Genomic DNA, 144179 nt, shown 5'->3' with positions numbered 1-144179 from the left:
TGGACCATCCGAGGATGTTCATATGAAATTATAAGGGGAACAGAATAAAGAGAAGAGTAGAGATAATAAGAGATAAGTCCAACAAATGTCCGAGGAGAAAAACCATCTCGGTGGCAAATGTCTGAGGTCAGTAAGAGTGTCATATCATCATGGACCTTCATCAAAGTTACATCATAACTAAGGGTTGGACATTGGACAAAGGGTAAGAAAAGAAAAGGGCAAACAAATATCTTCAAAAGCTGCTACCTCCACATTAAATGTTTCTCAACCAACTCTCTGGCCGCATTAATGTGGAAGTAATGCCTGAACAGTGATCAAGCAGTCTTATAACTACTAGTTGATGGTTCTAGGAGTTGTTAGATGGGATAGGAAGGGGTTCCCCAAATTTAACCTACACGTGTGTGGTAGGGATGATACCAAGATTGTAGTATATGACATGGAAAGATGTACTAAAAAAGGGGATCGGAAAAAATCAAGTAATTTGAGAACAAGACTGCGAACTATTGTATAATCTTATGGTTCAACTAGACAATATAATAAAAACTCCTCAAGTTACTCCGAGGATAGATTTTCTCATCCTACTTTTGTATAACAGTCTTAAATTACCAAATTTAATCGTTTTTCTTCTGAAATAAATCTAGTTCTTTTATCCATGCTCTACAAATTTATTGTTTGGGCTGTTTGGGTTAGAACCTAATCCTATTTTGGGTCCAATCCAATTTTAGTCCTTACAGTTTGTATTTTTTGAAGTTGTTTAGGATTGTAATTTATAGTGTTTTGGTTGTTTGATGGATGAGTGATTGTTTAAGTTATTAGCAATTATTTTTATTTTCTTTTTATTTTTTTTATTTTATTTTTTGTAAATAGAAGCCTTTCATATACCCTAAAGCTTAAATCTTATTGTATTGAATATATATTTCAATTGTAATTTACGTTTAATGTTCTCCTCCATAAAGTGTATCATTATTGAGATGTCTTTTTTTTTTTTTCTTTATACAAGATAGAATTTCTACTCTAACCTAATCTAGGTGTATATGTGTGTAAAACTTCTTCTTGGAGACTTGAACCCCGGCCCTTTCCCCCTACATCCCACAAGCATTTATACTTATGGAGTAACCACTGCACCAAGGATGCGCAGTGGTATTATTGAGATGTTTTGATTTGAATTGATTTGTGCCGCATAATTTTGATCCACCAACCTATCCATGTCTTAATCAATATTATAGGGTTTTCATTAGCAATCACATATTCCATGTATCTAAATAATCAGCAAATAATGAGGGTAGCAAATAAATTAACATGTGCCCATTACTTTCATCAATGGTAAAATAACAATTGTGGAGCAACTGAATAGTTCTATATCTTTTGCATATCAGAGCAGTAAATTTTATATTGAACATGTAACCTATTCAATAAATAGTCGTCACTTTTATCTTGACAAACCTGTGCCATACAGCCACAACCTTGCTCTTCTGTTCTTTAAAACAGAATAAAGAAGGCGAGAAGTAAATATGACCACAAGTTGATTCATTTTCTTGACTGGTGTTACCTTGATAGGCTCTTGAATAAAGAGAACAGCAATCAATATGACAAAAGTTTACTTGCAAGATGACAGCGCAAGCATTGAATATTGAAAGAAGAAATAGAAAGAGAGTCGTCCAAACACAAACCATGCATAAGTTGTATCAATATATAAATAATTTATTAATCTATATATATATATATATATATAAAACCGAAGCTTTTGAAGTTTCCACAAATTTCCACGTCAGCACAGTATTAAAAAAAATAATAATAAAACAAAAAAATAAAATACCAAAACCAAAAAAAATGAAAAAACAAACAGCTCAGTATTAAAAAAAAAAAAAAAAAATTCCCCATTCCCTTTCACGATGCTTTTCACGATGCTCTTTCCCATTCCCTTTCCCACCATCAACCATCAATCATCTACCTTCTTGAGAACACCGACGACGGCATCGCAACGTCCTTTCCCATTCCCTTTCACGATGCTCTGGCTTTCCCAATCCTCTGTCTTTCCCATCTCATCTGATATCTCCTTCCTCAGACCACCGATCTGCCTAACACCATCGATCTCCTTCATCAGACCACCGACGACGGCATCGTAGCCACCATACCCACCATCGCATCCGATATCTCCTTCCTTAGACCACCGATTTGCCTAAGACCATCGACCTCACCCATATCCACTTCGCTCAGCTTCCACTCTTCCTCAGACCAGAAACGGAGCCCCATTTGCCGTGGGTCTCATCCAGCCCAGCACAGCCCCATTTGCAATGGGCTGGGTCGGTTGTATGTCGGTCGGCAATACAACCGACCCAGCCCGTCGAGACCGGCCCAAAGGTATTATCATATAAACCTATAATATATATATATTTTTTTTTTTTTTTTTCTGAATCCGAACTCTATAACTATATATATAAACCCTTCACGATGGTTTTTTTTTTTTTTTTTTTTTTTCACGGCTGCTCAATTTCTAGGTTTATTGCTATTGCCTTTCTCTTCATTCTTTTCCTCCATTCAAATCAGAGTTAAAGGTATGGTATTTCTTTGCCTCTGTGATAACCCCAGCCTATTTTTAGTGTGGATTTGTTAACTTTTTTTTGAATTTTACTTATATGTTTCTGTGTCTGGAAACTGAGCTATTGGTCAATTTGAATTGTTTTTGTGTGGAAACTGAGCTATGATTTATTTTTTACCCCAGCCTATTTTGTATTCTAGAGTTGATTGAATTGTAGTTTTTGTGCACACACTTAGATAATCAATTTGAATATATGTTTTTGTGTGGAAACTGAGCTATTGGTCAATTTGAATTGTTTTTTTGAAACTGAGTTACGGGTTTGAATTTGTTTAGTGGAAACTGAGCGAGGTGGAGTTATCAGCTTGCTTCCTAATAATCTTAGCGAAATTGGTGTGGAGTACGTTGAGGTTAGTTATTCATTACAATGTTCATACTGAATTATATGTCTTCTTTTTTTTCTTTACATTGTGTTTAAATCTGCTTTTATGCTTGGAGTTTTAATATCATAGTATATTGTAGTGTTATGTTTTTTGTCAAGCATTCTTCTAAATACAAAACTAATTATTGTTTTGAAGTTTAAAAAATGACACTCAAACAATGAAACAAAAGTTCAAAACTACCTCAGCCGCTCAACATTATTTTCTATAAATAATTATAATATGTCCTATATTTTTCTAATGCGTTGCCATGTTAAAACTAAAAAAAAAAAAATCCCTCAACAAATCATTTAGGTAGAGCCAAATAGCAGTAAAACAATACTTAAATCTTATAAAGTCCAAAACGCTTAACTTTGGCAACCTGACTACAAGCAGTCAAATTTTCACACATAGTAGTTTGAATTTGAATAAAAAAAATAAAAATGTTTAAGCCAAACATAGAGTCATTTGAATAAAAATAAAAAAGAAAGAAAGTAAAGAATCCAAGCACAGTCATTTGATTTGTTTTTAAAGGATCAATTAACGGTTAAAGGTTTTGAAGAAATAGACTTGACATGAATCTCGCAACATCGTTCCTTTTCGTTCTTTTGGTTTTTGAATGATTTTGTTTGACTTTGAATGATGGGTTGACACCTAAATTTGTTGTGAAAATGTTATAAAATTTTGTTGTGGACGTAGAAGAACTCCTTGGTGTTTTAGCATAATGCTATATGTTGTAGTGTTCTGTTCACAAATTTAGATTTTTTTTTTTCTATTTGTAAGTAATAATTATGGTCTTTCAATATGGTGCAATGGATTTTTTCTGTTTAGTGGAAACTGAGTGAGGTGGAGTTATCAGCTTGCTTCCTGATAATCTTAGCGAAATTGGTGTGGAGTACGTTGAGGTTAGTTATTCATTACATTGTTCACTGAATTATGTCTTTCTTTTTTTTTTTTTTCCCTTTTTCTTTACAGATATGGGGCAGGTTTTTAATATTTGGTTGCTGTATATATATGTTTCTTTTCATAGATATAATTTAATTTTTTGTAACATTTTCTTCTTTGGTAGATTTTGTTGTTAGAAGTATGGCTTTGATTATGTGTGGTTTATATGTAAAATTTGTATATTGACGTCTTGAATTGAGGTTGATTTTGGGTATATCTAGCCTTTTTTGTTTGATAGCAATGCCACTGAGCCACAAGAATGCAATACAACAAAGCTAATAAATCAATTTTTTAGAGGGGGTTGGAAAAATCAATTGATTTGGCATGATCAATCGAAGGGAGGTTCCACTAAAAAATTAACTCCATGAGCTATTTTTATATTGCAGTGGATAGATTAACTCCAGTTAACTTTAGAACTTTAGATTATATTGCAGTGGACACCTCTAAGCTTTATTTCATTTTCTGTATTTACAGAGCATAATAAAAATATACCAATGTTTATGACTAAAACATAATGGGAAATAGAAAGCACATATAGCACTGATTCTTTTCTTTTCCTTCATTTTTTTTATTTTATATATTCACACAAATACACTAAGGTATACTATGTCCTAAAGCAAGGTTTGTAATTCATCAAAGTATACTGCTAATACAGAACAACAGTTTTATGCAATGCATAAGGGTATAAATGCCAAAAGCAGAGTATAGAAAAGCAGTAACCTCATCATTCTCATGTGAGTATGACCATCTGATACTCCTTTTCTTCAACTGTGGTCGGAATCCTGCAAATAGGGCCAATTGCCAAAATATTTCAGGCCACGTCAATGGATTTAAGTGCTGCTGCCAGTTGCGTATGTCAAAGCCCCATGCATAAGCCTAATACAGAAATGAAATCAAAAATGATTCTGCAACAAACAGAGAAAAGTAGTATGGCAACCAAATAAACTAATTCAAGTGTGCATAAAGCAAAGGTTACCCCTTTAACAGTCTGTGGATGTCCACCTCCAGGATTAGCAGCACTATTTTGATTAACTACTAATCCTGTAGATGGTGTCCTAGCAACATCTTCTATATCTTTTATTATCAACTTAAGAAGAGCAACATGTATCTCGCCCAACAACCTTGAATCCTGGGATAAAAATGGTATGAATACCAACCAAAAAGCAATTGCACAACATTTAATGAGTGGGAAATTTGAAAGCAAAGACCTATGAATGACTCACATAGTCATGAAAAGCTTGAACAAACTCATCAAGAGTAAACGGCCATAACTTGAGAACATCAGCAAAAGTAATCAAAAATCTCCACACCTGAAAAGATACCAATTTTTTCCAAATGATTTGAAAATATATATCTGCGTTTTTTGTGATGCTGGGATTTGACTTTGGTTTGGGATATATTATAGATATGAAAAGAATGGGCAGCAATGCAGTGTATATATATGTTTCTTCTCATAGATATAATTTAATTTTCTGTAACATTTTCTTCTTTGGTATATTTTGTTGTTAGAAGTATGGCTTTGATTATGTGTGGTTTATATGTAAAATTTGTATATTGACATCTTGAATTGAGGTTGATTTTGGGTATATCTAGCCTTTTTTGTTTATGTCCACAGCTATCAAAATTGTGAAAGCATCTTGGCAGTAATATCATAGCACTTTTGGACTCTCTATTACAAAATAAGATAAGTTGTCACAACCTTTCTCATGGTTCTCAAAAAAAAAAGGGTAAATAGTGAAAGGGGAGAGATTAAAAAGAAAATGAGATCCCTTCAGTGAATGACAGCATTATTGACAAACTTCAGTGAGCAGAAAGAGAAACGGATTTTATTCTTTCACTCTCCATGCATTATGTACTACTCTTATTAGATCATGCTCTTATTTTTCCCACTATTCCACTTGGGTTTTGCCCTGTTTATGGGTTGAAAATATATATCTGCGTTTTTTGTGATGCTGGGATTTGACTTTGGTTTGGGATATATTATATATATGAAAAGAATGGGCAGCAATGCAGTGTATTGGTGTGTAAAATTGCTGTGCCCAATATATTGGACAATATGGAGATGCTGTAAATGGCACATTTGAGGTTGATGACCCCCCCCCCCTCCTACTGTTTTCCCAATTAGGTAATAGTTAATAGGATGAACTTGTGGAAACATTGTTAATGTGGTTTTTTTTTTTTTTTTTTTCAACTCACATAGTGAATGATGGGACCCATGTGAAATATTTAGTTATTTGATATTTGGTTCTAAATATTGTAGTGTTCAAAATTGTTTGAATTGTAACTTATCATGTATAAATAATTTATTTTGAATTTTAAGTAACTAATATTTGCATTGGTATGTTGTTGAGATTCAATAGTTGTGTCTTTAAAATCAAGAGGAACTGAAAAACAATATCTAAACTTCAAGTTTTTTAAATATAATGAATGCATTGAATATTTAATGGAAGCCAGGAAATAAATGAAATTAAAAAATAAGAACGTGATACTAGAGAATTGATGTTCAATTCCAATAGCTAATATGTAACGAAAGCAGTTGATAATGAAGAAATTAGCTTGATGAAACAAAACAACTTTACATCAGTGGGATTTGGGTCTGAATTTGATGTGGTAGCTGTTCCTAATTGGTAGATTCTCATTTTCTCATTTTTCTTTATCTTTAATCTCCCAAATGTGCATACTTTGAAAAGTGGTACATCTTTTTTGTTCCAGGTTGATTACTTATCAGAAGGAAAAATGTTCAGGCAAAATCTTCTTAAGAGATGCAACGCAACAACCACTTCTCTCTCTCTCCCTCCCTCTCTCTATAGTGGAAAGTGATGATTTCAATAATTGTGTAAATTGGCATTGTGTTGCCTTTTCAATCCCATTGAGATGTAGCATTTTTATTTACTGGCAATGTTAGAATTTAGATACATCTTAGACATCAAGAATGATTAATGTAATGTATGAACTATATTTGAATGAGTATGGAATGATGGGGTTGAGGGAGGGAGAGAGGGAGAGAGGGAGGGAGATGAAATTGGAGTGATTATATTTGGAATTTAATTTATGTGTAATTAATTGTATTGGAGTATTCTTATATTTTCTAAATTATGATCTCAAGCATTTGGTTACCATAATATCTCATCGTATGTGATAGATTTTATTGCTCTGGTATATAGTTTATACCTTGATATCGGCTCTTTTTTTTTTTTTTTTTTTTTTTTTTAATGTTAGGGAAGCTGTGTCAATTGATTGACATGTCATTATCAACAGCTTTTCCGTGCATCGCACGGGTTAGCGACTAGTAATTTTGAAATAGCTGAAATCGTTCATGCAACAAAAGGAAAGGAAAAACAGAAAGTTTGTAACAGTGAAAACAAAGGGTTCCACATGGGGTTTAAGTTGAAAAGGCTTTGGGTTTGGGCTTTATAATGGAATTAAATTAATAATAAGTGAGTTTTATGGTGGAGATAGAGCTGAGATTTATTTTATATTATTAATATTTTAAATTTAATAATAACTATTTTAAAATTGTTAGAGAAATACAAAAAAGATGATGAAAATAACATAGCTATTGACGTGGCTTAACATGAGCGTAGTACAGTAAATGCTACGCTTCAACTTTTAGTAATATCCAATCTATATATTCCTAAAAGCTGAAGCATAGTGTTTAATATCGCTGCTCTCACGTTGCGCTACATCAGCTGCCACGTCATTCTTTTTTTTTTTTCTTTTTTAAAATATAATTTTTCCTACAATTTTAAAATGGTTTTTACAATTTTCAACCCTATAAATGTAGCCCACTACTTATTTATTTACTTTCACATTACCCTATAATAAATCCAGCTCAGTATTTATTTATTTACTTCCACTATCACCCTATAATATTCCTAAAAGCTAAAGCATAGTGTTTAATACTGCTGCTCTCACGTTGCGCCACATCAGTTGCCACGTCATTCTTTTTTTTTTCCTTTTCTTTTTTAAAATATAATTTTTCCTACAATTTTAAAATGGTTTTTACAATTTCAGCCCTATAAATGCAGCCCACTACTTATTTATTTACTTTCACTATTACCCTATAATAAATCCAGCCCAGTATTTATTTATTTACTTCCACTATTACCCTATAATAAATCTATATAATTAATCCAATCCACCTCTTATTTATTTAGTTCCACTATCAAGCCCAATCCAAAACCTTTTCAGTTCAATTTTAGGGTTTTGTGTGAGCATTTTTAGCTTAATCTATATCTATATATCACTAAAAACTGAAGCATAGCGTTTAATGCTGCTGCTCTCACGTTGCGCCATATCAGCTGCCACGTCATTCTTTTTTTTCTTTTCTTTTTTAAAATATAATTTTTTCTATAATTTTAAAATAGATTTTACAATTTTCAGCCCTATCAATGCAGCCCACTACTTATTTATTCACTTCCACTATTATCCTATAATAAATCCAGCCCAATATTTATTTATTTACTTCCACTATCACCCTATAATAAATATGTATAATTAATCCAATCCACCTCTTATTTATTTAGTTCCACTATCAAGCTCAATCCAAAACCTTTTCAGTTCAATTTTAGGGTTTTGTGTAAGTCTTTTCAGCTTAATCTATATATTACTAAAAGCTGAAGTATAGCATTTAATGTTGCTACTCTCACGTTGAGTCACATCAGCTGCCACGTCATTCTTTTTTTTCTTTTCTTTTTTTAAATATAATTTTTTCTGCAATTTTAAAATAGTTTTTACAATTTTCTGCCCTATAAATGCAGCTCACTACTTATTTATTTACTTCTACTATTACCCTGTAATAAATCCAGCCCAGTATGTATTTATTTACTTCCACTATCACCCTATAATAAATCTGTATAATTAATTCAATCCACCTCTTATTTATTTAGTTCCACTATCAAGCCCAATCCAAAGCCTTTTCAATTCAGTTTTAGGGTTTTGTGTGAGCCTTTTCAGCTTAAAGGGGAAAAAAAAAAAACATTGAAGCCTTTCAAGCTTTAGTTTTTTTTTTTTTCAATTTTCTTATAATTGTTTTTAACATTTATTTTTTTAATATTTACACTTCTCCAACCTTTCTTTCTCCCTTACCATTTCATCTCCCCACTACTTCAATCTTTCTTCCTCTCTTACTTTTTCATCTCCCCATTATCCTCTACATTTATATCATTCTTCCTCTTTCCCTTCATCTTCCTTTATTTTTGTCTCTTCTTATTCATACTCTCTTACTATAAATTTATCACTATCTCTTCTATTCTATGCATAATTTTCCCTCACAAAAAAAAAAAAAAAGGTTCCCTCCCCCCCCTCTCTCTAAATTTTTTGGTGGATTTTTTTATTTTTCTTGCATCTCTACTTTAGGTTAATAATTTTTTATATTCTTTAAAACTCTATTTTGGGTTAATGCAATTTAGTTTTGTTTTTTAAATTGTGATTTAGTTTAGTTTTTTAAATTTGTTGTTGTTGTTTTTTTTTTTTTTTTTTTATTCTCTTTGATTGTTAAATGTTATCCTATTGCGTTCTAAAGAATTAAATATAGCATATAAAAATATAATATTATTATATTACATAGCATGATTTGGATAATTTAATATTTATTCTGTTACATAGCATATTTTTTATAGTGCTCAATTTAGACGTTAAACTATGAGACTTTACTAATTTTTGTTTATTTTCTAATCCTTTGTGGTGAACAAAGTACTCTTAATAGCTGTATGAAAAGTACTCTATAATGTCATTTATTTTAAAAAAAAAGCAAAGGTTAGCCAAAAGAAAATAATCGGATAGGTGACAAATTTTAACTTTTGCAATTTTATTATTATTATTATTATTATTATTATTATTATTATTATTATTTTATAAAAATGCATGTATAGAAATTTAATTCTTAGATTTTGCTAATAATTTTTTATTTGATAATATGTTTTGGGCGGCCGAAATTATAATTTCTACAAAGAAAATAACCTTAATAGATTATCAAAAACAAAATTTTATCCTAATATTGGTTCAATTAATCATTGTTAAGTTTTATTAATTTTTTTTAGTTTACGTTTTTTGGTGTTTTGGATTGTTCCTATATTACATTTATGATTGTTCCTATAATAAATAAAAATATAATTACGAAATGCATTACTCATTATTAGATTAGTTTAAATTGTAAAAAAAAAAAAATTAATAAAACCATCATAAAAATAATTATCACGCGCAATGCGCAAGTTCGCGGCTCGTATTTATTTAGATGTAAGACGTGGCATTTAATAATAATAATAATATAAATGCTACATGTCACACATCTGGCATAAGAGGGAATGGGAGGGAATCCGGGAACATTGGTGGCACTAGATAAAAATTTTTGTTTCCATATAAATATTGCTTGCCATGTTATGATCTATCAAGTCAATTAAACATTGGTTTGGGTCAATTCAACATTAGGTGATATGGTAAGCCAAGATGTCAATTTCATCCACTTGCTGCATTGAATCTTCCTTATTTTTACTCTATAAAAGGTCTTCTTTAAAGTCATCTGCATTGAACCTTCCTAATTTTTACTCTATAAATGTCTTCTTTAATGTGATATGCATGATAGTCTTTTGTTTTTACCCATTGTTATCATTTAGGTGGGGACCTGGGAAGGGTGGCTTGGCTATGATTTCTATTCCGCATTTTACCATGAACTGCTCTCGAGACATGAGCTGCTGCGGCCTGCAGTTGCTCATTCTCATTTTAGTCTTGAGACTTTTACCATTGTAACAAAAGATTGACCCTTATGATTAGCAATGTTGTAAAATGAGATTTCCCATAAGTTGACACCATAAGTAATGATATTACGAGCTAAATATATGAAAGCTGGGTGCTAAAAAGGGTCCTACCCTTTAGGATTTCTATCAGGGTCTTGTTGTCTTTCTTGTGAAATGAGGGTTTGAAATTTTAAGAAATTTACTAAAATTTTGCTCTCTTGTCAAGAATTAGTGGACTTCTAATATGTAGAAAATTTTAAACCTGTATAGACTTATACAGTAGGGAATCACAAGTCACAACAGTAAGTTATTGAGCTCTAATAACTAAAATGACATTTCCTTTTTCTAAAACAATGAGTGGAGGTTGAGTTGTGAATTCAAATCTTATTAGAGTGTGTAATTTACCAATCAATGGAGATCATAACAAAACATCTTATAAAAAAATCCAAATCCTGTAACTTCTTGTTGCAACTGGCATCATCTTCACATAGACAGTTCACACTTTCATTCCATAATTGACACTTGCAATCATACTAATTGGCATTGATCTCGTTGAGCCAAACTGACCAGCAATAATGGTTTCCATTACTCAGGAGTTAGGGACATTTGTAGGGGATGAATCACGATGGCCCAGAAAGGGGTTGCCATTGGCCCACAAAGAGCCCATTAACTCGAGCAGGTAATAAATCCACTAACAAAAGATACGTTTAAACAGTTACGATGGCCAAATAGCAAAGGTTTTATTTATTTATTTATTTTATACAACTTTCTAGGGAAGCATATGAAAGAAATGGATTTACATTGGTGCAATAGGCTAGCTATTCCACCATGCAACTATGATTTCTATGTGGGATATAAAAGCTAGTATGGTAAAAAAAAATTAAGAAAAAAACTACATTTATCAATTTTTACATCTCATGTGAGGTGGTAGCTATTGTATCAAATCTTAATCCGAAAGAAGTTTCCCAATCTATCACATCAACATTAATTGCCCTCACTAGCCCTACTTCCTAGCATTAAGTGCTACGAGACAAACCACACTTCTATGGCAATGGAGTGAGTACCCTAAGAACATGTCCACTCAACCAACTTTTTGAATAGTGACTGTGGTCCCTGTATACTTAGATCTAGTTAACAAGTGTCGAAATGCATTAGTTAATGTTGAATTTTTTTATTGTAATCGATCAGTTTTTTTAGGAATTTACAACATTTAGTTAAGTGTGCGTTTAGATATTGCTTATTTTACTGAAAATAATAAAAATCATTTTTCGGTTACTGTTCACTTTTAAAATTACTGTTCATATGCCTAAATGCACCGTTCATCATGTCCCATGAACAGTGCACCAAGCACTGAAAAAAAAAACGCTTGCGTGAAGACGCAGACGCAATCCAAACAAAACTTATGGGTATTCTTTTATTAACTTTTGCTACTTCTCAATGTAATAGGATCCGCTCAATTCCTCCTTAACGAGTGCAATCCAACACCCATTAACATATTCGATATACTTATATCACTTAAAGAGTAGATACGTTTTTGTCAAATCACTTGTTTGCTATCAACCCCTTCTTACAATTTCTTCTATTTGGTTATTAATTTTACTGCATAGTAGTTATTGAAACTTAATCAGTTAATTGATCGCAGCAACATGAATGGACACAGCAAATCCGCTTGAAGTTCTGCTGAGTGCTGACAGTGAGTGTAGGTGAGTTAAAGCCCTAGTTCTATAATTTAGTGCATGCTGGCATCCGCAAGGCACAGAACACTTCCAAGTACCATTCTAGCTAGTTCAACAAAAGTGGTTCAGTATAGCAAAAATGTTGTTTCAGATCTCATGAGTCAACATTCTTACATGACAACCTGTCTCTTCCTACATATGAATCAAGCCCACTTTTGTATCAAGCTCTGCAGCCTTGCTTTTCAAGAACAAACTCTCAAAAATTCAAGAGTAACTGAATAAGATGTATGCCAAGAGGCATTATCTTATAACACTTTATGGTATTTTCAACGTAAACATCCAAGATTCAAATCTCCTCTCTCCCACTGTAACTAAAACAAACATGAGTAAGATGTACAAACTAGAAAGCATCAAAGCATGAGGGCAAACGACATGTAGATACACCAGCTTCAGCGGTTAAAACCTTTGAAAAGCGGTCATTACAATTGCCAAAGTTATTCGTATGCAAGGTTGAAATCCATACAAAGAATCATGAAAGCAAGCACCAAACTGGTAAGGGACAAATATATTGAATCACAAAACATATATTAGATGATTTTAAGTGAATCAGCAATCAGGTCTAAAGATACAGAGAAACGAGCAAGTGTTCTAAAACCAAAAGATTTTTCAACATTATAGTTTTTCAGCCATGTGACTCAATGCAGTTCAATTTAAAAACACTACGCTTTCCAAAAAACACAGAAATAAATAAATATAAAACTAACTGCAGAAGAAATACTAAACAGAAAACATTAACTAGACAACAACAAAAGATGCACAATTAACCATGCCACAAGAATTACAAACGCGAAGCTCAACAATGTTCCTCAAAATGGATCCCAACTCACACGTCATTGCTAAGATTAAACCCATTTTCTTTCTGCAAAGTTGTAGACGTTGCTGCAATGGTAACTTATCTGCATGAGTCTTAGCTGGTCATTGCCAAAATATAGCAAATGGTCTAGTAGCATAATTTAGAAGAAACAGAGCACCTATCATACAGATACTCGCATTCACAAAAGAACAATCAAGGCAATTCCTTATCGTATTTCTATAAAATTTCATTTTGCTGAAATCCTTTATTAAATTGCCTACCTAAAAAGGGGGTTCACTGTCCTTCCAGTACCCACAGCAGCCCACAATTAACTAGTAAGAGAATGTAAAGTTACAGCCACAAGGCATCAGCCGTAGTATACAGAAGCTGCTCCAACAACATCAACCATTCAACTAATTCCACAACACCAATACCCATCTACCTTAAGAGGAAACAATTGTGAGAAAACTCAAAGGAAAATAAGGCATCAGATATCAAACAGCCTTCCTCCCAACTGAGCATGCCTGGATTACCTCCTAACTTCTCTGAACAATTGACTCAAAAAACAAAACAAAAAAAAAAGGTCAGTTTGCAGCTTCACTGTTTGAGATACCTGAAATTTGATCTCAAATATTGTCAGTGCGCCAAAATTTCATAAAATCCCAAAGGTACAAGGAGTGTAGGACAAAGATTCTGGCCACACCAACTAAATGCTGCTAGCACTCAAACCAACTGTTACCATCTTTGACTGACTCAATTTTTGTGTCCACCACCTTTCTCAGATGCTAATACTTCATTGTTACTCTCTTCCAACCGCACAACTCAATTAAAGCTATCAGACAAGCTATTAGACGTTTGATTCACGGAATCATGGGAAAGTGAAAGTGGAGCATCTGATCTTGAGCTACCACCTTGTTCAGTTGCAGGAACTTCTTTGTTGTTCCTCTCATCCAATTTGAGGGCTTGAGCAAAACTATCAGACATTTGATTAACAGACTCATCAGCAGGTGAATCAGAAACATCTGCTGTTGAAGAAGCTATCTGTCTGGCCTTCCTTTCCCTCAAGACTCTCTCCCGCTCATCATAAAATTCAAAATCATCTAGGATGGATGTTCGTGTATCATAATCCTTGAAAATTTTCAACATCTCAATACCCTCTTTCAGTGCCACCTGCAAATATTTCAGTGTCAATAGAGGAAATATTAGGCAGATGTGACTTTATTATTTAACAACTGAATCAAAGGTTTACTCCAGATGGAAAAATTCAATATTGAATTTGTTGGGAATATAGAGATTAAAGTTTGACACCAGTTGAATTACTATAAAAGAATAGTGAAAGTATTGGAAAGGAAAAGGGCCACTTGAAAAAAATTAATGTCATATAAAATAAGCATCAAAAGTAGTTAAGACCCATAATTAGGCCAAGTGAACACAAATATATATTCACTCTTTAGAGTGACTTGCAAGTGAGGAATTAACAGTTAAACACAAGACCAACTTTAACTTTGTGATTTGTGAGGACACATGTAAGTGGACAGCTAGGGATACTATAGAAATGAATATATATATATATATATATCCAAAATAAGAAAAAAAAAAAAAAAAGTATGCTCTTAGAATCTAGCACGGTAACCGATTCAACTATCCTCCATCCCACAATATACTATAATGCCCTTTTTATTTTTGATAGGTAACAATATGCTATAATGCCCTTCAATCTTAGATTTCTACATTTCCACTAGGTAAATGTGAGAGCACTTAGGATCACGATTGGAAATTGTGATTTGCCCTTTCCTCAGACCAGGGCCTGAGGTAACAAATCCATTAAAAGATGGAAAACTTGATATTTTATTCAAGAAACAGAACTGCACTATAGTAAGAAACATCAACGAAGGCATGGTGTTCCTCAGGAGATGTGGCAATTGGCATTCAGTTAAACAATGTTTAGGCATATCTGAACATATACATACATACATACATATATATATATATATATATATAAAATTAACTGCTACCTCCTGAGAATCTCGGCTGTGAGTAACAGGCTTGTTATCATTGCTTTCAAGTAGAATGTGACGGAAACGAATATTGGGAACATCTTTGATGATGTGCCACCGAACTGAAAACTGTCCACTCCATCTATCTTGCTGCCAGTAATCTGCATCCTTTTCAAAATCTACAGGTCCAACCATTTCAGCTACCCCACAAAATTGTCCGCTAGCATTAACCTGAAAAATTTTAACCAAAAGAATCTATGATGACTGATTAAATAAAGGCAAAAGGACAAGTTCAGACATAGTGGCAGAAAATCTGCAGTGACTGAAATAATGGCTTAAATTAACTTGATAATATTTATCAGTTCCAAAAAAACAAAAGTGAAATAAGTTATTTACTTGATACATTGCCATGAATTACTAATACTGCTTACCCAGGCATTATAGTAGAAGGAAATAGTAAAGCAAAACAAATTTCCAAAAAGAATTGCAAGTTTGAAATTAATTCAACACAGAGAGTATGAAACCATAGATGGTAAATTTGAAGAAACAAAGAAAGATAAACCCTCAACAAACACACCCTCGAAGCTTCATATAAGCCATTGGAATTTTATTAAATTCAATCTCACTATCTATATTATAGACTACATAAAAGCCTTTAAATAGGGTATTGCAATTGCGAAACCCTTTCCTAGAAAGACGAGGACTCCTAAATAACCTTTTTTTAAGAAAGAGTAGGACTCTTGATAGCCAAGAAGAGAGAGAGAGAGAGAGAGAGATAGAGAGTACATAAAATAAGACTTATGAGCCATATCATCAAATTTGTAGATAATGACAAAATCATATCTGGTATTTCTTCTTGCATTACCAAAATTATTTAGAACACAAATTGTGATGAAGTTCTCTTTCACAGCAATTTACTTTTGTTTCACATTTCAATATCCAACTTTCTAACCTATGAAGGTGCCAAGAAGATATTACAGCAAAACTAGGCCACAATTCTTGACTTTGTATTTAATATTGCTTTTCCTCAAACTCTCTCCTGGCTACGTCATAGCAAAGTCATGTTATAGACCAAATGAAGACTCATTCAATAGTTTCATAAATGCAAAATGTCAAACAAACATCGCTCTAAAAAGCAAAATATATGAACTTAAAAATTAAAATAAAAAATAAAAGAAGGTAGAAAAAGAGTTTTAGTTTATTAAAGCAACATTTTTTTTTGGATAGGTAAGGTTGTTAAAGTAACATACTGAAAACAATAGGAATACTGGACAGTAGCCTTTAATCTCCTTTGCTTCATGATAAGCAGCATCTAGTTTCTTGTTTCCATGTGGTGTGCTGGCCCAAACATTGTATTTAATACTTTTATGAACATTGTCCTCACTGAAGGATTTGATGATGAAGAATTTTGCATTCTCATAATCTGTGACAAAATCCAGCCGGTTGTATGAATCAAGACGAATTCCAAGAGTAGATATAACATATTTGCTAAAAGATGAAGAGCCCTGTTCAGTGCCACTCTTGCTCCTCAGCTTTGAAGCCCTTGGACCACGATTACGGTCATTGAAGATATCCTGTGAATCATTAAAAAGGGAAATTGAATCCCGGTCCCTTTCCCTTCTTCTGCCCTTGTCAAGAGTGAGACGATTCCGGTCATTAACAACAGGATAAGAAATTGAAGCACCACCAAAGGTAGAGCTCTGATTAGAACTACTGTGTGGGTAGCGTCCACCAAAGGAACTTGACATCAACCCATATCCATGCATTGGTCTCTGTTGTTGGGAAATCTGGAAATATATAATAAATTAATGTCAGAGACATGAGATTTAACATGTCTACATTGATCCTCATAATCAGAGGAGCAAATACATGGCAAGGACAGTGTTTTGTGTTACCGAGCTAGAAGTCTAAGTAGCAGTACATGCCTACATAATTCCAGTAAGCCCAGGGAATATTACTTAAGAGATGTAAACAGACTAGTAGTACCCAAATGTTTAATTTCAAAAGCTCAATTGCAGTTAAATTTAGCCCCTTAGTATATTTGGTATCCAAAAATGTTCTACATGTATAGATGGGAGTTTGATGCCCATGAAGAAGCATGTGAATAGGTGCAGTCCATTTCTTCATCCCACAAGGGGCACAATATTTTAAAGTGGATTCCCTGCTATTTTGGATTCCAGTGGGTATTCTCATATGACCCTGAAGAGATAATACCCTCAGGAAGATCTCACTTCAAAAGATAGAACAGTCATTTAATTTTTGAATGAAGACACCATTTTGGGATTTTTTTTTTTTTTTTTAGTAAGTCAAATAGTTCTCTTCAAAAAGATGTAGCTTATTGAATAATCAACACGAGAAGCAAACTACTCCTTAATAATTATCATTTTGGGATTATTTTCAATTATCTTAGATTCATCAATGATACGACAATATTAGTAAAAAGAATGACAAACCTAAGTTGCTCACTTAGGCTTCTGAAATAAGAGATACGGTTGCACCATTGCAATATAAATTTTTAATAACCAAAGAAGGGGGATATCAAAGTCACAGGTTCAAAACTCTCATGGAGTGTGTGAGTTGAATTAAATTTTTCAAAAAAAAAAAGAAAAAAAGAACAAGATAATTTAATGCCTTTTTAAAAAAAAAAAAAAAAAATGTTCATCAATATTTCTTAAGTTAATTATAACACCATTCATTGGTGCTATTTTCCCCGTCTTGGAATGAGTCAGACCTCATTTTGGGAGCATAATGGCTGGGATATAAACCAGTGCAGCATGCCCTTTAGTGCCAAATTTTTCATACTATCAAGGAATGACAATCTTCAAAATCAACTTAAAACAAACCTGTCCAGCATTGTGCTCATATGATCCAAGTATGCCCATTGGTTGATAAGTTACTGGAGACGTTAGAGAACTAGAACCAAGATTTCCAGAAAGGTTTCCTCCACCAAATGACCCAAAACCTACATAACCTGATCCTGGCCCATAAAGCATAGTGTCAATGCTACTATTTTCTGGCAACATCAGGTCAGCTGGCGAAATTGGAATAGGTGAAGACATATGAGGCAAATTTGGAGCAGGTGCCTGTGCATAATAAGATGGAGAAAATGGGACTTGCTGTGGAGAGTACAGTTGGCCATCCATCATTAAAGGATGCAGTTGTGTAGCAACAGGAGAATATTGTCCGTATGCCATTTCAGGATTGAAGCCATAACCAGAATGAAATACAACAGATGGGTTATCATTGTAGATGACCTAAAACAGGTTAAAATAAGAAGATAAAAATGGTGAGCTTAGTTTGAAACATTAAAATCTGATAAAATGCAAGAGTGTGGGTTTTATCCTCACCGGTGATACAACATGCATGGCCTCATTATTAACATACTGAGAATAGCCATCCCAAATACCAGTGTTATTAGCATAACCTGAATCAAGAGAGAAAACTTTAGAAACATTAATTAATATTAAAAATGATATATAATATTAATAATAAATTGAGCGTAGCTAAAATACGAATGCAAAGATGGATAAGTGGCAATACAAGAAAACATAGGAGACAAAATGAAGAACTTTTTTTAAAGATAGGGTGGCTCCTATTAAAGAAAAGATGAAGGTGAGTCACTTGAGATGGTTTAATCATGTGCAAAGCAGAGCAATTAATGCACCAGTGAGGAAGAGTGATTTGATTCAAGTCGAGAGAACAAAAAGAGGTGAGGACTAAAATAACACTAGCAGAAGTAACAAAAAAAGACATGTTAATTAAGGAAATAACAGAGAGTATTTTGCTTAGAATAGAAAGGTGAAGAAGACATATAGTCAACCCCAATTGGTCTGTTAGGTATCCATAACTACCCCCAAAGTTTCAAGACTAAGGGTTTCTCATTGTTTGTTCTTGTTGTAAGAAATATTATCAATGATTTATGTTAAGACATAGCACAACCTAGACTAATCACTGTATGACCACCACTATGGATGAAAAGGTTCTCAAATTCAATTTTAAAATGAACCCTCCTATAGGTATTAATACAATAACATGTTTATACTCTCCAAATATTGTTTATGAACTCCTTGAAACTTAGAAATTTTGTGTTAAAATGATCACAATTTCAAAATGGCTCAAAGTGCAAAAAAATGCCACAGTACTCAATTTTACAAGAGCAGGTCACAAAGTCCACCACCACAAGTTAAAGCTTCATTCTAAATTGGTCAGAGCAGCATAAGAACTAGAAACTAACCACCATATGATACATTTTGCTCATGAGAAACATAGGCATTGAGTGGATGGACACTGTTCAAATCTCCAACAGCTTCGGTAGATTCTTGTTGTTCGGTGACATCCCTTGATGGTCCTACGATGACTGCATTCGGAGAAGGATTCGCTGAAACAATCCTTTCATCTTTGGGCGAAAGTGGCTGATAATAAATTACAAAATGAAGTGCTAAAGGAACATATTTACCTAACCTCACCAAAATATATAGAAACAAAGATAAAAAAATATTTTAGGGGGTAAAAACTGCAAGCAAGTACCTGCTCTGTCAGCTTATCTGGCTTAACAGGTCTCTCTCCTGCATCCAAAATTGATGTGCCAAGTATCTCAGTACAATGCAATAAACACAGGCATTATCGAGAGGTAGTCAATGAAGCAACATATAACAAAGAGAAAATTGTATATACACAAAGGCAATTCATGTACACATACAGCATTGACACCTAGTGACGACACATAGACAAGCATGAAAACTATAATAGGAAAAGGAAAGTCGATAACACTCCAACAAAAAAAAAAAAAAAATCTCCAAAATATTGATACAGGGAGAAAAATACATGCCAAGAGCAAAATAGAAACTTCTCTCATAAAACCCAACATATCCATGCAACTAAACCACTTACCTCTCAGAATTAGAGTAGGGCTTTATAAATAAAGAAAGTAAGAAATTTTCAAGAGGGTCCACCAAAGAAAGGAAAATTTTGAAAACCTGGGGCCAACCTCTTAATCAACTTGTGTAGTTGTATTTAATTACTTTATTTTGAACTTCCAACAAACTTTATCATACATAAGAGACAGAAACCTTCAACTTCTTTAGAAACTCAATGATACAAACTCATCCGAAGCAAGGTTGATATGAACACCAAAACACCACCCAGAGACCCATCAAAACACCACCACTTTCACATGAAACTTATACATATTTACGATTCCATTCCATCAAAGAAAATTATATTTATTTTATTGCATATAAACTGTAGCGTCACAAAAGAGGAACTTCCTAGAAAACCTCAATTCTTGATAGTCCTTTACCCATTAGCCTTTTCAATCTAAATTTGTAATCCATACAATCGAGGAGTATGAACCAAGAACTACCATATCTAAGAGTTCTGATCCTCCCCAAATCTTTTCAAGTTTCATGGCAAGCTGTACCTACTGTCAGATAGACTAGTCAATCAACCCAATCTATATATATATATATATATATATATAATATTTAAAAATAAATAAATAAATAAAAAAGGATAGAAAATTCAAATCAAAATGTTCTAGGTTTGCAACAGTCTCTAGCAGCTCCCGTTATTCTCCACTCATTTAAATATATTATCTATTGCTGGCAAAGAGGTTTTGATACCATATATGTACAAGTACAAACTTCAAGAAAGCTGTTTCATTACTTAAAATGGCCACCACCCAGCGATTGCCCCTACCAATGGGCCCTAGGAGAGTAGATCTGGACATTCCCAGAACCATCACCAATCTAGCACAAATTAGCCACCCACAAGAAACTAAACCCGCACCCGCCTCGTAGCACAATGAAATGGTCACCACTTCTATAACTAAAATGAGAATTGAATGACTCCAATTTCCCAAATCCACACTAATTTAACAAAATCCCCAATTCCAAACAAATATTATTATAAATAAACAAATCCTATAAAAACCCATTTTCCATACAAACAATGAAACTAGAACACCTAGCTCATTCAAATGCTTAAACACTAATTTTGGCAAATACTTGTGGCATAAGAAATTAAAGTAAAAACCAATAACAATGACAAATAACCAAAAAAACCCAATTCTAAATACATTTATCAATAATAATAAAAAACCCTAGAAAGACCCATTAACAATACAAACAAACAAATAGGAATGGCATAACCTTGCTTCTTGATTCTTCACATTCACTATCACTGAGATACCAAAACGTACATTCCAAGTCACCAAGACACAAAAAACATATCCCAAAAACGCAAATTTCACATCAGAGATTCGAATTGCTCCACTAATCTCGAATTTTAACGTTACAAACATCATTAAAAAAAAAAAAAAAACCATATATAAAACAAAAACATAAACAAATAAATATAAACGAAAAATTCACATTCAAATTAGCAAAAACCAAACTATAAATACACGCAAATTTTACGTAAGAAAATACATAGATAACGTAGAAAAAAATACCGGTGGAGACGATTCGATCCCGTTCTTGTAGAGAGTTGTCCATGATTCAAAGATCTGAGAAAGAGAGAGAAAAAAGAGAAAGAATGGAAAAGCAAATCACAAGGAATTCAATTTCCGCGAGAAAATAATTGAATTCTCTGAAAGAGAAAGAGAGAGAGAGAGAAAAAAAGGGGTTTTGGATTTGGTTTTTCAAATCTCTGGAAAAATTAAAACAAAAACAAGGGTTTTAGGTTTTGTGTATTTATATATTTATATATATACTTTTATTTATTTTTTTCTACTTTATAATATAGGATCTTTTTTGTGTGTGTGTATTTAATTAAAGAAGGAAGTTTTTACAGTAATTTTTTTTTATGAGAATTTTTACAGTAATAAAAGGCGGTTCCCTTTTTAAATTCACCAAAGCATGGTTTAGAGAGTGCCCTCTATCTTATCCTTAATTAATGTGTTGACATATAAAGCAAGTTTAGGCTCTTAATTATTTTATAATAATAAAAAAAACTTACTTGTTTTGCTAATTAAGTTTTTAAAAAATTTAGGGGACCCACATGTTTGAGGTCAATGCAGGTGGAATTCACTCGTGTAGACCAAGAAATTGAGCATGAAACTTCTATGTACTTTCACAATATTACCAATGTAAAAACCTTCAATGTGAACATTTATATGACATTTATAGGATTTTGATATTATTAATTTATTGATTATTATAATCAACTATGATATTATCAATGGCATTGCGATGATATATTTTTTTAACTTATTATTATTACTTTGACTTTATGTTATAGGAAAGCATAAATACTCTGTTACAAATTTTGTTTTAAAGCAACCGTATCAATAGTCTTTTTTAAGAACATCTCAATTGATACACGTTTGTTTAGTATTGCTTACTTTCTAAGATTTGCATATTTTTGCTAAGATGTCAAAAACGTTTACTCCTTTCTTAGATCTGTGTTATTAAGGTGGTAAATGAGTTAAGTTGAGTTAAGTTGAATCGAGCATTTAAAGTTTAATATTAGTTTATTTAATTTTATTTCAAATATAACTTGATTTGGAAGTCATTAGTTATTACCAAGTTTTGATGGGATAGTTATTACCAAGTTGGTTATATGTTCTTTCTAAAAAAAGTTAGTTAAATGTTTAAACATGGTGCATTTTGTGTTGAAAAAGATCAAGCTTATTTACAATTTACTTGATTGATTTAATCTTTTCTTATATACAGTAAACATCACAACTAAAAATTTTGTTACATTCACAAATATATGCTAAAAATTAATAACTAAATTATAATTGAAATTATATTATTTGAGTTATTTAGATAAATTGATTTCCATTTGTGAACTTACATATATATTAGATTCACCACCTATTGTTAGTTATGTTAAATTAGAAATTAATTTTAAAAAATTTACTTGTGTTCAATTTCATTCCAAAGTTTAGTTTAGTTTTTTTTTTTTTTTTCATTTCAGTCCTTTAATTTAATTTTTTTTTAATCTAATCTTTTAGTCTAGTTCTAGTGTTTCACCATTCAAGAACCCAAAAGTGATGTGGTCTAGCTATTTTTTTGATTTCAAATATAGTGACACTATTAATAAACATTATGAAAGAAATTGAAAATAGGTCAAACTTAGATGGTGTAATATATAATTTAGCCTAATTTTTATTGATTAAATTGACTATTCATATTGTCAATAATTTACAAATAATAATTTTATATCATATAAACTTATTTATAAACGTTCTCAATCTAAATTATCAAATCTAAAGGCTATACTATTTTTTTTTTTTTTTGCATGTATACATACATAAACAAATAATATATTATACATACGCAAATTGATTTTTTTATACTCAAAAGCTTCTCCTCAAGCACTACATTTAAGATTAGCACAACTAATACTTGAGTATAAGTCCGCACTTGAACTTTGTTGGCTTGCTAAATAAATGAACATATTAATTTTTTTTAAGTTCAAATTATTCATAAAAAACTCAATTCACTTACGGTTCTAATAGTGATTAATCGATATTTTTTTAAGTTCAAATTATTCATAATAAACATCAGTTAACCCTTTACAAGAGGAAATAAATGAATTATTTAGTAAACATGCATTTTATTGTCCCAAAATTATACCAACACTCAATGGAGCTTACAATCCCATCACACATATATTTTAATGAATTTTTGATAGGAGGGTGTGAATTTGAACTATGAAAAGCAAAAAGGTTTGGTGTGAGCTTGAGCATGGTCAAAAAAAAAAAATGCCTTTTACTGGTAGTATGTTCATGCGATATACAAATTAATAAATAAAAATTATGTAGTGTGCAAATTTTATTATATTAAATTAAAAAAATATAATAAGTGATTAAAATAATTAGATTTTAGTTAAAAAATTTTTAAAATTTGATAATAAAATTTTAGTTGAAGTAGAATTTTAAATTTGTTGATCTTAAAATTTAGGTAATAGATTTTTAACTAAAACTTAGGTAATTGAGTTTTAGCCACTTGTTGTAGAGAGAACATAGCCACTTAGCGCAACCACCATTTCTAAAACCCAAATTTTATTATATAGTATATAATATTATTGAGTCAAGTAGTATGTTTAATACAAGTTAACATTTATTTATTCATCTAATCGTATAATAATCAGAGTATAGTATAGTTTTACATGATAATAAAAAATAAAATAAAAATAAAAAAGTATCATGAAGGTGTTTAACTAGCAGCTAATTTGGTTAAAACAGCCACGTCAGCTCAAGACATTAAAACAAATATCCTAAATAAAGCTTCTTTATTATTTTTTTTTTTTCTTGACAACAATGATCTAAAACTAGAAATATATTTTACAGAATCCTTACATCATACCTTGCACCACAAGTTGCGGCACAAATAAGATAATAGTTTAAGGGATTTTTTTTCCCTCCCTTTTATTATTTTTTTTCACCTTCCCTCCCATATATTTATATTATTATTTTTTCACCTTCAACTTTGTCCAAACTTGTAGAGTGTGTTTGGACTATTTATTGTGAGTTTCTTTAAAACCTCCTCTCATTTTCCAGTGTGTATTAAAAATAATTAGTATTCTCCATAATAAAAAATTTAAAAAAAAATTCATGTTTAATTTCAACCCTCGCAATTGTATCACCACCAAACTGACCAGCTTGTGTTTAATGCACGCACACTGAAGAGAGGAACAAGAAAAGTATGGGTAACACTTGTTTTACACACACAGACCTTATTTTGAAACTAAAACCGTACCTTTTTTGTGAGCATGAACTAAAATTGTAACTTGATGTCATGATTTGTATTAATTTGTGTGCAATAAACACAACCTTACATTTATTATGCTCCATAAAAAAGAATTCCTATGTCAAGCCCAAGCCAAGACCCATCACAACCTTCACTCACCCATGACCAAGTGCAAGTTGGAATGGGATAGAAAGGAAGGACCAAAAGTCATAAGATGTGTTTAGATACCACTTATTTTACTGAAACTGAAAAATTATTATTGAAAATACTATAGACAAAAGTAAAAGTTAGTTGAAATAATACAGTCGAACCCATGAATAGTGCCAGAAAGTGCAATGAGACATATGAATAGTAAAAAAAAAAAGTTAAATAGTGAAATAATTTAATTTTTAATCCTAACCTAAACGCACACATAATATGGATTTTTTTTTTTCATGTTATCCCTGTCCCTTTGACTTTTTCATTCTTTCTTTCTTTTTTTAAGCACAAATTTTCATAAATCTCATATATGGGTTGAACCTAATAATTCATTTTTTTGTTATTAAGTAATTGAGGAAAATAGAGTGCCTTATAGCTTGTGTGTGTCCTAATAATTCAATGTTATATCATAGATGAATGCTTTACAAGTACAAGTCAAGAGTCCACTCCAATTAAGAGAACTCAATCAAAGAGAAGAAAAGTACAGCTTTGTTACAATATTATTGACCAATAATCTGTGAGTGCTTAATAGTCCTTATATTACTCTCTTCCCTTGTTTTCCCCCCTTATGGCCTCAGTTTCTTTGAGCAAGTGAATCTTGCAAGCTAATAAAAACCAAATAAAATTTAATTTTGCACCAAATGCTCTTCTTTGATTACTTTTTCCTAGATCCAGTATAGAAAATTTTCCTAGGTTATACTAGTATATTACATAACAGTATGAACTATGAAGACTGCTGGTGCGCATGAAACCAATGTGTGGTTACTTTTTTTTTTTTTTTTTTTTTGGAGAAACTAATGTGTGGTTACAACAAAAAACAATTAAGAGAGAGAGAGAATATTGCAACAAATAAGGAACTCAAGTTTACATAGAGGATAGTTGAAATGATTGTGTTGTTGACTTTATGTTACATCATTGGACAGCCACACACACGACCCTTGACAACCATGTGGAATTGAAAAGTTTCCATCTTGTTTTTCTAGATGAAAACTTTGATTGATTACGACCCTTTTGCAAATGATTGCGAATACCTTGAAGAAGAAATTGCTGATCTATACATTATAGAAAGTATTTCTCTTTAAAACAATTTATTTATCATTATAATTAGGATTTTGCTAATGTATGTCTTAAAGACACACAATAATTAATTATTTTTAGAAAAAAAATTTCTCGGCAACTGAAAAAGTATTGACAACTTTTTCAATTCCCGATAAAATGTTTCTAAAAATAGATGACTTAATGTGTGTCCTAAATTAACTGGACTCTTATAATTATATCATATATCATATCATATATATACTATATAATAAAAGTTGGGTTTAGAAGTCATGGTTGCGCCATATAATTTTTTTAGTCTTATCTTCTTCTCCTTTAATTTCTAAGATGATAAAAAAATTAATTTGATTACAATACAAATTCTAATCCTTTTATTATTAATTTATTTTTTACTATTTTTTTTCCTCTTCACACACGGTTACTTTTTTTTTTTTTCTTTGGATTTCCTCTTCACATGCCACTTATTTTTAAGATTTAGATTTCAGCTTCACAATTCCACAAATTTATAGATAAAAACAATTTCCTGTTTGTTCTTATCAACTATTGCTTTATCACTAATTTCTAGATAAAAATAACAAATTTTTTAATATACATACTAATGTAATCTCACCAAATAAAAATTAAAAAGAAAAAAAAAGAGGAAAAAAAAAAACCAACGTGCATAGTTAGGAAGAGTTAGAAATGTGCATAAGTTGGAGAGTTATAACCTATATATATCTATTTGATTATTGAGATAAAACCAATCTTTATTGTATTTTGTACTCTTCACACACGGTTACTTTTTTTTTTTCTTTTCATTTTTACTTGAATAGGAGTTACGTACACATTGGAATATACATACACATCCAAGTCCACTTGGTAACCCCATAAAGTCATTTATTTATTTATAATAATAATAAAAAAAAAACATAAATTTATTACCCGATTTTTTGTTTTTTTGATAACTCAAGTCTTTTCCTATAAAGATAGACCAATTAGAGAGAAACATTCACGGCTAGGCCCCTCTGAAATTATCAAGTTAGGATTATGGGTGTAATTTATGTGAATTGAAAAAAATTTATGATTATTATTATTTGAGATTATCTATTAGATCAAATTATTATGAATTTTTTTTTTTTTTTTTGAGATTATCTATTAGATGAAGACTTTTGAATCCTAATTAAGTTAGGATTTCTAATATATGTATATAGAGAGAATTTTTTTAGTGTATTCTTATACATTCCTACCATGGCTGCTTCTTCTTTCTTTTTTTTTCTTTTTTTTTTTTGGTTTTTTATTTTTGATAGAAAGTAGAAACACTACTTATTATTCTAATCAGTACTCTCCCTCATTATCAATAATTCTCATTCTCTCATGATTTCTATGTTGATTAGAAATTTAACTCTCCTTTTTGTTTTGTTTTGTTTTTTCTTATTACTTAGGCAATTTGATGTTTGTGAAATCCATAGTAGAATGCTTTATCAAACCTACTATCCACACTATTGCAAGTATGTATTTCTCTTCTTTGTTTCTAGTTTTTTTTTTTAAGATTTTGCTTATGAGTCATAAAGGCAATTTTAAATCCATGAAATCCATTATATAAACCATTATAAATACTTACACTTTATCTATTTATTATTTAAGAATGATCAAATTTTGTATTCTCTCCTTCAAGGGTTTGTATTTGTGTTATGTTTAATTTACATATACTTTTCTACTATATTATCATTGAAAAGTTATTAAATAAAATTCATTTTCCCTTTGTAGTGGGTTGGATATGAAGCTTATTTTCAAATATATATTATGCAGAATTATAAAAAACAAAATCTAAATATAAATACTTATGAGGTGTGGGGGCCAAGAGTCGGGGTTCAAGTCTCTAGGAGGAAGCTTCATACACATATACACTTAGATTATGTTAGAGTAGAAATTCTATCTTGTATCCAAAAAATAAAAATAAAAAACAAAATCCATAAATGAATAGATGGTATAAGTATAACCATCCAAAAATAGAATAGGAAACTATTGACATTTATAATATATATATATATATATATAATTTGCAAGTAAATGGAAATAAGAGAATAAAATAGAATTCAAGTTTCTACTAAGAATTCTTTTCATATAACGTATAAACAAAGAGCTTGGTTATAAAGATTTTACTTCATATAAACATTTATCCCATTGTATATTTTGAGTATCCAAAAAGAATGTAAGAAATTGTTGGGGATAGATTACCCAAGTTCACAAAAGAGGAGGTTGAATAGATTTTATGTTATCTTCATCCTCCTCCTTATTCTCTCTCTTTTAGCCTTATGGGTTGAACAAATGGTTTATTCTCTCTTTATTCAAAATAGTAGTGAGAAAATTAAGTGGCATATGAAAAGTTTTGCAATTTTTTTTTAGTTCATTGCAAACTTTTTTTAGTTTACGTATAAAACCGTGCAACATACAGGTCTTTCACTAGTTAAATAACAAAAGTCGTATTATAAAAATTGTAGGTCTTACAATATACTCGTTCGCTAATTATTAAGAAGTCTGGTAAATGAATCTCTATTACCAAAATTTAAAGAAATTTGAATATTACTTCATATAAAATTCTATTACTAATAAACATTGTATTTTATATGTTGTGGTTTCACAAAATGATTAAACATAAATTGTTCACTTTGTACAATATGCTTCTATCAATGGCTTACTATTTAAAAATAGTTTACTTTGTGAGAAAGTTTAATACCAAAGTTTTTAAAAATAAAAATAAAAACTACCCTAATTAAAATTCTATTATTAAAAGTTTCAAAAAATTTAAATGAAGTTTCATGATTAATCATGTACCATAATTTCTAGTTTAATAAAAACCTAGTACCACAAAACATGCATGCTTCCATCATGTAACATAAGATAATTTTTATCATGTAACAAAACCAAAAAAGCCAAAATCCAAGGCCTAAAAACACCAAAACTGGACTTTGATAGTCACTCATACCCTGTATGCGTGTGATAGTCAAGGCCCAAATCAACCAAGCCTAGCCTAGAAAAGCAAAGCTTGCTGGGCATAAGTGTATGTGCGATAAGCTCTACTTGTTGCTCAAGTGTAGCTCCCTAACACAAGCCTAAAAGCCAAGAACACGCGATTAAAGGTGGCAGATTTTGTGTATACAGTGTATGCACCAATAGGCCTGGACATCATGTTTACGGGTTTTTTTTTTTTAAAATAACTATAAAACTCAAACTATATTATAAGTTAGGCAACGTTTCAAACATATTTCATTTCTAACAATTCGAGTCCAATGGACTCGATTTACCAGAAACTGAGGTGGACAAAGTAGGAAACCAAGTTCATTGAACTTGGTTATACATAGAAATCGAGTTCAATGAACTCGGTTTTTGTTCATAGAAACCGACTTCATTGAACTCGAGCCTACTAGACTCGATTTCTATGAATGGTCTCCAGCCCTCCACGTGTTGCCGTGGGTCCCAGCTAGGACCTGTTTTCCTCCTTGTCTGTTTCTTCACTCACTATACTCTCTCTTCACTCACTACTTTCTCAGTAACTCTCTTCACTCACTACACTCATCTCACACAACATCTTAGGTATCTTCATATAATATTGTGATTATTTGCTAGTTTTTTTTTTTAAGAAAAATTTAGAACATATTAGGAAGAGTTATGTTTTTTTTTATTTGCTATACATTTTATTGCTTGACTTATGATTAAAGGCCTCACATCCTCCTAACCTTTGGATGGTAATAATATAAATTAGAAGTTAGATGGCTAACAAATCTATAAAATCTTATAATTGGTAGTGATTCCACATACCCATCCCAGCATATAAAAAACCTCACCAAGATTCGAACCAAATTCGGTATTGACAGTTTGACAGCTCCAACTTGGGATCCAGGGGATTCAAACCCAAATATTACTATTACTTTGAATGTTCTCATGTATAGATTAATGTAGAATAGTATATGAATTATGTTAGGTTTTAAAGTGTTGACAGATTTGAAAATTACTAGTTTCAAAACATATCAAATTTGGGTTATATTAATAGAATTGTGTCAGGATTGAGTCTTAGTCAGAAGCTGCTCAAAGACGACAAAGTTCCAATCTACAAAAAAAAAAAATTGATGGGGAAATGATATTTTGATCATACCTTGTGTACCATAGCTAATTTCTAAATTAACCCAGTTTTATTGGAAAGTAGACATCCAAAATTTCAAAATGGATAAAAATTTAAACCAATTTAGGTTTGAAATGAATGAGTATGACTGTTTGAAGTTAGCACAATTGTGTTGTCTTTGATAGCTTCGCTTGACCAAAAATATTCTCGCTCAAGAGAAATCATCAAGTTATGAATGTTGAATTTTGCTAGAAAACATGCTTGTGCTTACCATAAAGCCATAAAAAGAAGATCTTGAAGCCTTCATCCTTGAGCTTTAATCAGAAAAACTAATCTTTGTGCTTTGTTCCAAAAACCAAAAAACGAATCTATGAGTGTTCATGATAATACCTTGAACCATAAACATTTCCTTGAAATCTTATAGATTCTATCATGTGAATTCACTGCAATAAATCTTTGAGGAGTTCCTTGCAGTGTCAGAGGTTCTGGTTCATGCAAGTGATGTCTTCTTATGGGGAAAATTACTATAGAAAGATTCCAGATGTTCTAGGACTACAACAGTAGGAGGGCAAGTAGGGTCAGTAGAAGTTACATAAAGCAAAGGTTTTGCAAGTATAGATTATCATAATTATTCCTTTATAGTGGATTTTCTAACAGGGTTGGAGCCTCAGAGTTTTTCCATTGAAGAGTTTCTTCATTGGTTTTTAACTTCGTTGCCAGATCTTTGTGATAATTGTTTACCACTTTAAATCTGATACTTGATAATTATGAATGATATATATCCATAGTATCCTTGTGCAATAAATCCATTAATTCCACCACATAAATTATTTAAAGTTCAAAAAATAATTTTTCTGGAGGTGCCAAGCATTTAGAATACATAGGGATCTAAAAATGTAGATAATATGTCATAAGAATAGTATGTAAAATACATAAAAAAATAATTCTTTAAAAAAGTAGCAATACAAGCAAGACTTGAACTAGCAAAGTCAAGATACCCTCATTTTTCCCACAAAGCATTTCTTCGATTGTTTATAATAATCAAGAAAAATCATATTTAAGCCTTAAATAGGGCACACCAAACAAGGAAAATTATTCCAAGGTTTGACCAAGGTTCATAAGAAACTTGGACCATCTGATCAAATCGAATGTTGGACCGATGCATAGATTTTCCAATTTCCTTTCAAAACAGGTGGCAATTCAAGAAGACTAAATGTATATTATTCAAGGTACGTTGAAGATACAAAAATAATTCCATAACTTGCAGTTTACTTTTTGCTTAAAGTGTTGGAAAGTTGGACTTCAGTTTAATTTTTGTTAAATGATGTCAAATTCGTGCGAGTTGTCATTGGAATTATTGGGTGACAAGCTTCATTTTGGGAGGTTGTGGGAGAGAAAAATCCAAGAATTGAGTCAAAATCATGTTCTTGCACACAACATTTTTGGTTAGATCAAACACCAACAAAAAAAAATTGGTGTTGTGAGTTTTTTAACCACATCTCATTTGTGTAAACCTAAACTCAGGAAAGCCTCAAGGTAAAGTGTATGAAAGGGAAAGTTTAAAGTTGTCAAATTGAGTCAATTGGGATGCTCATTTGCGTGTAAAGTTGTCGAGATTCGTACGTAGTTGATTTAAATGGGGGGAAATTTTGTTAAACTAGGAAAAATACTCTTCACCTTTGCTAAGCCACTTTTATAGATCATCTCTCAATCGTCAAGAAAAATAGCATAAAGTGGCACCCGAACCCGGAATGGAAACCCTCTATAAGAAATCTCTTATAGATCAATTAGCGTTGCAATGGTTTGACAAGTCCCTACTTTCATAAAGTATGTCACTTTTTCAAAATGGTACCTTCACCTAAGTGATCTGGATTGAGAGGAATCATGCACACAAGGTCACATCATCATAAGTTTCAAATGTTGAAAGGAAAAAAAAAAAACTTGTTTGAGAAGTATCTAACTTCCCGAAATTACCAGGAAATTGAAAGAAAAAAAAAATGGAATTTTCACTCATATTGATCATGCTGGCATGTAAGCATTATGATACACCGCCTAATTTTCCATAAATAAATACCCCCCATTTTCTTGAAGGAAGGCATGAAAGATCCTTCTAGAGTCTCTCTCCCCTTCGTTTTCTTCATAAAAGTCTCTTCACAATCCTTAATCCACGAGCAAACTTCAACCGAAGTTTTTGAAACTCAAGTGGTACAAACCTATCTTCCAACTTTTTGTGCCCCCACTTCTTGTGATAGAGTAACCATTTTGAATGCCCTTGGTATCTTGGTCTTAAAATTGGTTAATGGGTATTTTTGGGGTCTAAGCAAACCAGCAGCTGCTGTTGTAAGTATTTTATTAGAAGGAGAGACACCAAAGTACATTCAATAGTCGACTCATATCTTCTAAGAAAAATGATTCTAACCACAGCCATAACTACTCAAGAATATTCAACAGGAAAGAGAACACAAGGAACTTTAATAAAGGTTAAAAGTTCTCACTTGGGATAAAACTTACAAAGATCCATTCATCATGCTTAAAATTAGGAACTCATCCAATTTGGGAGAGCAAAATTAGGAATAAGATCTTAAAAAGATGCAGTAAGCTGTCCAAAAGTTATATATAAACTACCAGACAAGCTTTGTAGCACTGGATAATAATAATATTCAAGTGTTTAGCCAAATTAAAGCCTGGTAGGCAGTCCTCTCGGACAAATTAGCAGACCATTAACATTATTTCAACAATAAGGAGATCAGATCAACATTATTTCGGTCAAGTAACCAATGAATGTTGCAGAAAACTTGTTTACTAGCAAACAATCCAATTTCAAAACACGTCGCTTTTGTGCTCTGGTTGGATGTCTTGCCAGCTTGACCAAAACTGCAACAAAATCCTGAAAGTAAATAATAACTTTTAGAAAAATGCAAGTGGATGTTGGTCTTTAAAACAGTGAGTTAATGTTGTCTCTTGTCTTTCCATATTAATATTCCCACAAATGAGCATGAAAACCAGGCCACAACATTCAGTTAGAAATGTAAGGTATGAATCATTATGGATCAGGTCTGCATACAAATATATGCTTCAACCTTACACATTATTTCATTTGTTCAATGGTGAGTTATATTGCATCAACTATTTATATCAGACAACAATATGAAGAAACCACCAATTCTATGGATTTCATGGGTTAATTGGAATAATTCCTGGGTCTCATATAACCATTGAGCAAGATGATTTGGTCACTGTTCCAGAAAAGCTTGGTGAAATTCAGTCACATAAAACTTCAAGTCTTCTAATGGGTACTTGAAGGTGTGCGTGTGTGACTGAAATTTGCCCAAGGCAAGGATGAAGGGTGAATTCAAGCAAGTGACTTTGACTTCATGAGGCTGGTTCCATCCGATTGTGCTACCCGTAAAGATCAAATTCTAGACAAGTGAGTTTGACCCAAAGGGATGGGGAAGAGGAGACTAAAATTCTACAAGAGACATTGTCCCCAACTAATTGTGCTACCCCTTGGAGAATTGAGGAAGAAATTTAACTGCTTTTAGGGATTCGAGGGTGCATGTTTTACCATCACATCGTAGAGAAATAATGATAAAACTTAAATTAAACACTATTTTGACAACCAAAAATAACATGAAATACAGAAGTGATGGATCCACTGACCTTGCAGTGATTTCATAGGAAGTGCTAATTTCCAATAATCAGTTGATTTGATTGGAATAAAAGCAGCCAGATTCATAAGATGATTTGAACAATTGGAATTCCTGGTAATGGCCACCGCCATTATTATGGTAATTTAATGAACGCACACGGGATTCAGGAGGTGGTTGTTCCACCTGCTCGTGTCCTGCTGAGGAAAAATCCCAATTTTGCAGTTCTGCATGCACTGCTGGCTGGGCTACGCTGCTTCGATTAACAGGCATGAGCTGGTCCAGTGCATTGCCTTCAGAGTCATTCAAACCCCATGAACTGGTTGACAGAAGAGAGAGAGCACGCCGAAGATCTGGCGCTACATTAACATGAGATGCAAACGAAGATGCCTCTAAACCTGTATAGAGAATTGTGATGTAAGAAATAGAGATTTTATTTATAGAAAGAAAATCCAAAAATGAACTTGGTACACAACTTTGAATAAACACACCGGAGTCTGTGGAACATTTAAAATTAAAAGGAATAGAGAACTAAGGGGAAGGTGGGAATAACTTCTTGTTTTTAGAGAGTTTTAACTTATGGCATCCGCTCTAATGATAACTCTTTATCATCAGAATAAAACACTAATCAGATTTCTTATTCAACCATCAGAGATTTTACCGATTGAGTTAACTGGGACCCACTAAAGGTGGGAATAACTTAATTGTCTATTGTCTAGATAGTCAAACCATTACTCAGAGTCACAATATTATATAGGGACACATACAACATTAAAATGTAAATATTTATAGACAATATTCTATCCACATTATGAAAATAAAAAGTGGCAGCTTAGCACTACCATATCCAAGCAATTTAAATACCACATTATCTGCAAAAATATAAATATTAACTACTTGCATAAATTTAAATCACAAAATTTCAAATTGTGAAGCGAGATTTATACCTTAGTTGGACAAAATCTAATTGCTGCAGGCATGAGGCCAAAATTGCAATAAAACTACTTGAAGGAGTACTTGAGGAAGATTATTCTTCAAAAAAAAAAAAAAAAAATAGAAGAAGAAGAATGCTTGAGGAAAATGGGGGGTTTTATGGGCTAATGTTAGTGTTCTGCTGTAGGTTTGGGCTAATTTCTATTGTTGGCTTGGTTGGTGCATAATTGGGGCTTGGGTTGGTTAGTGGGTAGTTTGGGTCTCTCATTTGGATCTGGTCTTGGGTTTGATTAAGGACTTTGGGAGCCATTTTGGTTCAGGTAATGGGTTTTATGGACTATTCAGGCTCTAGACTTTGGTTACTGAGCTAGGAGCCATGGGAAAATTAAAAATGGGCTTGAACTATTTGGGTTTGGGTTTGGTTAAGTTTCAACTTGGACAAGTGTTTGGGCTTGAGATGACACTAAGCCCAATCCCTGAGCCCATCTCTTTTTTTGTTTTTTTCCCTTAGACTGATCTGCTATTCTCTTTCCACTACCTCCTCTCTCACTTTGTCTATATCTTTTGTCCTTGAGTGCGGTCATGAATCAGAGACATAAACGGTGGGCATGGGTTCTGTTGGTTTGAGGCAGTCTGGATTGGGACTTTCATGGTTTTAGCAACTAGTGGTGCACAGGGATGAAGATTTCAGCCTTGGAGGTTTGGGTTTAAGTGGCTTCCTGATTAATGGTAGTTTGTGGTATGATTTTTGCCGACAGTGATAGGTTGTGGTTTTCGGCGTGGATGGAGGTTGGCTGATGGTGCTTAGATGTTTTGGATTAGATGTGTCTTTGATAGTGTGCATTGGATCGACGGATGGGTGATTGGCTGGCAACAGATTTCGATAGTAGAGGTGTAACAACAATTAAAATATTTACAAACATATCTAAAATTAATTTATAAGTAATAATAGATATAAAAGTAATACATTAATACCCATAAAATGATGTTAAAATGGTACATTTTCAAGGAGAAAGGTACTCACTCAATAAAATTAAAACATAATTCTCTATGAAATTAGGTAATGTTTTCCAGAGAAAATTAGGATATGCTTCCTAGGGGAGAATTAACATGTTTTCCAATAAAAAATAAGGCACTCTTTTCAAGAAAGATTGAACATTTTACAAATAAAATTAAGGCACACATTGCAAGAAAACATTGTGCACATCTTTCCATAAAAAATACAGTATGCTTTCCAAGGGAAAATAGCATACTTCTTCCAATAAAATTTAGGGCATGATTTCTAATGAGAATTAGAACATGTTTTGCAATAAAAATTGTGAATACCTTTCAAGAAAAACTTACGGGGTCAGAATTGTGTACCAACACTACTTGAGTGTGGTATACCTTATTTTCATCTGTTCATATTGCTTCAAAAAATAAGCTGGGTAAAATTACGACTATACCTAGAAACAGTGAGTGTTTGAAATGTTGTACCTTGGCCAGCCTAAAAAATAAGCTAACCAATAAGCTATGACAAATAGAAGCAAGTGTTCATTTGGTATAACTTATTTTTATTGGCCTATTTTGCCTTAAAAATAAGCTAGGTAAAAGTACAAATGTGGCTAAAAATAAGTGAAACTTTAAAATGTTGTACATAAGCCAAGTAAGCTAAGCATGTTTGATTCGCCATATTTCAATGTATAACTCAGCAAAGAAATTAAAATTTATGTGTAACACTTCTACCAATACAAAACAGTTCTGTATAAAAGCAAGGAGAAATACCTTGACTAAGGACTTGAGGTGTACTGTTTTCAAAAGACAACATCTTGCTTGAATATGTTTGTAGCATGGAAGGAACCTCTGGCGTATCTGTGAGCAATTTCAGCTGCCTATCAATACCCCCAGTTTTTGTAGGCCTAGTTAAAGAATGTCCAGTTTGTGTGGCCTTGTTATCGTTGCATGCACTTTGCCATGTTGGATTTGCAGCTGACAATGGAACCCTATTCAATACAAGATTCATCTGCTGTCTCCCATCTGTAGAGATTAAAACCACAAAACCAAATGATACATAACCTTACTTCAAAGATTCGCTATGAATCTCCGAAAATTTACCATGAGGAAAATGAAACAATCATGCATCATTGGCTTATAGAATCGAATGATGAAAGGCTAAAAAAATGTACCCAAAACAAACAAAAAATTTACAGAATAAGATGTTCACTTTTCTAATTGAGAATGTAACGAAAATGATGACTTAAATGCAGATAGACAGCCATATGAAGGACGGATTTAGTTAAGTTATATAACTACTGGCACAACAGAAAAGTACAGAAATTTTCAGTGTCAAAATTACCACCATATATTGATGAAGACAGCCCAGGAGAATGGAACTGGATTGCCTCTGGCTGTGGCCTACGTCGCCGTGCATTGTGATCAGAGAGACGCCTACGACAGCTTCGCTTCTTATCATCAAACTCTGACAATTCATGGAACCTTAACATTCACAACCAAGTTATTGTCACATCAACAAATTCACTTAATAATAAGACAAACCCCACAAAAATCTTCTTGTACAAACAAAATCTTACAATCAAGAAGTGTTGAAAATGCAAAAAAGACGTTTAGTAATACAAATTACTAAGAAAATAGAGATTCGTACTGATAATATTCCTTAAATTAGATCCAAAGAAAACTTGCCTGCTGCACTGTTGGCAAAACCGACGCTCCATACCAGCAACGATGACCTTTGGGCTTTTCGAGTGGCTTTCACAAATTCTATGCCTACGATGGTAGTCTTTTGATGACTTTAAGTCAATATTGCATCCTTCAACTTGGCAACGTGGGGTTTGTGTACTCTGATAAGATGCCCTAGACCTTTTTCCAGGAACAGTTGAGGATGTCGGAGTCACAGATGTTGGTGATGTCTTAGTGGTGCTTGCCATGCACAAGTCTTCAAAATAAGTTCGTTTACCAAGCTTCAAACCAATTATTGGTTCACCAGAGCTGATAGATGCCCCCAAAGATGGAAATTTCCCAGTATTGTCCGCCCTGGTCCACTCATTCTTCTCAGTAAAATCTTTAGGAAAGCCATCAACAGTTCCACTTTTCTTAATTCCTTCCTTGGAAGAGGAATCAGCTGAAGCAGAGATGGAGCTCCTAGATGAAGAACCATGGCCCAAATCAGACCCTGAGAAACCACCACCACCTCCAGATGAATAAACAGATGTGTTGTCAACCCCTCCTTCAAGCTCATGATTTGATGGTTGTACCGATTCTGGAATATCAATTGTCTTTGAGCTGAACCCTGCCAATTTCTCCCAGTCCCACTCTGAGGTGGCTTTTGAGTTCCAGTCCATCACAAAAAAATTATTAAGAAAACACCTATAAGAAAGAAAATCGGTTTTAGATGCAATGTGCACATATAATTTTCCCAGCCAAGCACTGGTCAGCATGCAATGACTGCAACTAACATAATGCCAAAAGTGCAGCAAACAGTCACACTCTCAATAAGATGTGCTAACTGATGGAAAAGAGCAAGGACTAGAAACTCAAACAAGACAAGAGCCACATGTTACACAAGTAGTTGATAAATGTGTGACATATTTATCATGCTTTGACATATACAGCTCAAGTAAAGTCAAAGTTACCTTCAACTCAAATCTTGGAATCGCAGTGTTTGTCCATTCCCTCTACTTGAGCATCAACATGTGAGGGTGGGTAGCAAATTTCTTTGTTTTTTCCTTTGAGAGAACAGATTAGAACCAGACTGCTCCCCAAGTCTAGAAGAGAACCAAGATTAATGCAAAGACCATATAATGGAGTAACGGAACAATAACGGTTGGCATCCCTTTAAATACATCACTTTCAGCCCATTTGTCCCGTTAGATTCTTAATCTCCCACCCTACCAAACAAACAAGTGAACTTAAAACTGTCAGAGACCTCCATGTGGATTTTTCCTTCCCATTTTGGCCAAGACGAAATTGTCAAGAACATGTCATCAGCGTGGTCCTACCAGCTCATTACCCACAGATTCACCACTCATACACAACTCTCCTGACCCCTCCGAGTGACATAATAGAATCCAACTCACACACCATTGAAAAAATTAGAACCAAGACAGTAAAGGGTAGCATTTTCTAATATCTAAAGTAAAACTGTAACTGCAATTCCTATGAATCAATAATAGCAATGGTTTTAGCAGTCCTACTCAATTAGACCCAAGATTTAAACTCATACACCATAAAAAGTAGCATTTTTTTTTTCCCAAACTTTACTTAGTGCCATTAACATCCATTGTCTCAGAAAACCTCTTTACCACACACATTCTTTAGAAAGCAGGAGTTACAGTTAGCCAGGAAATAACTTTTTTGTTTATACAAGGTTGATAATTTACAGCATCAGAAGATTGAGTGACTTTTTTCATATATTTGGCAATTGACAACCCCCCCCCCCCCCCAACACACAAAATCCCCCCGGGGGAGGGAAAAAATAGAGAGAAGAAAAATGCCTCCAATAATTTCTGGCAAGAGAATAATGCAATACTGTAAAAAAGATCACTTTCTTCACCAACAACTACACTTAAAGCAGCAGTTGAGCAAGCATTCATGTTGAAAATGTTCATCTACTGCCATCAACATTCATTCATCGCGGCACTTCTTTCTCAACAACAATTATTGCACATAATCGATCGCACTTTCATCTCAAATAAGTTTGACAGGTAGTTATCAATAAGATACCCCATTTTTTTTATTGGATTTACACAGTCCGATAAAAATTGCATTTGTTTCAATAATCCCTATCAGTTTTGTCAGTGTATCCCAAGCTAAAGCATCTTTAACTGACCCCATTTATCTAAATCCGAATACATGCATAATTCAAGCACTTCTGCGTGAAATCCACAAATCTCAATCTCCCATCATTACATGAGATAACAAAAATTGTGTACCAGTTACATGTGCTTAAGAAATCCCTAAACTTTTGTATCACCACAAAACAATGAGTAAAAAAAATCCCAAACCATGGGTCTAAACTCTAAATTCTAACTCCCACCAGAAACAAAAACTCTAAAAACTTTTAGACTATAAATTTTCTGCCCCCACCAATAAAAAATGCAGGCTTCCAAACATTCATTATTGTGCACTTAAAAAATTGTCCCAACAACCCACATAATCATATCTAACTCAGAAATGAGAAATCCTAGAAACCCATTTATTATCATTTGGTTATAATTGCCTGAGTCTATACTAATGAAGTTACATATATGTGCGTGCGCGTGCGTAACGTGGGTGTTCACAACTCTTTTAGCACCCCAACTATTACACCTGGTGTGTGTAGTTTCCCATCCCACACGCTAGGTAATTACAGAGAGGAACCTAGGGGTGGCCCCAAGATGCTGGCTAGAAGTTTTGAATTCAAAAACCTCATGGATCTCACGAGCCCTTGGAACCACTAGACTAACAACTTGGGGTTTATATATGTGTACATGCATACCAACATACATTCATACATCACATAAAGATGACATACATTCATACATCACATATAGATGACATATATATATATGGTGAACAATTCTGAAGCTTGGTATCAATATAGTGTACAACTGAGCAACTCTATTATATCCATTTATTGATTCACCTACACAAAAGTCAATCTTTAAGTTTCTTTTTACAGCAGTAGCACTCATCTGAGCTCTCCAAGGTATATACTATATACTTTTTCACTTTTTCACCCATAAACCAAAAAAATCATTCAAAACCCAAAAAATATAAAAGCTTTCCTTTTTTTTTTTTTACCCAGTTCCCAATAAAACCCAGTTTCAAAAAATCAAAAATTTCCAAAATCTCAGTACACCAAAAAAAAAAAAAGGACAGAAGAATCTTATTCTCACAATCAAACCAAAACCCATTTCTAGAGAGAGAAAGTAAAGGTAAAAAAAAGGAAGGAAGGACATAAAATTGATGACTTACAGTACAGGTTCTGCTGGGAGAGAATAGTTCAGGCCATGTGGAGTGGACTGAGTCAAGGAGCGAGTGGAGTCAGAGTCTGAGTGAGAGACGAGTTGAGAAGGGCTTGGAAGAGGGATATGTACCAAAAGTGGAAAGTGTAGAAAGATGGGGCATAAAAGAAAGGAAAGACATAGCCACTGGTTTTTTACTATTTATAGTATTATTATATTCTTTATTTTTTTAGGGTATTTCAGTATTTGTCCAGGCTCACCCACTGGGCAATTAATTTTTGTCTGGTCCAAAAATTATGTCTGGACACGTGTCCCTCTCTTTTGCTCTGAGAGATATGCTGTTGTTTACCATTTATGTCCCTAAGTTAAGCTTTTCTCTCTGTCTCTCTCTCTCTCAGTAGCTACCTTTCTCCATGGACGGTGGGTGACTTTCTGTTTTGGTGTGCTCTCCATTCTATAAAGATGTGCCAGGTTGTAGAAAGTGACTTCACAGGAGAGTTCTGTGTTTGTGTTTGTGTTTTTATTTTTACTTTTACTTCTTTTTATAGATAGATATAATAAATAAAATTTTCTTTTTATAGATAGATATAATAAATAAAATTTTAACTTCAATCATTGTTCTTATGGCGAAAATGGCACATTATTACTGTTTAGCCAAAAAATATTAATAATTTATCACTGTTTTAAAAATATATAAGGATCTATTACCATTTTAAAAACTTGAGTTCTTTAAAAAAATATATTCTGAAAATTTTTGAAATTTTTTCCATAGTATTTAGGTTCTATGAACTCAAGTATCATGAAAAACTTGATTTCGTTAAACTCAAGTACTCAAAAAGTAGTAGATCTCTACATATTTCTGAAATAGTTATAAATTGAAACATAATTTGCAATAAAGTGTTATTTGGCTATTTTCGCCATGTTTTTATACTAAAATATTAATTGATTTTTGGAGCTTGATTCTTGAATCTCTTTCTTAACCGCGTAAAATTTTACTAATTGAGTTAACTGAAACTCACAAGTTATGTGTATATTTGCAATTTGTAATTTAGATATTTTCTAAGGTAAACACAAATTCACTTCTTTTTTTTTCTTTCGAATGATGAGATGAAAGATCAAGGGAATAGCCATGAATTTTTGTTTGGGAGTCAACTTATGATACTAACTTATTAGCTTATACAAACTTTCATAAATATGCACAACACATACATCTATACACACATAAAATTTAGGATCATTTATAGTGAATCCTTAAAGTTTTCATTTTTAATATAAGTTACCAAATTGTCCATCAAAGTGAGTAAAAAAAATTTCAATTGAACTAATGAAGTATACAAAGACATGAATGATCCAAAACTTTAATAGACACAAGAACACATTTTACGGTAAAAAATGAATGGGAGAAAAAAAAAATTATCTATAACTACTAGATCAATTGGACAATTTTTTTAAGAACATCATTGAACTAGCTCAAATATTTGGGGGGTTCCTATTTTTGTAGGCTAATAATTAAAATGTTAAATATTTATTTGTAGTATTAAAATATTTTTAAAATTTTTAGGGAGGCATGGCCCCCCACTCATACATGTAGCTCCGCCTCTATGGAAGATGAGTAGTGCAATATCACATTTTTTGGAATACTTGTCATTATTTTTATCATAACTAATGATATGGTATTTGTTGCTTTTCTTTTTCTTTTTCTTTTTTAAATTCAATAGTTAAGAGAGCACATTAAGGTTTGAATCGTGAATGTCTCGTTTGAAATCAAATACCATAAAGTATTAGCTGAATTACAAGACTCTTGACACTTTACATATATTGTAACATTCATTTTAGTTTCCTTTAAAAAATTTCTTTATATATCTTTTATATGGTTAAAAATCATGATTAAACATGCTAACAATATTATCTTTTTATAATATACATCTTAATTACTAATTCTCATCATACACTTTACTATTACAAAACATTTGAACTAGTCATCACATTGAACATGTTAACTTATATAAGATATTTTCTTCCAAATCATTATGCAACATTTAGATGTTCATTAAGTCCATTTTAATTTATTATTATTATTATTATTATTATTATTATTAGATGTTCATTAAGTCCATTTTAATTCATTATTATTATTATTATCAAAACACCCCAACTATTAAATAAGGTGAATGGTCCCATATGCATAATGTTTTTGAAGAAAGTAATACTTTAAATTTTGACCAACATTTTGTCTTATACGGTGTTATTAATGCTGCCAATGAAGCAGGCTTGCTCTATGGTCTCTATACTATATCTTTTAGCCCTCATGTAATATATAGCTTGCTAGTTGTAGGAATAGACATTAGATATGGGCAACCCCAAAGGACTAAGGTTGTTTAAAAAGCATATGCTTATTAGTGTAATATTTAATATAAGGCAGAAAGACAAGACAACTAAAACATGTTCAGCAGAAACATCCTATTCAGTACAGGTAGTTCATTAGGACAAATCAGGTTTCATTTCATACCTCAACTTCAAGCAGACATTATTAAAATTAAGGTCATCTTCTTGTCTATTAACACACCTATCTTTTTAACTTGGTCCCCCAAAAATTTCCACGTGTCAATGTGTGAACTGCAATAATAGATCATATATATTATCAGGACCATCAATATTATTTATTTAAATTGTCACAATCTACTTATTTTCATTTTCAACTACTATTACAACAATCTTCTTAATAAAAAAAAAAAAAAAAAAAAAAAACTATTACAACAAACAAGATCAGGTTGGGAAACTAAATTTTCATTGATGTTGTCACGGCTAGAATTTTAGTCACCTTATAACCATATTACTACTATGTCATTTCTTGAATCTAAATAAAAGTGTATGCATCTAAGAAAACAAAAAGAAGGTATTATCAAAATTTCAATAAAAATTAATTACAAATATTTAATTTATTCTGATTCCTCTTTAAAAAAAAAAAAAAAAAAAAAAAAAAAAAAAAAACCTCCCAACAGAGAGAATGAAAAAAAGAATTTCAAAAATTCTATTATTTTCATTCAATTCCCCATATTCACCTCTCCCAAACAAGTTGTAGATTATCCCTTTCAATTTTTACTCTACAAAATTATAAAATATACTTTTTTGACTTTATTTATTCTTCTTATTCTATTTTAGTAGGATATTTCAATATTAGTGAAAAAAAAATAGTAGATGAAAACTTATATCTTTTATCTTCCATCTTTGTATTCTAATTATTATTGTATTTCCCTTTCCATGGTTTTAGATAAAAGAGCAAAATTAAGATATAATTCCTTTGATAGAGTACAATTATATTAAACATATGTTTGCACTAATTGATAAAAGACAAACGATTATATCTAAAGTATATTTGTACTGCATTGTACCTAAATTTTATCCTTACATAAATTGTTGGGGAGAGTTGTTGGGTGGGGATGGGGAAGGGGGTGGGGTTGGGGTTGGGGTTGGGGGGTGTTAAGAAAGGTGAATGACATTAGTGTCATTGTCAAAGTTCGGGTAGATATTGGATGAAAGTCATCTTCTCCAACTTAAAGGTCTTTTAGTTTAGCTTACAGTACTTATGATCTTTCAATCAATGATATTCAGGGGTCACATGTCCTCTCTCCCTAATAATAACTATCGAATTTATAAATAAATAAATAATTTATTTAAAAAAAAAAAATCTTAACCAAATTCCAACGTAAGTCCATATAGTCTTTTAAATGGTGTGGTCTGGCAGAGCTAAACTTGCAATAATAGACCCTATTATCCTAAAAGGGAAGCCTAATCCGTTGGGTAATACATTTAATTGAGTGAAGGTCATTAATCTTTCATTTATAAAAGTCACAATCACTTATGGTTAATTTCACTAATAAGTAATAACAGACACGACACCTTGTAGCTCAAGTGGTACCCGGTTCACCACGTAACCGTTAGCGTAGGGGTTCTATCCCCCGCAATAAACAATTACCCAACAAAAAAAAAAAAAAAAAAGTAATAACAGACAAGTTTAAGATTAGAAACTGAAAATCTAGTTGATGATGTTGGTTTAAAGAGAGTTTAAGGCTGTGTTTGGGATAGCTTATTTTGGACAGCTTCTTTTACTATTTAACTTATTTTTGTTACTATTTATGAATTATTGTACTTTTTTGTACTATTCATAAGTCTCATTCTACTATTTTAACTAACTTTTAGTTTTATCTACAATACTTTGAGCAAAAAAATTTCAATTTCAGCTAAATAAGTTGTTCTCAAACGGACCTTAAGAGTGTTTTTGTCAGATTTTAAAGCTCTATATATACCTCATGGTTTTCATTTTTTTTGGTTTTTGTTTTTAGACTTACAAAAAGGAAGAGATAAAAGATTTGAATTCCGATAATCTTTGTAGGAAAAGTTAAATAATACCATTAAAACCACAAAACCTTTAATATATAAAAATTATTTTTAATTATTGAAAAACAACATAAAACACATCATCGTTGAAATAATATCACAAATATTTATTTTATTAGGTGGTATATATAGAGCAAAATGCCATTTTTTTTGACAATTTCTTAATCATTAGTTTTTGTTCTTTTATTGATAATTTCCTTGCTATGCTTTTTTTACCCCCCCCCCCCCTCCAAATAATATTAGGAAAAAAAAAAAAAAAAGGCAGAGAAACCTGATTTACCTAACGGCTAGCATTGAAAAGTAGTTCCCCTTTTGAGGCAGTAATAGCATTTGAATGGCAGCCCTACTTCTCACTTTGGGACCTCGTTTTGCAATTCAAACATATGCACAAATTGATTTTCATTTTTGGTAGAGTGAGTCCAATATTTATTAAGAGGATGACATGCTACAAATTCAATGTAACCTTTTATTAGAGACTTTAATTCTAAAAGAAAAATTTTACATTTAGCTGCTTAGCAAGGCAATCTAGGTAGGAGCTATTGTATAGTGTACACTAACTAATAAAGTGAGCCAATTGATACGCAATATATAAATTACTCTTTTAATCAGTTTGTGTTTTTAATTTAAAATTATTTAACTAAAAGATGGGTGTATTTTAGAGAGTTTAAAAATTTGTGTGAGGGCATTTTTGTACACAAAATGTTGAAATCCAAACAGTGAATCCTATTATTAGTAGTGTAAGGACACGATTCTCTGGCGGCCCAATAAGGATGTTGGGTTCACGCATGAAAGATCCCTCACAATATGATTTGTAGAGAGTGGGCTTGAAAAGCTAGCCGTTGGTCACGGGGCGGTGCCCGATCCTGGTTTTAGAGGAATTCATGTAGAAAAAGGAGTTGGGCTTGAACATTTTAGCCCTAAGGCATCGCACCCTATGGGATGGGACTCCTCGGAGTCGATCCGAGGACCATTGAGGCCTTATCCCGGTTATTCGACGACGGACTTTCTTCAGTGAGGTCCGATGTTCTTAAGAGATTCTCCCCCATGTAGTCTTTCTTTTTCGGATGTGGGATGGGCCTCCCCTTAGATTTACTTATTTTCTTCTTTTATACTCCTCTGCGTTAATTGTTCTTCGTCCACGTGTAAGGTCAATCTTTGCAAGACGGATACTTGTCCCATCCGTCTAATCCCAGAATTGTTGGGGATGGTTGATAAGGCTGCAGAGTACGGCTCTGTCATGTGTTGGGTCTTATCTGGAAGGGTAGCAAGGGTAACTTCTCCAAGATATTTTGGATCTCCTTACGAATTCGTCCCTATACCAGTTTTACCCCTTAATTCCGATGGGGTTCTGGATCTGCCGAGGACTGAACTGTCCTCGGCTGCCTTCCAAAGTTGTTTTGTGCTCGGTAATGTAGAGCTTGGGCCACAGCTCTCCTCGGATTGGGTCTTCGGATTTGTAGAGAGTGGGCTTGAAAAGCTAGCCGTTGGTCACGGGGCGGTGCCCGATCCTGGTTTTAGAGGAATTCATGTAGAAAAAGGAGTTGGGCTTGAACATTTTAGCCCTAAGGCATCGCACCCTATGGGATGGGACTCCTCGGAGTCGATCCGAGGACCATTGAGGCCTTATCCCGGTTATTCGACGACAGACTTTCTTCAGTGAGGTCCGATGTTCTTAAGAGATTCTCCCCCATGTAGTCTTTCTTTTTCGGATGTGGGATGGGCCTCCTCTTAGATTTACTTATTTTCTTCTTTTATACTCCTCTGCGTTAATTGTCCTTCGTCCACGTGTAGGGTCAATCTTTGCAAGACGGATACTTGTCCCATCCGTCTAATCCCAGAATTGTTGGGGATGGTTGATAAGGCTGCAGAGTACGGCTCTGTCATGTGTTGGGTCTTATCTGGAAGGGTAGTAGGGGTAACTTCTCCAAGATATTTTGGATCTCCTTACGAATTCGTCCCTATACCAGTTTTACCCCTTAATTCCGATGGGGTTCTGGATCTGCCGAGGACTGAACTGTCCTCGGCTGCCTTCCAAAGTTGTTTTGTGCTCGGTAATGTAGAGCTTGGGCCACAGCTCTCCTCGGATTGGGTCTTCGGATTTTCCAGGAGCGATTGGGCTTGGTCCTTAAATTATTGGGCCCCACAAGTAGTATTAAACTCATCACACGCGCTTTGCACATGCACTAATGCTCTTTTTTATTTTTTATTTTTATTTTTGTTTAGTGTTATAATGTTTAAAAGTGATATATAAATAACCATTTTTTTTTAAAGAAAGTGGGAAGGTAATGTGGAAAAAACCTAAAACTAAGGAACAATAAATTACTCTTTTAACTAGTTTGTGTTTATTAATTTAAAATTATTTAACTAAAAGAAAATGGTATTTTAGATAGTTTAAAAATTTTTGTAATGGTATTTTAATACGCAAAATATTGAAACTCAAGTAATATTCTATTATTAATAGAGAGTGTGTGTGTGTGTACGTATTGGACTCATCACACGCGTTTTATGCGTGCAATAATGCTCTTTTTCATTTTTATTTTTGGTTTAGTCACTTTAGTGTTATAATGTTTAAAAATGATATATAAATAATTGTGTGTATTTTTTTTTTTTAAAGAAAGAGGTAAGATAAATTTGAGATTTAATTAAGGGTTCATTTAGTTAGAGGGGTGGAAAAGTAGGAGGATAAAAAAGATTTTAATTTTTTTTTTTTTTTTTTTTTGTTGGGAGTGGAAAAGTGGAGAGATAAAAAGTGAGTTTGTATAAATTTACTCATGCACCCTTGTTAAAAAATGATGGCCAATTAAAACCAAAAAAAGTGACAAAAAAAAAAAAGCAATCACCCAATTTATTAAAAAATTAAAATCATGTCCCAAAAAAAAAAATCATGTCTAGTTAACAAAAAAAAAAAAAAAAAAAAAAAAAAAAAAAAACAAAACAAAACAAACAAACAAACAAAACAACTATCACACCCACAGCCCAGGAAAAAAAAATATAAAATGGCAATGTCCAGGGAAGAAAAGAAAAAAAAAAAGGAAAAAAGAAAAGAAAAAAGAAAGAGGCAATGTGCCCACCTATAGCCTAGGAAATCAAAAAATGAAAAATAAATAAAAATAATGAAAGGAAGGAATTGGATATGGGCATTTTTGTCTATCAAGCAGCCTCATTTTCTCCTTTCAGTTTTCTCTTCATTTTGAGGAGAAAACTTTTTGGTGGGCCAGGGAGAAAATATTCAGGCCCCATCATTTTTTTTCCTTACTCCCCACCCAATCAAACACACTCTAAAAAAGTTTTCATTCCCATTTTCTCTTTAAAGTTTTTCATCCACCCTATTTCACCTCCAAACAAACACACCCTAAAAGGAAGATGATATACATTAGCGTGGATGGACGGAGATTTGTGATAACAGTATATAATTTGGATAACAGAAATTTTGAAATGTTTTAAAGATTTTTTTTTAAAAAAAAAAAATTGAAATTTCGGGATAATAATGAGTAATTTTTACATGAGGTAGTGTTTTTTTTTTTTTTTTTTGAAGAAGTAATTTTATATTTTTTTTATAAAGATAATTGAAGTATTTGAATACAAATAAATAAAAAATATAGATAGGAATCAGACATTTGAATACAAATGAGTAGTGAGAATAGCAGTTTTTTTCCCCTTTTGTATGTGAGATTGTATTACTCTTTTAACATTTTTTGGAAGAAGTAATTTTGTATTTTTTTAAAAATAAAGATAATTGAAATATTTGAATTCAAATAGATAATAAATATAGATAGGAATCAAACATTTGAATACAAATAGGTGGTAAGAATAACAGTTTATTTATTTTATTTTATTTTTGTATGTGAGATAGTATTACTGTTTTAACTTTTTTTGTAGGAAATAAATAAATAAATTAAAGGGTATGTTATTTCAGAATTTGCATGAGTGTATTTTGGTATACCAAAGTTTGAAGACGAAATAGAGAAATTATCTTATTAATGATATGTGCGTGTGTATATAAAAAAGAACTTTATATTAATTGTAAGACTCTGTTTGTTTCGATGGAAAACATTGTGTAAAGATAATTTTCCGTGATTTCCATTATTTGATAGTATAAAAAAAATATGAGTTAAAGGAAAGTTATCCTTGGTCAACATAAAAAATATGACTTATTTTTAGGATTGTTTTCCATTAAATTTTTTTGGAAAACAACTTTATCTCACAGTAAACTAAATAAAGGAAGTTAAGAGGTTATTTTTCAACTTTTTTTAAGTTGTTACAAAATATTAAAAAATGAGATAATTTTATAGAAAATGTTTCTTGGAAAATGACTAATTTTCTAAAAAAACATCATTCTTGAAACAAACAGACCGTCAACTTCTAATTCTAGCTTTAGCTTACAAATATTTAACTTTAGTTTTTAGCAGGTTCTCAAAACTCTTTAGAAAAATTACTAAATGCTGAGCATTTTAAGGGCAATTGCATCAGTCAATGCAAAATAGAAAAAGTGGTAAGTTTTACACAAATGGGTTCATTGGATTAAGACCAAGTGCTCTCAGATCATCCGAGGTTACTAGGTTCTTTCTACAATCGAGGAATCAACGGTTCAGATCACGCCATGTCACGTCTTGTAGGACCCATTTGCTGGTGTGGACGGTGGTTTCTGCACCATTTTTGACGGAGAGCTGTGTGGGGAAAATATTTTGGGTCGAGAAGATTGGAGAAGGGAAAGCGTTTTTGTCTCTTTCTTTGCTCTTCTTTATTTTGGGAAATTTTCATGTTATTGATAGAAGAAGCAGAAGGGAAGAAGAAGAAGAAAAATCTGCAAAGAAGAAGCAGCAACAGTGGCGTAGAGAGAAAGAGCCATTTCGGATCTGATGAGAAAGGAGAGAGGATCGTTAAATGAAAATAATAATAAAAAAAGAAAGAAAATGATTATTTAAATAAAATAAAGTGTACAATAAATAATATGATGTAGGTGTTTTATAAGAGTGATTGTGTAAAAAAAAAAAAAATATATATATATATATATATACATATATATATTTGTTGTAAATAGATAAGAATTTTAGCACCTACTAGTGCGATTACTATAAGGTAGTATTATATACCACATATTCCATGGTGTTTTTGCAAAATAGAAACAAGATTAGGTACAAAGATATATTAATTAATTTTTATTTTATAATATGTAGTAGTTATATAAATGATATGATAGTTTTTATAATAAATATGTTATTTAATAAACATAATATATCTTCATGAACTAAGTGGGTAGGTAAGAAATCTAGAAAAATTAAACAAACAAGATATAAATTATAGTATACATAATAAGATAAAAATATAAAGGGTCATACTAACGAGTGCCCTTAAGGCACTTGTTAAAAATCCATTTTAGGAAAATTTTGACATCACTTTTATGGAAAATGAAAAAAGTTATCAAAACATTAATTTTTTTTTTCTTTTCCCATAATTTTTTTTAACTGGATTCTTAACCAGTGCCCTTAGGCCACTCGTTAGCATTTCTCAAATATAAATGGTGTAGATGAAAGTCTTAAAAACGAAGTTGCCGAGGTTAAAATGATGAGGGATAGAATTATGTTGGTAAACTTGTCCTAATGTTAAAATGGTTTGGTGCATTGTTCTAAGTTTTAATGAAAATAATTAATAATGACCTTACATAAATACCCTTACTTATTTTCCAAATATGACACCCATTGCCTACCCACGTCCAAATATGACACCCATTGTGCTTGACATCAATTTTTTTTTTTGCTGATTATTTTTTGCTAAAAGATACTTATACTTTAAAATAAATAAAAAAAGAAACATGCTAACGAGTGCCCTTAGGTACTGGTTAAAAATTTATTTTAGGAAAGTTTTAACATCACTTTTATGGGAAATAAAAAAAACTATCAAAATATTAATTGTTTTTTTTCTTTTCTCATAAAAATTTTCTTTAACTGAATTCTTAACCTAGTTAGCATTTCCCATAAAAAAATAGTGGTTTTAAAAAGCAGTAAGTAAGAAAAAAAAAGTTAAAAGCTAAAAGTAAAAATTGTACACAAATTAACACAGATACACTGAATGTAAGCTTTGGTCTTTTCAGACCGTAGCTATTAATTGAGGTCAAGTAATAAGAAAATACATCACGACTTTTGAGTAAAATATGTAGTGTGTTTTTATATTAGAACTTAAAATCTTATTATCTCCCTCTTGTGTGTATTTTTTTTTTCAAAAAAATAAAAAGTAATAATAATATACAGAACACGTTTATCATGTTTTTCTTTTGTCATTTAGCTTTAAACAGTAGCTATCAATTGAGGTCAAAGTAATAAGAAAATACAAAACATGTTTATCATGCTTTCTTTCGCTGCTTGCGGCTAAGAAGCTGATTGTCTCTGTGCTCGCTGACAATTGACTCAAGAATACGAGATAGCCACATTCTTTAATTAGTTTGATTACAAGAATAATCAGAGAGCTAAGAATAAGAGCAAATCCCCATCCAATTTTTCATTTTCAATTATCAGAGAGAGAAATCGAGGAGAAATGGAGATAATTTTGGAAGACAAAATGACATGGCTACTATTTAATATATGTCGATATATCTAAAAATAATTCATGACTTAAAAAACGTATACTCCCTTTGTTCCACTTTGTTTGTCATGTTTGAAAAGTCAAATTTTTTAAGGGAACATCATTTATTACCTTGTCTACCTTTTAAAAATGTATAAGTTTCCAAAACTATCATTAAATAAATTTATCAAAAAATTGAGTTAGTAAATTAATAGGGATATAATAGGAATATTAGTAAATTAATGACTTTTATTTTTAGAAATAGGACAATATTTTAGGACATTCCAAAATGGAATAGAAGACAAATAAAGTGGGACGGAGGGAGTATTTTTTATGGAGTTCAAGTTATATTTGATTTATAAGATACAACTTAACTACTCATCCGGCCTTTACAAACACTAAGGCCTCGTTTGGGAGGAAGGAATGGAATGGATTGGAAATGAATGAAAATAATAATTTTAGAATATTATTCCCTTCCCTTGTTTGAGAGTTTTAATGGAGGGAATGAAAAATCTATTTCCTTGTTTGGAAGTTTAAATGGGAGGGAATGAAATAGGTAGGAGGGAACACTCATTCCTCTCTATTCCCTTAAAATCTCAAATTTTCATTCCCCTCGAAATTGGGAGGAATGAGAGGAAATGAAATTAGATTTAATGAATTTTTTATTAAAACTTTTAAAATACCCTTATATATTCAACCATTTATTTTAAAATAGGAGTTGAATTGTAATATTGTCATAAAATGATTTCATTCCATTCCCTCCATGTTACTCCCAAATAAGATTACTTAAATTTTATTCATTTTCATTCATTTCCATTCTTTTATTTTAAAACATTCAATCAAGGTTACTTAATTCCATTCCATTCATTTCCCTTACTTAAATACATTCCATTCATTTTCATTCCCTTATGATCATTTCATTCCCTTATAAACTCCCAAATGAAGCCTTAAGTGAATTTGTGCATTTTTTTTTTCTCACTCAACTATTCTTTATAACTCTCTGATTAATTGGGTAATTTTTTTCTTGTTGGTAAATTGAAATACTAAAATGTAATGTTATTTTGTTTAATCTTTTTTACAAGATTGAAATTAAATTTGTGTAAATATGAGCTTTATAAATATATTTTTTTTTTCAAAAAATTAGGTAAGCCTTTTTTTTAATGGTTATTTTATTTTTGCTCTTTGATGAGATTGTAATTAGATATGTGTGAATTTAAGATTTATAACTTCAAAATTTTTTATCCTCAATAATTAGATTTGTATTTTTGGAGTAAATTTTTTATGGAAATATGTTTGAAATAACGACCCACCCAAGACCTGATCATGCACCCGATGGTCGAAAATGAATTGTTTTTTCCAATCTATTGGGTGGTAGCGGGTAGGAGAGTTTTCCATCCAATAGCATCGCATCAAGTGACGAGTTGACCTCAAATCCAATTTGATTTAATTGTGAGCTTCCCTAACATTATCAATATAGTTCACCAACTGCTCTAAAGGTTAAAGCTCTTTTTAGTTAAACTCTTTATCACACTCTACAACTAAAAATTTACAATTTATTATAACTCTACTTCCTACAACAATAGCTAATAGACTTAAAAGTGACTCAATGAAACCAACTTATTTTTAATTAGAAAACATAAATGTGCTAATTTATGAACATTTCTAGATAATAAATAATGTACAAATATTCAAGATGGAGGAGGTGTAATGCTACATTATCAATTTGGAATCCCTTTCCATATATACATAATTCCCTTGGGATTAGATATTTTTCTCCCTTTTTCTTTTTTCCAGAAAAATCACCTTAGATCAAAACCTGGCTCCTATGTGCATATATAATGACACAAGAAGTAAAACTACCCAAAAAAAGAAAGAAAAAAAAGAGTGAAGTAAGGAGAGCACAACTCAACACATTTTAGTTTAATTATTTATTTCAGCAAGAAAATTAAAGACTTTGATTTATGGCAATTGTAAATAGTGTTATAAAGAATTACCAACTTACAGTTGGGTCTTTTATGCTTTCTTACTTAACCCTAGCTAGCCAAGATGATCTGCTGTAAGCATTCCCCACTTAAGATACCTAAAGTATCTCCTTTTTGGGAAACTATTCCTCTTTTGTGTGTAACTATAGGATTAACATGATTTTAGTATAGGAACCAGAAAGAAAAATCTTTTTGAACAGTCTTTTTTTATAGTACAAAACTTTGTATGCATATAAGGATGTATCAGGTATAGAAACAATTAGGGCACGTTTGGTAGGCTGTAATAGGCACTATAATATAATAGTTATTCCTATGGTTTAGTTATTCAATAGTTTGGTTATGTTTTTATTACAGATAATAGTCATTCCTTATAAATAGCTATTCTTTAAAATGAGGAATAACTATTCCTCTCTAAAAGGGTTGTAATAGCTATTTCTTAGTAGATGTAATAATTTCTAACATTAATATATTTCCAAACAAATAAACTTTCCATATCCACCTAACAATTATGGAAATAAAAAATCATCAAAAAATAACTCATTTCTCTAAAATTTAAAATATATTATTTTCTAGGAAATATATTTGTATGAATGAGATATTTCCTAAAATAGATCATAAATTTTATTCTAATGTTACAGCTCACAACCAAACTAATGAATAGATTTAGTTATTCTATTACAACACCTTTTATTCCTGATAATAAAGATTACCATTCTTGTTGTAATCCACATTTAGTGTACCAAACGTACCCTTAAGACATTAGGGATTGTCAGGTACGGAAACAAATCAAACTTGCACTTACCAAAATTATAAGCTTCAAATCCAGCCGCCATGGTAGAAAGTAGAAACTCATTGAAGTCATATTGTTGGTTTCTCTTTATTGCTAACTTAAATGAAAGCCTTAGTGGGTTCATCTATAATTCTTTTTTTTTTCCTTGGGTAAAATACAAGTATCACCATTGTGGTACTGGTATATTTTTAAAACATGGAGTTATCATGTGGTTTATTTTATGATACTTATCCCACTTGTACTTTTTTTTAGAGGCATTTCTGCTAACTTTAATGGAAATTGCTGATGTGCAACAATGCAAGTGCAAACATCACATATTAATAATTAAAGAAAAATATAGCTTCACCCTCACTTAAAAAAAAAAAAAATTATATCTCTAACTTTCTCATTCAATCCTCATTTGGGTTTGTCTCTATTCACAAGGTGTATGCTTTAAAGTAGGACACTATATTTATTTAATTCTTTCCCAATTGCTGTTACTGACACTTACTGCATCATCAAATTTTGTTAAAGGTTTTTATTTATTTATTTATTTATTTATTTTTTTTTTTTTGAAGTCCCTCATAAAGTAAATTACAGGAGAGGTAAGAGTTACAAAAGCATGCATCATCAAATTTTGTTAAAGGTGTTTTTTTTTTAATTTTTTTTTTAAGTCCCTCATAAAGTAAATTACAGGAGAGGTAAGTGTTACGAAAGCATCTAATAATACACCTTTTTTTTTACATGTCATTTTTTCGCCTTTAGAACCTTTTTTTTTTTCTTTTTACCTAACTCGAAAGCTTGAAAATTTTGTGAACAGAGGGGGTTATGCAAGTCTATTTTGTGAGATATGACTCAACGTTAAATTCTTTTGAGTCATGAAACATAGCTTTTTACTCTTGCCGATGGTCCCTAAATCTTCCATGACTATTAATTACTTTGCAGCTGTATATAAGCTATTTGGTGTTGCATTTCCGAGGACAACACAAAGCATTATTTTCCTTGAGGCAAGATACTGCTTTTGACAATTTTTTTGTTTTTTTTTTTGTTTGGGTAAGTGCTTTTGGCACAAATGTTACAGCTTGCATTAGAAAGTGCTTAACACAAGGTATGGACTAAGTGCGTTTTAGTGATGCAAAAATTGGAGCTCATTTTAACAATCAATCAAAATATGGGAATAAATTATCTCCCCCACCCAGCCAAATTATTGTGGCAATGGAAAAAGAAAAGGGAAAAAAAAAGAAAAGAAAGAGAACCAAAAAAAAAAAAAGAAAAAAAAAAAAGGCTCAATATCGTAAAAGATACTGTTTCTAAAGTACTAGGCTTTAAAAATTATATGGCATTTTATATTTGTTGTTTGCGGTATAACTTATTTCATAATCTCTTAAAAGTTATTGTGGTTTTTTAGTGGAGTTTGTGATTTGTTTTTGTGTTAGAATCTTATTCTCTCTCCTTTGGGTGTATGCATGTTTATTTGTTTCTAAAACAAAAAAAGATCTGATGAGGTATCCATATCTACGAAATATATGAAGATAAACATTGTCTTTTCCACACGATTTCAAGCCAAAATAGTGTATTTGTCGAAAGAAATCGTAAGTTGAAGACAGGATTCCAAGGTAGAAATGATGTGTCCTAAGTGGGAAACTTATTCGCATGCATTTCAGCTGGGTGTCCTAAACTCACAGCAAGTCTATCTATTTCCTCAAATACGATTGAAGCTCTTTGTTTTTTTTTGACAGCGTCTACTAAAGCTTGGGGCCCCAGTGGCATACCAATTATTTCATCAAAGACTTTGTAATGAGGTATCCTCAACTATTGTCTGAAGCATCTGTTTCAATTCAAGTATACTTGTACTTTGAAAAAGTGGAAATAACTTGTTTAGTTTTTTGTTGAAATTTTTATTATTATTAAAAATGTACTTAAATATACTTATATTTTAAAAAATTGAGAAAAAATAAAATTTTAAAAAGCTGTACATAAAAGCTAAAAAGTAAAAAAACTGACTTATAATCTATTCTCAAATACACTAAGTTTACCTCATTTTTTAGGAAAAAAAACTTCCCTCCTCCCTTTTTTGAAGGCCTTGAGAGAGAGCCTAAAATCAGATCTTTATTCATTTATATATATATATATATTTATATAAATGTCTCCCACTTGAGACCTATTAACCTAAATAAATGTTTCTAACAAGATCATTTCTAAGATTCTAATTAATAGGTTGTCGATGGAGCCTAATTACCCCTTTTTAGAATACTTTTGTTCAAGGTGGAATGATAACTAATAATGTTATTCTTGCCCATGAGCTATTTAAGTTCTTGACAAAGAAAAAAAAAAAAAAGAGATAAATGGGGATTTGGACTCTCAAATTAGATATGAGAAAAATCCTACGATAGAGTTAACTAGAATTTCTTTGAGGTAATGTTGCTTTACTATGTAAATGACTTAGAGATCAAAAAATCCGTATCTCATCTCATTACCTACACCAGTTATATAAAAAGTTAATGGACAGCCTTTTCATTTGATACCTGATATCAAAATAAATTTTAGAACTTAATTACATGAGTTGTAAAAAGATAGGCTCCATGTATTAAAACGTTAGACCAAAGGATAGAAATGTATGGCCATAAAGTCATAAACCGTCTAAGCATTTTATGCTACATTGAATTGAGTAGTAATGGGACACAAGAAAATCTGTCAAAAGACCATTTTTACATTAATATGGAATTAATAGCTTTGTGAAAATGAAAAAAAATAGTGATAGATGAATAGTGATTATAATAAATTTTTTTTTAGAGATAATTATAACATGCTGCTAATCCTGCAACTCGAATTCTTTCTCCCTTAAACCCTTAAACACTTTATGCATAGGGAGGTGCCAATTCAGTTACAAGGCACTTGGCATAATCATTTTCTCTTTTTAAAAAAATGATATGTGTCATAGTAGAAGTGATTATAGAGTATTTTTTTTTTCTTAAAAAAAAAAAGAAATTTTAGTTAACTTTAGTGCAAAAGTCCACCTTGTATCCCCTGTTATTAGATTAAAACTTACACCTAATGTTGAAAGGAGCTTTAAATATAGACAATAGAGTTTAGGGTAAAGTGTAGTGCATCATGTTGGTCACAAAGAATTAATTTTGTAATAGAAAATTAATAGAGTTGGTAAACCAAAAAAAAAATTGTGATGTGACCAAAAATATGACTCAACAGGAGCATAGCAACAATAATTGTTACGATTTTTCTTTTATATATATATATATATATATATATGAACTTTTGGTCTTAGGTTTCACAGGAAAACTTTTGTCATGGTGGAACCATTACCTAACAGAAGAATCAAAGGAAGAGATCAAAAGTGCAGTCTAGAACGATGAAGACGGATGACCAATCTTTGATGAAATCATAGGTCGAGGTGTCCTAGATGGAGTAAACACCTTAATTTATACCATTACAAGACATTTCATAGGAACCCTTAGCAACATTACAACCAGGATACATGACTAGTTAAGTAACTTTAGGTGTCCTACCCTTAGTGACTATAGGTGGTACGAAGATGTCTTTACCACTAGAGACATGCATAGAAACGATTGTAATATATATATATATATATATATATATATATATATAGATTTGATGTTGTTGTTGTTTTTTGCTGTTGTTATTTAAAAATGTGGTTCAAAAGCATTTAAAAGACCTCGTTGTTGTGGACCTTGATCGGCTGACACCTTCTCTTTCCGTCGGATGTTATTGGCCCATCAATATTTTAGTCATTAATGCTATGGAGCTACTCTGTCCCTGCTTGTGTTGACAGATTGTCATCCTCCAATTATTACTGCTAATTAGATCAAAGCAATGCGATGGAGGTAGAAAATTATCAATCCCATCCCCTACACTCTCTCACACAATAAATGGCCACAAACAAAAAGAAAATACAATCTGGCTTTAGAAACCAAACCCTCCTGGACAGGAAACTTATGTGCATGCTCACTTGTTAACATTTAATTACCAAAAAATTTAAAAAAAGTAAAAGAAGAAAAAAGACCTTCATAATATGGCATATGCTTCGAACAAGAGAAGGAGTGACACATATATAAGAATCTTGGAATTAATAGGTGAAAATAGCTAAATACCATGTTTTGGCAAAATTTGTGACAAACTAACATTGTTTTGGAAATATCTAGGAATCTACCACTTTTTTAGTACTCGAGTTTCACAAAATCAAGTTCTAAATAGTACTCGAGTTCGATGAATTTGAATTCCTAGGTGAGTCGCCAACGTAGCACTGCTGACCTAGAATTTGAGGAATTAAAAAAACAATGTGGTACTCGATATTGTGGAAATCGAATACTTCTTTATAGTACTCTAGCTTAACAAAGTCGAGTACCTTGTTTTTCTTTTTTCTTTTTTCTACTTTTTGTTTCATACAAAACTTTTACTTATTTCATCTTCAACTACTTGTGATCGTTGTGTCCACCATGTTGGGTGCATCATAGCACCGTGGGTCCAACCCACACTTGATAAAACACCTCATTAAAGAGGTGGTTGGACAAGCCACAAAAGTCAGCCTATTTTCTTCTTGGCAAGTGAGTTGCATTTACTGTGATTTGATGTCGAGAGTGTGAAAGGAAGAAAAAAAAGGAAAAGATGAAGAAATAAAAGGGGAGGCCATTCAGCCAATGAGCAAGAAGTGAAGTCCCATAGAAAGTGAGGACTTAGTGTAGTCATGTCATGGCTTCTAACAGTGATGAATTGAAAGGTCCTATCCATATGTGTCTTTGGTGATCTCTGATTATGAACATCAGATAAAATTACCAACTCTTATCATTTTTTTGTGCAGCACTTTTACAACAATATACTCAATGAGAACTCTGCCATCCGGTCCTTTGTTTAGGTGTTATCCAGGGTAAGAGCCATTTTGCATCTTATTGACTTCCTAACATCTCATGGGCACCTTTAGTGAATAGTTACTGCCATACTACTTTGTGCTTAACTAATTGCAACTCTAGTTACTTGCACATGAACTTTTTCAAGTCTAGACACTATACTTAGTTTGGTGGACACAACGATCACAAGCAGTTGAAGATGAAATAAGTAAAAGTTTTGTACAAATCAAAAAGTAGAAAAAAAAAACACAAAGTACTCGACTTTGTTAAGCTCAAGTACTATAAAGAAGTACTCGATTTCCATTATATCAAGTACCATATTACTTTTTTACTTACACAAATTCCAGGTCAACAATGCCACGCTAGCGACTCACCTAGGAACTCGAGTACTATTTATAACTCGATTTTGTGAAACTCGAGTACTAAAAAAGTGGTAGATTACTAAATATTTCCGAAACAGTGCTAATTTGCCACAAATTTTGCCAAAATGTGATATTTGGCTATTTTTGCCTGGAATAATATATGTGTACCTTTGGTTGATAAGAGCTTCTCAACTTCATAGCATGCATTAAAGAGCTCCTCCGATAGATATATTCTTGATTTTTTTTTTTGAGGTACAAAGCTCCTATCAAAGCTGATCCTTTATGTTGAGGTACATAGACAGTATCTTTAGATCTCTTTTCGATTTTTAAGATGATTACTATGGGGAGTTTATACATGAGATAATTTGTCAAAGTGAAGACTGCTTCTCCCTTTACTCATGATATTATTTGTGGCTACAGTAGATGCAGCCTTTCCACTAAAAATATTTGGAATTTTCAAATTAGCAACTCGATGGAATGAGGATCCTAAGTTGGGATGCTCCCTAATTATCTCAACTTATCGCAGATCCACGCGATGCTTGTGAATATATAATTTTATAATTGGGGTATAATATATAATTTGTTCTCTAAATTTTGAGGAAAATAATTTGTTCTCTCTAAAAATTAAACAGTTTCTAAAATGATTTTCTATCTCTCTATCTCTACAAATATATCATTTTATTATTTTGGACATGTTTGATTGATATTATTCCTTTGTGAGGTGATCCATATTTTTCTAAATTATGTTATGATGTGTGTGTATATATATAGATGGGTGTGTACCACATTGGTTAGTTAGTGTGTGAGTCTTCGGTTTATAAGCCTTGCTAGTACTTACAAATGTTAGGCCCTTTTGTAAGTCTTGTCTTCCCACTCCCTCATTTTCCATTTTTAGTCTTCTGTCTATATTATCTCAAAAAAAAAAAAAAAATTACACTTTTTTGCTACCATTGATTTTTATAAGATCCAATGGTAAGAAAAATTCCCTTCTCTTTTTGGCGTCACCTCTACCACAACTCCATCTTCTTCGCCATAAAACCAGCTAGGTTTATGATGAGGCTAAAGAACTAAACGTATTAAACCAGTTGGGTTTTAGATGAAGACCCACCCTCACAAAATACTAGCTATAGGTATTGATTGTCTCTTCATGGTTAAAGATTGAAAAGGAAGTATTGATTTTGTTTGCCCTTGAATCAAATAGTACACAGAGAAAGAAAACTGGATCAATAATTTATTAAGTTATAGTCTCCTTTATTAAACTCTCACCAATATCTTTATGTATATGAACACAAACCAAGCTTGAAATGGTGATATCGTCAAGTTTTATCTCTAACAATTACTTCTTTGTTGTAAACTTTGGACACCAATTTTGCCACATGGTAACAGTCCCTACTCATTTTAAGGTTCTTTACTATTCTAATTGATAGCTGCATATGTATTACAAAGTGATAATGGGTTTAGACCAAGGACCAAGCCTTTCTTGCCACCGTCGGGTTTGACCGAGACCCACCATCATTTGTTACTGTTGTTTAAACAACAGTTTTCAGTGTTTAAATAACGTTACACATATTTTCACACACTTTTTTACCCACACCTATTTCCACAAAACAACAACATTACTAGAAATCTCTTACCAAATGGGCTCTTAAGAACTAAAAACCACCTCCACAAAATTTTGTTTTTGAGAAAAACAACCTCCACAAACTTAGTTGGTTTAGTATGTTTTGTTCCTTTGCTGTTTTTGTGGCCCACGCAATAAGGTGGAGCCGTGGAAGAGATGAATTAGAGAGAGAAGGTGCATAATATTTATAAAAAAAATGAATAATAAAGTGATATACATTCTTTCTTAAAAAAAAAAAAAGGTGATGTACATTAATTGTAGGGGCAGTTATGTAATTAAATTTTAATATATTAATGACGTGAAAAATAGTGTCTTTCTCACCATTAGATCTTATAAGAATCAAAGGCTATAAAAATGTATAACTTGAACCTATTATATATATATATATATATATACACTAGTCGCTAACCCATGTGATGCATGAGATAGTTAAATTTAAAATCACATATATTTAAAAAAAACAAATAGAGAGTCTTATATGAAAAAACTATTAATTAAAAGTTAATAGAAAAATTATTTTATAATTTAAAATAGTTTCCCATAGATATTGTATAGGTATCAACCAAGTAGGATGCATATTCTACTTTTGTTTTATTATTTATCCAAAAAAAGAAAAAGAAATTGATAGGATATGAACAAATAAATTGGAGTAGAATTTGAATAGTTTCCCATAAGTATTGTATAGGTATCAACAAAATAGGATGCATATTTTAAATAAATAAATAAATAAACAAAACTGTCTTCTAACTCTCACATGCACCAATGCTACACCACCACCATATGTATAGAGGTTATTACACACCATTGTTTAGTTTCTTATTAATGTGAATTGCCACTTTTAATATGAATAATGCACCTCGCTCCATATTATTCTACTAATCAATCTGAGATTCCAAAATCAAGTAAGGAACATCTAAACCATTCCCATATGGACTATACTTCTCTTTTTTCTTTTTCTTTTTTTTTCTTTTTTTTAATACCTATGGACTATATCACAACATTAATATAAAATTGATTATTGACGATAGGAAATTTGTGGTTTTGATGGTCAAGGATAACCTCTTCTTCTTCTTCTTGTTATTGATGAATTTTTTAAATTTGTTTATAGAGTGGTTTTTCCAAGATCATATGAGGGTTCTGTATATAACATATATAGTAGTACAAATTTCACCAATGTTAGAAAACATTTGATTGATGAAATTGTTAATTATTAAATCAAAATTATGATTAAATCTAATGTTTTAATCGTAAAAACAAATTTTTACAATTAAAATTTTCATGTGTAGATTTTTCATATTAATAAACTCACTCACAAGTCACAACAATAACAATATTATAAAGTAGTAATCATAGAGAGTTAGAGCATGAAAGATGACAACATGTCCTTACCTCTACATTTACTCTGAGCAACTCCATGGATACAAAGTTATAAAGTGGTCTCATGAAGTCCCGTACCTTTTTTGCAAAATTTTCAATTTGTTGTGTGTGTTTTCTTTGTGAAAATTTGAGTGAGTATGAAGGGTTTCAACCTTAGCAGGGGTTTATATTTGTTGAAATTTTTGTTATAAAATTTTAGTTGAAGTAGAATTTTCAAGTTCTTAAAACATATATTTAATAGAGTTTTACTTAAACTAAACTATTGTAACACTTGATAAGATAATTACACGTTGAAGAGAAATAATAAATATATAAGATACAAAACCTAAAATAAAAAGAATCTAAAATAAAATGGTGGTGATGCGAAAAATTGTGGGAGTTTCAGAGGTTTCGGTTATTTATATATATATATATATTGATTATGGCTAAATTGCAAACTAAACTCCTAAAGTTAGGGGTATTTATATTTTACACCCTGAAGTTTCAGAATATAGATTTTCTCCCTAAAGTTTAGGGATGTTTGGATTTTACACCCTAACGTTTAAGAATTTGGATATTACCCTCTAAAGTTTGAGGGTGTTTGAATTTTATACCCCTAAATTTAGAAACTTTATAGTGTAAAATCCAAATACCCCCAAATTTTAGAAAGTAAAATCCAAACATCTCCAAACTTTAGTTGATAAAATCCAAATTTTAAAACGTTAAAAGTGTAAAATCCAAATACCCCTAAGGCTTCAGTTAGTGTGGAAAGATCAATAGGTCTAGTGACAACATTTTTTTGGAGTTGCTTATATAACCTATTGTGATCATTACATAGAAAAAGTAATGTCAGTGGTGAAACCTATAATAACGTGACTCTTGGAAAGATATGAAAAATCTGGATATTCAATATGCCTCTTTCAAAAAGGTCAAATCCCGGAAATAAAAAGTACACTTTGCAAAGCTAACAAAACAATATTTAAAATAAAAAATAAAAAGATTCCAAGCAACTGAGCAAGGCACCTTGATATAGAATTATGAAGTATAGTTGATAAACAAAATTTTGACCCTTTTTTTTTCCCACAAAATATGTGTAACAACTTATTGTGAATTTCAAGAGAATCATGATCTTTAACTGTATTACAACCATCCACGTTAATCACTGGTGCTTGATTCGAATGAGTACAAGCTCCTATCTTCATATAAAATATTGAACTACATTTGAGCAAGCCTGAGACCTCATTCTAATGTTTTATATACTAACAAAACCAAATACACCTCTCTATAAAAGGAAGATCAAGGAAGAAAATCTCAAGAGGGGAAAAAAATTTTAATGTTGGTGATACACTACCTTTCGCTTGGGAATTTCTCAGATTGTGAGAGAAAATTCCCAAATAAAAAAATTTCACTAGTGACGCTTCATTTCCCGGAATATATTGGCCACCTTAGGGGATAATCTTGGAAGGAATTTAAACAACTGTGTCACAAACAAAAGAAGATAAGAAACAGAACTGATCACAAATAGAAAGAAAGCTACATTATATGAGAGAGCATGGTTATCAATAAACAGACTGCTAAAATGTATGAAGTAGGAACAAACTTCCCTTATAGGTTTTTTCTGATAATTAATTTCCCTTATAGGTTAAATAATAAGGAAAGAATCAATTTCACGAGATGCTTTTCATGAATTTTTTTTTTTAAATGATCCAGAAAATGTAAAATCACATGGCAATGTTTTTATTAATTTATTGCTTTATTTTAGTTTTCTACCAAATAAGACAAGCACATGTAGAAATGCAATAGGAATTAAGCCCACCAGCTATAAATTCATTGAGAAAGGAACCTTAGATTGTTTAATGAAGCTTTATTGGATAAATGGTTGTGGCAGTTTGGAATGGAAAGGGGGGCACTATGGAGGCAGGTAGTAGAACTGAAGTACAACTCCATAGGTGGAGGATGGTGCACCAAGGCTGTTACTGGGCCACATGGGATCAGCCTTTGGATAGATATATAGAAGAAGGGGTGGACAAAGTTTTCTTGCTTCATAAAATTTGAGGTAGGTGATGGAGCTTGAATGAAATTTTGGTTTAATGCCTGGTGTGGTGATGTTATCTTAAAGGAGTCATTCTCTGAGTTGTATCATAGTGCACAAGATAATAAGGAAGCTTCAGTAGCAGATCAGATACAGCTCCACAACGAGTCTGTTCACTGAGAGTTAAACTTTACATGAGCAGTACCAAACTGGGAACTGATGTCACTCTCGTTGTTCTTGGATCTATTTTATTCTACAGAGGTGTGAGGTTGTGGAGAGGATAAATTGTGTTGGAGGCCGTATATTTAGAAGGGTTTCAAGGTTAGATCCTATTACAGAGCATTAGCCCCTACAGCAGTTGATAATTTCCTTGGAAAAGCATTTGGAAGCCTAAGGTCCCAACAAAAGTAGCATTTTTTCTCTGGTTGCTTCTTCAATTAAAATCCAAACAGCGGATAATCTGATAGACCGAAACATTGTGTTCATGAGCTAGGATTGTATGTGCAAGGGGGATGGGGAGATGGTGGTCCACTTGTTGCAACATTGTCCCATTGCCAGGTAGTTGTAGTATATAGTCTTTACCCTTTTGGGGTTCAGTGGGTGATGCTTGGAATGGTTGTCGACTTACTAGCTTGTTAACAAGGCTGTTTTGGGTGACATCGGAACAGTGAGAATTGGAAGGTCACCCCACATTGCTTGATGTGGAGCAACTGAAGTGAAAGAAATGCAAGTAATTTTGAAGGACGTAAGAGGAAAACTCTAGATCTGAAGTTACATCTCCTAAGAACTTTATTCGAATGGTTGCGGCATCAATAATTTTCTCCTTCTCAAACTTATTAAGAGTTTATTGATCATTGTACTTTTAGAGCTTATCTGTGATGTCCATCTAATATACATCCAGTGTACCTGGTGCTATCTAGTTTTTTCTAATAAAACTTATTACTTATAAAAAAGGATTATTTAATGGATAGGCTTATGTAGATGTGTTAAGAGCTTGGGAGAAGGCCAACTACAATTTTTAAGGGGCCAATGTACAACAAAATCAATTAGCACTGACGTGTGTACATTTGTTCCCCTTTAGATCCATCTCTTCAGCTGCCTGACTCTTTTGTATTGAAATTTTTTTGGGCAGGTAAAGACTTAACTGATACAATCAACAAACATGCTTCAAAAAGAAAGCCTTGACAATTAAGAGTGAATGACTAGAGGTAGCCAAAAAATACGCAAATTTCTTGCTAAATGGGAACAATCATAATTTCTCCAACAAGAAATCAAGAATAGACTGTTAGGGTTCACAGATGTGTTGGAGAATCTTAGTGCCAAAACAAATCAAATTAGAGTTGTATAATTAGAATTGTGTTAGGGTTGAGGCTGTTTTAGAAGTTGCTCAAAGATGATGAGGTTATGATTTGTTCAAAGAGGATGGGTAGTTGATCCTATGCTCTTATCTTTTACACCATAGCAAATTTTTGAGAGAAACTTATTTCATTTAAAGGTAGACATCTGAAGCTTCAAAACTGGTTAGATTGACATCAAAGTTCTTTAAATTATCAACTTGAATAGGAATTAATATTGAAAATTTAGCACCTCTGTTGTGTCCCAAGGACGTGGCAGACAAGCAATTCAAATAAGCTATAGCCGAAGATGGCCTCACAATAGTCAGATGTTTCATTTGAATTCAAGTAGTAGTAGTTGTTTGTTTAATTTGAATTCAAGTAGTTGAGTTTAATTTGAATTGTTATCAATAATATCGTCCTACTATCTAGGAGATAAGATTAGAAGATTAGGTTGTTTTTTTATATTAAGAGTTGTTATCTTTTTTTCTCATTTGTATGTGTAATTTGAATTGGTTGCAGCTGGCAACTAAGTTCTGTATTTAAATTGAGTAACACATGAATAATAGGCAAGCAGAAAATCCCTCTTATGTTCAAGAGACTGGTCACCTCGAATCGACTAAACTATCATTTTATTTTTCTAGTTCATAACAACCTCAAAACTTACTTTTTGACCTTTTACCCTCTCAAACAGTCTATAGCCTCAAGACAGGCCAAGAAGTATTATTTCAATAGCAAGACACAAAATATTTTGCTCCAATATTCTACATGATAAAAGAATCAAGTATTCTAACGGTCAAGCACCATGGCCACAGCCAAACGTGTCCATGAAAGGAATGCAAATTTGTTGGGGGAGATAACACCTTGGGAAGACTCCAATTGAATAGTTAATATAACATGTAGGGATGCCACTTAACCCAAAAGGCTTAAGCCCTATGGGTTTGGGCCCAACTATGTTATATTAACCAATCCCTGTTGTCATTTTTATTCAATATGGGACTTTACTCACACGTGTATACCTTATACTAATAACCTCTACACTACGTAAATCAATTACAATACTATTTGAGTTACTCCTCAACACTGATAAATTTGAAACCTAAAGGATAAATGTTAGCCATCCTTGTCAATGACTACCCTTAGCAGAATGAATCACTAAAAATTCTCTCTATGAATTGCAAAACCTTCTATAAAGTATAAACAAAGTCTTAGCCTCTTAGAAACTGTATCAAGAGCTTGACCACGGGCCTTCTCAATCAAAGTTATATCGAACAAATTCGTATGATATTTGAATACTAATTTTAAATTGTCTCCCTGGAAAAAATAAGCCCCCCTTAAAAGCAAGGTTTCTTTAAGACCTATTTAAAAACCCTGCATAGTAGTATAGCATCTTTCTAGAACATTCCAACAATTCTGACTAGTTTTATAATGTCTAGAACTTAAGGCATCTTACATTTATTATATGCAAGCAATGAGAAGGGCACTTTAAAAACTTCACCATGGTGGAAATTGAATTTATTTGGTTCTTCAGAAAGCTTCAGTTAGGCGTGCTTCCTGAAGCTGTTCTTGGGTCTAAGGCTATGCACTCCTACGATTTTAGCTATGAATTCAAGCATAGCCTTTTCCCCCTAGAATCTGGTCATCTCATTAAATATTCTCTATCCATAATGGGCAATGATGTTCTTGTCTCATAATAGAGTTTTCTGGGCAGTATACATTTCCACTGATAAGATTTTATGTAAAGCGAATTTCATAATTTGGTGGTACATTGAGACATTTTTGAGTATGGACATATCCATATTAAAATTATTGGGTTGGATGTGGAACTTAGGCAGAAATTATGGTTGATGATTAGAGGTCATATAATAAACTCACTTCTAGAGTAGCTCAGAGCTTTTAAAACATAAGCTTCCCATAGCATGCACGTGTGCACGCACACACACATGTTTTGTTCAGAACGTTTAAAATATCATGAGTTTGTCATGTTAAACACACATGTGCAGACATACAGACAGATGCACTAAGAGAAAGGAAATGTATTAACTGTTTTGATTGAATGAGAGCTCAGTCCCTTTATAACGCTGTGGAGCATGATGACAAGGAATTAACTATATTATGGGAAGCTAAAGTAACACTTTTGCATGACCAGAATCCTACTCATATATTGATTAATAAAAGGACATGAAAACATAAATTTGTGTTGAAATCATCAAGTCTAGAACGTACCCAAAGTTTCACACACGCATCAATGATAACTGGAACTAGGCAGATAAATATGGTTATAGTAGACTGATCAACCTGAAGGCCATAGTGCTCAACTATTATCTCTAACAAAGTCTGCCATCCAGATTCAGAATGATACCTGGAAGTACATAATGTCATATGTTAGAGTTGAAAAGTTGAGAAGTAGAGTATCAGCGATACAACGTGGGCTAAGTTATAATGAAAAATTGACAAGCAGAATTAAGGAATTCTGCAAAATTACAGGGAAAACCACAATAAAATAAAAAGAAGAAGATTACAGTGAATGCTCACAAGGAAAAGGTTTTAATCTGACTCAGCTAAAACATTTTGATAAAATTAATTCTTTATGCATTGTGCAGCATAAACATATAATTAAAGTCAAAATTTTCAATGGAAATGAATGTCAAGGGAAAGAAGTAATATTATGAACCCCATATACAACATTGTGGATGGCTACCACATTTAATATCATCCCTATAAGTTTTCATTGTACTAATCAAATTTTATTCAATGGAAAAAAAATACTAATGATTACAATTTATGAAGAGCAGATATATTACCCTAAAAAAATATCTGTGATAAGTATAATTAAGAGTGCCTTCCCAGTATCTGAAATATTATTTAATAGTTTGTAACCTGTGAATTTCAGCAAAGCTACCTGCAAAAGTAAGGGACGGAATTAAAGAACTTATGATAGTCACAACTTCATGAACTTTAAATGCAGTTTAAGATATTGTTTCTCAGCTAGACATTTTTAAGCAGAAAAGAGAGAGAAAACATATAGACGTATTGTAATAGCAAAGGGCAATGTCCACTCAACACCCACATTAAGATTGAATCCCACGATGATTGAAGCTAGTTTGAGATAATTACATATTTTTTATGGTTAAAAAATACTTTTATTGGAAAGAGAAGATGGCTGAAAACACAATCAGTGTGCATGGAACTACTTCTAAAGAATTACAATCTAACATTCAAAACATCTGAGAATTCTAAAAAATATGAGGAACGGATGCTACCCAAGGTAGTCATCCAATCATACAAAGACCTTAACAAAGACTGTTTAATAACATACTGAGGGCATTCAAAACTGTCAAAAGTTTTACGGTTCCTCTCTCACCAAATTGTCCACAAAACACACAATGGAATAGCTATTCATATATTTGATCTCCTGTGTTTATGAAGTTTTCCTTGCCAACAATCCAGCAATTGACTTATAGTCTTCAGCATATTAATGCTCAAAGAATAAGCAGAAGAATTCACTCACTTTTCATATATATATAAATATAATATATTCGTGACGGGATTTTATGTTTATAGGAATATGGTGATTTAATGTGACGGTCTTAGAAAAAAAGGGCATTGTGGTTTAAGTACACAAATATCATTAAACATATCTATGAGGGAGTAGTAACTAGTTAAAGAGCTACAGGAAGAATGTCAAGTGAGGGGTCAATTTTAAGTTAGATCTATTTCAGAAAAATTGATCTTTGTGGCCCTTGTTTTTAACTTCTGTACCTTCAAATTGGTGGGCATTTATTATGGTTGTAATCTAGAACCTATAAGAAGAGGCACCCCAAACATTCTGTGGTAGTGTATTTTGAAATAAGAGGATATTTTCTGATTTGTGAAGATTATCGAAATTTCATTGGAAGTAGAAGTCTTTGGAAATCTGGTCAATGGGGGGGGTACGTAGCTTTCACTTTGAGTCTAAATCTTTTCAACTAGTTGTAGAGGAAGGGGGTCGTTTTTTCTTATTAAGGATTTTTGAGAGGGGCAAGTTTGCCATGAGATCAGTTTTCATGAGCAAGAATGCAGCCCATTGGTTAATGTTTTGCATTGAACACCTTGTTGTTGGGAAGAGCTTCAAGCAGTTTTTCACTCTTAGAGAGGGTGACACTGCCTTCACTCTCCAATGGTGTTCCAACTCCTCAGGCCAGTTCTTGCTGTTAACTGAACTCAAAGCTGGTGGGACTAGGAGATCGATTATTATACCGGAAGGCAAAGAAAGATACGGTTGGAGGGTGTTTGGTCTAGAACTAAGGAAATTGTTGTTTCCTTCTCATTATGCAGTGGGTGGAAATGGTCCTCCTAAGTTCATTCCTCAGGTGCGGAAGTATAACATGGAGGACCAAAACTCTAGAACTTTTGCTGAAGTTGTGCAAGGCATTCATGGAAGAACTGAGGTTAGAAAGCAGCTGTCACATTTTGGACCCACAGCCAAAGAGAAGCTAATACAGCTGGGAAAGGAGAAAAAAGGGGAGAATCTGAAACTCTCAGGTGCAAAAATGGGGGAAATTCCAGTGAGCAAGTCTGAAAGGTTGGGGGTGGTGGGAAGGATTTGGAGGGAGCAACGGTTGAGTGAGGTGGCTGAGGTGGGTAAGCAGAAGCTGGCAGATACTAGGTTACATTTCTCAAACTTTTTGAATTCAAAAGCTGATGAAAAGGGGAAGAAGTCTGATTTTAGGAGATCTTGCTGGTCAGGGAGAGGACTTGTCATAGAGGTTGATGGGATAGGGAGGAGACGGGTCTCTTGGGTTAGAAAGAAAGGGGGAGTTTCAAAGATCAGAGGGATGGCACGTGAAGTGGAACGGGAATGCATCACTGATGCTTCTAAGGTCCTTAATTGGGCTCCTCAAGGAACCAAACAGGAAGCTCTTAGGCCAGGTTTGGGCCGTGGAACAAGCCCAGTGATGGGTTCTTTTTGCTCAGGCCCAAGTTTCTTTGATTTGGGTGAGAGCTCTATGGCTGGGGAAGGTAAATCAGCCCAGGTTCTGGCTATTGAGGCTTGCCCCAAGGCTCATCAGCAAGGAGCGTCGGACTGGAGCGCGATGCCTCTGGTGGTGGCCGACGGCCCCTTCGTCGCCGGTTCCAGCTCCGACGACCTCTTGGAGCAACCGGGAAGGGACGCTGGTCTCCCCATTGTCGGGGCTGGGTCCGTTGAGCTTCCGTTGCAGCTGGTGGAGGCCGACGGCCCTTCCTCTGCCGGATTCAGCTTCGACGAGCCTCCGACGACACTGGGAAAGGTCGGCGACCCCTGCACCGCTGGATCCAGCTCCGACGAGCCCTTGGAGCCACCGGGAAGGGACGCTGGCCTCCCCACTGCCGGGACTGGGTTCGTTGAGTCTCCGTTGCAGCTGGTGGAGGCCGACGGCCCTTCCTCTGCCGGATTCAGCTCCGACGAGCTTCCGATGTCACCGGGCAAGTCTGATCCGTCGAGGTCATCGGCAGAAAGGTTTCTATCTGATCTCTTTTTGAGCTTATCAAGGGCTGGGCTGGTGGACTTGAGGGATAACATTGGGGCTGAAGGTGGCTGGGATAGTTGTGTCATCTCCAAGCCGAATGCTGCCCTTGCAATTGTGCAATCCAGCTCAGCGGAGTCTCCCACGAAGGCTTTATGTGCTGTTTCTGAGGTGAGTGACTTGGTGGAGGACGAACTGAACAAATCGGTTATGGGTTTGGGGGGAGAGGATAGTTTACCTATGTTATCTATCACGCCCTTTGGGTTCCCTTTGGTAGCTGAGTTGAATTGGAGTAATGAGGCAGTGGAGAGTGTGAACACGTTGGATATTTCTAGATGGGTGAAGAACAGACTTCCTGGGTTTAGTAAACTGGTGGGGCTGCCTTTGTGCAGGCATGAGAACTTATGTATTGCATTGTTACAAAAGATTGAGAGGGAGACGGAGACTGCCAAAGAGCAGAACAGGAAAGCTACTGCTACAAGAAAAGTTGTCGTTTTTAAGGAGAAAGGGATGAGGGAACTGAGGAATTTGCAATCTTCGGTTAATTATGATGGTAGGCAGCGTGCTGGCTGCTGAGTTTTTGGTCAGTTGGGATTGTATTGTCTTTATGAATTTGAAGATTCTTTCTTGGAATGTTAGGGGTCTGAATGACGGTCGGAAATGTTTGATAGTGAAAAATTTATTGCGTGATTGGAAGTGCGACGTAATCTGCCTTCAAGAAACTAAACTTGCTGGCCTGGACAGACAGTTGGTTGGTAGCTTATGGAGTTGTCCTTTTATGGATTGGGTGGCATTAGATGCTGTCCAGACGGCAGGTGGGGTTTTGTTGATGTGGGATAGGAAGGTCTTAGAGAGGTCGGAGTGTTTGGTGGGTTCTTTCTCTGTGTCTGTTCGGTGGCGTGGGGTGGGGGACGGATTCACTTGGGCGTGTTCGGGGGTTTATGGTCCAATTGACAATAATGAGAGGGGTCTAATGTGGGACGAGTTGGCTGGTGTTCAGCATTATTGGAATGTCCCTTGGTGTTGCATCGGGGATTTTAATATTGTTCGCTTCCCTAGTGAACGGTTGGGTTATTCTCGTCTTACTCCGGTCATGGAAATATTTTCGGAGTTCATTGGGGATCTTAATTTGATTGACTTGCCTCTGGAGGGTGGGAGATATACTTGGTCTAGCGGTTCAAATCAGCCCTCGATGTCTAGGATAGACAGAGTTTTGGTGTCTCATGATTGGGAGGAGCACTTCCCGGATGTGACCCAACGGATTTTACCTCGTCCTGTTTCAGATCATTTCCCAATTCTTGTGGAGGTAGGGGGAATGGCGAGGGGTAAAAGTCCGTTTAGGTTTGAGAATATGTGGCTTAAGTCGGATGGGTTTATTGATAGAGTTCATTCTTGGTGGAATCGTCATTCCTTCTCCGGTACTCCTAGCTTTGTGTTTGCCAAAAAGCTGAAGGCTTTGAAAGAGGATATCATTCAGTGGAACCGGCTGAAGTTTGGTCATGTGGGGCGCAAAAAGTCTCATTTATTAGAGGCTCTGAAATCCTTTGATGCCAAGGAAAGGGAATTTGGCCTCTCTGATGCTGAGGCTTGTGAGAGAGATGTGGTGAGATATGAAGTTAAGAATCTTCTCTCTTTGGAAGAAATCTCATGGAGACAGAAATCAAGGATGTTATGGATTAAGGAAGGAGATAATAATACTAAATTTTTCCATAGGATGGCAAATTCCCGCAGAAGGTATAATAATCTGAGTATTTTGGAGGTGGATGGGGTGATTTATGAGGAGGAATCCGAGGTGGCTGCCCAGGTAGTAAACTTTTATAAAAATTTGTATCAAGAGACGGAGGAGTGGAGGCCTTTTGTGGAAGGTTTGGAGTTTGACCAGATAGATGGGTCAGAGAGGGGTTGGCTTGAAAGGAGGTTTGAGAAGGAGGAAATTATTCTAGCCGTTAACGAGTTGGCCGGAGATAAAGCTCCAGGTCCAGACGGCTTCTCTATGGCCTTTTTCCACCATTGTTGGAGAGTGGTGGAAAGGGATGTCCTAGCAGTTTTTGAGGAGTTCTATCAACATAGTAAGTTTGAGAAATCTTTGAATGCTACCTTCTTAGTTCTTATTCCTAAGAAGAATGATGCTTCCAATATTCGAGATTTCAGGCCTATTAGCTTGGTGGGGAGCTTGTACAAGATCTTGTTTAAGGTTTTGGCGAATCGTTTGAAACTGGTTTTAGATCACCTGATTTCTGAGACTCAGAATAGTTTTGTGGGTGGAAGACAGATTCTTGACTCAGTTCTTATTGCCAATGAGTGTGTTGATAGTCGAGTGAAGAGTAAGATCCCGGGGGTTATTTGTAAGCTAGACATTGAGAAAGCTTACGATCATGTGAATTGGGAGGCTCTTCTAGACCTTCTGAAGAGAATGGGCTTCGGGGAGAAGTGGGTTAGATGGATCCGCACCTGTATTTCGACGGTCCAGTTTTCTATTTTGATTAATGGGGCTCCAGCTGACTTTTTTGGGAGCACGAGGGGTCTGAGACAAGGGGATCCGCTATCTCCAATGTTATTTCTAGTCATGATGGAGGTCTTAAGTAGGATGTTGAAAAGAGTTGAAGGTGCTGGCCTGATTAGGGGTTTCAAGGCTGTTGGTAGACGGGGTGTAGGGGAATATGTCTCGCACCTTCTATTTGCGGATGATACTATTTTGTTTTGTGATGCGGAAGTGGAGCAGATCCTTCATGTGCGGATGCTTCTCCTTTGTTTTCAGGCTGTGACTGGTTTGAAGGTTAATGTCCTAAAGAGTGAGATGGTTCCAGTAGGGGAGGTTAATAATATTTATGCCTTGGCAGAGATTTTGGGTTGCCGGATTGGGTCCTTGCCTATGACCTACCTTGGTATGCCGTTGGGGGCTTCTCATAAGTCCCCTTCTATTTGGAATCCTATTTTGGAGAAGATTAATCGGAGGTTGGCCGGGTGGAAGAGGTTGTATTTGTCAAAAGGTGGAAGATTGACGCTATTCAAGAGTACGCTTTCCAGCCTTCCTACTTACTATTTATCTCTCTTCACCATTCCGTCGCATGTGGCTAATAAAATTGAGAAGATTCAGAGGGACTTCCTGTGGGGGGAGTCGAAGGTTCATTTGGTGGGGTGGTATAAGGTGTGTGCTCCTAAGGTTAATGGTGGCTTGGGTATTAGGAAACTAACTACCTTTAATAAAGCTTTACTTGGGAACTGGTTATGGCGGTTTGGGGTTGAGGAGACTCGTCTTTGGAGGAGGGTTGTAGCTTTGAAGTTTGGGGAAGAGTGGGGGGGTTGGTCTTCCAAGTTGGGTAGGGGTGTTCATGGGTGTGGTTTATGGAGAAGTACCCGAAAAGGTTGGGAGGTTTTTAGCAAGTTTTTCCAGTTTGAGATAGGGGTGGGGGATAGAGTGAAGTTTTGGATAGATCAGTGGTGTGGGGACTCTCCACTCCATCTTTCCTTTCTGGTTGTGTATGGGATTGTTTCTAATAGAGAGGCTTCTGTGGCCTCGTCTCTCGAAAGATTGCGGACCGAGGCTCGTAGAAGTTGGAAGGTTCCTTTTCTTAGGGATCCTAATGATTGGGAGATGGGAGAGGTGGAGGATTTTCTCCATACCTTGGATTCTTGTTTACCTCACTCCGAGCAAGGAGACCGCATGATTTGGAAATTGTCGAAGAAGGGGGATTTCAACATTCGCTCCTTTTATGACAAGCTTCGAAGTCCCTCTCCTTTTACGTTTCCTTGGAAAGGTATTTGGAAGGTTAAGGCCCCTACGCACGTCTCTTTCTTTGTTTGGACTGCTGCTTGGGAGAAGATTCTTACAGGGGACACTTTGCGGCGTAGAGGCTTTGAGCTGGTTGATTGGTGTATTATGTGTCGTTGCAATGGGAAGACGGTGAACCATTTGCTTCTCCATTGTGAAAAAGCTTTTAAGTTGTGGAGCTTGATTTTCAGATCTTTCGGGATTTCTTGGGTCTTGCCTAGATCGGTTGCAGATTTGCTCTTCAGTTGGTGGAACTGGTTTGGAAAGCACTCTTCTAGCATTTGGAATATAGCTCCGTTGTGCCTAATGTGGTGTATTTGGAGGGAGCGGAATTGGCGAACTTTTGAGGACAGGAACAAATCCGATGACCAGTTGCTCGCTTATTTTTGTGGTTCTCTTTTTGATTGGTCTAGGGCTTGGGGACTCACCTCTAGTGATTCTCTCCCTTTGTTCCTTTGTTCTCTCCTTTGTATTTAGTTCTTTGCTGTTTTCTGCTTGTTTTCTTGTTTTCTTTTCTTTTTCTGTTTGTTTCTCTCTCTGTATTGTCTGCTCTGCCTCTGTTTTCATGAGGTAGATTTTTAAATATACTTCTTTATTACTTATCAAAAAAAAATTTCAGAATTTAATGTGTTAGGTTAAGCAGCAAGCCTAAGATTGTGATGCAGCCATGGAAGATTGGTTTGCTGTTACTTTGCAGATTCACCTATTCAAGATTTATTTTATTAGGTCCACATGTGAAATCCAATTGAAGAAGAAGTCACATGGTTTTAATGTTCTAGGTACGAGTCTTTTAGGGTTAAAACAGTTTCTTATTTGGGTTTTTCTTTTATTAGTTATTGTCAATTTTATATTCAGAGGCACATCTGTAATTTCAACAATTCCAGCGAATTAAGAGGATTTTGGTACTTTAGTTGAGTTTAGAATCTTCTAGGAGATCCTATGTATCTTAGGTTTTATTTTCTTTAGGTCAAAGTTAGTTTTTTATTAGTTTTTACGAGTCAAACTAGCTAGGACAACAAAAAGTCTTTAGCCAGTACATTTTAGAAGCCTACCAACCGCTACTCCCAAACCCCACAAAAGCAGGAGCCTTGTTTTTGTTTTATAGCCAGTAGACAGAAGGTTAAATCAATGAATAGTGTTGTCTGCAGTAATTCATAGACAAAGATTTATGCAAGGAAGTGCAATAGGCAAATAGAGTAATGGTAACTTACTTTAGTCTGATTGAAGTATAAAAGAATGAACAATGAGATCCCAAATACCATATCTGACCATATGTTGGCAAATGCTCTACGATTCTCTAACCTCCACTCATCTCTCAACTCTAATCTGTTCAAGCGACAAATAGGAAGCCAATAAGAATAGCATTCACTAAAGAAATTAAAGTTTATAAATCTATTTTCATATGAACAGAACACAAGGAAAGTTTACTGGGGGCAACAGTTGTTTAGAATAACATTTCCAGCTATAAATTGTCTTACAATAACTAAATACACAATTTGTAATTGTTTATGAAGTTTTTATGTAAGAGGGGATAAAGTCATTATTCACAAATTCCTCTAATGATATGTTTCTCAAAGACATGTTTCCATTAGCATTGGCATCATGAGCAAGAAGAATTCTGAATTTGATTTATTCTAAGCTTATTATTTCCAGGTGCTGCTAATTCTGGACATCCTGAAGCCTATGTAGGAAATTAGATATACCATCTAGGTAGGTGATAGAATCTGATGTTTTCTTATGAATCAGTTGTCCCTGTAATCTAACCTTACTCAACTTGATACAATTTCAACAACCAAAATGTTGATGATGTGTGGCTTGAATTGCCACAAATGCTGGTCAAGTCATTGATATAGGCCCACAGCTCTAATGCCAGCTTTTGTATGGTATCTATATGTACCTAGCTTATTGAATACCAGTGCGTGAGAATTCCAAGCTGCTGCAGCCAAGGTTTTCTTGCCATCTACTTTTGTGAGAGAAAACCTAGGTTGTATTTGGGTTTTGTCTTATATTTTTTTTTAGAGATCTTGAGTGCCATTATTGTACACTACCTATTTTCTTACATGAAATTTATCCTCTTCGTCACTTGTTGATGTAGGTAATTTGCCGAACCAAGTAAATTTCTATGTTCTTTGTGTGTGTGTGCTTGTTGATTTATTTTTGTCTTTATTGTATTTTATTTGAATCTTGGGAGTGCTATTGCACAACACAAGACAACAAAAATAAATGAAAAATAAAGATAGTATCACAAATGTGATGTTGCCCAAGGAACACAAAAGTGTGCTAAACTTACGCTCTATGCCGTAACTCCCACCAAACTTCCTCATCAGAAAGAGATGGTGATTTTCCGATCTCCACCTCAAGCCGGTATCTAGCTTTGTCCATCTTTAATTCTTTTACCATTTCAAGCTTTTGATTTCTTCTCACATCAAAAATTTGTGCTGCAAGTGGGACAGTCTTCACATATCTGTTCAAAACATAGGAGTTACTTGATTCATTATTAAGAAATTAAGTTCAAGTACAAATGGCAGAAAAAGAAAATCCACGATTCAATGTGATATACTTACAAATCTTTGACTTAAACTAAAATTTAAACATCCATTACCCTATACAAAATCTAGAATCAGCTGTCATTATAGTAAGTACAGAGGGAAAAAAAGACAACCTTCTACCACAACCAGTAAATCTTTCATGGCTGCATCAATATCCTTTTGTATGTGAGTGTGTTTGTGAGTGTTTGTATTCAAGAAAAGAAGAATTAACCAAAAGAAAATCAATGTTGAAACGCAGAGATTAGGAAAAAGAATATTACTTATCATATTTTGTTTCAAAAAATTTACCTGTCCAAAAAAGGCATGAGAACATAGTCATGTACCAAAAAATCTAGGGCCCAGGGTATAATTATCAACACTGCCAGGAATTTAGCCTGTAACAAGGAAGAATATGGTTTAGGACATCAAGTTATGATTAACAAAAGATTTCAGCAGATTATCCAAATTGTTATGAATGAATTATATATCCTTTTTAATAAGTAGATAACTAAACTAAATTATTTTGCATATTGAATTCTTTTTTAAAATTATTTCTCATATTTTGCATATTGTAATAAATAAAAAATCTAATGCCATATAATTGTCAATAATCAGTTATTCAAATTATTGAACTCTCTCTCTCTCTCTCTCTCTCATATGCACTCTGCAAACCATGCAATACATACACAACAACAAGTTGCTTAATTAAAGCTTTGGGACAGAGATTGTTCCACAATCAGCCTACAACAGCAACAATCTTGAATGATCAGTATTTCATATTTTGGAATGCTTAAATTATTTAATATTCCAACACTTGAAATCAACAAAGAGTACTGGGTTCTTATTAATGTTTGCCCCTTTTGAAGTTGATTGTGTGCACATGCCAAGAATTTTACATCCATTACTGGAACATCCAAAGCATCAGCTACCCAACAGGCATTTGAAATCCATTACTGAAACCTTAATTGAGCAAGTCAAGATTTTATCTCTAAAAAGCAAATTCAAGTTCCCCTTAAATGGCCCGTCCGTGAGAACATAGGTCAACTACGGAAAGAATTTACGGAGTACTATAATCAAGATAGAAACAGAAAAAGAAAGATCATGATAGCTATTCAGTACTTCATACTGCTTTGTTTCTATTCTCCAAGGGGAACTTACAAAGGTTATGAAAATCATTCAATTTTAAGTTTGGAGGGAGGTAAGGTGAGAGAAGTTTATGGTACGATTACTGAAATTATTTGTCCTCTTGGACGTGACATGTCCCAAGAATGAAAAAGGTTGTTATTTCCATTAAATTCATTACTGCTTTCATTTTTTAGATCAAAGGGATCAGTCTCACATTGGGCCTGTGACTTGCCCTACTGCCTTAGAGGCTCAGACAAAAGGAGACTGGTGGAAAATGAAAACGAGTAGCAACCACATATAGTTTGGTAGGAAGCCTTGCGAATTATAAATTTAAGTTGATGCAAACCGCAAAAACCTACAGGAAGACCCTCTTGGATTTTTTTTTTTTTTTTAAGTAAGTATCCTCTTGGAAACCAAGACCAATGTCTTGACATCAAATTTCAAAGTCACAAAGGAGGGTGTTGAGATTGCAGAAGCTTTGATACCATTTTTTTGTGAGTGTACTTGATTATGGTAGGTTTATGTGAAATAGGAATAGAAAAATATAACAAAGTCACACAGAAAATGCAAAGATTACGGGGCATAGTATTAGGCCTACATCCTCAAGTGACACTGAGAAGAAAGTTTCACTAACAAAATAAGGAGATTCAATAGTGACACACAGGGTTCTCATACAACCCAAATCCCAAATTCACCTAAAAGATCCCTATCCCACAAAATCACACAAGAAGAATTGACTTTATGTTGCTGCTTGAACTCTATATTGTGGAACTAATAGGTGATTATATATGAGCACAAAGTCAGCTAACCACTTAAACCAAGCAAGAAAAGGAGTCAGGCTTGTAAACCAACATTCAAGACACGTTTTAACAGGTGGCAAGAAGTTGTGCTACAAATAAAATTCATACAAAAATCTATATTAAGATATAATTCTAGATCTGTATCATGCTCCATTTTGATTGCAACATATATTCTTCTCCAGTAAAAGCAACTTTAATGAGAAAAAGAATTTAGCAAATTAGTGCCAAGATTAAGTGGTAAACTGCATTCCTCCTACCAGCTGACAAATGAAATTTCAATTATTAGTTTTCTGGAGATCCTATCACTTTATATTGGTACAAATTATAGAACTAGGATTGATTTCCTTTTCTTACATCCACTATTTTGCATCATGGTCATTTGATGAATAATAGGCTTTCTTAAAATGTATTATTAGAGTCCAGCCCTTTGACTAAAATCATAATGAGAGAAAAAAAAAAAATTATCATCAAATTGTTAAAAGGCCACTCAAGTGCTTTTATCCTCAGAAATAGTTACCACTACACCAGGACCACATTGCCTTAGTGGGACGTTGTCAATTTGCATCTCAACTACATTTGATATGTGATAATTATCAGCAAGGATGGATTTACTTGAATAGCACTAGAAACCCATAAACAACCCATGCAATGCAAGTTCACAGGGATTAGCACCGTAGACAAACATATTATATAGATTAAACAATCATAAGTATCTACCTAAACAAGTTGCATATATGAACTTACCGAATTCAGTGATGCAAACCGGAAAACTCGGTCTTCATACAACATATCATCATCTTCCTCCCCAATAACCAAATCCCTGACAGACTCAATAAAACCCTTCTCAGGAATCATCTCACTAGGATCAGCCTGCACATCTTCCCTTGAATTCCCAACTCCACTATCCCAATCTTGACTCCATGAGGAATCACTAACATGGTTATTCCCATCCACAAGCCAATCCTCCCACCTCCGACTCTCCTCATTCATCATATCCTCTTGTGCTTCCCTTAACTCTACAATCACCTCGGCCCTCCTCTTCCACTCCTCAAACTTGTCTCCTTGTGACAACTCTTCATCACTAGAGACCTCCAATTGGTCCTCAACCATGTCATCATCCTTCAAACCAAACCAATTGCCGTCTTCATCGAAAAAGAACTTCTGCCACCAAGTCCTTTTCCTCGTATGACGGCTATTATTCTTAGCATTCGGAACAAACCCACTAACCCACCTCCGTTTCCCACCCAATTGAGCAGAAAAACTTGATGAATTGCGACGCAATACTTCTTGGTTAGTAAAGATTAAGTTTTGGCATAACACAATTGAGTTGCTCATTAAGAACATGAATAAAACCCCACATTTTCCAGTTTTCCTCAAAGCAATAAAGCAATCCAAGTTGTGTTCAAAGCAGTCAAGAGACCACCATAACCCTCATTCCTAGAGACACACACAATCAAAAACAACATGTTTCGTTGGTTTCTTGGAGCACTGATACTATGTTGTCATTCATAGTTCAACAAAAGAAACTGAAAAACAACAACAACAACAAAAACAACAAGAAGATTGTCTTTTTATGTAATTCAGGAGAAAAAGAAGAAAACTTTAAATCACATACCAACTCAGCTGAGCAAATGCATGAATACCCAGAAACCCAAAAAAGCAGAAAATGGTGTCTCTTTGAGTTTTTCTTTGGTTGTGAAAGTGAGGATTGAGGAAATGAGAAAATAAAAAAGGGTCAGTATGAAATTGTGTGTTTTGGTGTCTTTGGAGTGTGAAACCCCAAAGAGCTGTTGTAGAATGTGGCTTGTGCTGCAGACTTTGATTAAGAAGAGGGAAGTGGATAACGGTTTTGGGCTAATTGTAATTTAATGGTAGAATTTAAGCTTGCTGATTGCCCACGCTATTTTCTTGTTAAATTACCTGATTGCCCTTCAAGTTTGAGGATTTCTCCTTTTTTTTTTTTTTTTTTCTATTTTTTTTTCAATGAGCTAAGCAGTAAATAACTAATATCTTACTATGTTAAAAAGTCTTAGCCCGATGGATATTTTTCTGATATTTTCAATAGAAAGGCTTATGATTCAAATTCTTTTATTGTAATTATCAAAGGTTTTTGATATTTTCTAGCTTGATGATTTTATTTTATTTTTTTCAAATGAGCCAAAGCAGTAAATATCTTACAAAAACACCCCAAAATAATCTTGCTAAACTTAAAATATTTTACTAACTTATCTTGCTAAACTTAAAATATTTTACTAACTTGTTACAGTGAGTTGCTACTACCAACAGCTTACTGTATCAAGTTACTACAAATAGTAAATTATCTCTCTCTCTCTCTCTCTCTCTCTCTCTCTCTCTCTCTCTCTCTCTCTCTCTCTCTCTCTCTCTCTCTCTCTCTCTCTCAAGTATAGCAAGCTTATTAGATATGACCTCAAGTTAAGAATTTTATTGATTTCAAGATTTATTTTATTAGTAAGTTATACACACATCTAATAAATTGGTGATAAAGCCTTGAATTCAATTTCTAATTTTTTATTCCCCAAAGGAGAAAACCATTAACTTTTAGGTTGAGGATTGTTGGGAAAAAAAAAAGTTTTTAAGTAGCGTTTTTGTAAGTATATATATATATATATATATTTTTTTTTAAGAGTACAAAATATTTTTAACATACACACGCAGAGAGAGGTAATAAGTTCTTAAAGAATATGAAGTATATGAAGTTTTTTGATAAGCATATATAAAGTTGATAACACCATAGCTATTTACAATAAAGTTGTGTTGCAACCTTTACAATAATTAAAAATCGCTTGTATATTACTTCCATTATGTGCTTTATGTGGCCCTTGACTATGTCATAAGACAAAAATAAAAACGTCTGGGAATTGGGAAAGTGGGATGAACTAATGCTATGTGATATGAAGGCGAAGGGGTAGGGAAGACAATCTACCAACATGTCAAAGTTTTGTACTTTCTTCCAAAATTCAAGCTGACTTTGAGAGTTTGAACATGAATAAGAGTGCATGAGATTGTGTGATAGGGAGTTGAGTCATGAGTGTTGCTCTAAGTTGGCTAAGCTCACAAGGGATTAGGGACAAAAAGTGGTAGTGTCACTTGTCGATCATATGAACCATTTCCTATTGTATGTGTAAATTGACTGGATGGTGTAAATGATTGATGCATTTGAGATAGCATGCTATGGACAAGTAAAGAAGACGTTGACATTGCGTTATATGGTATAGCCCAAGCCTAAATATTTCCCCATATTTAAGCATGCTAACTAGACTAACCAGTGTGCTCTCTAGACTCTAGTTAGTCTAGAGTTCCCATCAATTATACACTGTAGGACTTCATTTGTGGAACTCAATATGAGCTCGTTATAAGCTATTCTTGCATTTGACAATCATTGATGGACCTAAAAATATTTAGGCTAAAATGCAAAATTCACATTCTAAATTTCACTAGAATTTATTTCAGTTTTTTAACTTTCATTTCACTCATTTTAGTCATTTAGAGTATGTTTGGTTGGGTGAATTTTAGGGAAGATGGAAAAAAAAAAATGAAAGAAAATGGTTAGAAAATATTTTAGGTGGATGTTTGGTTGGAGAGAGGGGAGGAAAAAAAAATAGTGGGGTCTGGATAATTTTACCCAAACCTACCAAAATTTTTTCTCCCCAAAATGAGAAAAAAAACTAGGTAGAAAGTGCTCATAACTTGAACAAACAAAAATAGCCATGTGCAAAGTGCAGACGGTTTCGTTCTTTGCCGGTTTGCATCTTTCTTTTTTTTCTTTTTCTTTTATTTTTTTCCCTTTGATTTTTGTCTCTCTAACTCTCTTTTATACTATTTGTCCAATTTTTTTCATCTTCTTTGGTTTTTGTCTTTTCCTATACTTCTCATTCGTTTATTTTTTTTCATCATCTTTTTTTGTTTCTCTGGTATACTATTTATGTCAGTTTTTTTTTTCTTTATTCTCTTTTTTGTCTTCTTCTTTTTTTTTCTTTTTTTTTTTTTGGTCTTTTCTTACACTTCTCATTTTTATTTTTCATCTTCCTTTGGCTTGTTCTCTTTATAAAAAAATAAAATAAAAATAAATTTTATATCTATACATAATTTTTTTTTAATAAAAAAAGTATTGCTTTTTGCTTTATTTATAGGGATATAATTGTAAATTTATTCCAACTTCATTTCCCACCAAATAAATGAGATTTCCATCTCTTCACTTTTTATCATCTCAACCAAACACAAATGAGAGAAAATTAAATCTCTTCTATCCTCCAACTTTTTTATCAATTCCTTATTTTTTATCCTCCTACTTTTTCACCCTTCCAACCAAATAGACCCTTAATTCTTAAGTTTATATTCAATTAAGGTCTTTCCATCAATTTCCGTTAATTTTTTCTATAAAAAAAAAATCTAGAAAATATTTTTCAACCATTAATTGGATTTTTTTTAATTAAAAAAATTTAGAAAAAAATTAAAAATTTAGCCAATTAACCACAACATTTAACAAAAGTTGATGAAGAAACCTTAATCGAATAATAAACTTAAAACTTAAAAGACTGAAATAAACAAAAACAAAGTTAGAGAACTTCAATAAATTCTAGTGATACATAAAAGGCGATTTTGCATTTTAACCAAATATTTATTAATTTAGATTGATGTTATCGGTTGATCATTTGTTGACGCAAAAGCATCCACGTTAGTAAACGCATCTCCACAGGTGCAGACATAGGCAGTTAGTCGGTCAGAAGATTCAGGAAAGTCTGTAGGTCATCTAATCAAAATTAGGACACAAATCCTCATGGAAAGGGACACTAATCTTACATTTACAAAGATTTTGACGACTGAAGAAACTAGGGGAAAGACTGAAGGAAATCTTAACACGTAGAAACTATTTTGTCCAGGTATATGGATTGGAAGTTCACATAATCTCCCCAACTTCCCATTCTGAGGAAAGGTAGAGGTGTTGTCTTGTCCAGACGCAAAGAATTGAGACTTTACATATGGTGAAAGGAACCATAACTCCTTCAAATCCAAAAACTTAAATGATGAATGAAACAAGATCTGAGGATGTTAGTATGGATATCCTAATAATAAAAAACAATGCACTAAAAAATAAAAAATCATCCAAAGAGAATCTGGTGAGAGAATTCAGTGCACACTTTAGGCTATAAGGCCCCCTTAATCATGCTTCAGTCTATATGGTTGAAACGCTTGATTACAAACAATAATTTTTTTAAAAGGCAAAAATCTTGATTTTCCACCAGCTTTTGTGCAGATGCTGCTAAGCAATTCTTGAAACCTGCTGTCTAGAATTCACCTGTGAAGAATAAAAAAATAAAAAAATAAAAAAAATTCAGGAATACAACTAAAAAAGGGCTCCAATTCAGTCTCATAGGACTGAAGCTGAAGCAGTAGAGCTATGCCAATTCTATTAGATAGTGACCGAAAAACCGCATCAGAGAACATTAATGCTGTTAAAGCCTACATTTTCTTGCATTGGGTTGCAACTTACAAGAACTGCAAACCGCAAAAGTTTGAAGACTAAAAAAGGAAAAATAAGAATAATAATAATAATGCTATGTGAAGCATTGAGCAGTGGCATAGATGTACTGCATCGTTTGAATCTTCTTATCTTTTGAGAGGAAAGATCCTTTGAATCTAGAATTGAGTTACCCTGGTGTTCAACTCTTAGGAAGTATAATCTCAATTTTGGAATTGTTCATCATTCCATTTTACCAAACAAGTAGTCAAATTAGTTAATATCCATACTTTGATAAGAAAAAGTCAACAGTCATATTTAATAAGAAAATTCCATATTTTAACTAGAGATTTGGGTTTATTTTGTTAAAGCAATGACAAGAATCATTGGAAGAACTCATTCATCTTCTTCAGGAATCATGGCTATGACAAAAATATTTGATTAAATAATTCTTGCTACAAACAAAACTATGAGCTAAGGGCACATAAACACAGAAAAAGCTACAGAAAGATCACAACAAATAGCTAATTACTGCCAAAGCAACAAACGAGCATTACCCATTTTCCAGCTCAAGCATTACTAAGTCCTAACTACAAATATCTAGTTAGTGCCAAGGCTTCTGATATGCTCCAAGCATTTCCAAGCATAAAATTGGTAAAACCAACTTAGAAAACTCAGTAATTTAACATTTCGAAGGCTTGGATTTAAGAATAGTCCCAATACCTCAAAGGAAAATATCATAAAAATACAAATTTTTCCACATTTTGGTCACAAACTAACATGACTTCTGATTCATCATACAAGCTATACCCCTGAATTTGGAGACAAAGTACACAACCACTTGATGCAACACTTGTCATCACTCTAAACAGCCACAACAGTCTGGGACAAAATTTTCGTGAAATTTGTAGTAGATACAGCATTACTCTAACTTGGAACTTCATTTAGACTTTTCCAGAAATTAATCATCTTCAAGAAGTTCAAATTTCATTCATGGAAAGAAGAAGCAATTTTTAACCTCAAGTCACGTCTATGAAGGAAACAGAAAGGTGCCCACCAATGTGGAAATTAACAATTATAGCAAAACATAGTTTCAACTGTAGTAGATAGTAACAAGCAAATCTCTTCTCCTTAATTATCCACATATAACAAGAGTCCAAGAATTTCAAGTTCCAAAACTCCTCTAGTAGAATGAAAGGACACAGGAACATGAGCATCTACTGGTTGAGGAAGGCATCATCCTATGCCCTAGGAAACAAGCTCTTAAGAAACAAATATAAGTTCTTTTCCATTTCCAACTAAAAATAGAAAATCAATCCTTTTTCTTTTACCTTTTCTTCTATTTCTTATTGAGTAAAAGTGCACCTATCATCTATGTTCATACTATGACACTCATCATTTGTAATATTTAATGAATGATTTTCATAATATTAAGTAGAATATTAGTTGCTTCAAAAGTGCAATGGTCATTTCTGGAAGCATGTCACCCTCTGCTTCACTGGAACACAATGTGAATCTACCTAAGCACAGATTATATCCCTTAGGTCAAAAATTCCTCTTGCAATTTGAATATAACACCTGTTCTACTATATTGTTGTTTTATGCTTAACAACTTGTTTGTTGCATATTTCAACTCCCATTTAGTAGAACATAGTTTTCATTGTTTCTTCCATAACGACCTGACGCAAAACTACTTAATGCTTCAGTGAATAAGGTCAAATTCAAAGTAGATCAAAATCCATGCATCTCCAAGCATCTATAGTGGTTCTTGTACAAGTGTAATCATATATTTTCTGGAATACACACCTCTCCTAAGCATAAAAAACGTTTAACAGCCTTCAGCCAAAAAAAAAAAAAAAATGCAAAAGTGTCTATGTGTGTATGTTGGAGAGAGAGAGAGAAAGAGGGGGGGGGGGTGGTTAGTAAAAAAAGGACTTATGCCATCATTTACAAATATGTTGGTCAAGATGACTTTTGAAATCTAGCACATATCTATCAGAAAGTAAATGGTTAAAGATGTAGAACCACATCTGGAAAACCCAAGTGAAGATTATGGGCACTATGCTGATTTAGAGATTAAAGTACAACAAGAATTCTCTTTGGTTGAGGACAACGTGCTCGAGGTAGTGGTTTAGGTTCCTTTGTTTATTATAACTAAAAGGTAGTGGTTTAAGTCTTAGCAGTGTCAATTTGCATCCTCTAATAGTTAAATTTTCAAGCTGGCGTTTTAGTAGGTTTTCACTAGGACCTTTTCATAATTTGAAGAATTTTTAGTCCACATACCATCTTCAAAGTATCAATACAAATTGTGCCTGCTCAGAATACAACTAAGCTAGCATTGACTGAGGCCCAAGAACTAAACCTGATCAACTGACAACTTTAGCATTCTAGGCTCACCAAACAAAACTCAGGCTAAGAGGTGTACAACCTTCTCAGTGATTATAAGAATATTTCAAGATTAACCCTTAGACATTATACAGGCATGCATTGCTTTAGATAAGGGAGAATCATTGCAACATAATCTTCTTGTATTTGTTTCATTGTTCAAAGTGTTCACCATCGTGAATATGATGTTCAATTTTTTTCAATAAAAGTTTATTACCAATCAAAAAAGAAAGAGAATCATTGCAACATAAATCTTAAAATAAAGATCTTCACAGAACAAACTTGTTGAGCAATAAATCATATTAATCATGTTCAAAAGCAGATTGGCAACTCTAAGAAAGCTCAACAATTAAAAGACCAAAGCATTGTTTAGTTGGTATAACCAAGATCAAATGGAAAAGACAACCTTAAACAATTAGGAAAAAAAAGTACCAACAGCTGCTAGACTCAGAGGAATTTATGACAGCAATGACATATTTCCAGGGGTTCAAGGGATAGCCTAGTGGTAATGGCATCCTCTGTGGTACCTCATATCTGTGGTTTGAACCCCACCCTCTCCTTCTCCCACTATCTACCAATATATGTGTGTGTGTGTGTATAAAGTAATGCCATATTTCCAACCTAAAATGTTAGAGAGATCAATAAGCAATTGAATTCACCATTTCATATTAGCTTAATCTTTTGTGACCAAAGTTTTGAATACCATTTTGAATTGGCCACTAGAATGAAATATTTTATTCCTGGTGTACATTTTGAGATTACTATATATAGTCCTCATAAAATAAATATAAGAACTACAAAATTCATGAAATCTAGTCATACCCAATATAAAAGGTTTATAACATCAAAAACTCTTGACCAATAACCAAATCAGTTCATACACCCATCTCAAAATTGTTCTCAAAAGAACAAAAATAAAATTTTGACAGCACTGCCCCTAAACATGTTTTTTGCACAATGAAACTCTGATAGAAAATGGCATTACAGGAAATCCCTGAAACCTCAAAACTTTTGGTCACCTCAAGCTACTCATTAAACAGAAAAACTCCAATGTATAAACAATTCATATACACCCATCTCAAAGTTATGCTCAAAAGAAAAAATAAATATAAGAACTCAACAGACGGTCCCTAATCACATGTTAATCACTCAATGGAAGTCATAATGCTTACTAATTACTTCGCAATAATAATGAAAAAAAATTCAAAAAAATGGGAATAAGCCCACCTACTAATTATCTCTCCCAAACCCCGCTTTTACACGAACTTTGTACACTGGGTATGACCCTTTTTTTTTTTTTTTTTTTTTTTTTTTTTTTTTTTTTTTTTATATATTTTTTTTCATATATATATATATTTTTTAATAATGAAAATAAGCTACTAATTAAACAATGCATAACTAATAAAGACAAAAACAGAAACCATAAAACAGATAAATACATTGATCAAACCTTAGGTGGAAGAGGGTGTTTGAGTGGCGGTTTTGGAAGGCGGCGAAGGCGGTTGATAAATTCGAGCTTTCTTAAGGATTTCAGCAACAACCCAACGCTTATTCTTGCTCAGTGGCCTCGATGGGTCCAATCGAACCTGAAAATTTTGTTCTTAATCTTATCAATCGATAATTACTACTAATCAATCAATCAAAAAGTGTTTTTGAGTTTTGGTTAGGAAAAGCTTACGCGGTCGCCGATGTTGCACTGGTCGTGCTCGTCGTGGGCCATGAACTTCGAGGTGCGCTTGACGTAGCGATTGTAGAGCTTGTGGTGGAACAGTCTGTCCACTGCCACCACTACTGACTTCTGCATCTTGTTCGATACCACCATTCCCACCACTTGCTTCATCTTTCTCTAATTCTCTAGTTTTGTTTGTTTGGTTGCCGAGAAAACGAAAGAAAAGAATATGTAAAATGAAATGAACTAATAATAAGTTCTTTTTGTGAGTTTTGACTGTCTCAAGCACAACTTAAAAATCAGGGTTTTGGGTTTTGGCTGAGAACGAAGACGGATTTTTTTTTTTTTTTTTTTTTTTGGGGCTCAATATCGCTATAGCCTATAGGGTGTCTTTGGTAAATTCAGCTTTTGGTGTGTTTTAGTTAGATCAATTGATAGAGTCTCTCACAGTTGTAACCTCTGCCTATATCAAAAACTGATTGATATTTTGGTCTGATAATAAAGAGCGATATTATCAGGGACGGACGCCATAAATTGAAACTCTTTCCAAAAAAAAAAAAAAATTCATCTTTTGGATTATTGGGCAAAATTTGAAAAATATTATGGATAATTACATTCCATTCCTTATGGTTTGGAGAAATGATACTCTACCCAAAACCAAAATTTAAAGGGAAAAAACATTTTCTGCCTTTGATATTCATTTAACCAAAGTTTGTAAAATTAAAATTAAAAAATTTTTGTACTAATGGTCCGTTTGGATACAGCTGAAAACTGAAAACTGAAACTGAAAACTGAAAAATACTGTAGCAAAATAATTTTTAAATGTGTAAATAGTACCGTGGGACCCATTTTTAATATTTTTTTTTTGAATAAAGTGATTGTGGGTTCCATGAACAGTGCGCAAACAGTGTAAAACAGTAAAATTTGTCTCTCGCACAGTGTATGAACAGTACTTTTACTGTTCATTCGCTAAAAAAAAAAAAAAAAAATTCTTAAACGCAAACGTGCGTTTGGGAAGCGCAAACGCACTCTAAGTACTAACAACATGTTCTTTACTTATTAAGGGTAGGTTTCCAAAATTAGCATTAATTTCAAAATTAAAATCCATTTTTAAAATTTTTAATTCAAGTGTAAGTGTTATGGAGAGATTTGTCAAAGTAAGTGTTTTGGTACTTGATGAATTTTGTATTTTTATTCTAAATTTATTAATTCTGTTTTTACTAACCATGGTTAAACTTTTGTAAAGAGAAACTTAAAGAAATTTAGAATATTTTATTATTAATATAAATAGAAGGGGGGGATTTAAACCTTTTTTCCCTTCAAGTTTGGGGTGCAGTATCATTTTTCCAAACCTCAAGGGAGGGAAGTATTATTACCTCATACTATTATTAAGGCAAAACTATAATTTCCACCCATAACTTTGATCAGTTTTCATTTTAGTCCAAAGTTTAAAAATTATCATTTTAGTTCATTAACTTTGATCAATGGTTAGTTTTTGGTTTCTAAGTTTAAAAAATATCAGATTTTTTGTTTAAATAAATTAATAAAATAATCTAAAAAATTATTTTTTAATGTTAAATAATGTGAAATGACGTCATTTGAAGAGAGTTATCGAAAACTTTTTAGCGATAGTAAATGAAAAAGCTAAAAATGATTGTATTATCAAAGTTAATGGATAAAAAAAAAAATTTTGAACTTTGTAGTTTAATATGATAATCGATCAAACACATAGAGTGTAAAGTGTATTTTTTTGCCTATTATTAGTAATCATTTAAATGGAAAACATTTGGAAATATAGCATTTTTTTCTAAGGTAATCAGGCATTGAAAACATGATTTTAAGTAATGCATTCACAACGAACTTCAAAATAACACCAATTTAAATCATTAATATTAAAAAGAGATTATTTGGCATATTTTACCTAGTTTTTGCACAATCCGACACAAGCAAATCCAATTCAACATGGTCTTATATCATGATAATAAATAATTGATATAACATAAGTCATATATTAGGTTGGGCATTGATCCTAACATACTCCTTATTATACATCATTTGTGCACATCGCCTATTTCACATTTAAATGCGTGAAATTATTGACGTTGTGGATACAAAGTACACATTAACAAATGTATAAGAAATTTTTCCCTATTGGTTTAACAATGAACAATTAACAATCATACTTTGCCATCCAAGCCAAGATAATAATTTGAACATACCTTCTTGGTAACTCAATGACAAAATTATCTTATGTCCCCAAACAAAACCAATCACAATCTATTTATCAAAATACCAACGTTCATTAATTTGGACTTTTCGTACCAATTAGTTAATTAGTACAAACTTCCCCTTATTCCATCTTGATCTAATAGTGTATTTGAACTGAGGGGAAGTAGATGGAGGTAGTTTAATTCACTTTGTTTGGATTTTTTTTAAAAGGAAGGGGAAAAATGTTTGGGGAGATTTGGAGGAGTTAAGATAATCTTCCAAGCCCCTTATTTTGTGTTCTTTCAAAATAGGAGAATCCAGAGATAAGCAAGTTTCACTTAGATGTAGGGGTGTGCAGAAAACCCACCGACCCGCCAAATCCGACCCAACCCGACCCGACCCACCGGGTTGGGTCGGTTTTTAAGGCTTGGTGGGTTGGGTTGGGTTACAAAAAAAAAATTATAGCGGGTCGGGTTGGGTTTGGGTCATAAAATTACAAACCCGCCAAACCCGACCCGACCCACCGACCCACCCATATTTAATATATATTTAAAATATATTATATATTTAATAATTTTTTTTTAAAACCAGCTGTAGGGCACTTATATATATATAAATATATATTATATATTTAATAATTTTAAAAAAAAATTAGCTGTAGAGCAACACTTCCTCAGTTCCTCCTACTAATACTAATTTAATATATAAATATATATTATATAATTAATAAAAATTTTAAAATAACCAGTTCTTCCTATCCTATATAAAAGCCAATTAGTTTACACAAACCCTAATAAATTACTATTGTTGTTTAGTCATTAGTGTTGTTTGCCTTTAAGGAATTACATTTATACTAATCTTTGGGTTTTTTTTAATATATTAATATTTATATTTTTTTCTACTCAATTTAATAATAATAATAAAAAAATTTGTTAAACCTATGGGTTCAACCCGACCCAACCCGACCCATGTGGGTTGGGTTGGGTTGGGTTGGATTTATGTGATGGGTTGGGTTGGGTTGAATATTTTTTGACCCACCATGATGGGTTGGGTCAAAAAATCCTCTCAACCCGACCCAACCCGACCCATGCACACCCCTACTTACATGTATATTTTAAAAAAATATATCATTTTTCCTCTTATGATGTCAATTTATATTTATTTCATTAGATCAAACAAATGAGGGGTATAATTGTCAATTTATGTGATGTCTTATTATTTCCTCTTCACACTTTTAATATGACTAAATTACACTTTTCACCCTTAAAGTGTAGGGTTGTTTTCACTTTGGTCCATTAAGTTTGGGATTTTTCATTTTAGTCCACCAGGTTTGGTGGTTTTTTTTTTTCCTTCAAAATAATCCTTTTGTCCATATTTGTAATTGAATTGGCCGTTAAGTGCCAACCAAACGACAACGTCATTTCTTATTTCTCTCTCTTAGTCTCTCTCTCTCGTCTTAACAGTTATTGAACACTACTTCAATTGCATTTCCATTAATTCCCAAAACTTATAAATATCTATACATAGTTCATAATTATGCGAGCCAAATAATCCATATAAAATTCATAATATGTACAGAATATCATGCATTGCCATCAGTAGTCTGAAATCGTTACAACAACAAACCAAGGCTTAGTCCCAAAACATTTGGGTCGACAAATCTATTCTTTTCATCATTCTATCCTATCCAAAGTCACTCCATCTTCACCTCTTTAATTGACATGTCAATTTTTACTACTATGCTATTGTAAATGAATAAAAAATGCATTTGTTACACTTACAAATTTTCTCAAATAATTTAGACAACCATTACTTGTTTGCAGAAGTTCTGGCTTATTGACACTGCTAGAATTAGAAGAAGGGCAGCTATAGGTTAAACAAGTAGTACGGTGGAAGCTTTATCAGTGAATCGAGCATTTTGAGCCATATATCTTTCTAATGTTGTTGCTCTTGTCATTGAGGCCATGGCTGGTATCACGGAACAAGTACTTCATCCATTTCTTTTTCTGGGGACATTATATAATCTTTTTCTGCCTTAACAAAACTGTATTGCACCTCAGTGCAAAATTTGGTGAAACCAAAATTGTATTTTACACAAATTTCAATGTAAAAATTTGATTGTGGGTGGACATGCTTGGCCTTCATTCTTCAACCCAAATGCTTGATAAATTACAGTTGCTGATTGTTTCTACTACTTGAGAAGCACTTATACTCCAGCTCAATTCGGCTGAATGCATAACATTTCTTCAAGCCTTGTACCCTTGTGAGTCTCCTCACCTCTTCCACCCCAGGCCAATTACCAGCTTCAGCATAAACCATACTCAACATGGTATAATTGGCAGCGTTACCAGGTTCTGATTCGATAAGCCAAAGTGCTAACTTTTCAGCAATTTCCAATCTTCCATGAACCTTACAAGCAGATACCAAGGAGCTCCAAATTTTTGTACTAGGTTTCATGGGCATTGCTCTTACAACCTCACAAGCATCGTCAAGCTTCCCTGACCTTCCAAGGAGGTCGATAAAGCATGCATAATGTTCTACAGTTAAGGGAATTTTATCATCTTTCATTACACAATCAAAGATCTTTCGTCCCTCTTCGACAAGGCCAGTATGGTTGCAAGTGGATAATAGAGCGAGGAAAGTCATTGAATCTGGCATCATCCCTTTGTCTTGCATCTCATGGAAGAGTTGCAAAGCTTCTTCACCACAACCATGAAGACCATAACCACTGATTAATGTGCTCCATGAAGTGCAATCTCTGGTTGGCATTTCTTTAAAAATTTGATGGGAAGCCATGAGACAGCCACACTTTGCATACATATTTATAAGTGCATTCCCAATGAAAATGTCAAAGTTCAAGCCAGATTTCAGGATATAGCCATGGACTCCACATCCAAGCTTTAGTGAAGATAAACTGGTGCAGACAGAAAGTATGGCCAATAGAGTTACAGAGTTAGGCTCAATTCCCTGCATCTGCATTTGGCTAAAAAGATTCATTGCTTTGCCGCTATTCCTACTTTGAGCATAGCTCCCAATAATCAAACTCCACATCACAACATCTTTAATAATTGACTTCTCAAAAATGGTCTCAGCAGAATGCAAAGTTTCCTGGCATTTGCAATACATATGTATGAGAGCTGCTGAAAAATGATGATCTGCATCAAATCCATGACGAAAAGCATAGCCATGAATCTCTTTGCCATGCTCAATATAGCCCAATTCTGCAAAAGCTGGTAACACTGTAAGTAACGTTACTCGATTGGGTTTAACCCCGGAAACCTGCATTGCTTGAAAGCAATTGATTGCCATATCATAATTTTGATTAGCCGTGCAGCCAGAAATCATAGCAGTCCATGAAACTTCATTTTTATTTTCCATTCCTTCAAAGACACGTAACGCTACCAATGAGTCATGACATCTCAAGTACAAATCAACCAAAGCTGTTAACAAAAACACCGACTCCTTGATTCCATCAACAATAACAAGCCCATGGATCTGTCTCCCTAGTCTAAACTCTCCTTTCCTTGCACAAGCTGACACTATGGCGGCAATTAACTCGGGCTTTGGTGCAATACCACACAAATACATCTCCTTAAACATTTCTAAAGCGTTTACGCAATACCCATTTTGTAAATAGCAATTTATAATGGAATTCCATGAGATGGTGTCTCTATGAGGCATTGTATCAAACACTTGACGTGCAGCTTCAGCAATGGAAAATTTAGCATACATAGAAACAAGAGAATTGGATATAATTGCCTCTGAATCAGAGCCTGCCTTGAGGGCCATGCAGTGAAGCTGGAGTCCAAAATGGTAGGACTGAGCATGAGAGCATGCCTTGATGATTGAAGGAATAAAAATGGAGGTGGTTGCATGGAGACCCAATGGATGGAGCACTTCTTTGTAAAGTTCAAGTGTTTCGTTATAAAGTCCTTCGGAAACGTAGTCTCTAATTTTACAGTGAATGGCTGGAATTGATAGTGTGGGGTCTACAGTTGAAGAGAATCGTCTGATCAAAGGATGCATAATAGATGATCCAAATCTTGGCCATGTTGAAATCATGGGTATTGAAAGTGGGCAGGTCCCAAAGAGCACAACTGAAAAACTTTGCAACCTGTCTGTTAATTTTAAAATAAAGGGGAAATTTCATTTAAAAAAAAAAAAAAAAACCAAGAGTACCTATTTCATAGCAAATTTTAAAATTTGTAAATTAAAGTCCTAAACTTATGGTTCAGTGTAAATTTATATTTAGGGTGCTTTTAGATATCGCTTATTTTACTGAAAACTGAAAATAATTAAAAAATGATTTTTGGTTACTGTTCATACTAAAAAACACGGTTTATATGCCTTGTTGCACTGTTCATGTCCCATTAATAATGCACCAGGCGCTGGTCCAAAAAAAAAAAAAAAGATTGAAACGCAAAACACAGGCGCAGGGCTGTTAGACGCAATCCAAACGCTCACTTAGTGTGCATTTGGGATAAGTTGAATTTTTCAACTTATCTCCACTCTCAATTTATTTTTGGTACTATTCATGGGTTCCATTACACTTTTTGATACTATTCATGAGTTTTACTGTATTATTTAGCTAACTTTTACTTTTATTTACAGTACTTTTAGCAAAAAGTTTTCAGTTTCAGTTTAATAAACTATTCCCAGAGCACACTTATTGTGAAAGAGTGTGTGTGTGTGTGTGTTTTTTTTTTTTTTTTTTTTTTTTTTGGTATTTAATTAGTGTGTCACCTAAGTAAAAATTATGTGCAAGTAATGTGCTATTAATTTTTGTCTAACTTAACAATGCAAAATGTAACAAATGTCATAGTTTAGAGTGTAAAGTGTGTATTTGAATAGTTTAAGGTATAAAGTGTATTTTGGTGTATAGTTTAGGGTGGTAAGGGTGATAAAGTGTAATTTTCCTAAACTTAGAAAATGGTTTCAATTTAAAGCTTTTATTCACCTCTGTTATTTATACTTATTTTGGATAGGAATGAAGTAGAGAAGATGGAAAAAGTATTGAAAAAACATTATATTTCACCTAATTAGAAAATTTTAATTTTTTGGTAATCAATTTCTCACTCAAAACAAATCTTTGTCTGTCTGCCCTTTCACTTCATTGGTAGTCAAATTGATTTATGAGAAACTCTAAGTCAAATGTAGAGTTTTAATAAATGAATTCTGATTTGCTATGTTGATGTCCAAAATAATAAAAATGAATGATGAAGATAAAGAAAAGCCTTATATTGAAATTGTTTGATAAGTTTGGGATTTTAATTGACAAAATTTAAAGCATGAGACTTCATTTGAAACATGGTAGAAAAATTTGGATTTTTTTTTAATTATGCAATTTCACCTAAAATAAAAATCTTAACGTGTAATGTAGTTCATGAATATAGCACACACCTTTTTTGTTTTTGGTATTTGGTGCTTTTATTTTATTTTAAAGTGTAAATAAGATGATTGTATACTTCAAAAATCTAACAAGAAGAGTTAAGAGCCTTATAACTCAATTGACATATCTTGGTATTCGAATGGGATTCAAATCTTTCCTCACTCAATTATCGAATTATCAAAATTAAAAGTTACACTAGAAGGGGCCAATATTACTAGATTATGAGATGGTGCATATATATAACACTTAGTTATAGTTTATTGTTTGATATAGAGTTCTCCTTTCAAGCTATTGGTAGGAACACTCCATATAAATAATTAAATATAACAAATTATTATTGGATAAGCTATTTCTCGCATTGAATCCTCTAATTTTTATTTAGCCATAAGACCTGTGACATTTAAAAAATAAGTTTGTCTCATATGTTTCATATTTCTTTTTAGTCTTTTTGGTCTTCTTAAATCTTATGTATTTCTCATCCCTATCTATTAAAAAAGGTCCTTCACATAAAATATTACAAATATTGTATACCACAACACTAGTAGTTTCACAAATTCTAAATAGTTCAACTAATAAAATTTCTTAAGAATCTTGATTTTGAATCAATGACACACCCAAAGGAATTGATATCTTGACTTAATGATACAAAAAAATAATTATGAAGCAAAGTCATAGGCTCAAATCCTATCAAATCCATGGGAAAAAAAAACCTAGTAGTTTACTAGTTTTTCAACTTTTACAAGCATTAGAGAATGAGATATGATATTAATATGGGTAAGAGCCTTGAATTATTTTATGGTGTTTCCAACAGAGACATTTGGAGATCAAATCACATTCCCTTACTTTTGTAATTATTGCATTATTTTTAAAAAAATTGGTCATATTTTAGCAGGAAAATCAGATTTTGCAGCAATTATTCTTGACATTATACTCCACATGGATTCATGTTTTTGGTTTCTTCTAATTCAAGACAATAGAAGCATTACAATAATTTGAAGTTTCAAAAACCCCATCTAGGGATATTAATGCACCCAAAACGTCCAGCCAGTCTAGGCTCCTCTTGGCGACACGATGATGATGACCACAACTCTGCTCTTCTTCCAGTCCTCCGCACGGCTTTTACAACTACTTTGCGATCAATGTAGCCCAACACTGTGATCTTGCTCATTACTACATCAATTTCCACACACGTTACCCCTGTAATAATAGATTAGATAATTAATTAACTTGCATGCATGCAAAAATGTTCTTGTCTTGGCCGAATCCACATTTTTTTATTATCATGATATAGCATTTGATTTTTGTGGCTTTTAAGAATTACGAACATTTCAAACACTAAAAAATGTCTATTTGGCTTTGTGAGTTGTCACCCCTAATTTAAGGCGAATGAGAATTATTTCATACATCGGTTGCATGCTATATACAACCTTATGGATTAGGACCATATATAGCATTGTCCCATTTGTGTCACTGCAAGCAATTAACGTTTGGGAGGTGAAAGTCAGGGTTCTTCTTTCATTTACAATGTCATGGATTGTCTCATGAATGTTTTATTAAAAAAAAAAAAAAAAAACTCAATTACACTTTTAACCCTTAAAGTTTGAGAATTTTCATTTTACTCCATCACGTTTGATACTATTTTTAAATGTTTTATTTCTGTCCAAATTCATGACTAATCTGACCGATAAGAGAGATAAAATGAAAAAAGAAACGATGTTGTCTTGTATGTACTTAGTGGTCAAATCAATCACATAGATGAATGATCATTTTGAAAATGGCATGAAACTTGATGAACAAAAATGAAAAATTTAAAGCTCAAAGGAACCAAAATAAAACAATTTTGAAACTTAAAGAGTCAAAAAGTGTAATTTAGTAATATATATATATCTGCCTTTTTTCTTGTTACATACCTTTGATCCTGCACAAAGCTTTGCGAACTGATTTCTCACATGCCTTGCAGTGTAAGCGTACCTTTAACTCAACAACCTGTAACATGATATTAAAGTTTCATAACATTTTGTTTGAATAACTATGTGAAGCAGAGAAAATGACAATCAATGAAGAGACTTAAAAAGAAAATATAGACACCTCCATGGCTTTGAAAGAAATATAGGGCTGGGAGGAAGACAAGCTGAAATTGTTAATGGAAGCATTGAAAGCAAGGTGGGTTGGATCATTGATGAGTTTTATATAGGTCAGCTGCAATTGTTGATTAACAAATTAAAATTTTTTAGGAAGGTGAGTGAAATGATGATGAATTTCATCATGACTGATTATGCATAGTAACATGCAGCGTGTGGCCGGCCATCCCTTACATTAAAGTACACGTTTTCTGTTTCTCAAAAAGAAAGAAAAAAAGTACACGTTTTCTCACATAATTGTCATTTAGCATTTTATTTTGAACGGATAAATTATAATTTATCTATACGTGGTTTGGCTGAAATTTTAGTTGTTTACCTGTAATTATATAAAGCACACATTTAGCATTTTCTAACTAAATGTTGCATTTGAATGCTTAACTCTGCTCTCCAATTTGAAAAATGCAGGCCTAATTTTTCAGGAAGTGGTTTCTCCCCAGTTCCTACACTTTTTTCCCCTTAAAACAATAAAGATTCTGTTATTCAGGAAAAAAATGTCATTTTTATCTATATGTTATTGTTTAAGAATTTATCAAGCAATAGCATACGAAAATGCACTTATGTGTTCAATATCTTCTTATTCTCTCTGGTTTTTATTTAATTTAATTCTTAGTTTATCAAGCAATTGGAAATCATTGTTTTCTTCCTATTTTTTTTTTTTCTTAAAAATGCTATGACTTGTACAAAGATGTCAGGCCAAATAATTTGAGTTTACACAGCGAGAAAAAAAAAAAAAAAAAAAGGATCAATATGACCTTCCCACCTATACAAAACATAAGAGGATAAAATTTAAACTCATGTAAGAAAAAACATCTTCGAATAAATCAGTGAGAGCTACTAAATCTTCTATTATATGGTTCTTATGGTGGATTATGTTATTTATCCATCATTCTACTAAAAGATTTTTACCTGTTTAAAATAACCGAGTCAGTTTAACTAATTTTTTTATTTTATATTTTTTATTATAAGCTAACTCAGCAATCTTAAACAAATATGAGTCTTTTAGTGGAATGGTGGACAAGTGACATGGTCCACCATGAAGACCGTATAATTTCTCATAATTATTAATCTTATTCAACCTAAGTTCATGGACCTGTTACCGCATCATCCATGAGCAAACACCCCATCTGTGCTTGGACCTTCATACATTTTTTGAGCTCCTATCTCTTTTGAAACATCCTTCCATATATATGTGTGTGTGTATATCAGGATTATTCATGATTCACCTTCAAAAATTTCAAAATACATGTACCAAAAAAGTCTAGAATTCCATAAAGAAACAGGGGAGAGCTTAGTCTTAAGAACCAACATACTTGTACTCAAATGCTGCAGCACAATTCTCTCTTAAAACTCTGCTAAAATTAATCTTAAATTTGTTTTGTAAACAATAATGGACAAAAATAGTTATTCCTTGGAGTGAAACAAGTGGGCAACAACCCACTTTCATAGATGGGCACAATCCATTAGAGAAAATACCATATTCACAAAGTTTGGTGTTGTTCTGTCCCTGAGACTGATCATCCAATTGGGTCGATGAATCGAGGTCTAGAAATTGACCATGGCGACTCCGAAACCCTAACTCAGTTGCTCAAAGTAATTAATTTTACTCTTTATTTGTTAATTTTTTTTTGGAACTTTGTAATAAACTGAATTGATTAACAGAGAGATTTTTTGGGTTTTGACTAGTGAGTGATGAAAGAATGAATGGAAACAAAGAGACCGATTTTGTGAGACTGTTGGGGTTTTAGGAGTTTGAAAAATTATTGGGTTTTACTTTTAAAGCATGCGTTTTCTTTTAGGTAGTGTTTTCTAAAAATAAAATGCTAAAATGCAAATTGCAACTTCTATGTTTGGCTGAAATTTATTTCAATACTCTAATTTTACTTTTGTTCAATTAAGCTTAGTTTTAAATTTATTCAATTTAGGAAATTTTTTCTAATTTTTTTTCTTTTAAAATTACCGTTAAAAAAAAAAAAAAACTATTTTCACATAAAAAAGTGAGTGTGAAGATAATGACCAAAAAAGGAAACGAAAGGCGTGGACGGGTATTAATGTAGTAAAATATAATCTTTGGACTAGAAAGTTCAGCCCAATATCATGTAGAACCTCTCAAAAATGAAAAAGGCCCAAGGAGTTGCTAGACTTGGGCCTACATTTCTGGGTTCTTTCACTTCTTTGAGCCATTATGGTGGTTGCCTAAACCCGAAATCGTTAAAAAAAATATATGCAAAAAATTTCATTTTAAAAATTTACACCTATATTTTTCACATAAAATATTTTTAGATAAAATTAAATTTTAGACCTATAATTTAGGAATATAAAAAATTAAATCCTATAATTTAAAAAGTAATAAATTAAACCTTGAGATTTCAAAAGTAATAAATTAAATCTTATAATTTAAAAAAATAAAAAAATAAAATCTAAGATTTAAATGAGTAATAAATTAAACCTTCAACCCATTTTAAACCCTAAATTTCGTTTCACTTAAATTAGTTAAGTCTAAATTGTTATTTTTGAAATTATACGATTTAATCTTTTCTTTTAACAATAGGGTTTAATTTTTCCAAATATTTGTCAGTGTGTTTTATATTAATGCATTTTTACACACTTAAGAGCATCTCCAACGTGTTAGTAAAAGTTTCACCAAGATCTTTATCCCAAAACCCACTTTTTTATATATAATATTTTATCTAATGACTTTTTCAAATCAATCTCTAACGAATTCATTAAATATTCTTTATTTATCACTTATATATTCTTTAAACAAATTGAGAGAGAGGCGTGGATGTTTTTTATTTGGGCAGAAACATTTGGTTCATCTTTAATAATTTGCTTGGTGAGAAGAACCATTATAGCAAACTAGCATTAGAGGTGTTCACGAACCTGCTTGGACCAGACCTAAACCAACTTAAACTGCCTACAAAATAAAGTAATTGCATCGAACCGCAGATGGAGGTGAGCAATTGCACTGCACTGCACAATGTGATGCGATTTTTGGTTTAATGTTAAGAAAACCGCACCGCATTGCACCCATATATATATGAATCTTGCATTTTAGACTAATTAAATATATATTATGTATTAAAACTGCACTGCACCTATTAATATATATGTTTTTTATATTCAATATATATTATAAATATTTAACATTTATTAAATATATTTAGATATATTTTTAATATATACGAAAATCAACCAAATTGCACTGCATTGCATGGTAATTGATTTATTAAATTATAGTGTGGTGCTAAATATGGCCTAAAAGTGCATCAAAGTGCACCGTGAACACCCCTAACTATCACTAGAAAAAACGATTATTTGATAACTAATTTATTGGAGGTCTTTTTTAAAGTGTGGTTCTCCAAATTTTAGAGAGAAAAATGGGTTTACTCATTTAATCATTACCACTCTATCTAGCAGGTCTATTTTATAAGTGTGACTTGTTAGAATAATGATCAAATAATTAAATTTACCATTTCCTCTTAGGCTTTCATCACTTGTCCTAACTATAATAAATTATTAGTTGTCCCAAAAACTTATGCCTACAATACATGAGTTTAACTTTTTAAGTGAGAGTGAAAACATGGTTTGAACTTAGAACCATTTGCTCTTATAGAATGATAAATTACCAATAGTAATGTTATAGATACAACTTTTTTCACAACATTTTTCACACTTGTTGAAGTAGTCTACTATGAATGGTGGATACAACTTTTTACATGGACCTATCACCTATTGCTTTCCCCACCACTCACAGTTAGGGGTGTTTATCTAATCCACCAATTTGACAAAATTGACCCAACCTAGCTAACTCAACATGATGTTTTTGGCTGGTTTTTCGTGGGTTGGTGGGTTAAGTTAGGTTCTAATTTTTTATTTTTCTAGCTTGGGTTGGGTCAGATCTGGATTGATTGTTTCTTCAACCCATCTGACCCAACCCACCCCACAATATATGTAAGTTCATTTTTATATCCTTATTTTAATTTTTTTTTTTAGTTTTATTAATTATGTTTATATTTTTTTAGTAACTATATATTTTTATTAATTATGTGAATTGTAATAATCTATTAAAAAAAATAGTGCTCAAATAGTTAATTAAAATCTTGCAAGGCATGAAACATGTAAATGCAACCTATCAATTCAACCTAACTAGTTGGGTTGGTTTTTACATACAAGATGAGTTGGGAATTTCTCACCCTGATCTAGTTGAATTTGGTTAAAAAAACCCTCTAACCTGACTAATGCACATTTTTATTCATAGTCGACCACTTTAATAATTGTGAAAAAAATCTAGTCAATAGCATTGCTAAATAACCAATTGTCTCAATTCTTTTTTTTTAAACCATTGCCCCAAAAATATTCTAATATGGAACATGACTTTACCTTAACCAAAATGAAAATTATCGATGACTTAAAATTGAGGGAAGTGAATAGTGAAAAGTAGTCTTTCATAGCGCAATATCTCAAAATTATCATACCATTTTACTAAGTTATTAGGCTGAATGAGAAGGCCCCACACCCCCCCCCCCCCACCCCCCCCCCCCCCAAAAAAAAGAAAAAGAAAACTAAAACTAAAACTAAAACTAAGTGAGTGTTTGGATCCGGATGAACCTGCGTTTGCATTTTGCATTTTGCTTCTTTTTTTGCACGCGTTTCAGCTTTAGGGAACAAGTGCACTGTTGAGTACTGTTCACACACTGTTGAGCTGTGATTTTTGACATTTCTGTGCACACCAGTGGGTCCCGTGCACTATTCCTAGGATCCACAAACCTCACTTTTCAGTAATTTTTTCATCAAAAATGGGTTTTACGGCACTATTCACATATTTAAAAATTATTTTGCTACAGTGTTTTCAATTTTCAATTTTCAGCTGTATCCAAACGGTCTCTAAAACTAAAACTAAAATTAAAACTATCCTCAGAAGTCAGACCCACAATTTCTCTGATGCAACAAACCCGCTGCTCTTGAGGGTTCATGCACAAAGAGCCTACTTTCTGTTACTACTCTTATGTTATATCCTTGACGTAACGTAACTACAAACTTCCATGCACTATATATCATATCACTTTTCTCCATTGATATATATATATATTAAACCAGTCGCACCACCATTCTTCATATCATCTTCCCTTTGAGATTTCTAGCAATTCTTGTGTCATTTTCATATCACAAAATTGAATTTTACTTCATAATCATATTCCCATATGGCAATGGAGCAAGAGCAATTTTCAACTGAAATTGTGAATCGAGGTCTTGATAATTCGGGGCCAAATGCCGGGTCTTTTTATTTCTATGTGAAGGTCCGGCCTAGATTGCCGGATTTTCTTAGCTCAGTTAACCTGAAATATGTGAAGCTTGGTTATGGTTATTTGCTTAGCCACAGCTTTTATTTCTTGGTTGCACCAGTCCTCCTGGTGATCTTGGGTGTTGAGTTAAGAAAGTTCACATGGGAAGATTTTCATCAGAAGTATGATCTTACAGATGCTCTCTTTATTGTGGGATTATTGGGTTTAATTCTATATATTTATCTCGATTTAACACCTCGGTCTACATATTTGGTTGATTTTGCTTGTTATCGCCCACCGAATGAGCTTAAGGTAACCTACCTTAATCATGCTCCTTTACAAAGATGCATTTAAATTTTTTCTTATTTGAAAGCATTTTATTAGACTGGTCTCTTGCTTAACATTAATGTAACATCAAATTTAGCATATCACAAAATTTACAATACATATTCATTTTCTTATGAACGATTTAGCAGAAGGTGAGGAGTAGATGAGGTTATATACATTGTCATTACTTATTACTTTCTTGGGTAAACAATATATTTGGTCCTTGAAATATGTTCAATTTTGGTCTCTTAATTTTCGAACATTTGGTTTTGATCCTTCAAACTTTTGAAGTGTAATTATTTAGTCGATCCAACTGTTTTCAGTCCTTTTTTTGCTTTCCATCCATTTCTTACATTTTTGTTCAATCTAATTTAGTTCTTTAAATATGAGGTTGGTTCATTTTAGTCCCTTAAATATGGAGTTAGTTCGAAATTGGTTCTTTAAATATGAAATGCCTAACATTTTATTAGTAACTTAAACAGAAAAATAGACTAAATGGCTAAATTATTAATATTTTAATTATTTGAAGGACCAAAATTGAATTTTTAAAATTAAGAAACCAAAATAAAACAAACTCATATTCGAGAGGGTCCAAAACAACATTTTACCCTACTTTGTTTGGCTGACCACTATGGATATCCATAATCAGATTAAGTTTGAAATAGGAATTCAGCATCATTGCAGCATCTATGTGAACATAAAGTGTAATGTTTTTTTTCAATTTATTGTACTTGCATAGATCTCAAAGGAGGAGTTCATTGAGTTAGCAAGAAAATCAGGCAGCTTCAATGATGCTGCCATTGAATTTCAGCAGCGTGCACTCAAAAATTCTGGAATAGGCAATGAGACCTATTTGCCCCGTGTAATTTTCAGCCCCAATCAGAAAATAACCCTAAAAGATGGCCGAGAAGAAGTAGGTGAAATCATGTTTGGTGCAATAAAGGACCTTTTTGCAGCCACCAAAATTAAGCCAAAGGACATAAGAATTCTTGTGGTGAATAGTGGCTCACTAAATACTACTCCATCCCTTTCATCAATGGTAGTAAACCATTTTAAGTTTAACCACAATATTCATAGCTTTAACCTTGGTGGCATGGGTTGTGCTGCTGGAATTATAGCTATTGATCTAGCTAAAGACCTTCTACTTGCATATCCGGGTGCATATGCTCTAGTAGTGAGCGCAGAAGCTGTAACTTACTCTTGGTACAAAGGTAATGAACCTGACATGCTCCTTCCAAATTGCTTCTTTCGAATGGGGGCTGCAGCCATGTTACTCTCAAGCTTCCGCCTTGATCGATGGCGCTCCAAGTATGAACTCAAGCAGGTACAACTTTTATGTACCATTTTGTTATGATATAAAATGTTTTGGGACTAAAGTTTTGTTGTTGTTAGAGGCCCCCTAGTTGTTGTCTCTAAATTTGAGTATTCTTTTCGAAGCACTAGAACAATCATGACTGGAGGTATGTTTTAATTAAGCTGTTTTCAATTTCTAACATATAATACTAATTATAGACCTTAAATGTTGCAGCTGGTTCGAACTAGCAAAGCCATGGATAATAGGAGCTTCAAAAGCATACATTTAAGAGAAGATGCAGAAGGAAGGCAAGGTATCTCGGTGAGCAAAGATGTGATTGAGGTGGGAGGCCATGCACTGAAGGCAAACATCACCACTCTTGGTCCACTAGTCCTACCTGTTTCTGAGCAACTTCATTTCTTCACCAATATGCTCTTTAAAAAGGAGAAAGCCAAGCCTTACATCCCTGACTACAAGCTTGCTTTCAACCATGCTTGCATATTGGCAGCAAGTAAGAAAGTGCTGGACGAGATACAAAAGAACTTGGAGCTCACTGAGGAGTACATGGAGGCATCAAGGAAAACTTTGGAGCGATTTGGGAACACTTCAAGTAGTAGTATTTGGTATGAATTGGCATACTTGGAAGCAAACTCAAGGATCAAGAAGGGTGATAGAATTTGGCAAGTCGCTTTTGGGTCAGGGTTCAAGTGTAATAGTGTTGTTTGGAAGGCTCTTAGGAATGTTGGGAAGCCTAAGCTGAGTCCGTGGATTGAGGATTAAGTCTATCTAGAGGATAATTCAAAGAAAAGAAGGATAAGATGATAATTGTAGTTGTTTGAAGTAGTAATGTTTAATATTAATAACAATGCTTGTTAGCCTATGTTTGGTATTCATAAATTACGACTATTTCAATCATTATTTCTTCTGTTAGCTAAAAAATTCTCAAAGAAGCTAGATAGATTTAAGTTACACTTTCTGTGATTTAACAAAAGCTGGAGCTCCATGTCAACTAAGGGGTGAGACTCTAAGATGGTCTTGGATTATAGAATTAATGAGGATGGTTCCACAAGATTGGCTTGTTTCATTGTGATATATTTACAAGGAAGCCGCTAGACACTAGTACCTAGTACCGACATCTATTATTTGAGAAAATAGTGGGTTTATGTGTTTTTGTTTTTGGGTTAAATAAGTTTGAGGTTAGGAAGTGATTTTATGGTTAAAGTTTAATAATATGATCCTCTATTTCTAGTGGATACCATGGAGTTGAGAACTATATATAAAGATGCAATTCAGATCCATCAAGCAAAACACCTGGGGCAAATATTGTGGATTGGCAAGCCATATATATTGATCGATATTATATAACAAATGGTTGTGGTTGGAGTTTTCCTTGAGTTCTTAAATTGTTTTGATTATGCATATTTGTTTTACAAGTTTTGATTAATTTTATGCAAAATTTGAACTCATGTTCCGTGTTAAATTAATTAATTGTGCATGATTTTCAGATCTAGAAAAGAAATAGCATTTCCAATTGAGCTTTGATGGATTAGCCACTATGGCCTTTTCCTATTTGGTCCTAAGGTTTTAGTTTGATATCTGTTCACTCTCTTAATCATATACTGAACATGGATTTAATTGAGGATTATGATTCTTGTAGCCAATCACAGCCAATAGGAATAAGGTTATGTTGATTTAAAAAGCGAGGTTATGTGACATACAATAATAAGAAATTCTTACTTGAAATTGACTGGTTTTTGATGTCCAAAATCAGAGGAATCTGATTTGAAGTTTGTTGGGGTCAATTTGCAGGAATGCCAAATAGAAGGAAAACTGTCCAAAACACCCCTTAGATTCGATAAATGTAAATAAATAAGGAGAGTTAAGTCCAAAATTCATGATACTCTTTAGAGTAAAGGTTAGTGGTGCATCACTAATCTTTATTCTTAGAGAAATATTTATAGTATCCTTATATAGTATACTAAATATTGGCTCCACCAATGCTTGACAGTATGATCTCCACCAATAACTCTATGTTAATTATTGGGAAATAGTATTTTATTGATCGTTGGGTTTAATGAGAATATATGACCTTAAAAAGGTGTAAATTTAGTTGAGTTACCATGGAGCTTGAACCCATATCATGATCTATTATTAGTTAATGTTCAAATCACCTAAGTAGTGAATAGTCATTAATGTTGTCTCATGCATTTAGTACTTTTGCCTTTAACTAACATACATACATTATCTTATCAAAAAAAAAAAAAAAAAAACTTACATACATTAATTCATGATAGATGACAATGTTAATTGGGCACAATTGTTAAGTTATTTAACCATACTTTACCACCGCACACTCTTGATGTGATTGTCACTCTACAAGTACAAAATTTTTGTGAGGTGTGGGGGGAGAGGCGAGGTCGGAGCTCAAGTGTTCATGAGAGAGTTTCACACATATATATACTTAGATTAGGTTAGAGAATAAGTGTAATTTTTTCTTACTTTTTAAAAAAAAAAAAATTTGTTAGGAAATTGTGAAATTGGATTTTTATTCAATAAGTCTTCTCATACAAATTTTTCTCAATTATTGATTTGATATATTGTGAATTTGAGATTAATGCATAATAAAAAGTGCTTCAATCATAAATCTAATTAGAAGTTATATTGTTTTAATCACAACTCACTACTTTAATAAATGTGTTCTTTTAACATTTTTCATTTTCCCCCACGTATTCCACGTTTCCATGTTTAGCCAACTATTTTGACTGGAAAAAAGAAGGAGTTATTAAGTCCTTTCGGGGGCTTTCCCTATGGCCCATTTCCTTTGATGAAGGCAGCCTCTTCCAAAAAGACCTGATCATTTTTTTTTGATAAAAAAAAGACCTGATCATTTCTTAGAACATTATATTATTTTATTCCACTACTAATATTTTAATTGTACAAAACAAAATAGAATATAATATATGATATATAATAAATCATTAAAATATTAATGTAAAATAGATAAAAGTAGCTGTAAGGACGCGATTTGTAATGAACCGTAACAGTGTTGGGTTCGCACGTAAAAATGCCCAAACAATATCATTCATAGAGCGTGGGTTTGAAAGGCTAGGCCTTAGTCACCAGACGGCGGGTTTTTCGTGGTGTTCGTACATGGTTTAAATCGTGTTCGCTCTGGGAGCCTTTCTCCTGGAGGCGGGCTAGGAGGCTTTGGTTTTTGGCCATTTTTCCCAGCCCCTTTTCCCCGGATTGCTTATTTTTCCTTTTATACTAGCCTGTCTTCCTTATCCAACGTCCACATGTGGGGTTCGATTTTCCAAGATTGATACTTGTCCCATCAGCCCATTCCCAGAGTGGTTGGGGGTGGTTGTAAAAGCTGAAGGGTATGACTCTGTCAGGTGCAGAGTATTGAATGGCAGTAAGTGCAGCTTTCCCTTTGTCCTTGGTCGTTAAGTTGTCCAGGGTGTCCTTCCCTATTGACATATATATTTTTAGATTTTTTCCCAGACTGTTTCTGTTCCGTTTTTGTCATTCCTTCCAGGGGAACCTCGGACATGCTGAGGACTAAATCGTCCTCGGCTGTGTCCCAGGACTATTTTGTACTTGTATTACCTATCCTTGGCTATAACCTTCCTCGGCCCGGGCCTTGGGCCCCAATGAATAAATGGGCCAGGGCCATAGATTATCGGGCCCTACAATAGCCCCTCAAAATCCTGCTGTCCGACCTCTTGGTCGGAGAGGAGGGTTTTGGTAATGCCAAGCCTTTATTGCAGCTCGTTTAACTCTGCCCTTCATTAATATTGGTATCTCTTCATCTACCCAGGAATCATACCGGGCTACGAGACATTCCTTCTGAATTCATTCACAATGCGTTCCTGCCGTTTCGTTATCCAAAACGCGCCTTTAATGATTTCCCTTTACGAGACCATTTAAATTCGACGGTATTTGACGTTGTGGGGAAGTGGAACGGGTATATTCTAGTTTACAGGTTTTCTTGAAAATCTGGACAGATTAAATACCTCTTGTTTTGCCCTTCATATAAGAAGAAAGGCATGAGGTTATTTCTTTCATATAGAGACCCTTTTAATCCTTCTGAAACCAGAAACCCTTAGCCACCTCCAGAGTTTACTTTATCTGCTAGTTACACCTTAAATTGTGATACGTTCAAGATAGGAGTGAGTAATCAAGGAACCATACCCTTATCAGAAATACCATGTTCTTATGAAGCTAAAAATGGCTCGGTCAGGGCAGGGATGGCAGAGACTCAAGATACTTCTCACCTTCCTTTCAGCCAAAATTCGAAGCAGGGGCTCGTCGTGTCAAACTTTCGGCGCGGCTGAGCTGGGGTCACCCATTATCAGTACCAGCCGCTCTCTCATGAGCATAGCTAACATGGCACCAGCGTGTTAGGAGTCAGGACTGACGCAGGGACTAAGTGCCCCTGCTTTTTCCTCTCTTCGTTCACTGGTGCCTCCTTTTGCCTCTCTTTCTTCTTCTTTCCACCACCAGATCCATTCTGGTGCTTTTCCTTCTTCCTCTTCTTCTTCTCCTTCTTTCTCTTCTTCTCTTCCTTCTTTCTCTAAAGAAGGTCCTCCTCTCAATATGGGCGCTACTGGGGCAGAGTTTGGAAGGACTTTGGAGACGAGTTTAAAAAGACATCTGACTGTTTATTTGTCTTATTATGGTTTTTTTTTATTTATTTATTGTTTTTGTAATCCACCTTCTGTATAGGCTTGTTTAAGCCCTTCTTTGTACGTTGTAATACCTCTTTATATTAATAAAAGTTGTTATTGCTTTATTTCATATGTTCTATCTATTTATTTCTGAAATGGTTACGCCGTGAATAGACATACTATCTTGTGAATTCTTTTTACTTTTACACTTTGACCGATACCTAGGACCGAAACCCCCACTAATAAAAAGAGCTTACTCCGTGCTTATCGAAGTTAGTCGGCGTAAGAATGCCAATTTGAACAAATGACACTTAAGGAAGAAATCCTTACCAGGAAAAAGAAAAGTATATTATGATGGGTTTATTAGAGTTATCTGGCATAATAATGCCGACCTAAGAAAACGATATTTAGGGCCGAAAATCCTTACTAAAGATAAAAGATACTATTATAAACGTATTGGAGGTATTGTATACAAAAAGACCGACCTGAAAATAGGTTGCATGCCCCAAACTCAAACGAGGTGATGGCGGAATGCTCGATGCCGTGTAGGAAATAATCACCCGAGGATACCCAAAATGAACAGCACCTGCAGGTTGTTGAATAATAAGGCGTTTTGCCATCTTCCTAATAACTTTCGTAGCCTTAAACTTTTTCTGGTGTTTGGTCCGAGGACTGAGTAACTTAAAAGTCTCCTTGAGTAGTTGGTTTCCCCATAGGTTTGAGTCCGAGGACCATGCAATACCTTGGTTCTGTCCAAAACTTGATTTTGGTAAGTAGTTGGTTTCCCCATAGGTTTGAGTCCGAGGACCATGCAATACCTTGATTCTGTCCAAAACTTGATTTTAGGTTTGAGTCCGAGGACCATGCAATACCTTGGTTCTGTCTAAAACTTGATTTTAATAAGTAGTTGGTTTCCCCATAGGTTTGAGTCCGAGGACCATGCAATACTTTGGTTCTGTCCAAAACTTGATTTTTGATAAGTAGTTGGTTTCCCCATAGGTTTGAGTCCGAGGACCATGCAATACCTTGGTTCTGTCCAAAACTTGATTTTTGATAAGTAGTTGGTTTCCCCATAGGTTTGAGTCCGAGGACCATGCAATACCTTGGTTCTGTCCAAAACTTGATTTTTGATAAGTAGTTGGTTTCCCTATAGGTTTGAGTCTGAGGACCATGCAATACCTTGGTTCTGTCCAAAACTTGATTTTAATAAGTAGTTGGTTTCCCCATAGGTTTGAGTCCGAGGACCATGCAATATCTTGGTTCTGTCCAAAACTTGATTTTTCATAAGTAGTTGGTTTCCCCATAGGTTTGAGTCCGAGGACCATGCAATACCTTGATTCTGTCCAAAACTTGATTTTAATAAGTAGTTGGTTTCCCCATAAGTTTGAGTCCGAGGACCATGCAATACCTTGGTTCTGTCCAAAACTTGATTTTAATAAGTAGTTGGTTTCCCCATAGGTTTGAGTTCGAGGACCATGCAATACCTTGGTTCTGTCTAAAACTTGATTTTAATAAGTAGTTGGTTTCCCTATAGGTTTGAGTCCGAGGACCATGCAATACCTTGATTCTGTCCAAAACTTGATTTTTGATAAATAGTTGGTTTCCCCATAGGTTTGAGTCCGGGGACCATGCAATACCTTGGTTCTGTCAAAAACTTGATTTTTGATAAGTAGTTGGTTTCCCTATAGGTTTGAGTCCGAGGACCATACAATACCTTGGTTCTGTCCAAAACTTGATTTTTGATAAGTAATTGGGGGAATTGACCCCTCGGCTATGGCATGAGACCTTGATTTTGGGGGAATTAGCTCCTCGGCCAAGCCCCTAGAACCATCTGTGCGGCTGACGCTATAAAGCGTAGCCCCTAGTAAAGAAACATAGCCCCTAGTGGAACTTTACGCTAGAACACTACAATCGGTCGTTGAAAATGATAAAGGGACTCTTTCGACTTATCGCCTGTGCCAACACACAAGCCTTTCTCACAGACGGCGCTAATTGTAAGGATGCGATTTGTAACGAACCGTAACAGTGTTGGGTTCGCATGTAAAAAGGCCCAAATAATATCATTTATAGAGCGTGGGTTTGAAAGGCTAGACTTTAGTCACCAGACGGCGGGTTTTTCGTGGTGTTCGTACATGGTTTAAATCGTGTTTGCCCTGGGAGCCTTTCTCCTGGAGGCGGGCTAGGAGGCTCTGGTTTTTGGCCATTTTTCCCAGCCTCTTTTTCCCGGATTGCTTATTTTTCCTTTTATACTAGCCTGTCTTCCTTATCCAACGTCCACGTGTGGGGTTCGATTTTCCAAGACTGATACTTGTCCCATCAGCCCATTCCTAGAGTGGTTGGGGGTGATTGTAAAAGCTGAAGGGTATGGCTCTGTCAGGTGCAGAGTATTGAATGGCAATAATTGCAGCTTTCCCTTTGTCCTTGGTCGTTAAGCTGTCCAGGGTGTCCTTCCCTATTGACATAGATATTTTTAGATTTTTTCCCAAACTGTTTCTGTTCCGTTTTTGTCCTTCCTTCCAGGGGAACCTCGGACATGTCGAGGACTAAATCGTCCTCGGCTGTGTCCCAGGACTATTTTGTACTTGTATTACCTATCCTTGACCATAACCTTCCTCGGCTCGGGCCTTGAGCCCCAATGAATAAATGGGTCAGGGCCACAGATTATCGGGCCCTACAGTAGCTTTTTATTTTTTAATTTTTTTTTATGATCCAAATTGCGTGAATAAAATCTAAAAAATTTGGAAATAATTGCACCCAAAGATTCTCCAAAGATTCTGAACTTACCTTATTGGTTGCTGAAAAACGACAATATTGAAAGACTTGAGGTATTGACCATTGTGATACTGTGAATACACACTATTAACTCACTTTTTAAGTGCACGGCAAGAGTTGCTCTTATCTTCAATTATTACTTGCATAGTTGCATCGGCTTCTGCAATTGCACTTGCTCTTAAAATTCTACAACAAAGCCAATTTCTGCCACTCAAATTTGTTTTTTCCAAATCTCTGTCCCTCTTGTTCCGCCTTGCATGTAAAATGCATACTATTTGAGTTTACCAGGTTCAATTACTTTTTATAAATACACATTTTCTTTCTCACTAAGGGATACATATTAAAAAAAGATGCATATGGTTGTATTGCCTAATTTCTTTCCATTTTTCCAGGGATCAAAATTCAGACTTTTCTGGTAAAGTTTGCTGGGTCATCTATACATAGTTCAGAGGTTGGTTCTTTATTTGGACCTTGGATTATCGATAAGTTTTAGGTATGAGTGACCATCAGCAAGGGAACAATGAAAGGTAGTTTCTTTTTCTCAAGAAGATTTTGTATGTCTGAACCTGAATTTTTATTTTTATTTTTTGACTTTATATATGTGCTAAAAATAATCTGTTGTTCCCTCTTCTGTCAGTAGTCTGATATAATATATTGGTTACTATTAAAACATTTTTTGAATAAGATTTCGAATGTCTGAAACTGAAAGACACCTTATTATAGCATCTTACTTGTATTATGTTGCTTTTGGGGCCAACTATGTCTAACCCAACTAAAGTTTTCATGATCTTAATTTCAATTCACGAATTTTCAATCAATGAATGATCTTTTTTTATAAGAAAATGATTTTTTTATGAGAAACATGATCTTTTTTTATAAGAAAATGATTTTTTTATGAGAAACAACGATTTTTTTTTTTTTTCGAGAAACAGAAAATCAATGATTTTAAGTTGCCAAGTTATATACCAAGTTACCAACACAGCACATATAATATTGCTCACAAAAATAATATGACGCCAAAAACTAGCTATTATTAGCGAAAAAATAAAAATATAACGAATTATTCTAACAATGACTTGTGATATTATATATGCTAAAAATTGGGTCTTAAAATATTATGTTTATGTAATGTAATGTGATTCATTATAAATATTACAAATGTTTCAGCTATTTGACACATTAGAAATACATAAAAATCTGTTTCCAAAATTTAAAACTAATATTTTCACTAAATTTATATTGCCAAATTTTATTTTAAAAATTAAAATATTTATTTTAAATCAATTTAATTGTGTACTATGATTTTTTTAAATTAAAATTTGGGTCTTAATTTTCTTAATTATATAAAAGAGTTGTATACTATGATTAGTTGTTTACTGTGATTCAACTGTGGTTAGTATTAAGAAATGAATCATAAGCTTGGTCATATACCTTAAATGTTTCACCAATTGGAATACTCTCATACTCTTAAATGTTGTTCATTCCATTTTTGGTATTTATTTTGGTTTGTTCATTAAAATAAAATATTTTGATATAGATGTATTTTGTCTACCATGCATTTTGGGCTCATTGTTATATATATAGCACTTAAAATATAAAATAAATTAAGATAATAAATGATCCCGGGGGGGGTGGGGGCGAACAAGGAGAGAATTTGTTTAGTCTTTTAAAATTGGATGAATGTTTTGAGCCTGTTGAGAGAGAGAGAGGCCTGGGTAGATAGTGATGTGATGGAGAAAGATAATGAGAATGATTAGAGAGAGGGAGAAAGTGAGAGGAAAAAGTAAAGAAAAAAGACAAAAAAAAGGTGACATTTTGCACTTGGAAAGGAGGGAGGAAAGAGAAAAAAATGATAGAAATCATTTCTCCCACACCCACAGGCCACAAGTTTGCAATCCACCCAATTTGGGCGGATTTGAAGAGAAACAGTGGAATATATATATTAAAAAATAAGGAAAAAGAAAAGTAGAGTCCACATGTTTAACTTCTTATGACCCAAAATTACATTTTTGCCCAAATCTTTTATCCATCTTTTACATTCATGTGGGCATAAAAGTTAAAACCTATATTTTTCTTTTAATTTCCTTTGCCTTTGTAAACGAGAGGAAAGAGAAGTGTATTATCTCTTTTCTTTTTTTCATCTCATCTCCTTATTTCCAAACATAAATGAGAGGATTGCTTCTTTTTTCCTTTACCCATTGCTTTTCTTTTATCTTTCGTCATTTGCAACTATACAAAGACTGTAAGATGAGAGTGACTAAAGAGTAAAAAAAATAGTAGAGTATTTAGAAAAGTAAAAAATTTGAAGCTAAGATTGTGTTTGTTTTGACTTCAAATCACTTTCGAAAATACTTTTCCGTAAATACGAGTGTTTGGTTGCGCATGGAAAATAAATTTTCCGGAAGTTATTTTCAGTTGATCGTGTATTTTAGTTGGTTTGACTTGGAAATTGGTTTCAGTTAAAATTTTCACTTCAAACCATTTCCAGACTCACGCGTAGAGAGAGAGAGAGAGAGAGAGAGAGAGAGAGAGAGAGAGAGAGAGAGAGAGAGAGAGAGAGAGAGAGAGAGAGCCCAACGCCGCGACACACCAGCGCCGACCCACACTAGCGTCGATCCACACCAGCGCCGATCAAGCAAAGATTGACTCCAACGCCGATTGCACCGTGTCGATCGACTCCAAAGTTCAATGACCCACACCAGCGCCGATCAAGCAAAGATCGACTCCAAAGCCGCTCGATCTCGCCTCCGCCGCGCGATCTCGCCTTTGCCTTTGCCTCCGCCGCGTAATCTCGCCTCTAGATCGAACCTAGTCGTCTCTCTCTCTTCCTTCTTCTCTCAATTTGACCGGATTTGATGATTTTTTTTTTTTTTTTTTTTGGTTTTGTTCTTTTGTGTTTCTGTATTGAGGAATGAATGTGAGCAACAAAACCAATCGGATTTGATGATTTTTTTTTTGGGGAAATTTGTTTCTTTTGTGTTTCTGTATTGAGGAATGATATGTGAGCAACAAAACCAACTGGATTTGATGAATTTTTTTTTTTTTTCTGGGTTTTGTTTCTTTTGTGTTTTCTATGGTATTTTCAAGAACACAACCAAACACTAGCAACTATTTTTCAAAACATTTTTTGAAATGCAACCAAACACTTGAAAATATTTTCCTTTCCTGAAAATAGCATTTCTGAAAAATATTTATTTTCCGAAAAATATTTTACATGAACCAAACACAGCCTAAATTGCATTTCGCCCAAAATTCAAATACTTGTTGGTATTGACAAAAATGATCTGGTATGATTTGAATTTTTTCCTGAGATAGAATGAGTGGGTTCCTTGTTTCAGTTTGTTTACCAATATGGTATTTCCTAGTCGGAATGGGATGAAATCAATAACTATGTAAAAGCCAAAAGCTCTAAAAGAATTTTGGTAAGGAAATGTATGTGTTTGATGTGGCACAATAGTATTGTGGAGTTCTCTATGTGAAGGGTATTATGAAAGTTGTGCGGCAAAGGAATTTTCTTCATCCATAATTGTACTTTCCTACTTTAAGTTTTAACCCACCTACATTTTTTAAACCAAAGCCAAACACACACTTCATACGTGCATAGAGTGGTAATTCGTTAGGTTTGGGATGGATTAGCCACTTTCCAATCCCAAACTTTTTAAATATGAGGAATTCCATTCCAAATCTTTTTTATTTTTATTTTTATTTATTTTTTAAATAGAAAGAAAGCAGTGCGCATGTACTTTGTTATAAAAATCTAGTTTTCTTGTAAATAGAATTATAGAGATGTTTTAATTTTTAATAAATAGTGGATTTCAGTTAACTCAATCGGTAAAGTTTATTATTATCGAATAAAAGATTAGAAGTTCAATCTTCACTTACACAAAAATCTAATTAGCATTTTGGCTAAATGATAAAAAATCATCATTATAAACACACATGTTATAGGTTGAAAGTTGAGTAAGGGTAGCTTATAATAGTTTAAGGTGTACAAAGTCGACATAACTCAGTCCTAATACGTAATTTTATTTATTTATTTAATTTAAAGAAGATCCTAATACAGAATCTGATAGTGTTTATGTTTGCCATGTTTTTGTTCAGGAATGAGAATAAGGATATCGAGGGGCAATTTCCCAGCAAGGTTGTTGAATTTGTTTCAAAGCCATTGGTACGTTCGTTCCTTGGATGGTATGAAGGAATACTTGTATTCTGTCGCGCGATTGCAGTATCACTACTGGATCCCTTGTTCTTTTACGTTCCCGTGATCAACGAAGACAAAAAGTGCATTGGGTTAAACAAAGTGTTGTGGACCATAGCTATTGTTTCGCGATCGGTCACCGATTTCATTTACCTTGTGCATTATGTAGTGATATCCGTAGTGAAATCCAAGAAATCCAAGATACGTAAGGAGCGTAATGATGAGTCAAATAGTAAGGAGCGTAATATAAGGGTAAAAAGTCGAAGCTACTTTTGGCCCTTCTTTATGCTCAACATTCTAGTTATTCTGCCCATTCCACAGGTAAAGGAGACTTTAGCTACATTCTCTGTTGGAAACTACTATTTTCACGTATTTTCTAGTAATTTGGAACTAACAAAAAAGATTTTTATAAAGACTTTATTCTGCCCATTCCACTCAACATCAATGAATCTATATTTTTAGGTATTTGATCAAAATAATATAAAAATTAATTAAAATAAAAAATATCCACCTCAAAAACTTTTCAACTAGTCACAACCACCTCTACCACCATTCCATCAGCAACAACCTTAACCCTAGCCCACGGAAGAAGAAAAAGAAGAAGAAGAAAAAAAAAAAAACCCAAACCGCCACCAAACCCATAGGAAAAAAAAAAAAAAAATCAAACGTTCAAATTTCTATTTGAGCAAAGATCAACTAAAAATCAACCAAACACACACAAAAAAAAAAAACCCAATCACCCAAATTTTGTTCTGAGCAAAGAGAGAAAAGAGATGGGTATGGGGAGATGGTTTTGTGGGTCGGCAAGATGGCTGGCAGCTGGGCAGCGAGTAGGCGAGCAGCAGATCAGCAAAGGTGGAGGGAGGAAGAAGAAGAGAGAAGAGGGAGTTTGAGGAGAGAGAGAGAGAGGGCAACCGGAAATGAGAAGAAATGAAGAGAAAAAGAGATTTAAAAAAAAAAAAAAAAAGTGGGTGTGAACACAACAATTTAATAATATATATATTTTTTATTTTACATATGACCTACTGTGCATAGCTAAAAGTAATTGTACACTATAGTTGTGGAGTCAAAAAATATGATTTTGGCTCTATCAATGTAGCTACATTTTAGTATTTAGTGGTACTAAAAATAATAATATAACTTTTTAACACTACCAATACTTGTACTTTTGGAGAAGCATATAATAATATGTTGTTTTAGAAAAATACATCTAATGCAAAAATTAACTAAAATTAACTTTTTCCAATTGACTTTTTGTATTTATGTTATATTATTTTCTTAAATTTAACATAGTTCAACCAAATTTCGTGATTACATATACAAGCATTTACAATCAAAATATATTTTTTGATAATAATAATAATAATTATTATCAATAATATACAAACTCTTAAAGTCACATGAATGTATCTTTTTTTTTTTTTTTTTTTTTTAAATCAACGCATGCGTGTATCTTTTAACCCAAAAACTAGTATAAAATATCTTTCAACTATCAAACCATTGGCAGAGCAACGGTAGGTGCTCTGCCAATGGTTTATACTAATATAAAACTAGTATTTTATACTAGTTTTTTTTAAACTAGTATAAAATATCTTTCAACTAAATAGATATTGATTATATATATATATATATGTGTGTGTGTGTGTGTATAGAGTCCAATTTTTTCTTTTAAATTATTAGGTATTTAACTTATGACCTTCAAATGCCAATTGAAATTGTAATATAAATTTTAGGTAAATGATACTTTCGATCACTGAAATTCGGTGTATTTGGTCCTTGCAATTTAAAAAGTTCGAATCTGGTCCCTAAATTTTTAAAATGAAACAATTTGGTCTCTCCTTTTTTTTATACATTACTAACAGGGGGTTGAGGCACCCCATTTTTGAGGGACCAAGTCGAATCAACCAAATATTTACAGAATTGAAATTGAACCAATCTCATATTTAAGGGATATAAATCGAACTTACCTTAAATTTTAGGGACCGAGCCAAAATATTTTAATTTTAAAGGACCAAAATTAAAATTACACCAAAATTTCAAGGATTAGAAGTATAATTTATCCATAAAATTATTTGTTTGATTATACAAATTTTATATCAAAGTCTATGGTTTCTAATATTAATTTGAATAAAGTCACAATCCTATTGTTGATGAGTTGCATGCATATATTGAAAATTCGGTATTCATAAATTTATGATGAATATTGAAAGCTCGGATTTGTGCTAAAACACGAGTTTGTTCAGACCCCCAATTAAAAATTACGGTTAGATTGCTTTTACTTTAACTTAGACTAAGTGTGGAATAGGAGTAAATGGACGCAATGAACTGATAACACTACCCTAAGCCATATTCATCCATCATTAACAATAAAGTAAAAGTTTAAAGGATAGGGAAGAGAGATGCAAATACAAGATAACACCGAGATGTGTTATTGAAGAGGAAACCAAAGAACTCGATGAAAAACCTCTCTGCGACTCTCCAAGTCGAAATTGATCCACTAGAGAATAAAGTTAGAGTACACGAATAACAAAAGACCCTCCAAGCCTAGTCTACCCTATGTACTTGAGCCCTCCAAACTCCTACTACCAATTAACTTCTTGGAGCCTTGCCTTCTCTAGTTTTCCAAATCCTGCAATTCAGCTCGATTGCATTTGCCAAGAAATGGCATCTTCCAATACTTCCTAGTAGCACCAAAATCTAACTTTACACTCAGTATAGGTGTGTTAAGTGTTTGGGTTAGCAATCTCTCAAAGATATGGAGATGGAGAGGCAGGAGTCGAGGAAAATTAGAAGGAAATGTGTAGATAATTATGGGTATAACAATATCTAACTCTTAAGTGTATTTTCTAAGATTTTCTCTCTGAAAAGCACTCCTCACACTTTGTGGGTAATGAGGGTATATATAGTGTTGGTAAAGACTTGGTACAGCAAAACACAACTTTTTGCCAAATAGAAACTTTTGCAGGTCCTTCGCGGGTTGGCCTTACCCGCGAGACAGTTGCGAAAAATATAGCCTAGCACGTACTCTTCATCTTCCAGTCATGTGCTCTACATGTGGCTCTTTTCGCGGGTTGCTTCTTGCGAGATAGTCTCGAGCCAGTTGCGAAATCCACTTGATCAACTTTTGAAGCTTGATTTTTCACTGATCTCTTATACTTATCCTTTACAATTAAATCCACATACATACAGGGAAAATGATTGAAGAAAATACAATCAAATTTGGCACGGAATTAAAGCCAACACAATATAGTTGGAAATCACAACTTTACAAATATATATTAAAATAAAATGGAAAACAGAAAAAAAATAAAAATTGAGCTTCCTTCTCATAAAAATGATAATTGATTGAAGATAAAATTAAAGATATTGAATCTAATTTGTCAATCTTGACTCAAGTTTGTTGAAGTTTAATAGGTATATTTTTTGTAGTAAACATTTGGATTATAAAATACTTGATTTATATTTTGATCTTTGTTTATATAGCGCAATATTATCCAACTACACATAGAAGGCATACAGTATATTCAAAAAAAAAAAAAAAATACTAATCATCATATTTATATTCGACCCCATGAAATAATTTCTGGCATCACCACTACTTCAAATATAGTCACACTGTACCACTGTTTCTAATTCCTATTTCTTAATAGCAGCACCAAACTGCCTATATTATAAAGATCTAACACGTAATTTTCAACGGACAAAAAATACTAATTTTATTCTTGGATAAGGAATATTAAGTTACTTTTATTTTACAACAAAAATATTTTCCCTTAACAACAAAACTTCAAATAGATTTGTAACAAATCAAAATGTGAATTAAAAAAAAAAAATCTAATACACACATAATTACTATTTTCTTTAAATTAACACTGTCCTACACATAATTAGATTATATCCATTGACTTTAAAAACAAAAATTGTTGTAATACATTCAGGTGGTAATGTCAAGCATATTTTCAGAGATGAGACGGACAAAATCTTCAAATATAACAATCTTGAACTCTCTAGTTCTTTTGCAATATGGGCCAAGAGTTTTCCAAATCTACCGATCCTGGAAGAAACTCATAAGCGCAGAGAAATTTAATGAGGCTTCCCTATGGATCAAAGCTTCATTCAATTTATTTCTATACATCCTTGCTGGTCATGTAAGTTTGCTTACGTAGTAATTTCACATTCTTTATTTTTAATCTTCGCAAATGTTGATTCTTTTATCAATGTATTGTTGTCTTTCTTAATATTTAAATTCCAAATCAACCTTCTTCTCAAAAAAATCTAAACCAACCAACCTTGCTAAATCAAAATCATATATTGAAGAAATATCCAAAAAAGAAAGAAAAATAAAAATTACGAATGTTTCATTTTATTAATTTTTAGAATTACCTAGATTAATTTTTTTGAAAAAATACCTCAAGAATGAAACTTAGAAGGTGCTATCTCGTGTAAGAGTTGTGTTGGGGAGATCATACCTTGGAAAGCTTCAAAATGGTAGTTAATACAATATATATATAGGGACAACACTTGACTCAAAAGGCTGTCTTAAACCAATGGGTATGGGCCTAATTATATTATATTAACCACTCACTATTCTCATTATTATTCAATATGAGACTTCACTTATATATGTATACACAACAAACAACAATCTTTCCCCTCACCTGTGAATCTTTGCCTCTTGATAGGCAACAAACAAGTCCCATTTGCTCTCTTTTGCCTTATGGACTTTTTTTTCGTCAACATGTCATCCATGAGCCTTGTGTATGCCATCCATAAGAACCACATCTTAACTTTGTATGCTCATTTTTTAGAACTTAGCTTGCACTACTGTCTATGAGAACCTTGCATCTCACCATTTGGCAATACCCTTTTGTGGGATTTATTTTTTATTTTTATTTTTTTCAAGATTGTCTGTATGAGCTTCTATAGGCTTGTTTGGTGTGATCCCTACTTGTGAAGGCTCCAAGTACACACATCCCCTCTCTGTGCTTTGGATGCCTTTGTGCCTAATCTATGCGAAGTATGTTTCCATCCGTTGGTAAAGTTTAGAAAAGCATCTCGATTCGCTTATTGAGAATATATATATATATATTTTTTTTTGAAAGGGAGAATAATTTAAGTAGTAGTTTCATATCCATACAATTCTCTTTTTCTCTTATTGTTATAGTTGTAATGGTTATTAACCTTTGGTTACGATATCTGCAAAATTTAATGATAATCTAATCGATTAGGTATTGGGAGCCTTTTGGTACTTTTTCTCTACCCAACGACTAGCGGCTTGCTGGCAGAAAGCTTGTGATCAAATTCATAATGATGGGGTTGAAATTTCTTTTAACTGTGACTACAGTTTTAGAAATCTCTCTTTTTTAGATGATTTCTGCCCTATTGATACACCAAACCCAAGTACCTTTGATTTTGGAATATTTCTTGAAGCCCGTCGATCTCGAAGCTTAGAATCCACGGGTTTTCTGCCAAAAGCATTTTACTGTTTCTGGTGGGGCATGCGAAATCTAAGGTTTGCACATGATACACCCTTTACTATTCCAAATCAAAATATATAAGTCCTGCGTATTTCTATGTCATTCAAGTTATACATGATGTAACTTAAAAAATATTACACCATTTAATAATTTATTATTGAATTCATATTCTGAAAATCTCATTGTTGGATTATAGGTTCTATATGTTCTTTAACATACATGTCAATCAAATGTTATTTACTATTCGATTAATAAATTTATATTTTATACATTATTTTTTTAAAAAAACTTGATTTTAAATAATTGATTAATGACATGACTATTGATCTTTGATCATCTTGAATTTTTGTAAGCATGAAGAATTTATGAAAAATGTAATTCAAAGATGGTTCAGTGGATTTGTTAAAATTTGCATTCAAATAAAAATATTAAGTGATGTAACATTGTTTAAAGTTACAAGATTTATGGCTTTTTAATCTATTCTTAAATTTGTTGTTTGCACACAATTGAAGCTAAAATAGTTATGAGTAGTGCTACATGCAATATGTACTACAAGTTTACTACATTAAGCATACAAATTGAAGTGTCACCAATAATAAAAAGGTAATTCAAATATTCAATTATGAGGTGGTTAAAACCTACCAATCACATTCATTAGCATATAAGTTTGTAAGTTATATTATATGTAATAAAACTTGTAGGGTAAATTGTAAATTGCACCCCTAAAGTTTGGGGCTGATTGGATTTTACACCTTGAAATTTCAGACTTTGGATTTTACCCCCTAAAGTTTTTGGTGTTTGAATTTTAAACTTTGACATTTCAAAACATGGATTTTACTTTCTAAAGTTTAGGGTTGTTTGGATTTTACACCCTCAATTCTGAAACTTTAGGGTATAAAATCCAAACACCACAAAACTTTAGGGAGTAAAATCCAAATACTTCTAAAACATAGGGGATAAAATCTAAATTTTAAAACTTCACGGTGTAAAATCCAATCACCCCAAACTTTAGGGTGTAATTTGCAATTTACCCAAACTTGTAATACCTATAATATTTTCCAATAGTTATTAGTTTCTCCTAGTTTTATTAATGATCTCATTAAATAAAAATATCATTAACTTCTACTCTTTATTTCTTACATGGTAAACTCGTCAAGTAGAATAGAATTTCCTAATGAACATTGGGATCCCAATAAAAAGAAATACTTGAACCTTGAATTGAGTTCTTAACGAATTTTTCATAAATTTGGATCATCCTAGAAGTTCACAGGATTTTAAGTTTGCTACTAATAGAATTACGGTTTGCTTTTATCCTGGAGATGCTTTGGTATTTTTTTTTTCTTTGGCTATATTATATTCCTAATATAGATATATATGTCTTTGTAGTACTATAAAATAGTACTTTAAGCACAACTCAAGATATATATATTAAGTATTTTATAATCTAATGTATCCTTAAGGGTCGAGTAAGGTGAAAAGGTCCTGTTCGGGTAAAAATCGAACTTAAACAGTTTGCAAGCAAGTCAGATTAATCATATTATAAGTTAACTAGTAATTTTTAACATGCAATAATAATAATAATAATAATATGATCATATTATTATTGTCTTTCTATTTCCTTTCAATACAAATAAGAGATCGCAAATAACTAAAAAAGGAAAAAGAAAAAAAGAGAACCAAAAACAAAATCAGTTTAAATAAAACTTAACTAATACATTGATTTTTAAGTTTACACAATCCAAAGTTCACTAATGAGTAATGATATCATCACCATAAAATAACATAAAGAAAATGCTAATGTTTGTGAACTATGTCAAGTTATCAACCTTCTCAGTTGTGCCTCTTCTTATTGCATGTAAAATAATAATAAAGTTAAATTATTTAGAAAGATAAATAAACAAAAGAAAGTTTTAAGAATAAAACATAACATACTAGGTAAAGAAAAATAAATAAATATTTAATATAAATTGTACCTCAAGAATCAAACTTCAAGTTGTGTGAAAAACTAATTTGGGAAAAATGATTTCATTACATTAATTAGAATTATAGAAGCTAATCTATATATATAAGCTAAAGAAAGTAACTAACTCTAACTAACTCCCATAAAATGTGCTAATTAGAAAAACTAAAATACTAACAGCTCTTGGCATGTGTATTACTAACAGTAGTTGGCACGTGTGAAACACATATACAATATACTATTAACTAAACTACAAGTCGTATATAGCAATTAACTACATGTTGCGCTCTGTTCTTCTATATCTTGACTTCCCTTGTTTTCTGTGTGTATGAGCTTATCTACAGCAATTGGTTCTTTGATAGTAGATTCAGCTTGACCAGAAGGCTTCTTCTTTTGATACTCCCCCTCAAGATGGACTGAGAGCAAATGAATATTGATCAGTCCCATCTTTGAAATAAGCTCTGAGAAGTGATTAAAACTCAAAGCCTTAGTTAGCACATCAGCCAATTGGCATTGAGTCTTGACATGAATTAACTTTATCACCTTAGCCAACACCTTGTCTCTAACCACATGACAGTCAATCTCTATGTGTTTGGTTTTTTCATGAAACATTGGATTGGAACCAATGTGGAGAGCAAGCTAACTATCCCAAAAAGAGCAAAGCTTCTCTATCATGCCTTACTTGAATATCCCTTAGAAGATAAAGAATCCATACCACTTCACATGTAGCTACTGCCATTGCTCTATATTCAGCTTTTGCTGAAGATCGTGAGACAATGGATTGTTTCTTGGATTTCCAAGAAATTATGGAATCTCTAATGAAGATGCAATATCCAATCACTGATCTTCTTGTGTCTGGACATGCAGCCCAATCTGAATCAGTAAAACCTTTCACATGCAACTCTAAGGCAGCTGAAAAAAACACTCCCTTCCCTGGTTCATTCTTCAAATACTGCAAGACTCTATAGGTTGCTTCAAGGTGTGGTTTTCTTGGTTTGGACATAAACTGACTCAACTTATGAACAGCATAAGTGATGTTAGGTTTGGTGATTGTCAAATACAGCAGCCTCTCCACTAATCTTTTGTACTTGCTGGGATCATTGAGCAAATCACCATCACACTTGCTCGACTTATGATTATGCTCTATTGGGACCTTATAAGGTTTATGACCAAGTATACTAGCATCACTTAGTACTTCCAATGCATACTTTCTTTTACAAAGAGCTATACCCTTACCAGTCCTTGCAACTTCTAGACCAAGGAAAAACTTTAAATCTCCCAAATCCTTGAGCTTGAACTTTTGATCCAATAAAACCTTGAATTGATCAACCTTGTCCTTATCAGTACTAGCAATTAATACATCGTCCACATAGACTAATAAGGCAATAAAAGACTCACCTTGTTGTCTAGTAAACAGTGAGTAGTCTGCTTTAGACTGCACAAAGCCTAATTGGATCAAGGCTTCAGAGAACTTGGAGAACCATTGCCGAGATGCTTACTTCAAGCCATAAAGAGGTTTGTTTAATTTGCAAACAACCTCCCCCTTGCTATGGAAGCTAGGTGGAAGAGCCATATAAACATCCTCAAGCAAATCCCCTGAAGGAATGCATTGTTGACATCAAGTTGGCTCAAAAACCAACCTTTCACAACAGCCATTGCCAACAAGCACTTCACAGAGACTATTTGGCAACAGGACTAAAGCTCTCAATATAATCTAAGCCTTCTTTTTGGGTAAACCCCTTTACAACCAACCAAGCCTTGTACCTCTCCACAAAGCCATCAAACCTATACTTAACCTTGTAAACCCACTTACAACCAATGGCCTTTTTGTTGGGTGGAACAGGAGTAAGGGTCCAAGTGTTATTTGCCTCCAATGCCGCAATTTCAACATCCAAAGTAGCTTGCCACTTAGGGTCAGACATAGCTTAAGAATAGTATTGTGGTTCAACAATAGCAGAGATGGAGCAACAAAATGATTTATAGGATGGAGACAAGTGATCATAAGAAAGAAAAGAAGAAAGAGGATGAGATGTACCTAACTAAGGCAGATTAGAAGTAGGGACTGAGGTTACCTAACTGCAATGGTAAGCTTGAATATAAGATGGAGGCTTAGAAACTCTAGTAGACCGCCTAAGATGAGGATTAGGAACCAAAGGCTCATTTGGAGCCTCAGGCAGATCCTGAGGAAGATCCTCACCAAGATCATGATGAATATCAATGATGGTGTCATCAAAAATGTTATGGGAAGAAGCTGAAGGAAAAGAAGGAGAAGCATCATAAAAATAAGATGGAATGGGGGACATTGCAAGAAGTGGAATAAGAGAAGAAGAAGAGGAAACAGCTTCAAGCACAAAAAAAGGAAAAACTGTCTCATGAAAAACTGCATCCCTAGATACAAGAATAGTGTGAGATAAGAGATCAAAGAGCTTATAACCCTTGAAATTGTAGGGATATCCAATAAAAACACACTTCCTTGCTCTAGGAAAGAACTTGGAAGACTTAGAACCAGTGGTGGAAGCAAAACATAGACAACCAAAGCCCTAAGATGGGAATAAGAAGGAGCCTTCCCAAATAGAAGTTCATAGGGAGTTTTATGCTGTAAAAGAGGAGAGGTCGGTCTTTTAATAAGATATACAGCAGTGAGCACACAATCACCCCAAAAGGAAAGAGGCAGATTGGACTAGATTTGTAAAGCCCTAGCAGTAGACAAGATATATTGACGTTTTTTCTCCACAACAGAATTTTGTTGTGGAGTATAAACACAACTAGTTTGGTGAATTATGTCTTTAGTAGAATAAAAATCAGAAAATTTGAATTCATGAGCATTATTAGATCTAAAACATTTGATTTTAACATTGAATTTAGTGAAAACCATGTTATAAAAGGAAACAATCAAGGCTTTGACTTCAGATTTTGCCTTCACGAGAAAAAGCCAAGTTGTCCTGGTTGCATCATCAACCAAAGTAAGGAAATATCTATGACCAGCTGAGGTAGGAACAGAAAATGGACCCTAAACATCCATATGCACCAAATCAAAAGGAGAATCACACATTTTATTATTGAAGGGAAAGGACAATCTTTTCTGTTTTGCCAATGGAAAAACAATACATTGTTTGGTACAACAATTTTGCAAGAAAAAAAAACATTGCTCAAAGATTGAAGCTTAACATCAGAGGGATGTTCTAGTCTAGAATGCCATAAAGAATACAGATTATTGTGATGACTATTAGAAGAAAAGGCAGTAAAAGAACTTATGTTGTGCTTGGACAGGAAGTCAACTAGAGAACTAGAAACTAATAACAAGCTTGATTGTTGCAGCAAGTACAAACCATCATAAAGCAATGAGCAGAAAGGAAAACAAGACAAAAGGGTTGTGTCTTTGTCATGGAACTGACTGATAGAAGGTTAAAAGAAAAAGAAGGTACACAAAGGACATTTGTAAGGATTAGATGTGAGGAAAGTTGAATTGTTCCAACATGTGTGACAACAACTGATTCCCCATTAGGAAGTTGTACCACAGAATGTGAAATAGCAATAATTGAGGTTAGTAAACTCACAGAACAGACTGTGATCAGTAGCCCCAGCATCAATAACCCAAGTCTCCATATTATAAGCTTTTCTATTAACAAGCTAAGCAAAAAAGACAGAATGCTTGAAGTTTAAAGACATACCTGCTATTGTGTTATTTTAAAAACCCACAGTATTGGACATGTGGTACTCCTGCCCTGTAGAATGTTGTTGAGATGGCCTTGGTAGTGCACCAATCAAAGCTAGCAATTATTGGTACTGATCTGTTGTGAAAGAAGGAGCATGAGTGGTGATAGCTGCATGGCCAGGCACACCTTCTTGAGTCAGTGCCATATGATTGTGAAGTTGATCTGGAATAGTAGAATAGACCAGATGGGCCATGGACTTGTTCTTGGATTTGTAACCTGGTGGAAATCCATGTAACTTGTAACACTTGTCAATGGTATGGCTTAGCTTGCTACAATGAGTACACAATGGTCTATCTTTGCCTTTGCCATTAGAACCCCCATTAGTGAAATTCTGAGTCTTGGTGGGTAAAGCAGTAGATTCAACCCTCGCACCCATACTAACACTCCTTTGCATCTCTTCTTGTATCATCAAAGAATGCACCTTGTTAACAGAAGGTAGAGGATCCATGAGTAAAATCTGAGTTCTGAATTCAGAAAAAGAATCATTCAGTCCCATGAGGAACTTTATCACTAATTCTTTGGCTTGAAGAACAGTAAGCTTTTGATTCACATTGCACTGACTTTTTCCACAAGTGCACAAAGGAAAAGGGCTGAGACTTTGCAATTAATCCCACAAGACCTTCAATTGTGTGAAGAAATCAATGATTGAAACTTCACCTTAATGGAGCTCTGAGATTTGCTTTTGCAAATTAAAGATCTTTAGACCATTCTTATGACAGAAAGTATCCCTCAAATCATTCCAAATTTCCAAAGCAGTTTCCCTATAGACAATACTAGCCTGAAGCCTTGGAGAGACTGAATTGATTATCCAATTCCCTACCATATTGTCTGCACGAATCTAGGCTTGAATTGCAGTTGGAGAATCTACAATTGGAGATGACAAGGTGAGAGAGCCATCTATGAAGCCAAGCCTATTCTTAGCAATGAGTGACTTCCTAACAGACTAAGCCCAAGTAGGATAATTTTCTCCATGGTGTAAAAACAAAGGATCATTCACATTTAATGAATCCTGTGTTGAAGATTTAAGTTTTAGAGGTTGAAGCAGTAGTTGTACTAGTGGCAGCCATGGAAGGAGCTTCGAAGCTTTTGAAGAAGACGAAGAAAAATGAAGAAGAAAGTTCTCAAATCTGTTAAAAGAAAAAAACCCTAGGTTTTGTGCTCTGATACCATGTGAAAAACTAATTTGGGAAAAATGATTTCATTGCATTAATTAGAATTACAGAAGCTAATCTATATATACAAGCTAAAGGAAGTAACTAACTCTAACTAACTCCCATAAAATGTGCTAATCAAAAAAACTAAAATACTAACAGCTCTTGGAACGTGTATTACTAACATAGTTGGCACATGTGAAACATATATACAATATACTACTAACTAAACTACAAGTCGTATATAGCAACTAACTACATGTCATGCTCTATTCTTCTATATCTTGACTTCCCCTATTTTCTGTGTGTATGAGCTTCTCTGCAACAATTGGTCCTTTGACAGTAGATTCAGCTTGACCAGAAGGCTTCTTCTCTTTATAAGTTAGCAAGTAATTTTGTTAGTATTTTTATCTACAATAAATTTTTTAATATAGGTCAAGAATACAAAGAAAGTGATTCAATAAAGAATTAAAAATTATGACTATTCTATAACAGAATCAAATTACCTAAAATCTTATAACCAACTTAAAAAAATATCACTTTAAAAAACATGTTGGGTTCGATTGTAATCCATACAATAATTACCCATAAAGATTTTTGAGATAGAAACTAAGTCACTAGACCTCCAGCACAAGTAATAGACAATGTATCCTAGCTTATTGGTTTTGCTGCAATTGCTAAATTAGCCTTTAGTCTTCACACTGATTTAGTGCCGCAATCAAACAATCCAGAGGAAAATCTCGAAAATTTTGTAATAGGCTATCAGTTGACCGAGAGCCTTTTAAGAGTCTTCTAAGTATTTTTTTTTTTTTTTTTTTGTCCTGATTGTCAATCTCACATGACCAAGCCTTCATTCTTGCATTGTCAAGATTGTCTTGTATAGTGAATAGATACTTCAACCTTCATTACCACTATTTACATTATAGTATCAAAAGCGAATATTCATGCTCTTAACATATATGTCATATGTCGTTCAAATAAGATGTTATTTATTATTTAATCTATAAAATTTTTTTATGCATAATTTAAGATTATAAAAATTTGAAATTTAAACATTTAATTATTGATATAGTTATTGATTTTTAATCTTCTTGAAAGTTTACAAGCATTGAGGACATAATAAGAAAATGCAATCAAATGGTAGATTTGTCAAAATTTACATCCGATAAAAAGATATAAGAGAAGTTTGTAGCCATTGTCTTCTTTTTGCTTTTCATTCTTTCCTTAATTTCCTCTAATTGTGTCGTATTCATGCTTCCTTCTCTCATGGATGTAATGGGCTTGAACCCCATCCTTAATTAACAATTGCTCTTATGTATGGGGTTGGAGTTCCTATTTGTCCAAAAGCCATAAACATGTGATCTTGACCCTGCTTTCTTACTTTGAAGGCCCAAATATAGATCTTTCATTTTCTTTTTAACTAATACATTTCCCCTAAATTTTCATGAATTCTCATTTTTTGAATTTTAGTTAGAAATTTTTAAGCTTAGTGTCTCATACATTATAGTTGTGGCATTTTGCAGTTCTTTTGGGTCAAACCTCCAAACAAGTAGCTACATATGGGAAAACATCTTTGCACTTGGAATTTCTATCTTTGGTCTGTTATTATTTCTTTATTTCATTGGAAACTTGCAGGTGAGTGCCCAATCCTTTCCTTTCACTTCTTTTTTTTTGAAAATTTTTTGCACTTTATTATTTCTTTATGATAGACCAAAAATATATTGATCCCTTTTGTAAATTAATCAATTAATTATTCAAGTGAATTAATTAGTTTCAATTACACGCAATAAGCGTGGTAGCACAAACAAATCACCAACTAAGTTAAATGTAGCGAAAAATAAATTTGACACAAGTGATTTGTTTACAAATGGGGAAAAACACTGAGGCAAAACCCTAACGGGTGAATGTAAGGTCACAACTCTCGAGAATCCACTATAATCAAAACAAGCAGTTACAAATAAAAGGAATTTCAGTACCTATTACCAATCTACAGTTGAACCCTTACCCAATACCCAATTGGACTTGTGATATAGCGGTAATCTCTCCGTTTAATGCACGACTCCCAATAGCCTTCGCCTGACAAAATCAACCACACAGACGTGCTCAACGGCCTTCCATGACCAATTCCCAAGAAACTCGTCCCAAACAGCAGTTGCACGTGCCTCCATGCATAGACACAGGCTCCGACTCTCCTCACATGTGCCGTCAAGGATTCTCAACTCCTTGATCAGATTATGGTCACACACACTACTATGTAGGCCTTGTTGTTCGCCGATCTACAAAAACCTAAGAATATGGCCCTCATCTGACCCTACAAGCGCTCTCATGTGCCACATGGAAGTCCTACACGCGTTGTTGCCACCACACTCTTGCCACGCATTGAAGAACTACGCCAGCTTTTTATAACGTCATCCATGACATCATCTGATGCCTTAGATTATCTTTGAATTCTCATTAGATTTTTGGACCTTGGATTGTCTTTGAATTCTCAATACCTCATGTGATTCTTTAACCATTTGAATTATCAGCTTTTACATCTTTGATTCTTGGATCAAAGACACTTGGATTTCTAATTCTTGAATTGTGGACTCTTGAGTGGGTGCATCAAGGATTAGTTCTTGGCTCTTCGTCATTTAATTCACGGGCTCTTGCATTTGGATTCTTGGGTGGTAGTCTCCATTGATGTAGGAAGGATTGGTGTTCAAAACTAATATTGTGGGTGCATATGAAATCTACCCAATTTGTGTATAAGCCTGATGCCTCCACCCCTTGAAACCACTTCAACATCTCTCCTTCCATATAATAAGAGGCAATGGGAACCATGAGAAGTGGTGGAGTGTTGTCAAGAGCAAAGAATTTGTAGACCTTGAGAAGCCATCAAAAAGAATATCCACATTTGAGTTTCAGTGACTCCATGAAACTTTGATGAGGTGCAATGAATTCGATCATCTCAAGATCAACTGCTCTAATACCATGTTGTGACTTAAATAATCTCCCAAGTGTAGAGTCACAAAATAATATTTCAGTGTGTCCGAGGTCGAATCCATAAAGAAAAAGAATTTATTAGCAAACCACAAGATAAATTAAAAATTAAAAACAATAAAATTTAATGTAAGAGAAATTTTGATTGAGGGTTTGGTAAAGAAAATTTAGAACGAGGGAAAACAACAATATATTAAGACACTAAGGTTTAAGGGTTCACACATAGCACATCCATTGGTAGTCTTAACAATATTATTTTATAACTCAACTAAAATTCATACAAAGCATGATCTTAGTCTGATGATTTAGCAATTAGAAATCAAGAATTAGTTTTCTAAAATTTGATTCATTTTAGGCAAAATAAAACTAGTGAATTAATTGAAAGGAAATTTTAAGCATCTAACATGCCGGAGTCTATGCTAAATCAAAGAATATACAAAAACAATCACTATTCTAGATAATTAAATCAATAAAAAACACAAGAACATAAGCACTAAAACCCTAAAATTATTGTCATGAACATACCAATAAATAGTTGGGTTTCACCCTTTTAGTTGAGTTATAAAATAATATTGTTAAATAAAACTAATGTCCATAAATAAAACTCCAAAAATTGTAAATAAATTTTAAATAAAACCTAATTCTCCTTCTAAGGCTGCTAACTCTTGAGTTTTCCCTAAAGAGCCTTTAAATTGTCCAAGAAATCTTATTATAAGATGGATTCTCATTTAGAGAGAATCCCTAGTTTTTAGACTTCATTTAACCAACATTTTTGGCCCATTTAAAGTCAGAATCGGGGTTTTATTAAACTATAAAGTTTTAGCCCTATAAGTTAGCTTTCCAGCACTTGAATCATCAAAATTAATATCAGAGTTGAAAGTTATGCCCAAAATACTAAATGCTATGTAGTCTAGAATCCAAATCTAAATTGGACTTAGATTTGATGTAAATCTCTTTTGATTCCATGCTCCAATTGGACTCAAATTTAGTTAGGTTGACCTTCTTTAACTTCATTATCTCCCTTGTAAAAATAAATTCCATTAGGATTCCTTGCTAGAATTAATTTCATTCTCTACAAAAGACATGTAAATTCCGTGGTTTGTACCCCCTTTATGGCACATCGGCTTGTCGGTTCCTTCTTGTGAAAGTAGGATATGCTACACTCAATCTCCTTGAAAACAATTTTAGATTTGAATCTAGTGCACGCAAGCTTGAGAGTATACGAAGTCTCTTAAAAAGAGATGAATGAGTCACCACTTGGTTATAGGTCCTTAAACCAAAACATGACTCCATGAAGGTCTTTCTACCAGACTAGGTTCAGAGTTAGGGTACAAAATGGGAAGAGGTTAGGCACCCCAAGCCTGCCTAGCTATAGTGACCTTTATATATTGTTGTTCAGCTTGGTGGAAAGTAAGCTATCTTAGAGGCCCAAATGGATGTGCACTTGCATCTAAAGCCTAGGTATAAGCCTATGTATCATGTGTGACAAGCAAGGGAAAGTAGATAAAACATGCGATCATGGAAGCATAGACATGTATAGAATCATACAACTCATGGCATCAAGCTTAAAGCATTAGCATACAGACATGATAGAGGTCAAAACATCAACATCCAAGTATGTGCATGTGTATACCCAATTATGCATGTGCTCGCACGCATGCAAATGGATACCAACCAAGATTGCGAGTTTCTCTCAAATGATGATTATGTCTTATGTAAAAGGGGATCATTAAAATTGATGTGAAGTCTTCTTTGATGTGTGGATATCTTCCCTTTATTAAAATTAGATTTGTCTTGATTTGTCATCAATGATCTTGCATCTTTTAAGGCTTGAATGAGATTTGATTAATTAAGACGGAATTAACTTAACTTTTATGTTACTATTTAAGTTCAAATCAATTACCTTAATAACATTAAAGCTTGTCAAGATACTTTCCTTATCTTTGAATAGTCAACTAATTCCAAAAGGAATTGAATATTAATTGACTATTGATTTTGATTTTTTTAGAAAGTATTTAAGCTTTTATGAGTTGTAAGGTTTTCATTTATTATTTCTAAATATTTTACTTGCCTTATGAGGATTAAAGCAAAATTAGAGAGTGAATGAGAGAGAAGAGATAGACTGCATTAGGGTTTGATACAAGAAAGGAAAGAAAATAAGATATTTTGGGTATTTTGGATTTATTACACATGTGATACAAAAGGAAACAAACATGACAGCATATATACAGTCAAAGCAAAAAAAAAAAAAAAAGGAAAGATAGTAAAATATGGCATTAAAAGTAAATGAAAGAAATCTAGTTTATGCCTAGATTGGCATGCACATCTAGGCTTTAAATAGATTCCCAGAAAAACAACAAAAACATGAACCCTAGCCATCTAAAACATGTGTACACAGGGGTATTGGTGCGTATGCATCTTATACCATGTGTACGCATCCTAAGGCAAATTAGGGTTTGTTTTTACAAATTTGTAGAAAAATGAAGAAAATGGATCAAACAACCAAAGAAAAGCATGTTATGGTACAAAAGCAACATATTAAAACATTAAAACAACATGAAAAAACATAAAAGAAACAAGAATCAAAAGGAAAAGTGTGGATCATAGCAAAGATCCATATCTCCTCCTCATGGCACTTACAATGATGTTAATTACCAGCCCTTCAGCTGAAATCAACTACCGCAGTTGAATGTTTGGAGGAATGATTCGAATGGTTCGGTTAGGTTTAGCTTAATGACACTAAGTGGTGTGCTAGAAAAGCTTTGAACCAACTAGAAGTTTTGAACATGAATGAGTAAGAGATTATCTTCTAACCAAAGATGGCTGAAAATCAATCTAATGCTCACATTTTTTGCCCTTCTAGAGGTATTTCAACAAAGTTTCTCTAGGTATTGAAAATCTAGACCATTTAGATGGTGAAAATGGGGGTTTATATAGGAAAAATTGAGATCTAGGATTAGGTTAAACATTTGGGCAGTCAGTTGATCAAGCTGGTTGCCCTAGAATCTCATCAAAATAGAAATTAAGTGATTTAAGGCTTTTGTCCAGATGGTGTGTATGCCATAGATTTTTTGTCCAGATGGTGTGAATGCCATAGATTGAGTGCATACACATCAAATACCTAATGTATGCACCTTTTGTAAGTCTTGGCCCAATTAGGTTAAAAATGGCCTTTTAGGCTTTTGAGCTTGATTCTGAGTCATAGTTGGGCTTGGGCTTGAACTATATTGAGCCACTTTGGGGTTTGTATGCTCATTGTCTCCACACATGATGCTAATCATATTGGTAGCGACTGATTTTCTCGTCATTGGGACTAGGGGATTTGGGTATAGGTCATAATGAAATAGGGTGTCTACAAGACATATTCATGCATTAAAATTCATTTTAAGCACAAAAACAATTATTCAATATTATTCTAAAACCAAATATAAAATGCATGAATTAACAAAAAATAAGTATGACAATACTTTCTAATAATGATATAAATATTCAAAATTAAGCTATTATTATACTTCTTGTTAGGAACTTGGTTATTTCTATTGAGAATAGGTGTAAAGCGTATGGAAATATATGGGAATCGTATGTGAATTGCCTTAATTCAAGATAGTCACACTCCATAAAGAAATATTAAGAAAGAAAGGAAGTGCACCAAGCAAGGAATTACATTTTTTTTTCAAGATATATCAAATTATGGTTCCTTGCACTCTTTATACAACTCAAGCTCTCCTTCTATTGGCCACACATGTAAGGTTGTCCATGGGTTGGGTCATATCAGGTTTGGGCTTAAACAACACTCGACCCAACCTGATTGGGTGGAGCATATCTCAACTCATCGCCGACCAAATTAGGCTAGTTAACGGCAAGTGGTGGTCAATTTGGTTGGAGTTATGGATCTAGAAAACGGAGAAAATTAGGCTAGTTAACGGCAAAAATCAGTGAAAATCTGGTGAGATTTCTCCAAATTTGACAGAAATCTCATCATATCCAGTAAGATCTTGCCAAATCTTGCAAATCTCGCCAGAAAGCTCATATATATTTCGGATAGTTTGTGTATTTTGGCTTTTGAGGAAGGAGACCTGCAACTGACTTGGCAACATTAATTTCTATAGGAAAAGACCCTCTGCTGACCACTAGAGTAGTCAAGTTGGGTTACGGTTGGCTTGAATCCAGTGGGGTTTATCACTTAGCTTGGGTAACCGAGTGGGTTGGACAACCCTACACACATAGGTCTAACTCTATCATAATCCCAACATGTGTAACTGATTCAATCCTATCTATTTTACTTGGAACTTAACTACTAATTGAAGGGATGTAAGGATAAGATTATTTGGATAAGAGGATCTTACAAGAAGTGTGGGGTTACTAACATAACTTCTTCCAGCAAATGGCATTCCATCAACAAAGTTGTGTTCTCTGCATTAATTAGAAGCTAGATAGGTTAGTATTTTTTTTTTTGCATATTCCACAAGCTAGCAACTAGTTGTTACCCTTTGGGAACTTTTTCGCATATTGCACAAGTTGGTGATTGAGTTGTTGGTATTTTCTTTTTGGGGAAAGTATAAAAAGGGCACCATAGTTTTATAATTAGGACACATTAAACCTTACACTTTTAAATGAGACTCATTAAACCCATGACTTTCATAAATATACACAAAAAATCCTTCCAAACAAATTTCACCCTCACATGTGAAATGTAAATTTATAAAAGTTAGGAGTTTAATTAAAGTGTCTCAGATCTCAATTGAAATTCTGGAGTTTAATATATCCTAATTATAAATTTATGAGGTTTTTCTTGTACTTTACCCCTTTTTTTTTTTATTTTTTGTCTGAATCTTGTTCCCTTCGTTTTCCCCTCCACAAGATTGTTTAAGTCTATAAATTCTACCCCATTTCCTATCTACATCTCTCTTTTTTCATTTATTTATTTTTTGAAAAAAGAAAAGGGTTTTTTTTTTTTTTTGAGAAGATGGAAAAAGAAAAGTTGTGTGGAAGTAGAACATTGAGATGTATAATTGTAAAATATTACTCCCTCCGTCCCACTTTGTTTATCTTGTTTGAAAATTCAAACTTTTTAAGGAAACATCATTTATTGTCTTGTCTACCATTTAAAAATGTATAAATTTCCAAAACTACCCTTAAATAAATTTATCAAAAGATAGAATTATTAATAAAATAAGGATATAATAGGAACATTAGTAACTTAATAACTTTTATTTTTTAGAAATAGAACAATATTTTAAGATATCCTAAAATAAAATAGATGACAAATAAAGTAGGACGGAGTGAGTATTAGTTTTAATGCCTAAACATGGTAAGATTTGGCGAGTTGAACTGACTAGCAGAAGTGGGACGACAGATATACTTGGAGTGGAGAACAACAAAAGAACAAAAGTGGAGAAAACGACAAAAAAGCCTTAAAAAGTGGATGGACAAACACGACTTTGATAGAACAACAGGGGACAAGATTATTGACCACATGGCTAAGAGCTATGATGCAGACGATGACGTTCATGTAGAGACCCTTATCCCTGGTCTTCCTCGTGAACTTCGAAGCGCTGTCAACTGCCATATCTGCTTAAATCTGCTCAAGAGTGTGAGTTTCACTACTTTTATAAATTTGCTAAATAGCTGCTTGCCCCATGCATGGTGACAATGTACACACTTTGGAAATATTCTAATTGAATAGTTAATAAAATATAAAGAAATATCATTTAACATAAAAATTAAAATTTATAAGTTTTGTATATTTCAATTAGTTTGATTGGTAAAATCTTTTATGGTGAAATATATTTATGTAATTATACTTAAAAAAAATTTATTAAAAAAATTTGTCATTTTTATGACCGTTGTGTAATTTTATAGCTTATAAAAAAAATATTTGCTCCCTTTTGCATTTAGTATGTTAGGTAATAATCTTGAATAACAGTTAAGAAATAAGTATTTACTAGCTTTAATATATATTTTATAGTGACAAAGACTAATTTTTGAAAATTAATAGTAAAATCCTACCAGATTCAATCTAATAATAAAATATCATTTGAGAATTAAATAAAAATGTTGAATATATAGATTTTAGAATTTACTAGTGTACTGTGTACATAAGAACGGTCGTGGCTACGTTTGGTAAGTTTTGGAAAATAGAAATTCTAGTAATATCAAATTCTAACCAAACGAAATTTGCAAAATACATTGTTTGGAGAAATAAAGTTTTAAATAATGGATCTCAAAAAAAAAAAAAAGTTTTAAATAATGCTTAAATAAGTGAGAAAATAATCATGCTCATTAAAATGCGTTTGATTATGCTTTTTGAGTATATATTTTTTTAATTTATTATTAAAATTTTCTACGATATGTTAATCATTTTAGTAAATAATAGATCAAGCACAAGGAAAAAAAAATTAAACGCTAGAGCTAGTATAATTAGATCTACGAAAACATTATAACAAAAAACTCATTTTTAATTGGATAATTTGTACAAAAATGAGAAGAAAAAAAAAAGGCCTAATTGATTCCGCTAACATCCATATTTTTTTCATAGCTTTTGTAATTTATGTACAATTTTACACAATTTCTTAACAATTTATAGAGATTTATGCACAAACAATTTTCCACAAAAGTCGTGAATGTGTATGGGCTTGCATCATAGACAGCAGTGGGTTTCTATGGCTTGTGAGTTGGGCGTGGGTGGGTGAAATGAGAATCCTCAGCTCTAAGGATTACTGTTCTGATTTTGTTTTTTTTTTTTTATAAGAATTACTGTCCTGACTTAATTGTAGAGGTTAGGGAAAATGAAATTGAAAACTGAAAACTGAAACTGAAAAATACTGTAGCAAAATAATTTTTAAATGTATGAATAATACCTTGGGACCAATTTTTAATGAAAAAGTTACTGAAAAGTGTAGTTTGTGGGACCCATAAACAGTGCACGAGAGCATTGTTCACAAAAGAAAAGTCAAAAAGTTACGGCTAGAAAAAAAAAAAAAAAAAATCTGAAATACAAATGTGCGTCTGGGAAGCGCGTTTTATCTAATACAAAGAAGAGTTAAAAAACACAACCAAAATTTTTTTTCAAAACGTATTCTTTATGCCTAGAAAATTAGCTACTAAATGCATTCATAGAGTACCTATAATGAAACAATGTTATTCGACTAGAAGTAAACAGGCTGACCTAAAAATTTTTTTTTTCTCACCATTATACTTTTAAAAATAAAATATTAAATATTTCTTAGCTCCTTTACTTATAATAATAATTATTTGGGGAATTATATAGATATTGTAGAAATTTTAGTTAATATAATGAAAGTTGGTTTTTACACTGTGTTTAAATGACTCAATATTTTTTTTTGATGAATTGTCAAATGACTGAATATAAGCATTAAGCTTGACATGCTTTTAGTACGTAATTTATTATAAGTATAGTAACATTGTTAAGATAATTTGCATTACGTGAAACTCAATTACCAACTATTAAGAGGTATACACAAACTTATAGTAATTTTTTTTTTCCTTGATCAGCTGAAAATCATAAAAGACAGTGGGTTGGCCAAGCATGAGTCACTGTTGCTTAAAATCTGCGACTCTCTTCAACCAATGTTCTATAACAAGTACTGCTACATTGTTAGGGAGGGAGACCCAATTGATGCGGTATTCTTTATTACAGCTGGCACTGTATGGACTTATACAAGCAATAATGGTGAAGGATCTGAGTCTCAACATACTGAGCATCTAAAAGATCAGTACTTTGGAGGAGAACTTCTTGAATTGGTTTTGACATCTACCTCCGGTGACATATCCAACTTATCAAAAGTCCAAGTTTTTTCAAAAACCCTGAAAACATACACAAAAGTGGAAGCCTTTGCTCTAATGGCCCATGACTTGAAACGAATTTGGCAATCTAACCGTATCAGTAAGTTAATAAGTTTCATTTTATTTTACACTAAAAACTTACATTTTCTATTTTACACACCAATTTTTACAAAACACCCACATTAGTCTATTTATTCTACATATTTATTTAATAAAATATTCATTCTTTTACAATTTTTTATTATTTCCTCACTCACTACTCCTCTCTCTTACATACCCAACACTACCAAAAAAATAATAAAATATTATATACATGTACTATAGTAATCATGCATATATGCACGGTTATTGTAACACTTGTGCATTTATACACAATTTTATACCCACTGATGTTGGTGTTTTTTTGGCCAAAATGTGCATATCTCAACATTTTTTCTATTTTGCATTATTTTGCACTTACAGATCCAAGTGCTCTAACTTGTCCCAATTAAGTTCAGAGTTCTAGGCAGCTTCACTTGTACAACAAATCCGGCACCGCAATCACCCGAAGATGTATGATAGTGATAGCGTTGGTGGTAGTTTGATCAAGAAAACTCCAGAATCCAGCAAAGCCTGACAGTACTATTGTTGCAAAGCAATAGTTTGTTTTGATGTATTTGAAGTATTTAGTTTTTATAGTCATAAGGTTGCTACTTGTTTGGATTCTGAAAATGATAATGGTAGAATTATAAAAAGAGTAATGTGTGAAACAATAAATTGTTTAGGGTAACATTTTTCAATTCAAATAAGGATTTTGCATAAAATCTTATGCTTTCACCTTTACCTAATTCTAGTTTGTGAGTTATAACTCATGCTATATCCTATTTCGTTTCGCCCTATACTCGAGATCCTCTATCTCAATGATAAAAAATCAAATTAATATCAAAATTATTAATGTCGTGTATGAAACTCCATAACCCCAAAAGAACATAACACCCAAGTTTGCCCCAAATCCCATTTCTAGCCAATTTTGCAAACAGCTTAGCTAATATGCGTACACTGATTATTTGATGCATACAAACCAAAGTTGTGGCATACACTGATACACACCAAAGTTGTGGCGTACGCATCTTTAGTCAATCAGCCTGGCCAACTATCTGGCCAGGATATCCCACCAAACCCTACAGCCTAATAAACTCTATAAATACTACCATTTTCCACATTCAAAAGATCCCACTTTTTTCACCTATAGCGAAACTTTGCCAAAATCACTATAAAATACTTTTGAGTTTCAAAGAATGTGAAAACAGTTTTTGTAAGGACTTGATTGAGTTTTATAACATGTAGTTGCTAGAAAGCTATTTTTTTTTTCTCATAATTTCTCAGTTACACTCACTTTTTTCACTCACTCTTTTTATGATCCCTTCGGTACCATTTCATTAGTCTTAGGTTTCTCCACCAAAATGCCTAAAAAACTTACCTTTGTTCGACATATTGATTCACACATATAGCTGTAGTAGTCAATTTTAACCAATGGACCGATCTCTACAGTCATGTAAAGTGCTATATGTGTGAGGTATAGATCTTTTGCATGACCCATATTTCTTGTCCTTGATTTATTATTATTTTTGTTGTTGTTGTTACTGCTGCTGCTGCTTTGTTTTTTTTTTTTTTTTTTTTTTTTTTTTTTTTCATATTTTATGTTTTGTTATTAATATGATGTGGGATGTATTGCTTTATGTTTTTTATTTTTTTATATGTTTTGTGACTAATGTGATGCCTTGTATATTGTATTATGTTCTTTTTTTCATTTGTTTTTATGTTTTGTTATTAATATAATGCATAATATATGATAATTTAAATGATAACATGTTGTTTATTTATGTTTTAATTTTATTTTCTAGAAATAATATGAATCTAAAATTTTGGTTGAAACCTAGGATTTTAAGTTAGCAGGGGCTAGAGTAAAAAGAAAGAAAAAAACTCCAAGTAGGCATCCATAGAGTATTAAAAAATTATAAATACTTAAAATCATTGTTTCTAAATACATTAAGATACAATCATTTACTAACAAAGACAAAAAAAAAAAAATAATAATAATGTTTTTTTTTTTTAAATATTAGGCTGACTAGGATTTTTTTTTAAAAAAAATTTAGAGCATTCATAGTGATGATACTAAAAATTTTAACTTTTACCATATCACTTTACAATACACTAAATATCAAATGTTCTATTTTTTTTTTCACTTCATTTAAAATAATATAAACAACTCATTAAACATAAATTTTTGGTTTTAACTTCTCTAATAACACATAATTTCTTAGTTCTTTGGTAGTAAAATAGTTTTTTTTTTTTTTTGGGCTAAAATACAATCACTATTGCGAATGTTTTTATTGTTTTTGTTAAATTTTTAGGTTAAATATTTGCTAATTGGGTGAGACTAGTTAGGCTTATTGAGGAGAAAGAGCGCTAAGATTTTGGAATGGCACCCAATTACATAAATAAAATATATTATAACTATATATATATATATATAGATATATAAAATAAAATTTGGACCCGGGGGACCTGGGCCCCCACCTGGGTCATTGAAACCCAAATGTGTACATGTTTCTAGGTAGAACTCAAATTCTGACTTTCTTTCTTTCTTTTTCTTTATTGTACGTAATAGTAGAACTCAGATTCTGACTTTCTTTTTTCTTTCTTTCTGTCTTTTTCTTTATTGTACGTAATAGGTGTTATATAGTTTTCCCTTTTATTTTCTTTTTGTAATTAATTTATTTTATGCATTTTTTGTTTTATTTTAGTTTTATAAAACCTAGAGCACCAAAAATATTTAGCCTGGTAACTTCGAATTTTTTTTTCAAATTAAACGTTGGACATTTTGTTTATTAAAAGATAGAAAAAGAAAGAAATATTTAAAACCTTAATAAAAAATTTTATTCGGTTTTGGCCTTAAATAAATTAAATAAGTTTTAAAATTTTCGATTCTAAAAAAAATAATTAGATTCTTTCCTTTGAAAAAAAGAAAAAAAAATTCCCATTAAAAATCTATGGGTAGTCCATTTGGTTTAACCTAATAACTCAGCCCACTAAAGTTAAATGGCCATTGCCCATAGGCAGAACCATAAGTTGAATTTTTCCTTTTCGGCCGGACCTTGCTCGACCTATTGATTGGTTAGCGGATTAGTTGACCCGACCCACTAAGCCTAGTAAAAAGGGGCCAGGCCAGCCCAATGACGACACTTTTTAACAGTAAATCATTCAAGTCATCAAATCCTGACATCAATAATACTAAATTTTGTTAAGGGATGGAACTATTTCGTAGCAGCCAGCAGCACTACCATCTTACAAAAAAACATGGTTTTCTAATTTAGTTGCTACAGATTTCGATGGAACATGTTGAGAATATCTCAAGCACTAATAAACAACATTATTATTAATTTGAACAATTGGATTGTATTTGTATGGCTCCAATAAGGAACAGTATTTGCATATTCATAGATAAAATTGCTTCCTCATTTTTCCACCAAGCCAGGAGTTCTATTGGCTTTGATT

General features: G+C 33.2%; 9 protein-coding genes and 1 long non-coding RNA gene across 15 annotated transcripts; 4 read left to right on the top strand and 6 right to left on the bottom strand.

The window, feature by feature from the left end:
* The first annotated feature begins 6431 nt into the window (after nt 1–6431).
* On the top strand, nt 6432–6867 carry LOC115969482. Its single transcript, XR_004086976.1, has 2 exons — nt 6432–6527; nt 6613–6867. It is a non-coding gene; the product is annotated as an uncharacterized LOC115969482 (long non-coding RNA).
* A 6494-nt stretch (nt 6868–13361) lies between these two features.
* Nucleotides 13362–21839, bottom strand: LOC115968594 (YTH domain-containing protein ECT1-like). Of its 2 annotated transcripts, none has more exons than XM_031088018.1 (8): nt 21612–21839; nt 19688–19725; nt 19395–19572; nt 18508–18584; nt 18004–18414; nt 16411–16947; nt 15179–15391; nt 13362–14333 (listed from the first exon to the last, which is right to left on the bottom strand). In XM_031088018.1, the coding sequence occupies exons 1-8, from the start codon at nt 21652–21654 to the stop codon at nt 13986–13988; spliced, it is 1845 nt and encodes a 614-aa protein (XP_030943878.1). In that variant the 5' UTR covers nt 21655–21839; the 3' UTR covers nt 13362–13985. The 2 variants fall into 2 exon arrangements, with proteins under 2 accessions (XP_030943878.1, XP_030943879.1); XM_031088019.1 differs by having other exon boundaries at nt 19395–19517; nt 21612–21663.
* Nucleotides 21840–32661: 10822 nt separating this feature from the next.
* On the bottom strand, nt 32662–40920 carry LOC115967700 (squamosa promoter-binding-like protein 12). Its single transcript, XM_031086838.1, is given in 7 exon segments — nt 32662–33098; nt 33872–33950; nt 33952–34256; nt 36556–36807; nt 37130–37266; nt 37471–38154; nt 40744–40920. Coding segments are annotated over 6 exon segments (1593 nt in total). The 5' UTR covers nt 38130–38154; nt 40744–40920; the 3' UTR covers nt 32662–32937.
* Nucleotides 40921–63670: 22750 nt separating this feature from the next.
* On the bottom strand, nt 63671–81579 carry LOC115967833 (chloroplast envelope membrane protein). 4 transcript variants are annotated; one of them, XM_031086983.1, is made up of 8 exons: nt 81352–81579; nt 80481–81262; nt 78121–78206; nt 77574–77747; nt 76495–76609; nt 68830–68927; nt 68252–68387; nt 63684–64136 (listed from the first exon to the last, which is right to left on the bottom strand). In XM_031086983.1, exons 2-8 carry the CDS (start codon nt 81078–81080, stop codon nt 64068–64070), a joined length of 1278 nt encoding a protein of 425 aa, XP_030942843.1. In that variant the 5' UTR covers nt 81081–81262; nt 81352–81579; the 3' UTR covers nt 63684–64067. The 4 variants fall into 4 exon arrangements, with proteins under 4 accessions (XP_030942844.1, XP_030942843.1, XP_030942842.1 ...); XM_031086982.1 differs by having other exon boundaries at nt 80481–81173; XM_031086984.1 differs by having other exon boundaries at nt 63671–64136; nt 68324–68387; nt 80481–81579.
* Nucleotides 68936–70961, top strand: LOC115967834. The gene is made up of 2 exons (XM_031086985.1): nt 68936–70854; nt 70887–70961. The coding sequence occupies exons 1-2, from the start codon at nt 69949–69951 to the stop codon at nt 70893–70895; spliced, it is 915 nt and encodes a 304-aa protein (XP_030942845.1). The 5' UTR covers nt 68936–69948; the 3' UTR covers nt 70896–70961.
* Nucleotides 81580–84740: 3161 nt separating the features above from the next.
* LOC115967549 (30S ribosomal protein S17-like) lies at nt 84741–89608 on the bottom strand. The gene is made up of 3 exons (XM_031086666.1): nt 89279–89608; nt 89051–89186; nt 84741–85053 (listed from the first exon to the last, which is right to left on the bottom strand). Exons 1-2 carry the CDS (start codon nt 89438–89440, stop codon nt 89052–89054), a joined length of 297 nt encoding a protein of 98 aa, XP_030942526.1. The 5' UTR covers nt 89441–89608; the 3' UTR covers nt 84741–85053; nt 89051.
* Nucleotides 89609–93025: 3417 nt separating this feature from the next.
* LOC115968842 (pentatricopeptide repeat-containing protein At4g31070, mitochondrial) lies at nt 93026–95581 on the bottom strand. Its single transcript, XM_031088358.1, has one exon. The coding sequence runs from the start codon at nt 95537–95539 to the stop codon at nt 93647–93649; it is 1893 nt and encodes a 630-aa protein (XP_030944218.1). The 5' UTR covers nt 95540–95581; the 3' UTR covers nt 93026–93646.
* Nucleotides 95582–97787: 2206 nt separating this feature from the next.
* LOC115967849 (heavy metal-associated isoprenylated plant protein 45-like) lies at nt 97788–99007 on the bottom strand. The gene is made up of 3 exons (XM_031087005.1): nt 98955–99007; nt 98777–98852; nt 97788–98063 (listed from the first exon to the last, which is right to left on the bottom strand). Exons 1-3 carry the CDS (start codon nt 98958–98960, stop codon nt 97867–97869), a joined length of 279 nt encoding a protein of 92 aa, XP_030942865.1. The 5' UTR covers nt 98961–99007; the 3' UTR covers nt 97788–97866.
* Nucleotides 99008–104085: 5078 nt separating this feature from the next.
* LOC115967488 (3-ketoacyl-CoA synthase 10-like) lies at nt 104086–106994 on the top strand. Its single transcript, XM_031086591.1, has 3 exons — nt 104086–104601; nt 105356–105940; nt 106145–106994. Exons 1-3 carry the CDS (start codon nt 104209–104211, stop codon nt 106688–106690), a joined length of 1524 nt encoding a protein of 507 aa, XP_030942451.1. The 5' UTR covers nt 104086–104208; the 3' UTR covers nt 106691–106994.
* Nucleotides 106995–113453: 6459 nt separating this feature from the next.
* On the top strand, nt 113454–141433 carry LOC115967508 (cyclic nucleotide-gated ion channel 1-like). 2 transcript variants are annotated; one of them, XM_031086618.1, is made up of 9 exons: nt 113454–113640; nt 113745–113879; nt 117454–117871; nt 121489–121698; nt 122779–123062; nt 131378–131489; nt 138193–138429; nt 140352–140742; nt 141105–141433. In XM_031086618.1, the coding sequence occupies exons 2-9, from the start codon at nt 113848–113850 to the stop codon at nt 141131–141133; spliced, it is 1713 nt and encodes a 570-aa protein (XP_030942478.1). In that variant the 5' UTR covers nt 113454–113640; nt 113745–113847; the 3' UTR covers nt 141134–141433. The 2 variants fall into 2 exon arrangements, with proteins under 2 accessions (XP_030942478.1, XP_030942479.1); XM_031086619.1 differs by lacking the exon at nt 138193–138429.
* The last annotated feature ends 2746 nt before the right edge of the window (nt 141434–144179 follow it).

The sequence above is a fragment of the Quercus lobata genome, chromosome 11 (assembly GCF_001633185.2).
Source record: "Quercus lobata isolate SW786 chromosome 11, ValleyOak3.0 Primary Assembly, whole genome shotgun sequence".
Classification (NCBI taxonomy): Eukaryota; Viridiplantae; Streptophyta; class Magnoliopsida; order Fagales; family Fagaceae; genus Quercus; species Quercus lobata.
This window is presented reverse-complemented; position numbering and strand designations above follow the sequence as displayed.

Excerpts from the sequence above, each read along its gene's own strand:
- LOC115967833 (XM_031086981.1), bottom strand. The coding sequence starts at position 81,080 with ATGTTCTTAATGAGCAACTCAATTGTGTTATGCCAAAACTTAATCTTT. Across the intron at positions 68,928-76,494 it reads TATACTTCAATCAGACTAAA|GTAGCTTTGCTGAAATTCAC; the intron begins GTAAGTTACCAT and ends TTACTTTTGCAG. Across the intron at positions 68,388-68,829 it reads ATCACAGATATTTTTTTAGG|GTATCATTCTGAATCTGGAT; the intron begins GTAATATATCTG and ends ATGTACTTCCAG.
- LOC115968842 (XM_031088358.1), bottom strand. The coding sequence starts at position 95,539 with ATGATTTCAACATGGCCAAGATTTGGATCATCTATTATGCATCCTTTG.
- LOC115967508 (XM_031086618.1), top strand. The coding sequence starts at position 113,848 with ATGAGTGACCATCAGCAAGGGAACAATGAAAG. Across the intron at positions 131,490-138,192 it reads ATTTCATTGGAAACTTGCAG|ATATACTTGGAGTGGAGAAC; the intron begins GTGAGTGCCCAA and ends GTGGGACGACAG. Across the intron at positions 138,430-140,351 it reads GCTTAAATCTGCTCAAGAGT|CTGAAAATCATAAAAGACAG; the intron begins GTGAGTTTCACT and ends TTCCTTGATCAG.
- LOC115968594 (XM_031088018.1), bottom strand. The coding sequence starts at position 21,654 with ATGGACAACTCTCTACAAGAACGGGATCGAATCGTCTCCACCG. Across the intron at positions 18,585-19,394 it reads GCAAAATGTATCATATGGTG|GTTATGCTAATAACACTGGT; the intron begins GTTAGTTTCTAG and ends CTCTTGATTCAG. Across the intron at positions 18,415-18,507 it reads CCATGCATGTTGTATCACCG|GTCATCTACAATGATAACCC; the intron begins GTGAGGATAAAA and ends AACCTGTTTTAG.
- LOC115967488 (XM_031086591.1), top strand. The coding sequence starts at position 104,209 with ATGGCAATGGAGCAAGAGCAATTTTCAACTGAAATTGTGAATCGAGGT. Across the intron at positions 104,602-105,355 it reads GCCCACCGAATGAGCTTAAG|ATCTCAAAGGAGGAGTTCAT; the intron begins GTAACCTACCTT and ends GTACTTGCATAG. Across the intron at positions 105,941-106,144 it reads CCAAGTATGAACTCAAGCAG|CTGGTTCGAACTAGCAAAGC; the intron begins GTACAACTTTTA and ends TAAATGTTGCAG.
- LOC115967549 (XM_031086666.1), bottom strand. The coding sequence starts at position 89,440 with ATGAAGCAAGTGGTGGGAATGGTGGTATCGAACAAGATGCAGAAGTCA. Across the intron at positions 89,187-89,278 it reads AGTGCAACATCGGCGACCGC|GTTCGATTGGACCCATCGAG; the intron begins GTAAGCTTTTCC and ends CAAAATTTTCAG.
- LOC115967834 (XM_031086985.1), top strand. The coding sequence starts at position 69,949 with ATGGGGGGGGTACGTAGCTTTCACTTTGAGTCTAAATCTTTTCAACTA.
- LOC115967849 (XM_031087005.1), bottom strand. Across the intron at positions 98,064-98,776 it reads AGCTTTGTGCAGGATCAAAG|GGGTAACGTGTGTGGAAATT; the intron begins GTATGTAACAAG and ends CTATTATTACAG.